Consider the following 144,179-nt stretch of genomic DNA (forward strand, 5'->3'; position numbering starts at 1 on the left):
TATTTTATTTATATTTGTATGAACTCGTGAAGACTTACTAAACGTTGGTAGCCCAGACAGTCAAATAGTGCTATATTTATAAAGTCATTCCTCCTGCCCCAGTATCTTTTTAAAGTAGTTATTGAGGCCTTACGACATAACTATAGACAAGGTAATTGTTATTTTTGTGGCTTCTTTGTGGCTTCTACACTCACTATTTTTTAGAACTATCTTATTTGAGTTCCTGCCCTATAACCAGCCATTTGCCCAGGACTTTTTAAATTGGAAAAATAATAGGGCTTTTTTCATTGATCTTAGAGTCTCTTTGCCAAATAAAGCAAGACAATATATGTTTATACTAGCCCATGTATGTGCACATATGTAAAATCATTTATGTTCAGACCATTTGTATCTAGTTTATTCTAAACACAAATTAATACTGAAGACTCTAAGTATAATTTATTATAACTTAGGTCAAAGTTACTCCCTTGCTTCCCTATCTGGAAAGTCTCCTGTGTTGAGAAACTTGGTTCTAGATTTTCCATCCACTTACTTGAAGATCTAATCTCAGCGAACATGCACAGCAATATTAGATTGTTAGCACATAGTATCACTGGGAAGCAATTTGGTCAACCCCCGCACATCTCACCTCTTTCAGTAAAGTTGTTCCCTAGGTTTCTAATACAATCACAGCTGAATTAGTTGCATTTATTTTTTTGTTAATTATTCAACCTAAATATTTTGGTTGCACATGTTACTTTCCTTTGTTCTGTAAAACTCTAGAGGATTTCTACCAATGGACAATATTGTGTATTCATCAGTATAGCATTGTGGCAAACACTGTCACCATTCTATGCTTCACCTATGCCCATGCTTTTCCCTAAACCCTTGACACCAGTGTTATTTTCACCCCATAAGTTTGCCTTTTCCAGAATGTCACATGCTTACCAAAATTCATTTAAGGTTCTCATTCTGTGGCTTCACTGTTCATTTTGCTGTATTATGGGGAAGGGGAAAAAAACTGTTCACTTTAAAAACCCACTACAGCTTGTTTATCCACTCATCAACTGGAAGGTATCTTAGTTCTCACTGGTTCTGAGCTATTATAAATACAACAGCAGTAAGCATAAGATGCATGTCGGCATATGTACACACATTTAGATCAGGGAATTGTCCAGATATGATTGCTGGATCAGCTGTAAGATTATTGTTAGCTGTCTAAGAAACTTTAAGATTCTCCAGTTCTCCGTGTGTGTGTGTGTCTGTGTGTGTATGTATACATCTTCTGGTTTTTTTTACCAGTAATTAAAGGAAATTTCTCCTACTTTATATCTTCACAGGCAAATAGGATTGTTGGGATTTTTTAAAACTTCTCTCATAGATGTACTTTGTTATTTCATTGTTTTAATTTCCAATCCAATAACCCCGAGTTTTTATCATATTCTTATTTGCCATTGGTACATCTTTGGTGAGGTGTCTGTTCAGATATAAACCCTATTTTAATACTGGGTTGTTTTCTTATGAGTTCCATGTTATTTTTAGATGCTAGTCCTGTATCTGATATGTGGTTTGTAAGGATGCATCAGAGTCTGTAAATCGTCTTTCCTGTTTCTTAACACTGCCTTTTTCAGACAAAATGGTTTTTGTTTTAAAAAGTCCCATTTAACACTTTTTCTTTCATGAACCATGCTTTCTAAATTTTATCTGGTAGAACTCATACTCTACAATGAGATATAATTTCATATTCACTAGATGGCTTTAGTAAGAATATTTCTATGACAATAATATGTGAGTATTAGAATGTGGAGCCTTTAGAGTGCTCATGCATAGCTAGCAAAGAGATGCAGTGGTGCAATCACTGTGAAAACATTATTTCTTACAAGTTCAAAGGTAGAATTATACACAGTTTAACACAACTGAAAACAAATACTCAAGTAATTCTATATAAATATTCATAACAATGGTTATTAAAATGCATCAACAGAAAAATGATTAAGCAAAATATTGTATATTCATACAATGAAATATCATCAGTAATTAAAACAAATGTGGTACTAAATTATATATGCTACAATATGAATCATCCTTTAAAACAAAATGTTAGAGTTTTCCACTAGTTCAATAGTTTTGTTTTATTTTTGTTTACTAACTTTTCAACCAAAATGTATTTTTATATACTGAATATTGTATTATGTATATTTTAGGATGTATTTTTATCTGAAAATAAGTCATTAACTATAAAAATGTATACTATCAAATTTGAAAAATCCTCAAACAATTGAAATATAGTAAAATATATTTTTCACATAATAGCTATTTTTTCTTAATTTTTATTTATTTTTTTTATCGGTACCAGGGATCGAACCTCATGACTGCCTGCTTGCAAGGCAGGTGCTTATGCCGCTGAGCTAAATCCCCAGCCCCACATATTAGCTATTTTTATTGTCAGATAATATTTTTATATTAAAATGACTTCTAATAATTACTTTTTTAAAAATGATGATCGTTTTCTGGACGTGATGACATTTATCTGCAGTTCCTGTTACTGAAAAAGCTGAGGCAGGAGGAACTGAAGTTCAAGACCAGTCTATGGCCATATTACCCTGAGTGCACTCAGTCTGCTCTGCAATCCAAGATCAGTCTACAGCGATGCCTCCCTGAACGCTCTCAATTTGGTCTGAAGTTCAAGACCAGTCTGGCTACTTGGCAAATTTTACTTGTCTCATAATAAATGTAAAATGACTGGAGATACAACTCAGTGCAAAGTCCTGGATTAAATTCCCTACACTGGTTAGAGGAAACTGAGGAGAAAGACCACCTTATGGTATAATGTATGAACTAAAAATAATTTTGTTAAAATATGATGCTCATCATAAATAGAAGAAATAATTCACATGATTACTGTAACAAAAAGTGAGGTGAATTAGTATGTCTTGATTTTTAAAAACATATAATATTTGTATCTATTTGTTGACTCTATATTATAAGCACACAGTTTAAATTCTAATTAACTAAAAAATAACATTAAAAAAAGTATTTTAGGAAAGAGAGTCAAACCAACTTAAAATAAGTTCTTTTCAGCTTTGTTGTTTTAAGGTACCGTTGTCAATACCTACATTTTCTTTGCAATGGGTCCTAGGGAACACATTATTAGGATACCTAAGCATTCTGATGATGAGAGTAAGGAATGATTGTGAATTAGACTTAATAATTATTCTCTTCTTGTCTACCAGAAGGTTATTTTTCAATTTTAATCTGAATATTTGCATCAAATAAACTTTGATTTTTTTACTCTTCAGATACATAATTTTGTCAGTGTAGAAAATAAATTAATATAAATAGAAGTGACTAAAAACAGATCATGGAGACATTAGTCATACCCGCAGAGGTGCTTCATGCAGTCTGGCTTTTGAATGGGTGATGCCTCAGAAGAACATATTCCTTGCTTAATATTTTGTGCAATATTTTGAACTTGAGGATATCGGTAGATAAAATTTAATGTATGTTAAATATTCAGAGGTCCAAGAGGTTAACTTTGCTAATTAAAGTAGGTTTTAATAATAATGGAAGAAAAGATACAGTGTTCCCAAGGTTGCTTTTACATCATATATAGAGAAGAAAATATATATAGGAGACTGAAGATGATTTTACTATGAATGACTGTATTAGCTTCAACAATGGAAGTAATTGCATTCCAGATGCATCTGAAGTCCTAGAATTGAAGATCTCAGTATTCCTTAATGGTTTGTAGACTCTCCCTATAAAATTTACTGCAGAGTACTTATTCTGATTCTGACGTGTTGGATCTGACGGCAGACTCACCTAGATTTTACTCACTTTACCATTTTGTCCTTGGCAGATCATAAGTTGTAACACATGAGAAATCTCAACATTATTAGAATCCTCCTCAAGGCTCCACCTTTGTTGTTCAAATTCTATGACTACTTTCTCATTTGCACTCCTAGGTCCTTGCAAAACCAATGGACAAGCTTTCTGACAAAGTTCTAATTTATTAACATTCAGTGGGTTTAAAAGCCACCCACTCAGATTGAATGAAACAGGAGCTTTTCTGCCTATTATGCCTCAAGTAATTCCCTGTCATCATCATCAAAGTTGGAAACTCATGAAAGGGAATTAAATTTGATCAAGTTAATGTTTGAATCCTGTTTTAAGGAGCATTTGCCTTTTCTCTAATGCTTGCCTATTCTTGCTTCAGACTCTCATAAGCAAAGTTTTTGAGGTTTGAGAAAGTCAATTAATATGACTCTCGGCATTCTGATTTTACATTGATAGAAACAAAGGTAGACTTGTGTGTAAAGCTAAAATTAGTCCTTTTTTTTTTTTTTTTTTGTCTTTTTCCTTTTTATCAGTACCGGGGATCGAACTCACGACTGCCTGCTTGCAAGGCAGGTGCTTATGCTGCTGAGCTAAATCCCCAGCCCCTAAATTAGTGCATTTCTGAGCAAATAGATTTCTTTATATTGAAATTTGAAGCTAGACAGATTTACGCATCAAATTGCATATGCTTCTTGAGGAAGAACTAATTCCAACACATAGGAAGAGGCAAAGGTAGAGCAGTCTATGGACACTTTCTTATGCCAAGTTATATTTTAAAAAACTAGATTTACTTGTTAATGTGTTTTCGCCACATGACTGCAACATGCAGAGTAGGAAAGAAATTTCTACCCTTATCAGAACATTTTATAAATGGCAAAATTGGACTGACTTGTTTGGCTCCAATGTGCTGGCTTCACTTCAGGCACCCAACTTCTCTTAGGCCTAACAATATAAAAACATGGACAAATTTCTCCATGAAAGCACTGAGAAAAGTGTAAAGAATTAAAAAAAAAAAAAAAAGACTTAGAAACTTATGGAGTGATTGTTGCTTCTCCTTGGATTGATTAACCAACACAGACTTGCTCAACAAGTGGGATTGATGGGAAGGAGATTTAGCTCTGTGAATAAACGTCTGCCTGGCAAGTACAAGGTTGTCAGTTTGAGCTCTGGTACCAAATTAAGAAACAAACAAACAGGCAAGAAAATAAAGACAACCAAGTGGGATTGAGAAGAATCTATAGTTTAAATACATAGAAAAATTAATATCAAGCGGGCCACACCTGTTGTACATTAACCAAATACTAACAATATGCAGACCATATATTGTAATTTGACTCCAAATCATCCGCAATCATTCAGGCATGTCATATGACTAGAAGGAGGAGTTGGAGACTCTGCAGCTTGAGCGTCCAGCAGGTGTCCAGTGACTCCTGATTTCTACTCCTGATGCAGCTGCACAGGCCCTGGCAGGCATTTTGAACTCGTGCCCTCAACCTCAGCGATTTGATAGTGCTTGGCTCTTGATACTGGCATGTCTGCGCATAAATTGTCAGTGTTATTACAGCTATAAAAGGCCCTATTGCTCACATCAAGCTTGCAAATGCAGTGTCGGCCTAGCCAGACATACTTCCTGGGCCACCAAACCTGTACAGCTGCAGCCGGTGTGTGCCATTCACAGTGACAATCTGTAAATCTTTCTCCCTTGTAAGCAATACTGTCACAGTGGATCCAAGATAAACATTTGCTATTTCAATTAGCTCGTGTGCAGATCACCACAAATATGCTATTCTCCGAGACTCACAGATTTAAAGTCAAAGTATTATTCATCTTAAAAATCATTAGTTTGTAACTAATTAAACAATATGAGAACTGCCCTCATACACCGTGTTCTTTGCTTACACACTTTTATTTGTACAGTTAAAAATTTTTTTTTAGGTCAGAAGTCCTGTTACCTTTGTTTCTAGTACACATAGATATTTTTGACTCATTATCCCTGGTGGCAAAACTTGTGAGTCTTTTAATGTTTTTGATCCCTAAAATTGATTCGTGTTTGTTCAGATCATTCTTTGAATAGCATCACAAAGAAGAGAAGTAGCCAAAGTATGTCCATGAATATAAATTAGTAACTTATTTGATGATGAACGTAAATGACATGCTACATGACAGTAAAAGATTTTGATAAATAGAGAAGCAATAAGCCAAACACCGTGTTCTTACTACTTTATTTCAACCATTTATTAAAGTAAACTAGCATTAAGGTGACTGAAAAAAAGAATAACTGATTTTAAGATGATTGATAAAGAGTATTACTCATTTGAAGAAGTCTTTACAAATTTAAAATTATCAACACAGACATATTTTATGTATTCATTTAATAGTGTGGAGATCTGTTTCAGCACATATTTCTCAAAAACATTTCATTTAAGGCCCATATGCATTTATACTCTTCTCTCTCCAGGGACCATTAAAGGAAAACAAAACACAGAGTAGCAGTCTTAGTTGCAGGATTTGTTTTCACACTTCTTGTAACCCGTAATGTTCATGAAATTACCTCTGAAATTCAGAGAATGTCATTTCTCTGAATATGACCACATTTTAGTTACAACTCTCTAAATCAGTGGGACTTTCTCTCTTTATTAATTTTCTATGATTTGGGGGTAAGATAGCTCAGAACACTGCCAATTAGATGTCACCGGAAGTTCCATCCCTCTAAGGTGTAACTCAGACCAGGGCTTCTGATTCTATGCTCCCTCACATTACATTTGGCTGGAAATTTTCAAGATCTGCATCATGGGTCATGATAATAGGCTTTGTCCAGCTTATCAGATTCTAGGCATACACTATAGCTATTGCCTTTATTTATTCATTTAAAGTAAGTCACTAAGCATAGCCTACCCTTAAAGAGAGAGAACTATTTAAGCGTATGTATACATGAAGACAACAATCACTGGGTCCACCTAGGAAGCTTACTACCACATGAACTGAGAAAAGTTAAAGGTATTTGTGAAAGTATTTCATTATTTTGTTTACAGTGGTAATAAGCAAAGGTGGAAAATAATATTGTAGAACTTAAATCTGTCTCTGTATATAACTGCATTATTAAGGGCTTTAAATGAAGAAACTAATTCCTTTGTGAAAGAGTTAAAAAAAAGAAGACAATGTTTGACCACAACTACATGTGGTGGCAAAGACCAAAAGAATTATTGTCTTGTCCTTAACAGAGAAAGTTTGCTTATCCTAAGGATCAGGACCAGTATCCCGGCAAAGGTGAGATCATCACAATTATCCAAAACACTCAATCAAATAAATTTTTCAATTATTTCACCCTAGATCTACATTTTTGTTTTCATTTATACAACTTAACAATGAACTTTGGTTAATACTGTTGTGTGGTTTTTGCTATAATTTTTAATTCTGTCACATGGACTCACTTTTGTCCAATAATAAATGAAACTATCTTTTACAAGAAGCATTTGGCACTGAATTCACATAACATCTCCTGTCTTCAGGCAAGTTACTTCAATTGTAGAAGAATCACAAATGAACATAACTGACACTGATCTCAGGGTTTCAGAATTCCTTATACAGGGCCTAGTGTCTCTCTGCCCTATCCTAACACCTGTTGCTCACATTTGGGCTCTATTATGTTCCAAATCTTACATTGTTCTCTTCTCAGAATAACTGTTAATGCTCTGGATCAGTGTTGCAGAGAACAACTCCTAATTCCAACAATGTCTACTCCTTCTTGTCCCTCCCTCCCCACACTATTTAACATATTTCTCCATTGTACACAGCTATCAGGTTAAGCAGCAGCAAATACTTAAAGCACAGTGTTATATGCTATATGTTATATGATGAGTGGATTAAAAAGAAACAAAAGCCCATCGCAGTGAAAATTATAGGCAGATTGGAAAGCAAACTGCTGCAAAAGTAGGTCAGCTAACAACCTGGTCAATGTGTTAAGGACTACAGAAATGCAAGGAACAGGAAATTCATCCAGCCATGTCTCTTACATTTCAAAAGTAGGTCACTGCATGATATTTGACCTTTTGATCATGTTAGAGCTTCCTTGTTAATATCCATGAAACCTGGGTTTATATTTTTGACAGAAGTAGGGGAATGGAAACTCAATATTATATTCTATCTTTTCATCCTTAATATTTTCTTCAGTACAAGGACCAGAGTTACTAAGAATTTAACCAACCCTAACCTGTTTTTAGTAAATAACCTGCAAGTACACTGGTCAAAAGAATTAAATACATAGGGCACTGCTTTGATGTCATGAATATTTACAAATTTTCATTGTCATTAAGTAGCCATCTTCTTTAGCAATGTAAATGAATTGGTAAGAAAGTAAACATCATTGTTGCAGATACTATGCATAAAACAGTGAAAGAATGTCAGACATAATGAAGAAAGTGATTGCTTAAAAATAGCTTAATGTATCCACATTTAATTCCACCAAAAAATGTATGCACACTTCAGGAAAATAGAAGTACGATATTTTTTCAACAGATGGTATTATCTTTCTGTGGGGAACCATAGAGAATGTTGTAGTTCACAGAAAACTCACCACACTGACAACCCTTAGAGAAGAAATTGAAGATGCATGGATCAAAACTCAATGACCAAGTTTGCACAAATAGCAGTTTATCATGATAATAAATATCTGGAAGCTAATGGCCACCAATTTGAACACCTCTTCTAATTGCAGAAACCAAAAGTAATCTGTGTTTATCTCATGATGTCTACATAAATTTAGTATTAAAATGTTTCAATAGGTTTTTCTCTTCCTGAAGTGGATACATATATATTTTTGGCAAGATGTATATATGTATATACACATATACACATATGTGAATTGGCATAAATATACAAATTTTGGTCAAAATATATAATGAATATGATAAAATGAATATAATGTGTCACCATGCTTCTGGTTCTTGCCCAAAGCCAAGACGACCATGAAGGGTAAAGATTTTAAATTGACTCAAGGCACTGAGATAGCCATTACAGCACAACTAAAGACACTTGCAAGAGAGGACTTCAACAGTTCATCCAGAAAGTAGCAAGAAAGATGAGATAAGTGTGTTCAAAGTGAGGGAGAGGGTTTTGAGAGCAATTAAGAAGAATGTCTCTTTTATTGTTATACATTTTTAAAATTTAGACATTCACAGAACTTTTTACACATCTCATATATGTATGCTTGTAGCTTGCCTGAGTTTTATGTGTATAAATATTGGAAATTCTTGTCAAAAAAGGTACACTTGCTTGTGTTCTTGTTGGATGAAAATCTAATATCTTATTTCAGTCAGGGAGACTTTTCCAAAAAGAATGCTGAAGAATTAAAAGCATGATTAAGTATTCAGTTCTAAAAGATCCTAGACAATTTGAAAATGTCAGGACATGCATTATTCTGTTTATATTAAACAGCCTGTCAACTCAGTGCATTTGTGAAAAATAACAATGGGTACTTGTGTGGTATTTACTGTGCCTTTGCATTTAACTCCAATGTACCCCCTCACCTGATATCCTTGTTAAAGTTTAAGTTAACATTGAGTTAGAGTTATCACTCAATAACAAAACAAATATTCAAAAATGTAACATATGAGAGATTAATATTTAAAAAATAAAATAAAGCTTATATCAAGAAAATAATCTTCCTATGAATGCTATGCCTAGCTATTGAGAGTGTAAAAATACACACTAGTTGGCTAAAAAACACCTAATCAGATTTACCTTATGATCATATGTAATTTGTTACCTTGATTCAACTGGACCCTTGGGTTGTATATTAGTAAATCAATCAATTGCAGTATCTTGAGAGTTTTATTCTAATCAAGGCATTGCACTAGGCAGATACTATGGAAAGAAAGAAAAACGAGTCTTGAAGTAGTGGTTCTGTCATTCATCCTACTGTGATCATTGGACAACAGACTGGAAAGAAACTAAATGTAAGCCAAGACTGCTAGACAACATATAGACATGGAAAGCATTAGATCTAAAGTGCTCCCAAGGAGTAAAGCTAAAATGTCTGAGTATATTTAATCAACAACTGGATTTTCAGGACTATTTGTCAATCATAAGACAGACAGGGTCATCTACTGACTTTATGAATGAATAGTGGCTATTCTAAGCCAATATTCATGTAATAATAATCCCCAGGGAAATTGCAAAATACAACTGATAAACTTTGAAGGATACAGCTGTATTTACAAGAAAGTGCTCTAAAGGACATAACTAAAAGTGTGTTTAGGTGGGTAAGATAGACGACTATATTACTAAGTTTTTGTTGGATCATTGAACACAACTGTTTGCAGTGTCACTGTTTGAACATCCATTTTGTATGCTTAATTTTGTAAACTATTTCTAAGATGACAATATGTAATCTACTAACTAGTGATTTCTTACGTTTATTTTTTTTAATTCTCTATTACTTGTACCCTTTTTCTGTTTTTTTTTTTCTTTAAATAAAAAAAAAAGAAAGTAAGGGGAACACATAGAGACTAAAGCAAAACTAGGGAAAGGAAATAAAAATCAGAATGACCTCCAATTCTAAAATTATTACTATTACCAAATCTAGCAATCAAAGATCAGAGAGCCCTTGATTTATCATCCGCTTTAAATCAAGACTCAAATTGTAGCCTGAGTTAAGAAGAATTAAACTGCAAGTCCTTTGCAAAGAAAACTGTATTAGTCACTTTTCAATAGCTGTAATAAAATGTCCAACACTCACAATTTGAAGGAGGAGAGATTTATTTTTGACTCAAGGATTTAGAGGGGTTAGTCCACAGTTAAAACCATAATTCCAAGACAGAAATGGCATGATAGAAAGCCAACATAGAGGAAAGCTCCTTATATAATGGAGGTCAGCAAACAAAAGACAGGAGTAGGGAACAATACCATGTCACACTCACAACAACCCATCTCCAACTAGTCTCCACACCCAACAGCATACTCTCATAGAAACTTACCAGTGGGGTAAGCCACTGATAAGTACTGCACCCCCATGATCAAATCACATTGTAAAAGCCCCACCTACAGACAGATGAGAAACATTGCTAAATCTAAACCATATCAAACCATATCTAATCATGTCAAAAACTAAGACCACAAAAGGTGGTACAAAGGGAGAATGGGGAGCATGTTTAAAAACAAAGATTTTTGGATATTTTTTGGGGGGGGCACTGGGTATATATATATATATATATAGAGAGAGAGAGAGAGAGAGAGAGGAAAATCATTCTGCTCTAATGATTATATCCATAGAACAGCCCTCAGAAGTCTTGAGAATACAGTTATGCTATATAATATTTCAAGTTAAAATAGAAAAGTAGTTACAAGTTGTTAGTAGTCTGGGAACTTTGAGAGAAGTAAAACAATAACTTTCCAGAAAAGTGAACCCTTAAACAAGACTGGAAACTTTGCTGAGTGAAGAAAATGGGCCTCTGGAATTAGCAATGCTAGAGTTATAAAGTGAGAAACAGAATTTGTGGTGTGACTCAGTGGTGGAGCACTTGCCAAGCATACGCAAAACCCTGGGTTTTATCCCCACTATTACAAAAATATATGAAATAATTACACTTTTTAAATAACTTTTCACTTAAAAAACCAAGTTATGTTTGAAAAATCTAAGAAAAGCTTCACATACATCTTAGATAAAATTTAAAATTATTTTTGAAATAAAATAGTGGGCTGGATACGTAGCTCATTGCCAAGAGTACTTACCTAGCACGCTCCAAGCCAAAAATTAAAAGCAGAGATAAGTAAAACACTAATAACTACACAAGATGAATATGTTATCTAACAAAGTAAGATGAAGCTTATATCATACTTAATGATAAATTTGTAATCAACTATTTCTATTAGAAAAAGGCTAAAAATTAAATAGACAATAGCTACAACAAAGTAAACTTATAAAACTAAATCCAACAAGAAGGAAAAACAGTAAAGAGAAAAGCCTAAATAAAAGAACAGTAAAGTTAACAATAATATAAATACTGATAACATTTATGAAGACCTTGCCATCTGCCAGGTGCTACATTTACCCTAATTACATAGATCAAAAGTGGTAAAATATAATTATTAATCTGGTATTAATGTAAGAAAACAAAAATAGAAGAAAACGTGCTATTGTTTGCTGTTTAAAAATTTACTAAACTACATAAAAGAATATTGATATTAACTAAGAAAATGAAAGATATGTATATATAATATTAAAGTAAGAATGGAAAATGTAGCTAAATGTTACAGACATGAAACATACAGACATGAAAATAACTATACAAAAATGTGCAGACATAAAAATTACTACCCGTATGCTAAGAATGATGTTATACCAATAAACTGGAAAACTAAAATAAAATAAGTTAAAACTAAGCAGGGTGTGATGAAGCATGCCTACAAATTCCTGCACTGTGACAGCATGAGTCAGAGTTGGAAGCTCAAGCGCAGCTTATGTGTCTTAGTGAGAACCTATCTCAAAATAAATAACTTGTGCCTGACCCTGAGTCGCAGTCCATTCACTGTGAAACGTATGCATTATTATTGAATTAATGCTCAAGAAACTAACTCAAAGAATAGACAAAAATCTAAGTAAATTAGCAAACTATCAAAAACACATTTTTGTTCTTAAAAATACAACCACAAATCATTAATTCAAGTCTGAATACATTTACAATTATGTGCCAAACTTTGATAGAAAATACGACTGCAAACTTATTTAAGTCTTTTTAGAGAATAGCAAAAGAGAACACATGTCTCGGTTCATTTTATAAAACTCCTATAACCATGGCATTGAAACCAAATTAGAGTACAACAAAACTAATACCACTGACATTAACATTCAGAGACAGAGATGTGATCATTCAAAATAGTATACAGTATTTATAACAAAATATTCCTGCAAATTTAGAGTCAAAATGATGGTATGTTATAAAGCAGCAATATAATTCACTAGCAATTAATTTTGCAAACTATATTAAGGAGCCAACATATTAGTACATTAAAGACAATAAATCATCTTATCATCTTAACAGAAATAGTAACAACTCAACAAACTTTCAAATTATATATGTTTAGCAAATTGATAAGAGAAAGGCAGATGTTTAACATGGATTTCCTATCAAATCTAGCAGCAAACTTCAAAATAGATGGTAAAATACTTGAAGCATTTTGTATTAATCAGCGAATACTAAAAAATATGTTTTATCTATTTGTCAAATTAAAAGATTAAGAAATGCATATTACAAATGTTTGAAAACATATGTTTTGTGGCTGAGGATTTAGCTCAGTGGCTTATGTGTCTGCCTGGCAAGCATGAGGTCATGAGTTCAATCTCCAATACCAGAGAGAAAGAAAGAAAGAAAGAAAGAAAGAAAGAAAGAAAGAAAGAAAGAAAGAAAGAAAGAAAGAGAAAATATATGTGTTTAGTGTCTATGGCACAATTATTTTAGGGCTCATTATTTTATATGTTATAAGAGTCACACTATACTATAATTGTGTCCTCAAAATATATTTTTCTTGATGATATATTTGGCGCATGCATTAAAATTCATAAATTGTATTCTCTCAGAGTACATTTTTGTTTTATACCATATGTAGTATTACTCTATTGCATCTACACAAGAAAAATAGTAGATTCTCTAGATGGATGGTTAGAATTAACAAGAAAGCTTAGATGGTTAATAACTGCCAGGCCCAATAAAAAATAGAATACATGCATTTAAATTGCAACAAAAATCGTAAAATACTATAATGTGACTTATGCAACAATAAAACACCGTAAAAATAATCAGTGTAATCAAACGTGAATGTTTGTGTAAAAATTAGTCATTAATATAGTTCTAGGTAATCTGCAATTTATGTTTCAAAATGTAAATAGTACACTTTATATTTCTGCAACAAGGCTGCACAGACAACCTGCACAGAGTGACAATATTAAGGTAATGAGGATATAAATTTTTTCTTCACTAAGATATGCTAAAAATATGAAAAATAAAAGTTGTGACTCTAGGTAAAATTCTTGTGACAGATACAATTGACTCTAAATACAGGAATGTATAAACTGATCATGTAAATAAAATAACCTTATCAAAATTAAAAAATATATGAATAGCATATAACAGGACAGGAAACTGAATAACAACTAAGAGACTGTGAAACTCTTTAGTAATCTTGGCAAAGAGATTAAAAACAATGCATTGAAAGAAAACAGTCAGCAAAACAAGTTAGAATAAATTTTAAAGCAGAAAGATGACTAAGACGATGGTATAAGTATGTCATAAACACCTTGAAGGGCAGTATGTGGTAACATTGAAGATAACACAATCTCTTGTGCATGAACATAATTGGCTGATTTCATTTTAGTTTCAGAAACTTGGAAACAATATAATGTTCAGTAAAAAAAGTAAACAGAAATATAGATATTTCTATTTTGCATTAGAATAGTGTATGTTTCATATTGTAATATATAGGTGTACAGTATGTGTACGTACATAGACATATTTCTCATTGTTACATATGAATATATTCGTTTCAATCTGGATAGGTTGATAAACAATTCACTGACCAAAAATGATAAATTTTAAAATTTTATATATATATATATATATATATATATATATATATATATGTATGTGTGTGTGTGTGTGTGTGTGTGTGTGTGTGTGTGTATTCTGTGTTGAACATTTTCTGTGTGCTGCTTGAAAGACTGGTATACATTTCTACTGAATATATTTACATTGAAAAGGAAATGTCTACATACAGGATTGGTATTTGCTTATTCACAAAAGAATTTGACAGTTTTCCAAAGTGACTGTACTTGTATATATTCTCAGTATCAATACATGACAATTTCCATTGCTCTTGATTCTCGCTAACATTTCACATCTTTGAAAAATAGCTAAATTGGCTGGGGATTTAGTTCAGCGGCATAAGCACCTGCCTTGCAAGCACACAGTCGTAAGTTTTATTAGCCAGTGCCGATAAAAAATAATAATAAAAAAGTTTTAAAAAATAGCTAAACTTCCCATCTATAATGTGGTGATAGTCTATATTTTTTGTTAGATACAATATTGCTGTGGTCATTGAAAGACCTACAAACTCACCAACTTCCATCCCTCTTTTTTAGACCTTTAGATGTAGAAAATGGACATATCTGAATGGACATTCTGATCTTCCATTATTTTTTCAGTAGTTTATTTCCTCGCTACAAAGAGAAATGCACATAGAGCCTCAGCATAATCTTGATATCTAAATAATTTTCCATAAAAGTTTCTTAATTCAACACAGCTTTTTAGCTTTCTGTTATTGCTCACTACCACAACCAATTATGCTCTTTTTTCCTCAGTGAAATTTCTCGCTGTAAGCTCTCAACAAAAGCTCTCAACAAAAGAAAAAAATCTATCTAATATATCTTGTCTTGTATTTCAGTCTTCACAATGCTTTATATGTATTGCAGGACCTGGTTCTGCATCCTTGGGACTAATTTAATCAATCAATTTATAAGCCTTATTAACTGTGTCCAAGCTTTTGCAAATGAGTCAGTATTTAATGAGCAGATTCAGATTCTGCTGCGCTGGAACATCTGGAAACTGCTCTCTGAGGCTCTCCTACATTGTTGGAATTTAAAACATTGGCTTTAGGATTTATCCATATTTAAAGATATATTTAACAAAAATAAATTGATATTATTTCTCAAACTTTCCTTAATGGTTTGAAAAATGTGAGAGTGAGGGTTGAGGAGATAGTTCAATGGCAGTTTTTGACTAGCATACATGAAGTTTTCCTGAGTGGGGATAATCCCCCACACCAAACAAAAATTTTTAAAACAAAATTATGCAGTCTTAGAAAAAGACCCTTCCTCTTTAAAAATTTTTAATTTAAAGGTGATTAAAAGTCTATGTCTTTAAAAGGGACTCATTTTTTAAATGATTAAGCAAAAATGCATAAGACAAAAAAATATTTTTACTTGTACAGAGAGTTCTGTAAAAATTTTTGTGTCAAATTTATTAAGAAAAAAATGACCATTTTAGATAAAATTATAACAGAATTGTAGTCACATGCATTTAGACAGTCCTACATCCTGTGAGTTCCACAGCCATGGATTCAATCAACTATGGTTCTCAAATATCTGAAAATAGATGTATTTATACTAGCATTTATAGCCTTTTATTATTTCATAAATAATACATTTTAACAATGAAACATATAATTTCTACATTATATGTGCTATTAGATATAATCTGCAAATGATTTCAGATGTAGCAGAGATTATAGAGGTTACATGCAAATACCATGTTCTTTTATATCAGGAACTTGAATATCCACAGATTTTGGTAAACTTCTTGAGGGAGGGAGATTACATAATTTTCTACAGATAAAGTGAAGTGACTGTATTTACACTGCAAATATCTCATGTATTTTGGAAGCTTTTGCCCCCCTCTCCCATGTATTGAAGTTCTTACAGGATTAGTCAGGATTAATGAGGTCATAAAAATATTCGACCCAGCTATTCCACTTCTAGGCATATTCCCAGAAGAACTAAAAGCATCATACCACAGTGACATATGTGCACCCATGTTTATAGCAGCACAATTTGTAGTAGCCAGATCTTGGAAACAACCTAAGTGTCCATCAGCTGAGGAATGGATAAAAATGTTGTGCTATTTTTATACAATGGAGTACTACTAGCTGTAAAGATGATCACATTGAGATATTTTTAAATAAATGGGCACAACTTGAGACCATACTCATAAGTGAAATAAATCACACTCAATGTATAAATACAGAATAGTCTCCTTAGTGTAAGAAATGGTAAGAGTACATAAGAGTTTATGGTAATCACGATCCCCCATTACATAGCTTTGAAGCCTTATAATGATTGTATTCATTAGTTAGAATGGGTTTATTCTGGTTTGTTTGACGTTATTATCTGTGATGGTATGAACAGCTATTCTGAAGAAAACAAGACATTATAATAGCCAATGCTGATTTAATATCATCTTACTTTGAAGTTCTACCATGCTTTTTTCCTTCTATTTCCATTGGTTCTATCATGTTGTATCTTTATTGGATTGTATTATGTGTGATAGTAAAAACAAATTTTCTGTGGAAAATGAGATAATAGAATAGCCATTGTTCATTTTCTGTTATTTGGTTCTGAATGCCCTGTAATACTTTCATTCTCTTGAATGGTTTTATACTCTTTTGTTATGTTTGATACTGTTGTATATGAAGTTTTGCTCAACTATTTCAAAGAAAGAGACATTAAGGTAGTTACTGTTAATTACGGGTAGTCTCCTGGTGAAATACTGTATTGTTTACATTGTTCTGCTTTGTTATGCCCTTTTTTGTCTTAATCTTTTTTAAAATAAAAAAATTAAAAGAAAGGACTATGCCCTGATAAGATTAAGTTCCTTATAGAAAAAGAAAGGCTCTTCAGAGATCGTCTCCAGGTACCCTCGACAGGCACTTCCCTGAAGGAACACCAGCAAAACTATTTCCTTTCTCCTACTGTGGCATCCTGTGTGCCCTCCTGGGAAGTTTTCAAAAAGTATCTGCAGTTAAATAGATAAATAATGTAATATGGTTTAAATTTTAGTTGTAGCACAGAAGACAGATGGCAAAAGATTAATTAGATTTCTATGCTAATGGTCTGAGTATAAAAGTATTAAGAAATGTAACTAGGCACACTTCAGAGAGACGATAAGGAAAGGAACTAAGTAGATTTTATAAACATATAGGCTCTCTGCATGGTTTATACATCATGGAACAAATTAGCAAAATAAGACTACTGTTTTAGATATACTGATCACACTAAATTTTTTCCTTATTCTTTATTTTACACTGGCTTTTAGGGACTGGGGATTTAACTCAGTGACACAAGTGCCTTCCTGGCAAGTGTGAGGTTGTAATTTTAATCCCGGGTACAACAAAAACAATATACACTAGCTTTCTTCTACAAACCCTTTGTTATGTTATCACAATGTAGGCTGAATTTCCTTCTATGTAGGAATATCTTTAGCTTGCAGGCCTGGAGTGTGGAATTCCTTTTGTTGGTAGTTTGTGTAAATTTTTTTTTAAAGAATTTACTTTGGCTACAAAATCCTTTGCAGAAAGTTGAGATACAGCTCTAGGTTAAGTCCTGCGAGAACTTCCCTGCCTAACAAAGCCCAGAAATATGAGGTATATATTTATTTTGCTTTATTTATAATGCCCAGATATATTATATTGTTTGCAAAATAATTACAGTTATGTAACTAGAGTAATCATTTTGGCTCTTAAGAAGCATTTTTTAAAGACCAGTGGCTAGTGTGAAATCTGAATATCTAATATGACTTAAAGGAGACTATTTTCATAATATCTGAGATAGTCTCTGTGGGCATTTATCATTATCATTGTCATTAGGCCGTATAGTGAACATCAGAAAAGTGAGATATTATTAACTTTGTATATCGCTTTTCTTTCTTTTTAATAAAGTTTAATATAGGAATCAGGATTGTCATGTACAACTGCAATGAGTTCCCACATAATCAGATTTCTAGCTTGAGGACCTTTTATAAAATACAGTGCTTTCTAATATTATAAAATAAATATGAATAGATTCATTTGTACAATACTGTTTAGTGTGTTGCCAAGTATATTAAAATTTATTCTGTCAAAGTTTACATTATCTCTTCTGTTTGGTTGCAGAGACGAAGTTAAAATGCAAATATCGTAGTTCCTGCTCCCATGTCCAGTATGACAGGAAACCTGTTCTTCCAATTTCCCAATTTGAGAAACATGGAAAATTACAAATATATTTGGAAGATAAGTTATTTTGAAAAATAAATAGGGAATAAAAAATGGTTTCTGAACAATTTGTCATCCCTTTGATTATGACAGTTGCCAAGCTATGTGTTAGAAAATAGCTCAGGAAATATAGCATGCAAATTACAGCTCATTATTGATTTGAGGATCATTATGTTTTATAATTTATTTTCTCATCCTATGTCTGGTGTTGCATATGAAGCTTTTTAGTACTCTATTGACTTTACTCTTTCTTTTTCTTTAGGCTAGTGGTTCTCAAAATTTCCCATATTTAAGAATCACCCAAGGAACTTAAAAGAGTCTCACTTTACAGGCCATAGTTCATGCGAATTAAATCAGAATCTACTGGGACAGAGCATGAAGCTTTAGGTTGTAAAGTGTCCTAGATGATTCCACTGTGCAGACAAGACCAATAACATTTTAAGAACTGATTCGCTCCAAATCATTTGATAAAATGATTAGGTTAGCAACCTAAAAATCTGATTTGACAAGTATTTAACATAAAACATATAACAACTGAAATAAAGGGTCAATATTCACATTAGTGAAGCTATCTATATGTCAAATAGCAGATTAATGAGAACTCATTTTTTTTCTGTGAATATTAACTTCTGTGCAAAGCACAGAGAAAAAAATCGAACATACCATACTCTGTTTTAAAACCTCTAGTTGTCTAGCATTATGTATTGTAGTGAATTCCTCAGCAGAAATAACAATGTGTGCCTGGGATCATGCATTTGCTAAGTGCCTACAGTGTGCTCAGGGATTTCATTTTTATTAATACTCTTATTTTCACAACAGCAAGTGAGGGAACCAGCAACGAGAGACTTTAACTTTCAGCCTGGTAGGTCTAAATCATAAATACAGTTGCAGTTCTCAAGGGCTTGCTTGTGACTAGAATGGTATGGAAACAATAAAGGTTGTAACTTTCTAAAAAAATAAAGAAAAGAAAAAGGAAAACATTGAGACTAATGCAAAAGAAGGCAAACTGTGAATCTCTAACATTATATTCTCACAGTTTTGTCTTTTTGAGTTATTTATTAAAGATCATAAGAACTGAGTCTCAGGCATGATATTAGATTAGAAGAGAGCAGAGTTACAGGATCCTCTTCCCTTGCAACAATTGGTAGCTGCAATTATGAAGCAAGTGAAAGCCTGAGATGAGCAATTTATCAAATACAGATTTTTGTGTATGTAAGATGAGGATTAAATTTATCTAGAAGGTGTGGTTGAACTTAGGGCAAGAAAACAGCCATCAAACCACTGGGGTAGAGTTCAGGATTAAAGGATCACATAGCTACAGATTAGGACTCTATAAAATTATCCATACATTGTCAAATTATTTGAAAGGTAGTTGTTATTCTCAAACTTGACAATAAACCTACATTTACAACACATAAGTGCCACACAAGTGTACACACGTGATGAAACATTTAGAACATGAAATTGAGGATTTCACTAAATACATAATAAATAACTTGTATATATTTACTTTTTGTTTAGCTTAAAATTTATGCATAATTACTTATAAAAATTTTCTTGTTTTAGTGTATAATTCTTTGACAAATTCACTGAGCACACCATACTTGAATGTTTTTATTTTAATAGCAAGGAATGTTTTCTTATTTATAAATGTTAAAATATTTTGAAAAAGTTCTAGGAGCTGAGAATAGAATGCTTGCTTAATGGGCAGAAGTCCTGGATTCCATACCTAGTATTACAACACACACATTCTCTCTCTCTCTCTCTCTCTCTCTCTCTCTCTCTCTCTCTCTCTCTCTCTTTCTCTCTCTCTCTCTCTCTCTCTCTCATTTTTAATTCAATGAAGTTGCAGTAAACAATAAAGTAGAACTCATGTGAGTTTAATTAAATATAAATATCAAGGATTAAGAAAATTATTCTTCTGATGGAAACTGATCACAGAGAATGGTGTAAGGAACTTATTATGAATGTATTAATTCTTTCCACACAGTTTCTGTGAGACAAGCATCGTTAGTGAATAAAGGTTCCTTCAAATAACAAATCTCCAATAAAGACTCATAATATGACCAAAAATATGGAGTATGTCCCACCTAAGTTGAAAACACATGCTCAATATTAGTAGCTACACAAGCATGGTTTTAAGAAACTTAAAACATTTCTTTTTTTTTATTGAAAGAATCCATGAGTCTACATTTCAACACAAAACTTTAGATAAATAATAAATTCTATTCCCTGAGGGATATATGTAACTTATAGCATGAGATATTATTGGTCATTGCAATACGGTGACAAGTATCCATTCTAGTCTACCAAAACATCCCTAATCCTTTATTGAGCTATTGGGACATTATTTTGTTTTTTGGAAAATAATCAAATTGCTAGTCACTTGAAAGCTTTTTTTCTGTTATGCTTCGTCTTTAAGTTAAACATTTTTGCCCCAATATATACGAATATGCTAATGCCATGATAACGCAGCCAATGTTACATGCAAGCTCTTTGAAATTGTACTACTAATGTAATACATAGCTATAAGTCACGCAATTTCTGGCATGGACTTTATGGACCAAGTATAAAACTGCATCCAGGAGGAAAATAAGATCTTTGGACATAAAACCCACATTAAAATACACTAAACTGACTGTTTCTTACTATTATATACTCTCCTAGGAGCAGAGCATTCACAGAGCTGTCACTTTGATATGTCACCACTGCTAAGTTTACCACATGGAATTGGAGATCATATTCTGATAAAGGTGTTGTGTTTTCTGGCAAATTATGTAATTTGCCTTCTCAACTTCATTACTATTACTTTTAATTTACTATTCAGGTGGCTTTCTTTAAGTACCTTCTTCCTGGGATTCTGCATCTGCTGCTCTTTCTTGTAATAGTCTAAAATGGTTTTATTCTTTACTGTTTTGTTCAATTTTATTATAACTGATGATATAGGCAATTCTTTTTAAGATAGCAAGAGGCAGTATGATAACCATTGTTGATCACCTAGTATTTTGTTTTTACATTATCTATTATGTTCATCCTTCTGATTTGACTAACTCTGTTCTGTTATGTCATATTTGGTTTTACTCTCTTCAAAAAAAAGTCATAAGAACTTAAAAAAACAACCCAATGTGTAATTGTCATTGTACAAAAGAAAGGAAAAGAAACTGCTCTAAAAATATAGCCGCATATATATTTAAGTGTATAAGATAGATAACCATATTACTGAGTTTTGTTGGATCATTGAACAAAACTGTTTCCAGTCTCACTGTTTGAAAGTCCACTTTATATGCTTTAATTTTTATTTCTAAGATAACAATATTTAATCTTTTAACCAGTGATTTTCTATTGTTTATCTTTTCTGAAATTCTTTATAACTTGTACCCTTTTTCTGTTTTTTTTTCTTTTTCTTCATAATAAAAAAAAACACGATGTGGTCTTAGTCAGCTGCTTTTGACAGAATAAACATGGCATGAGTGTGCTAAGTAATCACTCCTGGGTCATTTATTCATCCTTGGTGAATGAACCCAGGGAAAAGAAATTATGTTGCACACTATAACTTTCAAAGGCAAGAATATCTTCTTAGAAGACTGTGGTGATCTATGATAGGTATGTTTGCTCAGATCTATTATCAAGAAACAGAGGCTAAGAAGAGCCAGGGCATAGGGTAGGATAGAGAGCAGACTTTGTACCATTGTGTGATGACTACAAACTCTAAGAAATCTAGCATCAGTGAACTTCAAAACAAACAAACAAAACTATTTCTTACTTAGAGTTCTTGCTGAGAGAAACACACATTTATATTTTCTTATTTGTATTCTATTTTTAGCCATGGTTGCATCATGCATGTGTGTCTGCATGTGTGTGCATGTATATAACTAAGCCAAAATATTGTGAACCAATTTTCAAGTCCCACTTTTCCCTTTCCAATGAATGAGTGATTTCCAGAGCTTTTCTGGTATAATTAAGAAAATTTATCACTGTCTCTTTTTTTCTTCCTTTCAACTTATTTTCTTTAATCTTTATTAGTCATGCACAAAATAACTTTAATTTAAATCTAATCATGTTTATCACTTCCTTACTAATTTTATGCATGATGTCTTGATTCTTTTAGAATAAATACTAAAAGCCTTAAGATTTACACAGGAACATGCATTTTTTTCATTCTGTAATTTAGCAGTATAGACATATTTATTTGTATTTGCAGGTCTATAGTCTGAAGAGTACAATTATTTATTTAGAACTTAATCTGTAAACTCAGTGCTTTTATCATATTTCTTTCCTTTATATGTCTCTTATAGTTAGCTTTTCTGTTCCATACTTTCTACAGTGACATAGAAATATATAACTTGGATGTAGCTTATTTTGTGTTGTGTATGTATGAAATAATATAAAAACATGTTATTGCATAGTATCTTAAATCATTTAGAACATAAATGGATTATAAGCAGGTAATTAATTCTAATTAATCTTGTTTGTTCAACATGCAGCATTTTTTCCAGTGGACCTGTATGCATGTATGTGCAGTTTGAGCCCAAAAGTTAATAGAGATCAAGCTAAGAACCCTCATTTCTCCTTCCAATCTTCTGTCACACTAAGGAGCCATTTAACACACTGGAGCAATAGCTAGCTAAATAGAGTAAAGCAAGCCCCTAGAGGATTTCCACCCCACAAGGAAGCTCAGAGACTGGTAGAGCCCTGCCCAGAATCCCCCATCACCAGAGGACCCACAAGAAGGTCCCTTCAGGCCTATTTGGGCTTGGCCAAGCAAACTTGATTACCTGGGAACCACCTGGTAAGCCCTGTCTAACGACATCCACTCAACTAGGGAAACTCCTTGCAGTAGGGATAGATCTCTCAACACAAGAAACAACAGAACTTGCCTTCAGTTTTCCTAAGAGAATATAGGAAAATGGCAAAACAAAAGAGCAAAATGCAGTGCAGCCCAAGCAAGCCTAGGATACATGGACATAGAAGAAAATGTAAGCCATACAAGTGAAACCTCTAAAATGGTAGCAACTGAAGTTAAGAAACAACTCTGGGAAGCTATAAAGGAACTCAGACAAGAAATAATCTCCCAGGGAAAAAAATAAATGATAAATGTAATGAAAGAAATGCTGAACACATCTAAAGAAGACATAGTTAAACAAAATTCGAGGAACAATGCAAAAAATGGAAAACTAGAATGAATAATATAAGAAACAAGCAGAATGCATGAAACAGATTCAGAGAGACATACAGGAAATCAAAGATTCCATCAAGAGTTGGCAAAACCTCCTCAGTAAAAGTGAAGATAGACTTTTATACCTCAAAGACAAGATTGCAGGTAGTGAACAGGAAAGGAAACATCTTTTAATAATACTCACAAGATATGAGGAAATAACAATTTAATAGGTAAAAGATGATGCAAAGAAAACAACAAAAGATAGATAGGCATAAATGAAAAAGATGACAACACAAATGATATCAACAGATTATTTACAGAAGTAATAGCTGAAAATTTCACAAAAACAAGAATGAAAACTGACATACAGATTAATGAAGCATATAGAATTCCAAATAGCTATAACCAAAATAAAACTACACCCAGACATATAATAATCACAATCCCTGAAATACAACATAAGAATAGAATATTAAAACCTGTTAGAGAGGAGACAGATCACCTATAAAGAAAAGCCTATCGGAATCACAGCAGACTTCTCCACACAAACAATGAACTCAGAAAGAGCATGGAGTAAAGTATTTCAGATCCTAAGGGAAAATGACTTTAAATCTAAACTGATGTGACCTGAAAAACTGACCTTCAAAATGGATGGAAAAATAAGATATTTCCACAACAAAGAACAGCTGAAGAACTTCAGGATCACCAAACCAACCCTGAAAATAATACTGAAAGACATGTTAGACAGACATAGGAAAAAACCACTAAGCAAGGCAAACAATTAAACAGTGTGGACAGGTAAAAAATCAAGAGCAGAAAGATAACATGTCAAAAATAAACATATATATATATATATATATATATATATATATATGTTTACTATATATATATATATCACTTATATATATATATATATCAGTTATAAACATTAATATAAAAGGCCTCAATTCACTAATTAAGAGAAACAGACTGTCAGAATGGATTAAAAAACAGCATCCAACCATCCAACTATATGCTGCATAAAAGAAACCCATCTAACCCCCCAAAAAAAACTCATAGACTGAAATTCAAAGGAAAAACAATACTTCATGCAACAGCCACCCCCAGAAAACAAGAGTAGCTATTCTGTTTGCAGACAATGTGAACTTCAAACCAAGAATGGTCCAAAGAGATAAAGAAGATCACTCATACTAGTTATGGGAAAACTTCAAGAAAAAGAGATAACAATTTTAAACATATATGCACCAAATTTGGGAGAACTCAGCTATAAAAACAAATATTAACATAAAAGAAAAATCAAATAAGCAATAACACAATTATAACAGGAGACCTTAACAGCCCATTGACACAAAGAGACTGAACAACTAGACAGAAAATCAGCAAAGTAATAACAGAACCGAATCACATGTGTGAACGAATGGACTGCTGAACTCTATAAAAAATTCAAGGAAGACTTAATATCAACACTCCTCAAACTCTTCAATGAAATTGAAGGGGAAGCAAGTCTCCCTAACTCATTCCTGAAAGCAAGTATTACTCTAATACCAAAACCAGAGAAAGACCAAACCAAGCATAGAACTAGAGGCCAATCTCCCTAATGAACATAGATGCAAAAATTCTCAATAAAATACTGGCAAACAGAATGCAGCAAATCATCAAGAAGATTGTACACCACGACCAACTGGGGTACATCCAAGGAATGCAGGGTGGTCAACATACACAAATCAATAAAAATAATCCACCATGTCCATAGAACCAACAATAAGAATCACATGATCATTTCTATAGATGAGGAAAAAACTTTTTGATAAAAAGTCCAACATCATTCATGATAAAACCTCAAAAAAAATGGGAATAGATAGGTTTTACCTCAATATGATAAAAGCCTTCTATGACAAACCAACAGCCAGCATCATATTAAATGGCTGAAAACTGAAATCCTTTACTCTAAAGACAGGAACAAGACAAAGATGTTCATTATCACCATTCCTATTCAATATAGTGCTGGAAATACTAGCCAAACAATGAAACAAGATAGAGAAATAAAAGGAGCAATGATAGGAAAAGAAAAAGTTAAATTATCATTATTTGCAGATGATGTGATAATCTACCTAGAAGACCTCAAAAACTCCATTGAAAGACTCCTAAATATAATAAACTAAGCAATGTACCTAGATACAAAGTCAATACTCAAAAATCAATAGCATTACTATACACAAACAGCAAACTCATGGCGAGAGAAAGAAGCACACCCTTCACAAGAGCATCAAAAAAAAATAAAAGAGAGAGAGAGAGAAACACTTAGGAATCAGTCTAACAGAAGAAGTAAATGATCTATTCAAGGAAAATTATAATAACCTGAAAAAAGAAATTGAAGAAGATCTCAGAAAATGTAAAGACATGCCTTGTTCATGGACATGAAGTACAAATATTGTGAAAAGGGCCATTCTCCCAAAATTGTTACACAGATTTAATGCTTTTCCAATCAAAACAACTAGCATACCTCACAGATATAGAGAACACTCCTAAATTTCATCTGAACCAGAAGAGACCTAGAATAGCAAAGGCAATTCTGAGCAAAAAAGGCAAGGCAAGAGGCATCATAATTTCTGACTTGAAATTATGCTACAAAGCTACTGTAATAAAATCAGCATTGTACTAGAATAAAAACAGACCTGGAGATCAATGTAATAAATTATAAGATACAACCACAACTACCAACCCACTCAGCCAACGTATCTTTGATAATGGGGCCAAAAACTTTCACTGGAAGAACAACAGTCTCTTTAATAAATGGCACTGGAAAAACTGGCTTTCAATATGCAGAAAACTAAAACAAGGCCCAAACCTATCACCATGTACTAAACTAAAGTCAAAATGGATCAAAGATCTAAATATTAAAACAGAAACACTACATGTGTCGGAAGACAAAGTAGGTAAAAATCTTGAAGACATAGGGGTAATCAAAGAATTCATGAACCAAAATCAAACTGCATGGGAAATACTTCCCAGAATCAACAACTTGAATCTTGTCTTATTAAAAAGGTTTTGCATGTCAAAAGAAATCTCCAACAGAGTAAAAAGGAAACCTATGAATTTCCAAAAAATTTTAGTCTACTGTTCCTCAGACAAATGACTTCTTTTGAGAACATACAAAGAATTTAAAAAATCAGACCCCCAAAATTCAAAGACCCAATCCAAAACTGGGCATCTGAGATGAATATATAGTTCTCAGATAAAGAAATATAAATGGAAAATAAAGAAATGAAAAAAAATGTTCAGCATCATTGGTCATTAGAGAAATGCAAATTAAAACCACACTGAGATCCATCTCACTCCAGAAAAAATAGGATGAAGAAAACTACCAACAACAAATACTGGAGAGGCTTCAGGGAAAAAGGACTCTTCTGACTGTTGGTGGAAGTGCACCCTGTTGCAACCACTGTGGAGGTCATTGGAGATACCTCAAAAATCCTAGGATGAAAGTCTGATTTGACTCAGCTATTCCACTTTTAGGCATATTCCCAGAAGAATTGAAAGCATCATACCACAGTGATATATGTGCACCCATATTTATAGCAGCACAATTTGTAATAGCCAGAACTTGGAAATAACCTAAATATCCATCACCTGAGGAATGGATAAAAAAGTTGTGGTATTTTTATACAATGGAGTACTACTCAGCTTTTCAGAATGATCACATTGAGATATTTATAAGTAAATGGATGCAACTTGAGACCATAGTCATAAGCAAAATAAATAAAACTCACATGTGTAAATACTGTATTGTCTCCCTGTTGTAAGAAATGGTAAGGACACATAAGATACAAAACCCTCAATACAGTGAGAGGGTAAGAATCTTCTCAAAAGGAAAAAAAAATCTCAGGGAAACGGAGGGAAGAAAAAAGGAAAGGAAAGAAAAATATCTAAAAGTGTATAATCACACTTAGGATAGCTAAGATGACTGTGCTACAAATCCTATAAGTTAATTCAACAAAACAGGTAACATTAATAAGATTGAAAAAATTCTGCATGTTTGTGTCTGGTGATCTGAGGTACTCTTTTAAAGATCACTTTGTAAAACAACAACCTTAGTTACAGTCCTACCCCCTTGTTTTGAGGGCCTGTATCGTCGTTCTTTTGAGTTTTTTGCTATTGTTTTTTGTCTTTTTTGTTTCTTATTTTTCTAATAATTTGTTTTGCTTTGTTTTTCCCTCTAATGCAGAGAGGATAGTTGTACATGTAGAGGATTATACATGTGTAAGAACTTCTCCAAAACAGTTGATGGGAATCGATTGCATTATGCCTGATGAAATGAACAGCTACTTTGAAGAAAAAGAGATATTATGGTACCCAGTGCTAATTCCTTATCATCATGCAGTGAAATCCAATAATGTTTTTATTCTTTGTTCAGAGTGGGTTTAGTCTGTTTTGTGTTGTTTAACGTCAACATACATTAAGGCATAGGCAGCTATTTTGAAGAGAACAAGAGACACTATGTTAGCCACCATTGGTTTTCCTGTTGTCTGGTTGTGAAGACCTCTCACGCCTTCATTACTCTGTTCTGGTCAGCTTTATACTATTTTTTGATATGAATTCATTGTGTGTGAAGATATGGATAACTTCAGAAGAACACAAAAGACATTATGGTAGCCACTGTAGATCTCCTGTTGTCTTGCTTTGAAATGTGTCATTTACATTGTTCTATTCAGATCTGTTTTATTCTGTTTTGTTTTACCCTCTTTAAAATGAAATTTAAAAAAAAAAGAAAGTGCCTGGAGGAAGATTTTAGCTCAATATACATTTCTAGAAGTTTTATTCTCTTGAGAGACACTTAAGACAATACTTTAGGCAAATGAAGTTAAATTGCATTAGGTAAGAGTTTGATTATTGTTGTTAACATCACTGATCATGATTTTCATAAATTGAGTGGTTGTCTGTGAACATAAACCATAACATATGAAATGATTTAAATTCCAATGGAAAGCCAAGGCTCTCCATAGAATGGAAAAGAGAGACGTAGAGAAACAAGCACAGTTAAAGACAGAAAATCAGAGATAGAGATATATCCAGATAGGCAGAGAAAAAGGAATTAAATGTCATATATCTGTTCTTTTACATTTCTAAGGGTTCTGGAAATATTTCTTGCAGAAAAGGAAGTTCCTCACCTTTTTTTGAAGAAGTTTCTAATTTCTTTTGAGAGATCTCTCCAGTCCGGGGAAAGAAAACTTTTCTTAGGAAAAGCACATTTCCAAATATACATGTCTCAATACTAAATTCCATTAAAATGTCTACTTACTGCAAATTCATGAAAAAATTATGTTCTGAGGAAAGGAAAATATTTCTTTAAATTTTGAGACAAATATACTATGTAGATACTTGCAATACAATAGAAGAAGAACCATAACCTCAGAATTTTATCTGTTGTTTTTCTGAAACATGAGGTGAAGAGAAGTATTTTAACTTTATATTCTTTTCACCCTCAAGGTGAACACACATTTATCTGGAAATATTGAGTGTGTATTTCTACAAAGTTCAAAACTCATAAACTTCTCTAGGTGTGAACCAAATATAAAAAAATAAAAGTAAAATACTGGAAGAAACACATCTCCATAACTCAATGCCATTTTTTTTTCTTTAAACTGAGCTGTTTTTGAAAAGTAGTCTTTCTATTTAAGGAACATTTTATTGCTACAGATGACTATGTACTTCCATTAAGGGGGCACATTTTTGGTAGAATTATGGGGTTACTTTTTGTTGTTTGAACTTCTTTTCATCCTTTGGTGAGGATATATTGCTTCTGCATGGTTTTATCATTACCCTTTAAAAATAGAGGAATATTTACATATCAAAAAGGACATTTTCATTTCATTCTTTCTCTAATCACAAACTGTTACCTCAGATTCCACCATAAAGTATCAATTTTTTAATAAAATCTTATACACAAACTCATGCACCTGCCATATATACGTGATATTAAATTTTATCTGTTGTTTCAACAGCATCTCAACTAGCAACACACTTATGTTTGTGTGGGTATATTTTTTGTTTGTTTTATTTGTTCGTTATTTTGAGGCAACGTCTCAACACGTAGTACAGGCTGGGCTTGAACTCCCTTGTGTAGTTCAATCTGGCCTTGAACTTGCAGCAATTCTTCTGCCTCAGCCTTCTGAGTGATAGAATTATGCCTGCCACCAGTCCTGGACCTGTTTGGGTATTTTTTGACCACTGGCTTTGAAGCATGACCAGCTGATTCTGAGACAATAAAACAAGTTGAAACTACTAAAAAATAATTTGAATTTTTTTTATCCAGCCCTCAAAAAATTGTATATCTGAATTTGTTAGCATTTTTATTCTCCTCTGTAATGTTTTACCAATATATATTCTCATTTAACTCATTGGATGTAAGAAACAAAAATGAATGAGGTCATGCATTCGTGGAACAAAAACATAAAGTTGGAAAGAATTCATCCTATCTTCTTGTATAGCTAATTTCTAGATAGGTTTAATTTGCATTATGTTTTTTGTTTTTAGGGTGATCATTTTCTTGAACACATTAGATAGTAGATCAATTCCTAGAATTCCAAAAAAGTTATTTTAGCAATCTGTATATATTAATTTCTCCATGATTCTTGGAACTTCCTAGTCTGCCAACATTTTGATATCCAAGTATTTCCATTTTAAAACTATTTTTTGTACTGCTTTTTTCAAGAATGCAACACCTGGACTGTTTCTGGATCTCATGATTTTTTTTGCTTCAGTTTTGTTGTAATATAATCATTTGCATTAAAAAAAAAAAAAAAGAAAAGAAATACTGACCAGGCATGGTGGTGCACATTTGTATAATCTCAGCACTCAGGGGCTGAGGAAGGAGCACTGCTACAAGTTTGAGTATAGCCTCGGCAACAAAGTGAGTTGAAGACCAGCCAGAAGTGCATAGTGAAACCCTGTTTCAAAAAAATTTTAAAAATTAAAAAGCCTAATTTAAAAAAAAATCTTAATGTTATAAATGTCTCACTTCAATAAAACAATTGTTTCATGCATTAAAACCATAATCTTGTTCTAAGTTCTATTGCAAAGGTAATAATCACTTCATGAGATAAGAAATGCACACATAAGAAATGATAAACATTTTCATTGTATCCACTGATGTGCATTAAATTTTATGACTTTCACACTAATTATTTGTTGCCTCAGATCAACGGCTTAGTATAACTAGTATTTACTTAACGACTAACCTGCACATTTACAAATTAGGCTACGATAATTAGTTAGTTTTTCTGTGGTATCCATAATGCTCAGTCACATTTGTGTTGCCAGCTCTCACTCAGTAGCAAGACGTTGACTGATTTAGGATCATCTTGGCATGGACCACTGTGGTGACTTGGCTGGGCTGCACATTTCTTTTATTGTTCAGCAGATTGGTCAGGGCAGGTTTCCATGGTGATGGCAGAGATTCAAGAGAGCAAAACCAAGGACACAAGATAACATACCATTGGAGAATGCAAATCACGCATTTTCTCCAGTGGTAAGTGATATGGCAAGTCACTTAATCTCACCATTGGAACCATGACCGTAGAAGCTGGGAAAAGGGAGAATGAAAATTACTGTGACAGCCGATAAGAGGCTGAGAACAAAAACTTTTCTGTAATCTAAATTTCCTCGAAAAATAAATTAATAGACTTTTTAGCAATTGAAGTTTTCTGGTAAATCTCTCCATTTGTTGTAGTAACCTAATTTGTTTTCATAATTTTTATAGTCCTGGAAATTGGACAAATAACTGTCATGCTAGGTTACATTTGCAGCTTTTCTTTATTTTTTATTTTTAAGATAGAATCTCACTAAGTTGCCGAGGGTGAACTTGAATTTGCTAGCCTCCTGTGTCAGCTTTCCAGAATTCTGGGACTAGAAATGTATGCTACCATACTAGGCAAAAGCTTTAATGTTCATCCTTAGAACTAACATGATTTCATTTCTCATACGCTGGCTGAAACTTTACCATCTAAAATCAATAATTAGTTCTCACTACAAATAACATAGAAATAATCAAGAGAGAAAGAAGTTGCATTTTTTCCTACATATAACTCTCAGCTCAATTTGAAATACAGTAGTTTATAAATTGACTTATTTTATTTACTTCTTAATGACTTACATAGTCTCCTCCATCTCTTTTTCTCATTGACTAACCCCACCCCGTCAACAACTGTAATCTGTGCACTGAGCACCATGAAAGGAAAATGTGGTTCTGAACCTTGACCTTGGCTTTGGGACAATTGACCATGAAAGAATACCCAGTGACATCATGATAATGTCACATAATGAAGAAGTCACTCTAGAGTGACAGATTTTAGGCCACGAAACAGGAAAGCATGGAAGTGTAAAAGAAATTTATGATGGATGACAAATCCACTGAAAATAGCAACTATTTATTCCATATCTTTTCTCTGCTGACAGTATATCATGAATTACAAGAAAAGGAACTTATATATAGCATAATGAAATTATAAAGCCAGACTGAGCCTTACATTTCATATTTTTTTACCAGACCTTATTTTGTCCTTCAAATAAAATAAAGAGCAGATTGAAACCCCAGAACAGATAAAAGTGGAAATTCTTATCACATTCCTGCTCAATCAGTTTCCTTTTATCCACTTCACTCTGCCCTAACACTCAGAGCAATTCAGAAGAATACTTACGTATGAGTGGAATGCAATTTTTAAAAATTGAATCTGTTGTGTTGCAGATAAGAAATGGGAGAGTAGGGCAAAAGATTAAGTGACTTAAATGATCAGAGCTGTTTACTAATAGAGCTGGAAATCAAAAGTAAGTCATCTAACTCCTGTATGCTGCTTATAAAGGAATGTTAACAAATGCTGCCTTCATGTATTTTTATTTGCTTTTTGTTTTGGGGCATAACTATCATGAATTTAAAATCTTTTATTCAGAATCATAATGACTATAATGTTGCTGGTAACCAAACTCGTTGGGAATTGAAGTTGCTGAGGTTTCAGTTGTTGACAACTGATGTGATTTATATTTAAAATATAAATATTTTGTGTGTCAGAATTTTTCATTGCTTTATTCTCATGCAAGCTCTTGCCATACAAGCTCTCTCTCAACTGTAAGATCATCAGTTGGTTTACAAAATTCTGGCTCACGTATATCTCAGTCTAAAATGGTCAACATAAACCTGAATCCTGAAGCAGGAAAATGAATTTAGTAAGAAAAACCTTGTTATCTTTGCAACTGTCACTTCTAATTTTAATGTAAATAAGTTTTAAACTCTGTTTACTAGAATTTTCTTTAATTCTGATATTGCTATAGACTAATAATATTGGATTCAAACAATATTTTAGAGCCAAAAAATTACCCAAAATTGTTTTGAGTGAATACATTATCTTTTTAAGAATAACCATTTATCAAAGAATTTCTCCTTAAAAGGACAAAATATGACCAGTTTTATATTAAACACAAAAACTTTGAGACCTAGATGAAAATATTGCTATCAAAATTGTGGGAAAATAAATTATGATCCAAGGTTAGACTTACAAGTTGTGAATGAAGGGAATAAGAAGTCCTCATATAGGTTTGTGTTTATTAAGTGAGCCTTACATTGACTGAACTTAAACTTCATACTTGCCAGGCAGACAAGTAAAAAAAATTAGCGAATAAATCAATGATAAATCTATCCAATCAAGATATAAAACAATAAAGAATAAAGATACGTGGTAACCATTATAAATGCATTATTTTGAGAGGCTGAACCACTTAGAATTGGATTTGAGGTAAACAATTTGGGGAACTGTGATTACATAGCACAATACACATAGGTTTCCTAAAAGTATAAAAAATATCATATTGATATAGGAGAGATAGAGCTTCCAAATGCTGGATGTCAGATGTGTTGAGTTCGTGTCCTTTAAAATCAAAGAAGGAATTCCAAAGGACAAGTGTGTTTAAGAATAGTAAAGATTTATTGGAGACTAGAAAAGGGGAGTAGGAGTAGCTCGTTGGAGATAGGAGAGGTTCCAAGTAGGATGCTGCTAAGGTCATCTCTTTGTAATTTTTTATTGGAAAAAATCATGAGGTAGGAACAATGTGGGTCAAAGTATAATTAACCAGTCAGATTACTAGTATAGCTGCCTAGGCAATGTTGATTCAGTATGGAAGCAGGACATGTTGAAAGGGTATACATAATATCATTAACCTTGAGCGATATTCTAGAGTCCATCTTGGTTTTAGTCAATTTTGGCAGATTTGTTCATGTGTGTGTGTTTGTGTGGGTGTATCTGTGTGTGTGTGGTGTGTGTGTGTGTGTGTGTGTGTGTGTGTGTAATGAGGATTGAATTTACAACTTCATACTTTCCAGGCAAGCAAAATCCCTGACCCCGTTAGTTTTAATCTTAGCCTTTTAGTTTTAATGGGTGAGAGAGGATGATCCATCCCCAGTGAGGAAATTATTTTCATATGAAGGAAATACTACTTGTGTATACAGAAGGTCAAATTGGAGGCATCTGTAGGAAAATGGACACATCTGGCATATATGCTAAGTGAAATAAATCAGACACATGCTTAAATAGCATATGATATCTGTCACTTGAGTAAGGCAAAGTACAAATAAAGAGCAAAGAGACTTGATAGAAACAAACAACATTATGCAAAGAGGAAAGGATTCAGAAGAAAGCGAACTAGGGAAAGAGAAGGAGGACGGGAAAATAGAAAGATATAAAATGTGTTAGTTACACATACCAAGTTCACATAATTAATGTAAATATTATATACCAAAATTATGAACTAAAAATATAAACAATGATAATGAAAATGAAAAAGGGGGATTTAGTGAAAGAAGGAAGGAAGAGAACAGGAAAGGGAAGGGAAGGGGAGGCCCAAAAGTAGTAAAGTATGTTCGCATGTGTGTGAGATGCCCATGAGGAAGGTAATCATTATGTACTACAAAGATGAACCAGTAAAATGTGGGGAGGACCACCTGGATGACTCTCCTTGAATGAAGAAAAATATCTCCATTTAACCTAAGCCTGACTCTTATCTCCAGTACGAATATGTACAGAGCTGGTGTGGACACTTCTTTATCCCTTTAATTGGTTTCAAGCAATGGTGGGGATGACTGTGGTGTTGATGCATAATTATTGAAGTTAGGCAACAGTCATTGTTTCCCACCCCATGACTCCCAAACAGAACTGAGCTGGGTGGGATAAAGGGCCACCACTCCATGCTCTCAAGTAAGAGCAAGCCTGGAAATAAGAGGCTACGACTTCCTAGGGCAGAAAAACGTATACGTCAGAATTGAAGCACAGACCCTAAAACACTAGATATCCCAGTTGTGTTGAGTAGATTAATGTTTCTGCATATCCTTCTCTCTTCATATTGCAGAGGTGACGTCAAGCATCCTATCTAGCCCAGCTCACAGTGCTGACACATTTCCTGCCATTCTTACAGTCACCCATCCTTAAATCTCTCCCTTCTCAATGAATTAAAAATCCAGACTGGGTCCCGGGTTGAAGTCTTTGTTTCTATGAACCACCATTTGGCTGGACTTAGAACTGTGAAGAGCTTAGTATAAAAGTTAAAATACAGATTGCTGCTAATGGAGTTTCAACTTACCTGGGCGAAGGTGTGTGTATGCATGAGTCAGCATGTGTAGGTACACGTATCCCAAGGACGCAACCTGGAACTGGGAAATGACCAAAGGATGGATTTGGGGATCTGCTGGATGTGCTGAGCACAAAGAACTAAGGACCAAGGAAGCAAGCGAAGCATCTCCCAATAACACCAGAGCTTTACGAAATACCAACAAGTCGAAGGTAGCTCAGTAAGCAAATGAGAACACTTACATGCCCACTCATGCACACGCACACCTTCGCCCAGGTAGGTTGAAACTCCGTTAGCGGCAATGGCTGCGGTGGAGACACTGCTGCGCAGGCGCACTGCGCAGCTCAGCCCTTGGACTGCCTGGCAGGGATTGGGCAGCTGCTCCAGGGCGCCAGCGCGTAGGAGGTGGAGCTAGCTGGGGAGCCCCACCCCCCAACCGACCTGCTGAGCGGTGGGTGCTGAAGCATTAGCGCAATCTTCACAAAGAAATATTGCTAAAAATCGCATGGCGGTAAAACCGTGATTTTGCAAGTGCAGCCTCATGAGCGCCGCATGCAGCAGACCATCAGCGAGCTGGACGCCCTGATTTATAAAGAAAAGGGGTCTTGAAAGATACGAGTATTTATGAATCTCAGCTTGGGGAGATGAGCCTGGTTTACCCAAATGAATCCTAAATCCAACAAGTTTGCTTGCCGAAGAGAGGCCAAGGGTTGTTTGATAGATGCTGAGGAGGAAGGAGAACGCTGTGAACACACTGTGGTAGACACCAGAGTGAAGGGGCTACAGCGAGCAGATGGCACCCCCAGAAAGCCGCAAGGAGCACCTCCTGGCGCATCCGGGGTGCCCAGCCCTTCAGACATCTTGATGCCCAGGGAGCTCATCTCAGCCTCCTGACCTGCGGCACTGTGCGAGGGTATAAATAGGAAAACATTCAACCTTGGAGGTCTTTTGAGAGATAGAAATTAAAACAACTCTGAGTTGTTTCTCTGGAAACAACTATCATCAAGAAATCAACCAATAACAAATGCTGGAGGGGCTCTGACGAAAAAAGAACCCTTCTCCACTCTTGGTGGGAATGCAGCCTGGTGTGACTACTCTGGAAATCAGTGTGGAAATTCCTCCAAAAACTAGGATTAGAGGTTCCATTTGACCCAGCTATTCCCTTTCTGGATATCTTTCCAGAGGGCTTAAAAGCATCATACCCCATATGTGTTCCCAAGTCTATAACAGCACAATTTGTAATAACTAAATCTTGGAACAAACCAAATGCCCATCAACTGAGGAATGCATTAAAAGATGTGGTATTTTTACATACTGGAGTACTACTACACCATAAAGAATCATAAACTTCAAACTTTTATAGGTAAATGGATACAACTTGAGACCATACCCATAAGTGAAACAAATCAGACTCATGTGTGAACATTCTATTGTCTTCCTTGTATGAGTAATTGAAAGAGTACGGTGTAAAATAGACAACAGATACTGTGAAATGGGAAGAAAATGTTCGAAAGAAAAACGAAGTAGGATGGGTGAAAGGGGCCAGGACTGTAGTGGAAAGGAGAAAAATTGCAAGTCATTTGTACAATTAGTGTCTCTTAGATCATTCAAAAGGAAGGTTTATGCTAATACCGATTGGAGAAGTTTTTATGCCCATATTTTGTATGTTAAGCAACTACTTGCAAGATAACGACGTCTCGTGTATTAACTATTGTTATTGTATTTTTTGTTATGAAATTTTGTTTTACTTTTACCATAAAAACAAAAAACAATTGCCCCAGTTCTGAGAACACCAAGAGTTAATACTGTCCGTGTTCCGCTTAAAGATGAAACTATCTTTTTTTTTACTTCACAGTAAATTCTACTTACTTCTTAAAAAAAAAAAAAGTTAAAATATAAAAAGATAGGAAAGTTGGGTCAGACCTTTAGAGAAATAAAACAGTCAAAATGCCAAAGCATTTTACTAGAGAAGCTATACATATCTATACAGGAAAGCAGATGAAGGGATACATACACATTCCTAAGTGTGTTCTATGGATGGTCATAAATGTTTGAAAATGAAGATGGCGGATGGATGCTTATTAGTAGAAAATTTAGTATTTATAATGAGCAAAATTCTTTTCAGTCTCCTGAATGAATGGGGCAGAAGGATTTGGTGACCTTGGCTGGATCCTGGTAAGTTTCTCTAGCGTCTCAGGTAAAACGATAAAAAATAACAGGAAGGCATATAACAGTCTGGTAAGAGGCCAGTGTTTTTTTCTTCCTGTAATTACAGAAATTTGCTTCTACAAAGACCAACGTAATGACATAGACCAAGAAGCTCCCATAAGCTGCGCTAAGCTGTCTTTCAATTGTATAGTTCACATGATAAATGTAAAATAAAATGATTATTCACATTGCATATACTGTTACTTATATTAACTTTACTTTAGAGTCAAAATCAAATTTATAACCTAAATCTGTCTATTTTATTCTAAAATAAAATATTCATAGCTTAAATATTAACTTTAACTTTATAGGTAAATTGAATTTACATAATTTTGTGGTAATGATGGTTATTAAATAGAACAGAATTATTCTCATTAGAGTACAAACAAGCTTGCTGATCACTATGGCATTTCTAAACCTCCTTAACTTAGTAAATTCTAAAGTATTAAAATCTCACCCAGTTTACAATACAACCATAATTTTTAAGAATAAATTCATAATAATCATTTGGACTTCATAGATAATTTATGAGCAATATTCTCAGAGAGGATGATGATAATTCACTCTCAGTAACTCAGCTTGATTTAAACCATTGATTGTCTCATGTTCAATAATCATTTACTAATTATGAAATTAGTACTTCTTGGATAAAAAAATTAAAGTATGTGTGATAAATTTTTAATTTAAATTTGAGTTATAAGTATCTTCTGTTAACATTTCCACTTGAGATTGGTCTCTCCTTCCAAGTATTGTGAACTTTATAGAAAAATTTGAAAATGTTGAGATTTCTCTTCATTAAACTTATGTCCTTCTTGTCTAGCCAGATATCTCTCACGGTGCCAAATCAGATCTAGAGTTGTTTAGTTCTTCAGTAATTATAATCACATCATTCACTGTCGGAGATTTTATTAATACATGAGTAGAGGTAGTTACTTCTTGTGATTTGCTACTTCAAAAAAAAAAAAAAAACGAAAAGAAAAAAGAAATAGTTCACAAATATCTTTTAAGTCACAGAATCTATGTCCTAAAAGTATCGCAGTTATTATTAACTAAGCAGATCTTATCCTGATTCTGCTAAAAATGGGGTTTACGGAATAATTTATATATTCAAAAATTTTAGTAAATGAGAAAAATTTGTCAACAGTGGTAGCATCTAATGAGACTGGATTCATTCCAGTTACACCACAGATTTTAATGTGATTTTTTTTATGTGTTGAATACCTATTTAGAAGACATAGATACAACATACACCAGCTGCAACAATCACATTACCTTACTTCCCTATCCATTTTTATCTAAGTTGAAATGGGAGGAAGTGCTAGCATAACTTCATATTTCACTGGAAAATGCTTGTTCCCTTAGGTTTAATCAGATTATCATCTCCAGAATCATTTTTCGCCACAGTTATTTGTCTGGTGATTTCAGCAGTCTCAGAACTTCAGTGTACCTTCGGTGTATCCAGGTTTTTGTTTTGTTTTTTCCCACTTGAGACAGTCTCGCTATTTGGGGTCAGCCTTGAGCTCACTTTGTAGCCATGATCCTTCTGCCTCTGGGTTGCAGTTTTTGAAACATGGCATTACCTTTAGAAAAATACAGAGGTGGTAGCCAAATAAGAAAAATATACAACATAAATGTTGCTATTTTTCTTTACTTGTGAGCCAGTATGTGAAGGAATAAAAGATGCTTCAAGAAATGCATGTTTTATTCCTGTAGTCCAATTTTTTCCATGGAAAAATTCACCTATGTAGGTGACTATACAGATGACGGTCAAAAAGATCACAATGCTCATCAAGAACTGTGTGCCAGCCTCACCTTTGGGAGCTACACAGAATGTAGATGTTGTCATTTTACCAATAACTTACTAAATTAGAATCTCTATGACTGGGGCCTTATATGAACACATTTCAGTTCTACAGCTGTGCTCTTGGAATTTATGATTCTTTATCTCTTTTATAGTTTTTTTTTTCATTTTTTCTAAGGTTTTAGAATTCTATGAATTTTACTAATGTAACAATCTAAAAAGACTAACTGAAAGATAAAAATTAAACTGAATACCTATGTTACATTCGTGTGTATGTGTGTGTACTGAGATAGAGTGATAGAGACAGAGACAGAGAGTTCAATTTCAATTCTGTTCTATACTGGGCACTGTGCTACGAGCTACAAGGAGTACAGAAATAAATCTTATCTCATATAGTGTAGTCTATTTGGGATGACAAATATAATGTGTAATCATAAAGAAAATAGTTAAAATTACAAATGGGACAGTCATTTAGATGTTGATCTATCCCATAGTTATGACGTTAAGGAATGCTGTTACAAAAATTAGGCTTTTCTTTTCATATAAAAAGAGAAATTTTACTTTCATGTGTAAGAAAAACCTGACATAAACAAATATAATATGTTGATTATGAATTTAGAAAACATATTGCTGTTCATATTGTGAAGGACTTTGAATATCTTTCAGCTTTTGATTTGATGGGCACTGGAAGGTGATTGAATATTTATTATAAAGCTTGGAATCAGCATTTAAAACTGTTAAAGAGTGTTAGCTGGAAATGAAAACATATATTTGAGAGCTTACTGTATGCAAAGGTTTATAAGTAGTACTGTTTTTCATGTAATACAATAGCTTCTTGGGAAAAGTGTCGTTTTTCCAGCATGCCCCCACTCAGGTTCAGAAAAATAACAGCTCATCAGAGTAGGTCTAGCTTTACATGTTATTTTCTGCTCATTTAGAGACAGGCTAACAAGTGTTTCTCTTTAGGGGACATTTCATATTAAAAGTTCTCATAAAAATCATTCTAAAATAATTTTAAAATTACAACTAATTTTAAACATATTTGTCTGTTGTCTTAGCTCAACTGCTATTTTATGCTAAGTATGTGTGCATGTAATCTTGAAATATAGCAGAACTGAAGAAAAAAGGGGAGATGATGTGCTCTTTCATATGCAAAAGGGGGCTCTCTGTCCACGAGTAAGGCTCTCTTTATACTCATCTGTCAGTGAGTATCTGGGTTGTTTCCAAATATTGGCTTGTATGAACACAGCTCTAATGGACATGTGTGCAATTATATGTTTTCAAGTTATAGCTTTTATTTTTCTGTGACTACACACCAAATTAGGAATAGCTGGATTCATGAGATTTATATTTTTAATTTTAAATGCAGCTTCTGTTTTCAATAATACTTTTACTAATTTATTCCCAGGATCTTTACACAAAAGTTAGGCATAATAAAAAATCATTGTTTATTATATTGCATTGCATACTGAAAATTTTCTGATGCTTTCCCCATCAAAAAGAAAAAGACTAACTACAAGTATAAGGAATTGTAAATACATTAATTTGATTGATTCTAGGTAATTGTTTCACTAATTATATGTGTGTGTGTGTGTGTGTGTGTGTGTGTGTGTGTGTGTGTGTCTGTGTGAAAATATGCTGTTCCCTCACTCAGAAGGTTGAGGATAGTAATTCACAAATTCAACACCAGCCTGGGATACATCAAGAGACCTTGTACTGAAAAACTGAAACAGTTCTCATGATGAATATAATCATTATGTACTAATAAAAGTAAAAACTCAAACAAAAAAACTACATTGGGTTACATACCTCAAATACATACAATAAAGAGCAAAATCGAGACAAAGGGCAAAAATTGAGGTAATCTCAAATTCCAACAGCAAATGAATAGACTATAAAATTTTAATGCCTTAAAAAGTTATTATGACATATTTTTGTACTGCTAGGGAATCAATAGAAAATTGCATATTAGGCAAACTGCTTAGCCCTAAACTTTTAATGTAGTTTTTAAATCAATTAAAAGAGAATATTTGAAATGTTTTCTTTAAAAATGCAGAAAACTTTATTGGTTATGCAAAAAGTAATTTACAGGGCTAGACAAGGTGTGATCACATACTGGTGAATTTGTAAGTGTGATATTTATTAAATAAAAGATATATTTCCATTAATCTCCTTCAAAATTGTTCCTGTAGTTTGCACACACTTGTTGCTTTACTGTCAGACCTTCTGAAGTAGTTGTGGTTGTTTTGTGAGGGTGACTTCAGTCGCACTGCTGTGGCTGACATAATGTCCTCAATCCACTCAACACATTTCCCTTTGCTTGTCATTTTCACTTTAGGGAAGAACTGGAAGTCACATGGTAAATACCATAGATAGGACATAATACAGTGATTTCATTTTACAGAGCCTGACATAGAAAATAAACTGCAAATTGCTTCTGAAAACTACAATGGTCAATAAGAGCATTCAAAGTGAAGGACAGTACACTGAGGAGAATTAGTGGCAATGTGGATTTTGCTAGAAGATAAATTTTAAATTTTTAATCATTTACCATGTATTCTGATCAGACCTTATACATAATATGCCATAAGCTGAATTACTCAAATGTCTCTATAGAGAGAGGATGGAGAAAGCATGGAAAGAAATACCACAAAGTGTTAATGTTGGAAAATAGTAATATGCATATATATATATATATGTATATTTACTGATACCAAAAATAATTTATTTTCTACAAAGAAAAAGAAATGAATATACATTCTTGAGTCACACATTAATCAAATGTTAGTTCCAAGTGGAATATAGATCAAAAAGCAATAAAGAACCTTAAGATATATAAAAGAATATAGACAAATATCTGTAAAACTATGTATCTTTTATTCTTAGAAGAAAACAAAAACTACAAACTCTGAAGTAGGATGCCTAAAAATTTGACAAGGTTTATTTATACATTTTTTATTAAATGTGCAAGAAAAAAGAATAAATAAAAGTCAAAACCTGGTCAATGATGTTTGAGATTATAAAATGCCAGATTAATAGCATAATACAAGTTGAGATTATACAAATAAAAAAAAACTCAACCAAACATAGAATATGTAAAAATTAATTCAGGGATGATGCATCCATATATGCATTAAACACAGATCATTGGATCAACTTTATTAGTTTGAGGAAATGGAGAATAAAAACCAAATAAATGAAGTACAATTTTGTGGAAACTGAGTAAAATTTAATTGACAAATTAAAATAGCTCTTGACTGAGATACAAAGAAGTGGAAACTATCCTATGCTGCTTGTGAAAGTGACTGAAACAATCACTTTGGAAAACAACTTGTTATATAAATAAAAACTCCTTAAACCCTAAAAATGTTTTTTAATGCTCTAAGAAATGTATAAAATAGTTTTCATAGGAGCAGTATCTGTAACAATAAAAAGTATTTTCAAAACTACATTGTTTGCACTGGAAAAACTAAAGAGTTTTCTTAACAATCCTAATAAAACTGCAGGTATGGCAGGAGAAATGGGGACACATTAGTCAAAGAACACAAAGTTTCAGTTATGCAAGATGAGTGAATCCTAGAGATTTGCAAACAGCCAAGTACCTGCAGTTAATAATGTATTAACCACAAATCTTTGCAAAGAGGATGGATCTTATGTTGTGTTTTTATCATTGTAAAAACAAATAAAAAATAATGACAACAAATATCTTTTGGAGGAGTTACATATGTGTGTTATACAGGTTATGATGATGTTTGTTGGGGATTTGGTCTCCAAACTCGTCAAGTTGTGCATATTGAGTATACAGTTTCAAAATATAAATAATATGTCAATGATGTGATACTAAATACCTACAGCTCAAAACTATTTTATTTAGCATAAAGAAAAATTTCAATTACTGCTCTATTTGATTTATAATTTTCTAAGAATAATCATACATTCATCCTCAAGGGTTTGGTAAATGTTCCTATTCATTTTAAAGCCAGCATTGCTATAAACACCAAATTTCTCTCAATGAATATGCTTAGCAAAAACCTATACCTCTATGATCTCATAACAGCAGTTATATATATTTTAGCATAACTGTCACAGTCATATTGCTGGTGTAATAAATACTTTATCATTCTTTCTGTCTATCATAATGAGGAATTTCAATACTAACAATAAATATGAATGGTTTAGTATTCTATTCAAATTTCAGTAGTTGTAGGATTCATTTTTTAAAATGACGCAGTTGCATGTTGTGTAAAGAGATAGCAAGATATATTTCATATCAACCACATATTTTGAAACTGAAAATGTTAAAAATGATATGCCAGTTATAAAGTAACAGAAACAGAATTTAAGTGAATATATACTGTCAGACAAAATAGCTATTAAGAGAAAAAATATTACAATAACTAATGATATTTCCTAATTTAAATGGTTATTATAAACTTAGATAACTTTTATAAACATACATGAACAGTCATACAATATAGAAGCAAATTAAGCAACTTTATTATTAAATTATCATTAAACAGTGAAAAATATAACACATCATTTTATTATATGTTATACCTCAATGCAATTGTCATAAAATAAGACAAAACACACATTTCCCACACTGAATTATTCCTTAATTTTGCAGGAAGTTGTTTCATTTTCTCCTGTTATTTAAATATTTTGATTTATTATAATGACAAAACCAAACACTTGTCATTTGGGGAAACTTGGGTGCCTTCATAAATAGATTGAAAATATTTAAAAGTAACGATCATGATATTAATTTTACTTTAAAATTTTGAATTGAATATTTCCCCAAAATTTACTAGAAATGCATTGCATATAACTTTGAAAGTTATTTAAATAATTACATTCTTATCAAAAAATTAAATTTGATAAAATGAAGGAAAAGTATATAAATCATACATATTATATACATATAGCTGTTCAATTAATATATATAAAGCCTTTCAACTAATATATATATAAAGCTTTTCAACTAATATATATATATATATGTATTTTTTTATATCTTTTCAACCAATTAGTACAAAGCTGACTAAATGCAGAAACCCAGAAAGACTGTTCTGTATTTTAAAATAACAGTGGAAAAGAGTCAGATCATGAAAAGGTCCAAATTATATGGCTAAATTTAAAGTTGCCATATATATATATATATATATATATATATATATATATATATAATAAATATTAACTAATATATATATATATATATTTAACTTTATTTCATTGATATTTGAAGCTGATTATGCTTTCAAAAAAGCCCTATACTTGAAGCACCAAATCAAATAAGGTTAATAAATGAATTCCAAAAAATATGCAAGTGTGTAATAAAAATCACTAAACTAACCATAATTTAATAAGGGACCATTTGCTCTCAAACATGTTTTCTATGTGAAAAAGGAATATAAGTTATTTTCTCCAGCGTATCTATTAAGCAGTCAAAACTGTACTTAGAATAAATGTCTAATATCCAACTATGCAACCAAGAAGAATCAACATATAGTGTTTCGTGCCAAATTAAGGGAATCTAGCAACAGTAATTTATAAGGTAGCCCAGTCTCAAATTGAATCGGCGAATAATCCCCAAATTGAACCTTCACTCTGTCCTTATGCTAAAGATTAACTCAAAGATCTTACAGTTTTTCTGTTTAAATTCTAAAGAGTTTAAAAAGAGAATTGGGGCACAGCGACTCATGTGTGAAAATCTTCTGGGACGGATTCCAAGAAGTTTGAGCAGAAAGCCAGACAAGTGGATGTCTGAGCCCTTGAGTTGTAGGACGGAAAATCTGGCAGGCATTTGTTGATGGCAATTAAGCTTTTGAAGTTTTCACAATCAAAATTATTCTTGTTACACATACAGACACTGACACACACACACACACTCACATACATACACCTAAGAATTTAAGGTACTTGATATTAAGATAACTTGAGTAATTTAAATTGTTCCTACTTCAGAAGAGTAAAATTTTAGAAGGTGCACTGATGCTTATTGTATATCTCTATAGTTTGAGTTCATTACATCAAATTTATATTTATTCTATAAAAAATAAAAATTAAAACTTTTTATAACAGATTGTATTTTTCTTTTTTAAATTTCATTTTAAAGAAAAAAAAATAATAATGAAACAAAATTTCAAAACAAGAAAATCGGAGAGCAACAATGGTTAATACATTGCATATTTTTACCTTCAAAGTAATTACTCAGAGTACAAAGTATAGGCATGAGAAATTGACCAAACAATATTGGTGCAAACATTTCCTTTTAGTGAACTAAGAGAATTTACTAGAGGGGAAGGAGAAAAAAAAGGAAGGGAAAGGAAAAAATATATATTTTGTATATAATTCTCCTTTTTTGTTTTCTGTATGTACACAAATTTTAAACTCTAAAAACTACCAAAAGAGTGTACAATGTATTATTCTTGTTTTTGTTTTTATCATTTGAGGGTGACTTGTTAACATGAGACTCCACTAGCCCAGACCATTTTAGTTTGTAATTACTAGTAGTAAAGGCATTTGCCTTCCTGTTCAGAGTACAGTTGTCAAAATCAGAAAGTCGACACAGGTAGAATAGTTTCACCAAACCGACAGAACTTAATCACGCTTTGCTGGTAGTCCCAGTTATGCTGCTTTTAGAAAAATAGTTTAATCCATGTTGCTATTGTACCTTTAGTTATTGTGTCCTTTTGGCATGTTTCAAGCTGTAGTAGTTCCTTAATGCTTCCTTTACTTTTATGATCTTGGCAGTCAAACATATCTTATCCCTCCCTACAGAAGTCAACTTTTTAGTTTTTGTATTGAGATAAGGTCTCACTGAGTTGCCCAGGAGAGATTCAAATTTAAATAAAACTTTTAACAGTCACTATTCAAAATGAAAGGATCTAGTAAAAATATTAAGATATCAATGCAAAATGAACTTGTGCATATTATGGTCTAATAATCAGTTTAGAAATGTGGTAGTTAATATTTTTCCTCTTACTTCTAGATAATTCACTCATATCTCTTTGGCATTATCCAGTTTATTGTGCATATTCTTTAGAAAGATGTCACTGTAAGTTAATATTCTTCATCTATTCTCCTCTGTACCTATCTCTTTGAATTACTTTGTGATCTAATTCAAACTCCAGCTTTCAGAAGAATATATTTCACAGTATATATGAATTTATTTTACTAATCTAATAAATATTAATCCATATTAAACTTACAATTTTTAGAAATTGTTATCCCAAAGATATAAATCAAATACATGAGCACAATATTACATATAAAGAAAAAAATTAATTGTTTTATTTTTATTAAGGTAAAAACCTTACCTTAATGAAATGATGAAGATATACAACATAGTGAAAAATGCTAAAGCAAATAAATGAGTCAATTTACCAAATATTTTACTAAGGTCACATCACGGTTCATATTCATCAACAACATTCAGTAAGTTTAAGATGAACTATAACTCCAAGCAATATTTTCTATATGATTTTGAAAGCTAAACAAAAAAAGATGGTTGTTTTTTTTTCATTCAGAAATTGAATCCAATGTAAAATGAAATTTCCTGTCATTATTGATGTTTGAAATGATAATTCCTAATCCAATATACATTCCTTTAGTTTCTTTTTACATTTTATATTGAGTGATCCATGTCTGCTAAATTCAGAAATCCACAGAATGAAAGGTAGTGTATTTTTTTTTAATTTTAAAGGGAGTAAAACGGAGCAGTAAAATAAAACAAAGCAGTGAAAGGACAGTAGGAAACTCACAGTTGTTACTATATTACTGTTACCCTGTAAATAGTTGCTAAAACTGCTGGCCTCAGCCTTGCAAAGTCAATCAGATAACACAAATGTCAAGTTGCCTCCCTGCTTCGGGATTATCCCCTCAGCCTGTGCCACACCTGGCTGCTTAGGGTGTGTGTGGGGAGGGCGGATGAAGACGTCTTCCTTGCTGGTGCTCCCAGACTGGCAGGATTGCTGAGGTCACATGGGGGCTGTGTGGCTTCTTGCTTGTTTTTCCTATCCGGCAGGCTGTTGCTGGTGTACTGGGGTCCCCTGGCTTTCCTGATGGTTCTCCCATCTAGCAAGGCCTTCGCAGGCACACCAGTCGCTGCGTTATTATTATTATTATTATTTTTTTTTTTTTTTACTTCTCTCTGGCTCGCAGGGCTCCTGCCAGCATAAAAGGCACTTTTTATTTTAACTACATGGTTTTGATTTTAACATAAATCTGTCAGAATGTCTAGTATAGGACATTTTGCAAACAAATGTAAGGCCTGAGTTTCCCATCAGTCATGCATTCCCTACTTATATTTTCCCTAGTTATTATTACCCATGAATAGATAGCAAGTGATTATAGTTTGTAATCCCACACAGTAACTAGGGAAGATTTCCAAAGTACATACGTGGCCCTAAAATGGTAACTGTTGTATGAATGTCTTTAAGAATAAAAAAGAGCACTTGCAATCAAGATTTGAACATCATTTTTCAACTTAATTTCTAACAGCTTTTCACACTCATGAGACAATGAGATGTTTACACGTGTGCATCTGCTTTATTTCACTTATGAGTATAGTCTCAAGTTGCATCTATTTATCCAGTTTATCTTTCTTTATGACTTAGTAGTACTCCACTATGTAAAAAGACTACATCTTTTTTATCCATTCCTCGTTAATGGACATTTCGGTTGTTTTCAAGATTTAACTATTACAAATTGTGCTGCTGTAAACATGGTGAGAAGTTTCAAAGGAAAGTGAAAATTAGACGGGGGAATAGAGAAAATAAAGAAGGGAAAAGCAAAATATATGTATGAAAGATAATTAAGATAGTCATACTACTAATTTCTCTTAGTTCACTGATAAGAAAGTTTCTGTGCTAATGTTTGGACAATTAAATGCCAATATCTTGTACTGTGAGTAACTAATTTGAAGGTAACAATGCAGAATGTATTCACCATTGTTACTGTCTTATTATCTTGTTTTGAAATTATTTTATTGTTTTTCTGAACAAAAATTCAATTTCTATGACATTGAACTATTTATAAAAATGCAAAGCATTTCATTATTGCTTATTGCAGTCTCTCAGTTCCGAAAGTACTTACTGAAGTCATTGACAGTGCATTTCAGCAAACTTACTCTGTCATGCATTCATCAGTTACTTATCCACTATGTGCCATGTGTTATCCTGAGAATTAAGTATGCAATGGAGGTAGCTCCCAACCTTTGTACTGAAGTGCTAGTTTTAAAAAGCCAATTTAAATTCAGTGGGTTAATTGCATCAATAATGGAAAGTAGAAGGGCCCATGAACTTAGATGATCAGTAGGAGACATGTGCAGAAGGACATCAGGTGAAGAGTGAGACCTTCGGAAAGGATAGTAGTTAACTGGGGTGACACTCCACAAAGGAAGACGCCACATACAACGTCTTTAGAACAGTAAATATATATATATATATATGTATTAATTTTATGTAAAGAGAAAAAAAGGGAGGAAATAATACAGAATTTCAAAAAAACACACTAAGAAATCAGTCGCTAATAAATTACATATTGTCATCTTAGCAATAGTTCAAGTTACAAAATTAAAATATGGAAAGTAGACATTCAGTGAGAGTGCAAACAGTTCTGTTCAACGACCTAACAAAACTTAGTAATATGGTTATCTGTCTTACACACTTCGATATACATGCAGTTATGTCCTTTAGAGCACTTCCTCTTCTTCTCTTTTATACAATAGCAATTACATATTCTGAGTTTTATTAATTCTACAGTTCTTATTACTTTTTACACTAGAGACACAATGTGATATTTGTAAGTATGATTCTTATTTATTTCACTTATGAAGATAGTCTTTATCACATCTTTTTCATCCACTCTGCGGTTGATGGGCATTTTGGTTGTTTCCAAGATGTAGCTATCCCAAATTGTGCAGATTTGAACATTTGATACTTATTTTATTTCATTAAACATCTTTTATCTTTTACTTAGTTACACTTTGTACACATACAAAAATTTGTGTAAAGTGTAATTTTCAACTCCAAAACCTATTTAATCCTGTAATGTGATGGTTAGTGGGTAAAAATTTCAATAATTCATGTGGGTAATTAAGGTTCTTCTCATTATTGGATTAGTAAAACAAGAGATTTTGTAAATTTCAGTTAGAATTTATGGATACATATCATATCCTATGTATCAATTAGTTTCCCAGGCTTGCCCCAAATCCCATTTTGGCCGTGATACTTTGAAGACACCTCTACCCAGAAATCACATTTTTTTCTCATTGTATTCATATCACAGCCACTGCCTTTCTTAACATACTTCACTTGAAACTATTATTTTTTTATTAGTAATAGATATTTGGCATTGTGCAACATTCACATTCAAATTTCTCACAGTGTGTAGTATAATCTCATATTTGTTTTGAAAAAAAAACCTAAATGATGGATAATTGTAAATATGTTCATTTTAAATAAGTCACCCTTTAATCTAGATATTGGAAAATCATTCCAGAGTGCTGTTTAAGTCCCAGTTAGTTATTAAACTCTTTCAAAGAATAAATACTCTTGATTAGAAGTATAATTTGGGCAGCAGAATGAATATAGCACTTGACCTATGGTTTGTATTTTGCTTGAAATCCTTTAAGAAAGCTTTTAAAGACATCAACAACTGACAGTTTTTATACAATGAGATTACAGTATACCAGATTTGCAAATACCTTATATTGTTAACACAGACTGCCAGAGCTCAGCAAGAGATGAAATGAAAGTGTTTATAAATGTAATTATCAGTAAGCGTTGGAGTGTGTCTGATCTGAAAATTCAGTTTAAAATGTTAAGAGGTAAAAGTTTTAAGAAAAATCATGCTTCTATGGTTTCAAAGAGCAGAGGAAAAACACCACTTCTGAACACAATCGACTTCATCATTTTAATGCTTACGGAATGACTCATTAGTGAAGGATGTGAATGTCATGGTGTCATAAGGGTGTGGTTCTTGGTTCCTGGCTAATAGATTTTAAAGTGAAATATGGACTTGCAGCTTTTCCCTGGTATTTTTAGCAGGCACTGTATAAAAGCTGTAATCTGAGACTTTGTTTTCTAGACCCATTTTCATTTCTTTTTTTTTTATTTAAAGAGAAAACAAAACAAAACAGTAAAAGAGTACAAGTAATACAGAATTTCAAGAAAAAATATACAGTAAGAAATCACTAGTTAATAGATTACATATTGTCATCTTAGAAATAGTTGTTCAAATTACAAAATTAAAGCATACAAAGTGGACATTCAAACAGTGAGATTGCAAACAGTTCTGTTCAATGATCCAACAAAGACTTTGTAATATGGTTTTCTATCTTACATACTTAAATATACATGCAGTTATATCCTTTAGATCACTTTCTTTTTCTCTCTTTTTTACAATAACAATTACACATTTTGGGTTTTATTACTCCCATAGTTCTTGTAACTTTTTTTTTTGAAGAGAAAAAAACCACAAATGTGACAAAGCAAAACAGAGTCAGAACAGAAGGATGGACATAGTACATGATGTAAAAACAGAATACCAGGTAATCAACAATGGTTACCATTATGCCTCTTGCTATCTTAAAAAGAGTTGTCTATATCATCAGGTATAATAGAATTGAGCAAAACAGTACAGAACTAAACCAACAAAACCTAAACATTGGAGAACTTAGAGGAATTCAAAAAAGATAATAGTCAAACCTTAATGGGCATCATAGTAAATCTTATTGAGTTCAAAGTGGTTGCCTATACCCTCAAACTTGATACTATCAAAGAAAACAGTATATAGTAAAATCAGTCAGACAAGATGGGGAGAGCAATACAGGGGTTCAAATCAGGTTAATAGGAAAACAAAAAAGTTACTATAATATATCCTGCTATTTTTAATTTATTTTTCCCTTAATTAAAAAGATAACAAGAAAAAATAAAATAATTTTCTTTAAAAAAGAAAAAAAATGGAAGATTGAGATAAAAGAGGCCATAACAACAGAACAACACAGGTCAGAACCGAACAATTTAAGCTTCATTGTGTTTCAGCCCCAGATAACCTGACATAATAGTAGTTCCCATAGTGTTTCTTTCCTTGAAATATTTAAGTATAAATTCATATTCTGCAATATCAAACATATCAAGACAATGTAAAACAATTCAAGAGAATGAAAGTATTACAGGGTATTTAGAACCAGCTAACAGAAAACGAACAACAGTTTCTATATTATCTCTTTTCCTATAAAAAATTTAGTTTATGCTATCACATATATTAAAATATAATAAGATACAACATGTTAAAACCAATGGAAACAGAAGAACAACAGCTTGATGGGACTTCAAAACAAGATGATATTAAATCAGCACTAGCTATTATGATGTCTTGTTTTCTTCAAGATAGTTATTCATACTATCACAGACAATAAAATTGAACAACCCAGAAAAAATTCAATCTGATTAATGAGTGAAAACATTATATGGCTTCAAACCAATATGATTGGGAATCATGATTACCACATACTTTAATGTATTCTTTTCATTTCTTGCACTAGGGAAACTGTTCTGTATTTATACATGTGAGTTTGATTTATTTCAGATATGAGTATGGTCTCACCCTGTGTCCATTTATTTATAAATATCTCAATGTGATCCTTCTTTATAGCAGAGTAGTATTCTCCATTGTATAAAAATACCACAACTTATTTATCCATTCCTCAGTTGATGGACACTTAGATCTGGCTACTATAAATTGTGCTGCTATAAACATAGGTGCACACATATCACTGTGTTATGATGCTTTCAGTTCTTCTGGAATATGCCTAGAAGTGGAATAGCTGGAATAAATGAGACTTTCAATCCCAGATTTTTGAGAAATATCCAGACTGACCTCCACAAAGGTTGTAGCAGTCTATACTCCCACCAACAGTGCAGGAGAGTTCCTTTTTCCCCACAGCCTCTCCAGCATTTGTTCTTGTTGGTTTTCTTGATCCTGGCCATTCTTTCAGGAGTGAGATGAAATCGCAGTGTGGTTTTAATTTGCATTTCTCTAATGAATAATGATGATGGACATTTTTTCATGTATTTATTTGCCATTTGTATTTCTTCATCTGAGAAGTATATTCATCTCAGATGCCCATTTTTGGATTGGATCTTTGAATTTTGGGCATCTTTTTTTAATTATTTATATGTTTTAGACAAAAGTCCCTTGTCTGAGGGGGAGTTCACTAAGATCTTTTCTCAGTTTGTGGGTTTTCTTTTCACTATGCTGGAGATTTTTATTTGACATGCAGAAACATTTTAATAAGAGGTGGTCCCAGTTATTTATTCTGGGAAGGATTTCCCATGAGATTTGAGTCCTGTTCATGAATTCTCTAGCTACCCCTATGTCTTCACGGTTTCTACCCAATTTGTCTTCCAATAGATTTAATGTTTCTGTTTTAGAATTCAGATCTTTGCTCCATTTAGATTTTAATTTGGTGCATGCTGATAGGCATGGGTCTAGTTTTACTTTTTGGCAAATGGAGAGCCAGTTTTTCCAACACCATTGATTAAAGAGACTGTTGTTCTTCCAGTGAACCTGCTTGGCTCCTTTATCAAAGATAAAGTGGTTGAGTGTGTTTATAGTTGTGGTTGCATCTTCTAATCTATTGCACAGATCTTCGGCTCTGTTTTGATTCAAGTACTATGTTGATTTTACTACAGTTGCTTTATAGTATAACTTCAAGTCAGGGATTATGATGTCTCTTGCCTTGCCTTTGTTGCTTAGAACTGTATTTGCTATTCTAGGTCTCTTCTGGTTCCAGATGAATTTTAGGAGTGATTACTCTACATCTATGATGTATGTTGATGGTATTTTTATAGGGATTGCATTGAATCTGTATAAGAGTTTTGGAAGAATGGCCATTTTCTCAATGTTTATTCTTCCTACCATAAGTAAAGGATGCCTTTCCATTTTCTGAGATCATCTTCAATTTCTTTTTTCAGTGTATTTTAATTTTCCCTGTATAGGTCTTTCACTTCTTTCATAAGAATAATTCCTAAATAATTCTTTTTTTTTTTTTTTTGGTTGCTAGTGTGAAGTGTGGCTTCTCTTATTTCTCTCTCTGTAATTTTGTTGTTAGTGTAGAGGAATGATATTGATTTCTGAGTATTGACTTTGTATCCAGCTACATTAATGAATTTATTTATTATATCTAAGAGTCTTTCAATGGAGTTTAGGGGGTCTTCTAGGTAGAGTATCACGTCATCTGCAAAAAAAGATAGTTTAACTTCTTTTCCTATCTTTACCCCTTTTATTTCTCTCTCTTGTCTAATTGCTCTGGCTAGTATTTCCAGTACTATATTATATAGGAGTGGTGATAAAGGACATCCTTGTCTTGTGCCTGATTTTAAAGCAAAGGCTTTCAATTTATGGCCATTTGGTATGATACTGACTGTTGGTTTGTCATAAATGGCCTTTATTATATTGAGGCAAAGACCTTCTATTCCAATTTTCTGTAAAGTTCTTATCACGAATGAATGTCGGACCTTATCGAAAACTTTTTCTGCATCTATAGAAATGATCATGTGATTCTTACTTTTGGTTTTATTGATATGGTGAATTACATTTATTGATTTATGTATATTGAACCATCCTCCATACCTGGGATTAGTCCCACTTGGTCGTGCTGTATAACCTTCTTAATGATTTGCTGCATCCTATTTGCCAATATTTTATTGAGGATTTTTACATCTGTGTTCATGAGGGAGATTTGGCCTGTAGTTCTCTTTTGTAGTTGGTTTTTTTTCTCAGGCTTTACTACTAGAGTAATATTTGCTTCCAGGAATGACTTGGGAAGGATTGCTTCACTTTAAATTTTACTGAAGATTTTGTGGAGTGTCGTCATTAAGTCTTCTTTGTATTTCTTGTAGAATTTCACAGTAAATCAGGCTGGTCCTGGGCTCTTTTTTGTAGGTAAGGACTTAATTACATTTTCAATTTCATTAATAGAAATTGGGTTATTCAGCAGGTTCACATCTTCTTGACCTAGCTTTGGTGCTTCATATGTGTCTAGGAACCTGCCTATTTCTTCTGTGTTATCACACCTATGAGAGCAGAGATTTTCGAAATACCTGTTGATCTTCTATATTTCTACAAGTCTGTAATGATTTCATCTTTTTTATTCGTTATTGCATGAATTTGAGATTTTTCTTCCCTTTTTAAAATAAGGTTGGCTAGGGGCTTATCAATGTTATTTATTCTTTCAAAGAACCAACTCTTTGATTCATTGATTTTTTGGATTGTTTTCTTAGTCTCTATTGCATTGATTTCTGTTCTGATTTTTAAAATTTCCTCTCTTCTTTTGGCTTGGGCTTGCCTTGCTCTTTTTTTTCTAGATGTTTGAGTTGAAACATCAGGTTATTTATTCTGTTTTCCTGATGTGGGAACTCAGTGCAATAAATTTTCCTCTGAGGACAGCTTTCATTGAATCTCACAGATTCTAGTAAGTTGTATTTGTGTTTTCATTTCTTTGTAGGTATTGTTTAATTTCTTCTTTAATTTCCTCTGTGGCCCACTGATTACACAAGAGTGTGTTATTCAATTTCCATGTTTTGGTGGAATTTTTGCAGAATCTTTTATAATTAATTTCTTATTTCATAGCGCTATGATCTGATATCATGCAAGGGATAATTTCAACTTTTTGCATTTATTTAAATATGTTCTGTGAGGTAATATATATTGTCTATTTTGGAGAATGATCCATGTACTGCTGAGAAGAATGTGTATTCTGTTGCTGTTGGGTGTAATACTCTGTATATGTCTTTCAAATCCATTTGTTCACAGGTATGATGCAGTTCTTTTATTTCTTTGCTGATTTTCTGTCTTATTGATCTGTCCATTCGTGTCAATGGTGTGTTATGATCTCCTATGATAATTGTATTACTGCTTATTTGATTTTTCATTTCTGTTGTTTTATATAACTGGGTGCTCTGGAATTTGTTACATACATATTTAAGATAGTTATCACTTCCTCTTAAAGATTTCCCTAATCAGTATATAGCGACCTTCTTTATCTCTTGTGATCATTATTGGTTTGAAGTTCACATTGTCTGCCAACAAAACAGCTAGCCTCACTTTTTTGGGGGGGTTCCTGTTGCATGAAATATTATTTTCCATCTTTTGAGTTTCAGTCTGGGAGTATGCTTTTGGGTTAGATGGGTTTCTTGTAGACAGCATATGGTTGGATTTTGTTTCTTGATATATTCTGCCAATCTGTTTCTTTTAATTGGTGTATTGAGACCATTTGCATTAATGGTTATAACTATTATATGTTGGTTTATTATTGACATGCTATCTTTCTGCTGTTGCACCTTTATCTTTCTGTTCTGTTTAATTGTCTGCTTTGTTTAGTGGTTTTTTCCTAAGTGTATCTAAATTGTCTTTCAGTATTCATTGCAGGGTCAACTTGGTGGTAATGAAGCTCTTTAGCTGTTCTTTGTCATGGAAGTACCTTATTTCTCCATCCTTTTGAAGGACAGTTCTGAAGGGTATATCAGTCTAGGTTGGAAATCATTTTCCTTTAGGATTTAAAATACTTCACTCCATGCTCTTCTTGACTTTATTTTTTGTGCTGAGAAGTCTGCTGTGATTCTGATAGGTTTTCCTTTATAGGTGATCTGTCTTTTCTCTTTGACAGCTTTTAATATTCTCTTGCTTTGTTCAATTTCTGGGATGGTGATTATTATATGTCTGGGTTTTTTTTGCTTTGGTTATGGCTATTTGGAGGTCTATATGCTTCACTGATCATGATATCAGCTTCCAATCTAATGTTTGGGAAATTTTCAGCTATTACTTCTCTAAATATCCTCTTGACATCCTTTATGTTGTCCCCTCCTTTTTCATTTATACTTGTCAACGTTACGTTATTTTTCTTTGTGGCATCTTGCAGGTGTTGAATTGTTTTTTCCTGATTTCTTGTTATTTTAAAAAGATCTTTCCTTTCCTGTTCACTGGCTGCAATCTCGTCTTTGAGGTCTGAAATTCTGTCTTCACATTCATTGAGATGTTTTTTACAACTTTCAATGGAATTTTTGATTTCCTGTATATCTCTTTGCTTCTCCTTTATATATTCTGTTTCTTATATTGTTCATCCAGAGATTCTATCTTTTTGTTTCGTTCCTCCAATTTTTTAACTGTGTCTTCTTTAGATATATTCAGCATCTCCTTCATTTTTTTATCATTTCTTCTTTTACCTGAGAGATTATTTTTAGTTTGAATTCCTTTAAGGCTTCCTGGAGTTGCTTCTTTATTTTGGTTACTGTTATTTCAGGCATGTGGCATGTATTTTCTTCTGTTTACATGACTCCTAGGCTTTCTTGGGATGGGTTGGATGTTTGAGATTGCATTTTGGTCTTTCATTTTCTCATTTTCTTATATTTCCGTGTTTGTTGTTCCAAAGCTTCCCCAGGGCATTTTGGAAATTGTCTCATATCCTGGGCTCCTGGGAGTCCTCTGGTAGTGTAGCTCCCTCCTTGGGCAATGAGGCCCCTGGATCAAAAGAAGGTTGCCAGGCTCCTCTCAGGCAGACCTAAAGCCTCCTCAAGCTACACAGCTCCCCTCTGTGGCAGCAAAATTCTCCTGAGGGAAAGAAGTCCACGTTGTGTAGTCCAGGCAATCCCAAATCCTGCTAAGCCCAATCTAGTGCAGCTGCAAGCCCAGCAGGCCTCTAACACCCTAGAGCAAGGATCTCATACTCTCCTGGGGATTGGATGTTGTGTAACCATAAAGCTCCTTTGATGGCAAAGCTCCCCAGGCTGATAAAAGTTCCCACTATGGCCTAGGTAGGCCTCAAACCTCCTCAACAGGGCTGTTCCCTCCTCCAGGTGGTGGCAGTAGTGCTGGTGCTCTCCAGTTCAAAAGAAGGTCACAGGCAAGGCTGGAGCAGGATCTCGCAGCTTGGCCCAGCTCCTACTTCAGATGGGGCAGCTGTTATGTGCCCTCCAGGTGAGAGAGGGTGGTCAGTAATGCTGAGTGGGGTCCTGCGGCTTGTTCCAACTCACTCTTCCAGGTGGGCAGCTGCGGGGTCTTCATTTCATTTTAACAATACATTTGAATGGGAATATCTGGGCACGGGTATGTTCCTTGGCCTTTTCCCTCTTTATTTTTAAATTGTCATTAGTGCATGTTTGTCAAAAATAATGATTATTTTCATTATTGGGGAAGGTATCCATATGTAATACAGCTCTATTGTTTTCTCATTTCCTTCCTCTTCCCTCCTTTTCTCCCCTCCATTTCTTGCTTCCCTTCCTTGTTTCCCTCCATTCTTCTTTTTTAAAGAGAATACAAAAATGATACAGAATTTCAATATAAGACAATAGAAAATTAACAATAGTTATTATATTGTATATTGTTGACTTCAAAACATTTGCTCATATTTTCAGATGTAGGTATCCCAAATTGATCAAACATATATGCATTAACTGTTCCTTTCAATGAATAGAATGAGCAGTACAATTATGTTTGCTATCTTGTGCATATATGTTTAAAATGTGCATATATGATTATAAATTGTTGAAAGCAGAATGTGAAAAGAAAAGATGTGCTTTATTCCAATGTGTGTTTTTAAAATGAATGTCAAGTTTCAGACTCAAACAACCCCCTTTTCCTTTTTTCTTGTGACTACAGATGAGTTGGAGCAGTTATTTGGCCATAAATATGAAAATAAAATGAATTAAGGTAATATTTCTGTACCAGTTTGAATAATTTGTCTCTTTATTTATAAACTAGAATACAATAGGGAACTAATATTTGTTTCATATTTAACATGTTAGACAAATGATGAAAAAATTGATAACATATAAGAGTGAAAAACATATGTAAAGATGAAAAAAGCAAAAATACTACAAAAGACAAATTTAATGTTAAATATAAATTTGACAGTTTTAATCAGTGAGAAACAGAAGATATTGTGTGATATTTGATTCTATCAGGTAAAGTTTTTAGTATTAATGTATTTCAAGTAATATCAAGGTCATAAATACAGTAAAAACTACTTATTTATCTGAAACCAAAGGGAGCTAGCTATCTTGCATTTTACCCTTCTGCACATAATTGAAACAAAAGTGGTGTCCTGCATTTTACACAGCCAGGCTACATATTTAGAAAAATATGAAACAAAAATATGTGATTACTTTTGCAGTTAGAAGAGTGTCTTAGTTACTTTTTACTCATCACTGGGACAAAAATACCTGAAGCCCAAAGTTGGGAAAAGAAATCTTTATTTCTTAGAGTTTTTTGGAGGTTTCAGTCCATACTCAGTTGGCTCCAAGGCAGAGTGGTATGGCAGGGCTGCAGTTCATGGAGGCTGCAAACAGCAAGGAGGAAACTGCCAAGAGAGATAGACACAGCTTCTTCCTGCCATTACCTTGTATGCTAGCTCCAGGCCTAGGTGGGCCTAGCACTGACACCATCAATCCAAGCATTACACAACCAATCACAAATGCACAATGCAAATGAATGAGACTTTGGGGCTACTGATGTAAACCATGACAAAGAGGAAAATTCTCTTAGCAATGCATAAAAGGCATTATCTGTAAGGCCAGGGATTTACCTCAATGGCTCAAGTGCTTGTGTGGTAAGCTCAAGGTTGAGAGTTTGGTTCCTGGTACCAAAATAAACAAATAAAAGGAACACTAACTGTAAAAGATTGATGAATACAAATAGATCATGATAAGATTATATCCAAATATGAGGAGTGTAAAACAAAAGAGGCCTTTATTCTGAGAACATGGAGAGACAAAACCAAAACACCCCCTGACCAATGGAGTCCGGCTTTCTCTCTGGTGGACACGTGGCATGGGGGGGTATATAAGTAGCCTCAGTTTGAGGTGGAACCTAAGGCTGCATTAGGGGTGCATGGGTAGCCCATTGTTCTTCCTTTGGTGCCATAGGTAAATTCCTAGAGGTGGGGAAGATGGAGTCACAGGTAAATTCCTAGGGGTGGGGGAGAAAGGAGCTCCTTGGTTCTGCCTCTAAGGCTTCACCAGCTACAGTGTCCTGTCTTGGCCAAAACTCTTTCATATCCCATCTTATGATTATTATTATGAAAAGGGATGAAGATTTCTCTCTTTAACTACTTCCGGCTGGCAGGAGGCGAAGTACTGGAGTCTAGAGGAGTCGACAGGATGACGTTGATGCCAGGTGTTTTAGGCAGGACAACTTCACTGGTGAATGCACATATGTTAGACTAGAAAAAAAAAGAGACAAGATGTTATGAGGAGACATGACACTATCGTATTTAAAGACCCGGGTGAGATAAAGGGAAAGTTGCCTTTGATTTAGACATGTCATTATATCAGGACGATGTTGAGGTTGGATCATTGTCACTGTGAGGTAGAATTCTGAAAAATAAATGTGGGGTTAGGAGGAGTTAAGTTATGAGAGGTGATTATTCCCCCATCTGAAAGCATAAAAGTTAAGAGGGTAGGTGTATAAAACTTGTCTCCGGGCCAGGAGTTAAAGTGGAAAAAATAGGGGGAGCAGGGAAGGCAGTGGCTGTACCATTATAAGGAAGGTGAGGGCTTAGGCTTTCAGGGATGTCACGTTTAACCAGACAGCTGAGGGTAGAAAGAACTTCGACAGTCATCACAAGAACATGATGTGGGAGTCTTTAGGAAAGACTGTCAAGACTGTAAAAATGATCATTAATAGAATGTAAGAAATTAGGAACCAAAGTGGACAACAAAATATGATTTAGCCTGTTAACTATGGCTGCAAGGCCTTTGTGAAACAGAGATGGGTGGGTGACAAAAGATGAGATGTCCACTCAGAATAATCAGATTTAGGGCTGGGAGGGCACCTCTTAGCCTGAGTGATATGAAATCAGTGGTCAGCAACTTTGACCACTGTAGGGGTAGCCAAGTAGACCAGATAAGGGCCACTCCACCTTGGTTGTAGTCCTGTGGATTTAGAACATCTGAGATAAATTAGATCTCCTGGGGATATGGGAGAATCTGGTTTGGCCTCTCCAGAGTGTTGTGGAAGGCAGAGATCAGCATGTTATCGCAACAAATGTCAGAGGAAGGGGAGGAACGGACATAGTCAGCAAGGGGAGGGAGATTTTGGGGAGTAGGAAGATTGTGGAGTAAGAATGGCCTGCTGTACATAAGTTCAAAAGGACTTAAGAAAGTAGGAGCCCAGGGAAGTGCCCTGAGCTTGGCTAAGGCTAAGGGCAAAATTTGAGGCCAAGGTTGGTGTGGTTCTAAAGTGAGTTTTGTAAGGTGTGTCTTTGTGAGGCCATTTGCCTTTTCTACTTTCCCTGAGGATTGTGGATGGTATGGGATGTGTAGGTGCCAGGTGATGTGTAAGCTTGAGGATATCTGTTGAGTGATCTGAGAAATAAAGGCGGCACCATTATCTGACTGAATACTCTGAGGTAGACCAAACCTTGGAATGATTTCTTGTATTATGACTTTGGTCATCAGCAGTTTCCCTGTTTGTGGGAAACACTTCTATCCATCCTGAAAAGGTACAAACAAAGGTGAGAAGATATTTGAGAGTTTTGTGGTGCAGCATGTGTGTAAAATCTATCTGCCAGTCCTGACCACAGGTGTGTCCTCGAAACTGATGGGTAGGAAAGGAAGGGGGTGCCATACTTCCCTGAGGAGAGGTCCTAGCAGAGAGATAACAGGTGTGAGTAATCTTAAAAATGATAGCTTTTAGAAAAGGGTGTGTGACTATTGGGGCTAACAGTTTGTATAGGGCCTGTGATCCTATATGAAAACAGTTGTGTAAGTCAGTGATGATGTCTAAGGCCTGTTGATGTGGGAGAACAAGTTTAGATCCCTGAAAAATCCATCCCCGAGTGTTTTGTGTGTAACCTGATTTATGAAGTAGCTGTAACTGCTCTGGTGAATAATTAAGCTGAGGTAGACTGTTTGGGACTAACCAGAGAAGATGAGAAGGGCAGGGCCCTTGTGCAGCTAACTTGGCTTGTGAATCTGCAAAGGCATTGCCTTGAGCAATAGGATGTGTAGAGTTTTGGTGTCCTCTACAATGAATAACTGCTGCCTGCTTTGGAAGTTGGGCTGCCTCTAGAAGTTTAAGGATAAGGGGAGCATTAATGATGGGGCTTCCTTGAGTGGTAATAAAACCCTGTTCTTGCCAGATAGAGGCATGAGAGTATAAAATGCTAAATGTATACTTTGAGTCAGTGTATATATTTATAATCTTGTCCTTTGCTAATGTAAGAGCCCTTGTAAGGGCAATAAGTTCTGTCCTCTGTGATGAGGTGCCAAGTGGCAGTAGATTTGCCTCTATAACTTTTGACTGGTTAACTATTACATATCCTGCCTTCTTTTGGTTGTCTGTGTTTGTTGAGCTGCCTTCTATGAACCATGTGTTAAAGGCTAAAGAGAGAGGTGTGCTACTAATGTGAGGGAAAGGGGTGGGAGTCATCTGTAAAAACTCAATATAGTCATGGTGAGGATGGCCCTCTGAGGTGGGAAGTAAGGTTGCCACATTAAGAGGACCACTAGTTGCAATAGAGATGCAAGATTCTTGAGAGAGAGCTAAGTGTACCTGTTGAAGGGGAGAAGGGTCATTAGGGCAGGGAGTACCTTATGTCAGATAAGCTCACGTAGGTGATGAGGTGAGTGTACTGTAATAGATTGCCCTAATGTAAACTTCTCAGCTTCCTGTGTCAGGAGGGCTGCAGCTGCAAGAGCTTGGAGACAAGGAGCCCACTCTTTTACTGTGTGATCTAACTGTTTTGACAAGTAAGCTACTGCTTGAAAAGAAGGTCCCTTTTTGTGTCCTAGTACACCTATAGCATTGTGAGCCTGAGAAGTATTGTATAGGGTGAAAGGTTGGGTGGGATCAGGAAGGGTAAGAGCTGGAGCTTTTAGGAGAGCCTCTATTAATTTCTGAAAGGAGGCATGTATGGGCCTAGTAGGGTCCGGGGGTTCTGAAAAGGGACACTTAGTAGCCTCATAGAGGGGTTGAGCTAGGGCTGCAAAGTTAGGAATCCAGAGACGAAATAAATGAGCTAAACCTAGAAAAGATGTAACCTGTTGCTTAGTTGTGGGCTCCTGGAGATCACAAAGAATTGCCTTACTATCTGAGGTGATGGAATGAGTGGTGGGGGTGAGAGCAAGACCTAAGTATTTGACTTTTGGGGAGGCTATCTGGGCTTTAGCAGGAGAGACCCTGTATCCACGACTAGCAAGGAAATTAAGAAAACTGGCTGAATGGTGTATGGCTAACGTAGGGGATTGAGAACATAATAGAAGGTCATCTGTGTATTGAAGAACAGTAGGTTTGAGATCAAGTTCTGTGAGGTCAGTAGCAAGAGCTTGAGTAAAGAAGTGGGGACTATCTCTGAACCCTTGGGGGAACACTGTCCAAGTAAGTTGTTGAGACCTGAGAGTGTCTGGGTCAGTCCATGTAAACACAAAGAGGTTCTGGCAATCACGGTATAGGGGATAGTGAAGAAGGCATCTTTAAGATCTGTAACTGTAAAGTGAGTGGTGGAGGAAGGGATATGAGAGAACATGGTATAGGGATTTGGCACGACTGGGTGAGTTGGGGTAACAGTACGCTGATTACCCTAAGTTCCTGTACCAGTGATAGGATCCATCAGGCTTGAATACCAGGAGAATGGGAGTATTGTGGGGTGCATGGGTAAGTTTAAGAAAACTGTTGTCCAAAAGGTGCTTAATTATGGGTTTAAGTCCCCTTAAATATTGGGGAACTATGGGATATTGAGGAATGAACGGAAAAATTGAGAGATCCCTGAGATGGATTAAAACAGGTGTGGCATGTGTAGCAAGAGTGGTATTGGATGTGTCCCGAACTATGGGGTTGACCAGAGAAGGAGGAAGGGGAGGATATGGCTTTGCAATGCGTTGTGAGGCTCTTTGGAGGATTAGGGTTGCGGGAAGAGAGAAAGTAAAGGAGAAGTTAAGCTTTTGAAGAAGGTCTCTACCTAAAAGGGCTGTGGGACATGTTGGGATTACTAGGAAGCTATGGGTAAAGAAAAGAGTCTGGAATCGACATGGGACAGGCCCAGTTTGCAGAGGCTGGTTAGGCTGGCCATCAATGCCCACAACAGAAATCAACGACTTACTGCAAGGTCCTGAAAATTCAGGAAGTACACTATAAATTGCCCCCATATCTACAAGCAAAGATATTATCTTACCTGAGATCTCCAGTGAGACTTGGGGCTCTGACAAGGTTACCGGAGTGGGGGCTGTGAACTCCAAGCCCTGTCAATCTTCTGCAGCAAATCCAAGCAGATCAGTCAGCAACAAATCTTGCATTGATGGAGTCTCCTGTGAGGGCAAGGAGTTAGAGGATGGCTTACCTGCTCGCTGGTGGCTAGGGCAGTTGCTCTTCCAATGGCCCTTAAGGTTGCAGTAGGGACATGGCCCTAGAGGAATGCCAGGGTTGGGGCAATCTTTTGCCCAGTGTCCTTGTTTGCTGCATTTGAAGCAGGGTCCAGGCAGGACTTGGCCAGTCACACCTTGTTTCAGATTTCTTGTCCTGGGAGCCCCAAGTGCCACTGCTAAGAGATCAGACTGATATTTAGCAAACTTTATTTTTTAAACTTGTTTTTCCTTCTTTCAAATTTTATCTCTGTTGTTGAAGACATGGAAAGCTAATTTAAGAAGATCCCGTTGCAGAGTTTGAGGGCCATGTTCTAACTTTTGTAATTTTGCATGAATATCAGGAGCAGACTGGGAAATAAAATAAGAGTTAATAACAATTATCCCTTCATGAGAGTCTGGGTTTACATTAGTAAACTTAATTAAGGTTTCCCAAAGCCGATTTAGGAACACAGCTGGATTTTCATTAGCCTCCTGGACCTGTTCTAAAAGTTTGTTATAGTTAGTATGATTGTGAGCAATCTTATTAAGGCCCACAATTAGACACTCAATCATTTTATGTAATTTTGTTGAACCTTCTCCATTTTGATAGTTCCAGTTAGGATTTTGTTCTGGCACAGCTGTAGGCCCAGGGTCATTATCAGCAGTGTTCACCTTATGTCTGCAGTCAGCTGCTTCTCGAGCTGCCTGCCACAGCTTAGTTAGCTCTTGTGAGCTGAGAGTGGTATTTAGAATCACACAAACATCCTTAAAATGTAAATCATAACAATTAGTTATAAATTCAAATTGCCTGATATAATTCTGTGGGTAAACAGAGAAGCTACCTAATTTATAGGTAATCTGAGATAAGTCAGAAAGGGAGAAAGGCACATGGATATTAACAAGTCCCTTGGGGCCAGCTTGCTCCTGAAGTGGTAGCAGAGATTGAGCAATTATCTGTAGATTGGCTATAAAGTGGCTGCTGGTTAACATGGGATGAGGAAACACAAGGCAGTTGGCACCTCACTGTGTACCTTGCAGCAATGAAATTGCTGTCTGAAGCACAGTGAACTGTCATGTGGTCCCCAACAGGGTGGCTGTTGCTGATCCCACGAGGAGCCACAAGGGGCCGGCCATTGACCATGAGATCTGTACCAAGACAGCACTGCCCTTTCACATGGTGAAGGGCTGTAACATGGTGACAGTCCCCGGCACAAGCTGCAACAGTCATGTGGCCTGCCAGAAGGACATAGCGACCGAGACCTAGTATGGTGGGTGGGGGGTGAGAATGCTGTAGGAGACAGAGAATTTTCAGGAGAGTAAGAGGTCAGAGGTGGGAGTCTGCGAAGAAGCACTAACAGAGGGATTAGAGCCGCTGGGAGAGTTATGGGCCCCGGGAGATGGAGGGGAAGGTGATCGCAGAGTGGGAGATAATGGTGAGAAATAATTTTTGGGGTAGGTAGGCAACGGCTGAAAAAAATCAGGGGTACTTTGTCTAGTGGATCATGAGGGGAGGAGGGGAGAGTTTGTGGTGCAGCAGAGTTAGCTAAAAGTACCTGGGTGGGGGTACAAGATTCAATGAGAGACGGGCATGTTCTCAGAGCAAGGAAAACCTGTACATAAGGGATCTCTGTTAACTTGTCACCAGTTTGACAGAAATCATACAGAATTTTGAGAATACAGGAGTCAAACATCCCCCCTTTGGGCCATGGGCTGCCAGTAAGTGGGTAGGTCAGCCAAACCTCCTGGCAGTAAAAAATTGTTTAGTTTTTATGGTGTGTTTAATTTTAAGAGTATGTAAATTGGAAAGTAAGCATTGGAAAGTAACATTGGAAAGTAAATTGGAAAGAGGCATCTTTTGGGAATTAGAAAAAGCATTTCCCATGACTAATTCAGGCAAGAAATGAGTCATGGTCTTGAGGTTGAGCCGTCACTTGTCCCGTGGCACCAAATGGTGATTAGGGCTCCAAAAACTCGATTTTCCCAGGTGTCACCGAGATATTTATGAGTGTTTCCATGTGGGTTTAGTGACAGTTCTGCCTATGAGAGCATGAAGCTCTGAGGGACCTGAGAGCATTCCAGTGTGAGTTGGCCCAGGAAAACTCTGCCTTCGGCTATCTGAACCCAAAGGATGTGAGAGTTTTTGAGTGTGGACACAGGTGGCCCAGAAAGACCCTGCCCTGGGCTATCTTAAGGATGTGAGAGTGTCACGAACCCACAGAAAGAGGGGAGAAAACCCACCTGGGGCCGAGCCCAGTGCCAAAGAATTCTCTGGAGTTTGCTCACCTGAGATAAATCAGGCCGATGTTGTGTGCGAGTGGTTGGTGACAAATTAAGCAGGTCCTAGGAAATGAAAAGTGGAGAGTTAATCCAGGATGTAATCTGGTTCATCAATCAGCTGGGGACTCAAACTGGGTGTGTCCCAGGAGTCAATCGCCTGCCAATTGAGTCACGGCACCAAATGATAAGATTATATCCAAAAGATGAAAAGTATAAAACAAAAGAGGCCTGAGAACATGGAGAGAGAAAACCAGAACACCACCTGACCACTGAAATCTGGCTTTCTCTATGGTGGACACATGGCATTGGGGGTATAGAAGTAGCCTTGGTTTGGGGTAGAACCTAAGGGGGCATTAGGGATGCATGGGTAGCCCATTGGTCCTCGTTTGGTGCCATAGGTAAATTCCTACGGGTGGGGAAGAAAGGAGCTCCTTAGTTCCACCTCTAAGGCTTCACTAGCTATCGTGTCCTATCTGGGCCAAAACTCTTTTAGATTAAAATTAAGAACTATGTTAGGGAAGAAACATTTGGCTAGAAAATGGAACCAGTACAACCTACAAGGGTTAGTGTCATAACAAATCATATATGCATGCACATCATAACAGAAAACAATAAAGGTAGCCAAGCTATAAAAACTATTTCTCTAAAGCATAAACACACACGGCTAATAAAAAATTTTCAGTGAGTTCAATGTTAAAAACAATCAGGGATAATCTAAAAAACAACAAAATATGACAATACATATCAGTAGACAAAAGAGGCACTATAAAAACATTAATTTATGGAGAAATTGGAACTCATTAGATTTGTCAGGTGACTGATAAATATTATTTCTCAAGGTTGTTCTTCCAAGTTTATTCTGTACTAAGGATTGATACTGAGACCTTTACTCTGAGTTACATTCCCAGCCCTTTTTATTATTATTTATTTTTTTATTTTAAAAAGACCAAAACAGAATAAAGCCAATCAAAACACAGCAATTAAAGTGTACAAAGCTTCAAAATAGCACAACAGGAAATCAACAATGGCAATCATAATATATCTTGCTATCTTCACAGTAGGAGTCCATACCATCAAACATACCAAAATCAAACAAAAAAAAATAAAACCAATCAAAATATAGCATTCAATAGAATAAAACAATAAATCACAACAAAACAAAACTGAGAACAATACTGCACATTGTTACCTTCAAAATAGTTGCTCAGTTACTAGAAGCAGGAATGGAACAAACCAGTAAAATGGAGTGAAACACTAGATTTTAAAAACCAGATAGGAGAATAGTTCCAAGTTGACACAATGCACACTGCCACTCTCCAGACAGAAGTGCTGACCACAAGCCCCAGGCCTGTAGAATTAACCAAACAATACAAGCATGGAGCTGTTCCTTACCCGCAGGGGCCATCATCTCACTAGAGTGCTTGAATCAGCAGAAGGGGGCCGGGAGGTGGCAGAAGAGTACTCTAAGAGATTTTCAGACTGCGCATGGGCTGACTCAGGAAGGCATAGTTTCACTTCTGCCTGGGGCTCTTTCCCATCAGCACTGTGGCGATTACTTTACAGGAAGACATAATTTCTTTTCTTTATTTTTATTTTTAAATTTTGAGAAGGTCTTCCTAAGTGACTGAGGTTGTGTTTGAGCTTCCAATTCTCCTGTCCCATTCTCGCAGTCTGCTGGGATTGTAGATATGTACCACCATGGGTGACTTGTACTTTAATTTATCAAAATAATTATCTAATTTTGATTGAATTTGAGTATTTCTGTATATGTTGAATGAATAATAATATAATATATAATATACATAATACTAACTATGTCTGTGCCTTTCATTATCCTGTTTTCCGAGTGGTTTTTTGCCCTTCATGTTGCAATATTTGTTTTAATTAAATCATGATGTAGTTATTGTATTTTAGTGTGATACTGATACTTAAAAGGAGTTTATACAGATCATTCTTTATATTTTTTCCTCCATGGTACCAATAAAGTGGTTCTCAAATTAATCAGAATCTATGTGTAATCAACTATCACAACACAATAGTTTAAAGAACAAACAAAACTCGAATTGGCGTATCTTCTTTTGGAAAGCAGTATTTCTTGCATTACTGTTAAAGATTTATTGTCTCTCCAAATAGTTTTTATGTTTCTAAGATAGCACTAATAGCCTTTAGGTATCTGTGTGTGTAATAGAATTCGGTGTGTCAAACTGGCATGTTAAAAGATGTTGTGAAGATTTCTATACGTATTGGGTTGTTTACTTGGTCATCATCCAGTGTTTGCCTTTTAGAAAAACATGATTTAATTGCATTGCATTTCCCCAAGATTCCTGGATGATCTTCCTGGCCACAAGTCATTACCATGGTATTCCTATGCTTCTAGTTTTAACAAAACTTTACAGTGCTTTGTAAATTTCACATTATGCTTATGAATCCTTCAAAACTTGATAATAAACTCTATACTGGGGGTGAGATTAAGAAAACCATAAATTAACGTCCTATAATGTCTATTTTAATTTCTACTGTTCCTAACTACAGAGTCTTGATCAAGATTTTGTTGGAAAAATTACATGTCAATATTAATAACATAAACTCATATGACACACTTGTTAGTTATCTTTCTTTCACTGTGAAAAAATACTTCAGACAAGCAATTCAAAGAGAAAATGGGCTTGTGTTGTCTCACAGTTTACAGTTATCAATCCATGGTCACTTGCCCCACTGCTTTTGGACTTGTTTTGAAACACATAACATGATGTTGAAATGAGTAATGGATGAAACATATACATTTCATGATGTCTTAAAAGAATAGACACCCAGGAAGAAAAAAATCTACACATGAATATCCACTTCAGAACATGCCCCCAGTGACTCAATTTTACTAGTCCATACCTTGAATACTTTGGAGATTTCAGCATTCCATGGAAAGCAACAAATAACTATAATCAGGGTCCCCAACTTCTGGGTCATGAGCCAATACAAATCTTTGATCTGCTAAGAACCAGTCAGACCTAAGGAGATGAATAGTGGGTGAGCAAATGTCATTTAAACTGTATTTACAGTTGCTTCCCATTGCTTGCATTACTGTCTGAGCTCTGACTCCTATCTGATCAGTAGAGCATTAAACTATCAAGGAAGCAGTTACCCCCCTGTGAAATGTATATATAAAAGATCTAGCTTGTTCACTTATTATGAAAATGTAATATCTGATAGTCTAATATGGAGCTGAGGCTGTGATGCTAGTATCAGGAAGTGGTGGCAGACACAGATGGACAGTAGCAGAGGGGTTTGACTGCATGGAAATAATAAATCCATTACTTGAAAACATATATTAAAACTCTTATCAGTGAGAAGCAAGGGAAAATTGGCTGCATCTGGTGGCAAGTGAATTGATGACCTTCAGTTATACAGATTTAGTTCAGAATTCCTTCTAACGTTAATTCATATGTGACCTGCCCAATATTTTATTTACCACTCCTGTGCACACATTTTTTCTGCACTGTGCACCTCTCTCCATCACAGTTTGTGTAAGCCCACAACCTACCCTTCCCAGAATGTTTGAAAAACAAACATCACTGAAGAGCTCCTTTCAGAAGAAAGGCAGACTAAGGCTCTAAAACGAGCAACAAAAAGAAAGTTTTATTTGGAAGAAAGTACCAAGTAGCCTTACTTAAACCATGTGTTTATTGTAACAGGTGATTCACACTCTCCAAACCTGCTTTCTATAAAGTGTAGTAATCTGATGCCCTTGGAACCTTCAAAACTGCAAGCATCTGGCATTAAAAGACTAGTCTTTGTAGTTTTTTAAATGAATAAGGAACATTAAGAACAGTAGCAATTAAAAGCCACCACTTCATCAAATTTGTCTGCACCAATAGCATCACTCTGACTGCTTAACCAAATCGCAGAAGCTAACAAGTTCTTTACTATACCTGAAAAGTAGTTTCTGCTTGCTGCTCTGGACATTTGTTGTTAACTTTTAGGAGACGCTCCAGTTCAAAAGGTGGCATATGTTCTTCTCTTGGCTAGCACCACAACTAGATGAATTGATGAACTGGCAGAGGTTGTTGAGCCACAAAAGTTAGAGAGGATTAATGTGACCCAGGTTGACCACACTCATATTGACAAGGAAATAATGTATTTATACATGACACATTTTCAAGAGAATGGGACTTCTGTTGGCAACCAACAACACAGTTGTGCAATGATTCAAGTCTTTGAAAGATTACATATCAGGAAAACGGAATTGGTCATTTTGTGTTGGTCCATGCACGGATATAGCAGCTGCAGCAGCTGACATGATGGACAACTTTCTGGTTATATTATTTGGGTCAAAGAGATTACTTCTGAATGTAAGTCTACCCACTAAACCACTCAAGGAGAACTGTTAATTTATCTGGCTTATTCACAAATGGCTCACAGATCCATTTTAGCCTGAATTTAATATCACTTGCAACATATCAGAAAACTACAAACCACCTTAAGGTACGTGGCTTTGACTCATGTCTCTTTGCATAGATCTTTAAAGAGAGAGATTCATAGCAGACATATCTTTCATACAGAGAAGTGAGATGTCTCCTTAAAGTTAGAACACTCATTTTGAGTTCAAAGAGTTTCTGGAGAGATTTCTTTTAAAGAATTACAACTGACAGCACATCTCAGTGAAACAGAGTGGATCACAAACTTTGCTAAGTTGTGTCACACACTCAGCTTGCTCAGCGATCTTCGTTTCTCACTTCAAGGGAAAATGAACACTGTGATCAAGTTGGCCAATTAAGGGGATATATTCAAAGCCAAGCTGAAATTTTGGAGGTGAGCAATTAATGCTAGAATATTTTATGTGTTTCAGTCATTACAAATAATTTTGAAACAAACTGACTGAGCCAGGGACTTCTTATTCCTAGTCATGCCTGATCACCTATCACAGTTATCACAGTTTGTGAATCAGGCAGGTCAGTTGCCTTTTCTATGCTAGGAGAGAATGAAGTACTTGAAATTACAAAGAAAGGTGACCACAACAGAGTGCTTGAGAGAACTTAAAACTCCATATGTTCTGGATTAAGTCAAGATAGAATATCCCAATTTAACACTGAAGCACTTAAACTCCTACATCCATTTCCAACATCTGGTCTTTGATATTTTCTGCATGGAGCAACAACCAAATTGAGATTATAGATATGTCATAAGGAACATCTCAGGATGTGTTTCCTGTTACCTTAGATGGGATCATGCATATAGTTTCTGTGTTATAGTAAGCTATAGAATTATTTCATTATATGTTACACTTAATAGCAATAGAAACAATGTGCCTAACAAATGTAATGCATTTTAATTGTTTTTGAAACCACTCCCTCATCCAATCCATAAAAAAAATTGCTTTCCACAAAATGGATTTGTGGAAGGTGATACCTTCCAAAAGTTTTGTGATACCAAAAACATTTGGAGACTTCTGATATATATAATAATTAATTTCAATCAGTTTCACTGGTATCTTAAACTTATGCTTACATTTAACTAAATTTTTATAAAGTATTTTGGAAAAGTAAATATTTTGAGTTATTTTACTTTGAGACACATATCCAGGTTTGTAAGATACCTTATTTTTTGCTGCTAATTATTGCTACTAGCTGTTCATATCCAAGAGATGCTAAATCAGCTTATCTGTAGATAGACAGAATCAACCTAAATCCTGGAAAATTATTAAGTAATGTTAAAGCAGTTTGACTTTATCATAATTTTTCCCAGATGTCTTGATTAATAAAGATTCTGTGCCTGTCACAATTAATCATCTATTTGATGGCATTAAGAGTTTCTTGGAGAGGTAAGTGGCTCATGGAAGCACTGTATTCCTCAGTGGATTAACCTGCTGATATCCATAGCTGACTATAGTATTAAAGGAAGGACACAGATGGAGTGAAGAAATGGAAAGAAATGGAAGAAATGGAAAAGGACACACCTTGGAGGTATCTCTGTTGTTGGAACTCTTACCCTGTGAGCTGCTACAATGCTTCCATAAAGTGAACATTTTCACTACAATGTCTTTGCCTTGAAACAAGATTTTAATGTGCTTAATTCCTGTAGCAGAGGCTAATTAAACCTCTCTGTCTTTAATTCACAGACATTGAAATATTTTGTGCCAGACTCTAACACAGATTCAGAGGTTCTGATAAAGAAGTAACATTAAAAGGTCCCTAAAAAGAATGTGTTTGGCCCCCTTGACATCACTGTGAGTGAGTAACGTTTTTACCATTCCACATCCAAGGAATTTCCTACACAGAACAAGAAACTATGGAATGTACCAATAAATTTCTCCTTCTTTTGTGTGGCAATCAGCCATGAATTAATGCTCCCTCTTAATGCTGGACAAATTGTTAGCTAACAGATAAAACTGAAAAATTTATCATAGGTATAATATTTTCCTTATTACTAATATATAAGCAGCACAAATTTTTCAGAATATAGTTTTATATGATCAAATGCTTTGGAATGTTTTATAAAATGCACAGAGAGGAAATTAGAATAGAAGTAATTATTTTAGAATGGTAATATTACTTCCTGAAATAATATCTTCTAATTAGTAGGCTACAGGTGAATATTTAGCACATTTGAAAGCAAGCTGACAATGTTTGCAAACACTGAATTCTTTGTATAATTTAGTTGAGCAAATTGAGACTACAAATTATAACAAATTGTGCAGAATTTTAATGTTAGTGAAAATGTTTATAAACATTACGTTAAAAAGAAATTTATAAGCTACCAACCACTCAAAATTTTACTATTGAATAGAACATAAAAGATGAGTTGATTAAAAAACAAGCATTTGAAGAATTAGAGTGAAATCACTCCATTCTATAAGTAAAGACAATGTTTACATGATTTCCTAATAAAACAGAAAAACAAGCTTCTATTTCACATTCACTTTTAAGCATATAAATTTGGGAAAACACTCAGTGGTCTCATTTATCCTAATATTGAAATAAATATAATGTTATACATCAATTATGCTCATGTCAAAATCTTGTCAATAAAATATAAACATAGTTATATAAAAATATAACTCTAACGCATGACCTTATTTAAATATATCAAAATATAGCATATATTTGCCCATTGAAATTTTGCATTTTTTTTTACTAAGACCTACTAACTTTACCCATAACTTCCTTTGGTAATCAGATACCTGATGTATGTCCTGAAATAAAACCCGAGTTTCTCATCACCTAATTGTTATCAGTTGAATTGTGCCTTTCTTACCGGTGTTGGCTCCCTTTAAAAATAAGGAATGTGTCAAACTAAGTTTTCAAGACCATATTATTTTTGATGAATATGTCCTGCACCCTTGGTGACAGAAAAGGAGTAAAAAAAAAACTTAGAAGAGTTGAATAGAAAGGGAAGAAATGGAAAAGGACAAAATAAAAACTATTAATTTAATCAATCCTGGGAACTGAGTGGCCATATGTGAGTGTCCATGCACCATCTTGAGCCCTGGGAGTTTGGTATCACCACTCCCACAAGCCAAGGAACTTACCAACTTCCTGCCACACTTGAACAGCTCCGCAGGTCTTGGGCCTGCCTGCACCCTCAATTTTAGAAACTGGGTGGCCAGAGGTGAGTGTCCCTGCACCATCCAGAGCCCCAGGAATTTAAGATCATCACTCCCACCAGTCAAGGAACTTCCAAGCTTCCTGCCACACTTGACTAGCTCTGCAGGTCTTGGGCCTGGCTGCGCCATCTGCAGTGACTCTACCTCAATCCAGGGAACAGGGTGGTTGGACACCAAGGAGCTAAGGGCAGAGAAGACAATACCCAAAAGATCAAGAAGAAGACTTAGAACAACACTTGAAACAGGGAAATATAGGAAAATGACAAAACGAAAGACAAAACCACAAACTCAAATTTCTAGACAATCCTAAGAAACCTTAGGAGCTATGTACATAGAAGAAAATATATGCCATACACCTGAAATACCTGAAATAATAGCAACTGAAATAAAGAAGCAACCCTGGGAAGCTTTAAAGGAATTCAAATTAGAAATAATCACTCAGGTAAAAGAAGAAATGATAAAAATAATGAAAGAGATGCTGGAGACATCTAAAGAAGGCACAGTTAAAATTAGAGGAACAAAATAAAATGATAGAGTCTCTGAATGAGCAATATAAGCAACAAACAAAATACATAAAGCAAATGCAAAGAGATATAAAGGAAATCAAAAATTTCATTAAAAGTTGTAAAAACTGCCTCAATGAAAGCGAAGATAGAATTTCAGATCTCAAAGACAGGATTGCAACTAGTGATTAGGAAAAGAAAGATCTTTTAAAAATAGCAAAGACTCAGGAAATAACAATTCCACAGCTGCAAGATGATGTAAAGAAAAACAATGTAAGACTGATAGGGATAAATGAAAAAGAAGAGGGGAACATAAATGAAGTCAAGAGGATATTTAGAGAAGTAATAGCTGAAAATTTCCCAAACATGAGAATGGAAACTGACATCAGGATCACTGAAGCATATATAATTCCAAATAGCCATAACCAAAATAAACCTACACCAGACATATAATAATCACCATCCCAGAAACCAGCATAAGAATAGAATGTTAAAAAATGTCAGAGAGAAAAGACAGATCACCCACAAAGGAAAACCTATTAGAATCACAGCAGACTTCTCAGCACTAACAATAAAGTCAAGAAGAGCATGGAGTGAAGTATTTCAGATCCTAAAGGAAAATGATTTCAAACCTAGACTGATATACCCTTCAGAACTGTCCTTCAAAAAGGATGGAGAAATAAGGTACTTCCACGACAAAGAACAGCTGAAGAGCTTCATTACCACCCAGTCGACCCTGCAAAGAATACTGAAAGATAGTTTAGGTACACTTAGGAAAAAACCACTAAAAAAAGCAGACAATTAAACAGAACAGAAAGATAAAGATGCAACAGTAGAAAGATAACATGTCAACAATAATCCAATATATAACTGCTATAACTATTAATTTAAATGGTCTCAATGCATCAACTAAAAGAAACAGACTGGCAGAATGGATCAAGAAACAACATCCAACCACACGCCATCTACAAGAAAGCCATTTAATGCAAAAGGATACTCACAGACTGAAAGTCAAACAATGGAAAACAATACTTCATGCAACAGGAACACCCCCCAAAAGCAGCAGTAGCTATTCTGTTTGCAGACAATGTGAGCTTCAAACCTAAAATGATCAGAAGAGAAAAAGAAGGTCATTATACACTAGTGAGGGGAAAGCTTCATGAGCAAGAGATAACAATCTTAAATATATTTTCACCAAATTCCAGAGCACCCAGTTATATAAAGTAAGTATTAATAGAAATCAAAAACCAAATTAAAAATTAACAAAACTACAATTAAAATGGGAGACCTTAACAGACCAAGGGACAGATCAACCAAACAGAAAATCAGCAAAGAAATAACAGAACTGAAGCTCACCTGTGAACAAATGGACTTGATAGACATATACAGAGTGTTCCATCCAACATCAGAATACACATTCTTTTCAGCAGTACATGGGACATTCTCTAAAATACACCATGTACTAGTCTACAGAACATATTTAAATAAATGCAAAAAACTTGACATTATCCCTTGCACGTTATTGGATGATAGGATCATGAAATTAGAAAATAATGATAAAAGATACTGCAAAAATCCCACAAACACATGGAAACTGAATAACACACTCATGAGTAATCGGTGGATCACAGGGAAAACTGAGGAAAATTAAACAATGCCTACAAGCAAACAAAAATACTGCCTCATTTCTGTTGAGCTCTTACTCTGTCAGTAGCTGTCAGTTTGTCTTCTTCACTTTGTTCTCTGCTCCATTAGTTGTGGCCTCCACTATTTCTGGATTCTTTGTATTTTTCTTTTTTTAGAATATCTTGCAATACTCTCTGTAGAGTTGAATTGGTGGTTGCAAATTCCCCCAGTTCCTCTTTATCCTGGAAGCACCTTGTTTTTCCATCAATTTCCAGGGACAGTTGTGCAGGATATCTCAATCTTGGCTGGAGATTATTATCTTTCAAAGCTTGAATTATTTCCCCCCACGCTCTTCGTGATTTGATGGTTTGTGCCGAGAAATCTGCTGTAATTCTGATGGGTGTTCCCTTGTAAGTGGTCTGTTTCTTGTCTCTTACAGCTTTTAATATTCTGTTCTTGTATTGAATTTCTGGAATTTTGATTATTATATGCCTGGGTGTTGCTCTGTTTGGGTTGTAGGTAGCTTGGGTCCTGTATGCCTCATACATCTGAGTATCTTTACCTTTTGCTAAATTAGGAAAATTCTCCTGGATTATTTCTGTGAGTAGCTTTTGTAGTTCACTTGTTTGTGTCCCTACTTCTTCTTTTATGTTCTTAATCCTTAAGTTATGGATCCTCTTATCATCTTCTTGTCTTCGTATTATTGCTGTTTGTTTCTTTGTTATTTTTAAGAAGTTTTTCATTTCATTCTCCCATATTACAAGTCTGCCCTCCAGTTCAGATAGTCTGTCCTTAGTTTCTTTCAAGGTGTTATGCCAGTCTTCTATAGACTTCTTAGTATCTTGGTAGTCCCTTTGAACCTGCTTCACGTATTCTATGCTTTCTCTGTTTTTCCATCAAACAATTCTCCCCTTTTTTTCTGTTCTTCCATTCCACCGCCTGTTTTTTCTTGGGTGGTACTTAGCATTTCTCTAACTATTCTGCATACTTCTAGCTTCAGGTCGTTGATAACTTCATTCCTGAATTTTGGGTGTCTTCCGTGAAGAGTATCATGTCTTCCACAAATAATAATAATTTAACTTATTCTTTTCCTGTCTTTACCACTTTTATTTCTCTCTCTTATCTATTTGCTCTGGCTAGTATTTCCAGTACTATATGAAATATGAGCAATCATAAGGGAAATCCTTGTCTTGTTCCTGATTTTAAGGTAAAGGCCTTCAGTTTGTGGCCATTTAGTATGATAATGGCTGTGGGTATGTCATAGATGGCTTTTATCATATTGAGGCAAAGACCATCTATTCCAATTTTCTGTGAAGTTCTTATCATAAGTGAATGTTGAACCTTATCAAAAGTTTTTCTGCATTTATAGAAACGATTATGTGATTCTTACTTTTGGTTTTATTGATATGGTGCATTACACTTTTTGATTTATGTATGCTGAACCATCTTTGCATGCCTGGGATGAATCCCCCTTTGTCATGCTGTATAATCTTCTCAATGATTTCCTGCATCCTATTTGCCAGTATTTTATTGAGGATATTTGCATCTGTGTTCATTTTGGAGATTGGCCTGTAGTTCTCTTTTGCAATTGGTTCTTTCTCAGGCATTGGTACTAGACTAATATTTGCTTCCAGGAATGACTTAGGAAGAAGGATTTCTTAGCTTTCAGTTTTACTGAAGATTTTGAGGAGTGTTGACATTAAGTCTTCTTTGTATTTCTTGTAGAATTCAACAGTGAATCGGTCTGGGCCTGGGCTCTTCTTTGTAGGTAAGGACTTAATTTTATTTTTAATTTAATTAATATAATTTGGGTTATTCAGCAGTTTTACATCCTCTTGACCTAGATTTGGTACTTCATATGTTTCTAGGAATCTGTCTGTTTCTTCTGTGTTATCAAACCTTTGAGAGTAGAGGTTTTCAAAATAGGTGTTGATGATCTTCTGTATTTCTACAAGTCTGTAGTGATTTTGGCTTTTTCATTCCTTATTGCATGAATTTGAGATTTTTCTTCCATTTTTTATTAAGGTTGGCTAGAAGCTTATCAATTTTATATATACTTTCAAACAACCAACTCTTTGATTCATTGATTCTCTGGATTGTTTTCTTAGTCTCTATTGCATTAATTTCTGCTCTGATTTTTATAATTTTCCTCCTTTCTTTTGGCTTAAGGGTTTGACATGCTGTTCTTTTTCTAGATGTTTGAGGAGTAGCATGAGGTTGTTTGTATTCATTCTGTTTTCCTGATGTGGGAACTCAGTGCAATAAATTTCCTCTGTGGACAACTTTCATTGCACCCCACAGATTCTGGTAAGTTCTATTTGTATTTTCATTTGCTTGTAGGTATTGTTTAATTTCTTCTTCAATATTCCCTGTGACCCACTGATTACTCAAGAGTATGTTATTTAGTTTTCATGTGTTTGTGGGAATTTTGCAGCATCTTTATTATTAGTTTCTAATTTCATGATGCTATGATCTGATAACATGCAAGGGATAATATCAAGTTTCTTGCATTTGTTTAAATATGTTTTGTAGGCTAGTATATGATGTATTTTAGAAAATGTCTCATGTACTGCTGAGAAGAATGTGTATTCTGATGTTGTTGGATGGAACACTCTGTATATGTCTATCAAGTTCATTTGTTCACAGGTGAGATTTGGTTCTGTTATTTCTTTGCTGATTTTCTGTCTTTGTTTATCTGTCCCTTGGTGTCAATGGTGTGTTAAGGTCTCCTGTTATAATTGTGTTTTTGTTAATTTGGTTTTTCATCTCTATTAATACTTCCTCTATGTAACTTGTTGCTCTAGCATTTGGTGCATATATATTTAAGCTTGTTATATCTTCCTCTTGAAGTTTTCCCCTGATTAGTATGTAATGACCTTCTTTATCTCTCCTGATCATTATCGGTTTGAGGTTTACATTGTCTGCAAACAGAATACCTACTGCCGCTTTTTGGGGTGTTCTTGTTGCATGAGGTATTGTTTTTCATCGTTTGACTTTCAGTCTGTGAATATCATTTTTCACTAGATTGATTTCTTGTAGACAGCATATGGTTGGATGTTGTTTCTTGATCCATTCTGCCACTCTGTTTCTTTTAATTGGTGCATTGAGACTATTTAAATTAATGGCTATAACTGTTTTATATTGGTTTATTGTTGACATATTATCTTTCTACTGTTGCATCTTTATCTTTCCATTCTGTTTAATTGTCTGCTTTCTTAGTGGTTTTTTCCTAAGTGTATCTAAACTATCTTTCAATATTCTTTGCAGGGTTGACTTGGTGATAATGAAATTCTTCAGCTGTACTTTGTCGTAGAAGTACCTTATTTCTCCAACCTGTTTGAAGGACAGTTTTTCAGGATACATCAGTCTAGGTTGGAAATCATTTTCCTTTAGAATCTGGAACACTTCACTCCATGCTCTTCTTGACTTTATTGTTTGTGCTGAGAAGTCTGCTGTGATTCTGATAGGTTTTCCTTTATGGGTGATCTGTCATTTATCTCTAACACCTTTTAACATTCTATTCTTATGTTGGGTTTCTGGGATGATGATTACTATATGTCTGGTGTGGTTTTATTTTGGTTACGGCTAGTTGGAATTCTATACGCTTCACTGATCCTGATTTCAGTTTCCATCCTCCTGTTTTGGAAATTTTCAACTATTTCTTCTCTAAATATCTTTTTGACCTCCTTTATGTTGTCCTCTTCTTTTTCCTCTTCTTTTATCCCTGTCAATCTTATGTTGGTTTTCTTTGCATCATCTTGCACCTTTTGAATTTTTATTTCCTGAATCCTTGTTGTTTTTAAAAGATCTTTCCTTTCCTGATCACCAGCTGCAGTCTGGTCTTTGAGGTCTGAAATTCTATCTTCACTTTCTTGAGGCAGTTTTTACAACTTTCAATTGAATTTTTGTTTTCCTCTGTATCTCTTTGCATCTGCTTTATGTATTCTGTTTGTTCCTTATATTGTTTATCCAGGGGTTCTTCCTTTTCCTTTGGTTCCTCCATATTTTTAACTGTGTCTTCTTTAGATATATTCAAATTCTCTTTCATTTCTTTTATCATTTCTTCTTTTACCTGGGAGATTATTTTGAGTTTGAAATCCTTTAAAGCTTCTCACTGTTGCTTCTTTATTTCAGTTGCTATTATTTCAGGTATTTAAGGTATATGGCATACATTTTCTTCTATGTACATAACTCCTAAGGTTTCTTTGGATGGGCTGGAGGTTTGAGTTTTTATTTTGGTCTTTCATTATGTCATTTTCCTATATTTCTGTGTTTCAGTGTTATTCCAAGGCTTCCCCTTACGTGTCTGTTGGAAACCTCTTCTATGCCCTCATCTCCTGGGTCTCTTTAAATCCAGTTCCCAGGCTTTAGAGAGGTTTCCTGGGGGTGCAGCAGGCAGGCCCAAGCCCTGTGCAGCCAGTGGAGTAGGGCAGGAAGCTGTGAAGTTCCTGGCTTGTGGGAGCAGTGATCCCAAACTCCCAGGCTCTGGTTGGTGCATGGACACTCACTCAGGCCACCCAGTTTCCAGAATTGAGGTTACAGGGAGGCACAAATCCCTGGAGCCAGCTGAGCAAGGCAGGAAGCCAGAAAGTTGGTGCAGGTAGGCCCAAGAACTGTTAAGCTGGTGTATTGCAGCAGGAAGCCATCAAGTTCCTGGTTGGCAGGAGCAAGTATGTTAAACTCCAGGGGCTTGGGGGATTGTGTGGGGACACTCTTCATTGGTTTACTTCTGAAATCATAGCCACATTAGCCTGTTGTCATTTAAGAAATGTATCGATTGTTTCCTAGAATTACTTGTGCAAGACTCAAAGATGATTTTGAGAGGCTAGAAATCTTGAAAAATTGGACAAGTATTCTGGTGCACTAAAAAATATCTGGCAACCTCTCACCCTGCCTGTGCAGCTATGTAACAGTGTGACACCTATAAAGACCACACACTCACATAGAGCAGATAAACTTACTCAGGCCTGCTCTTTAACCAACTAAAAACATCATGCAATTAAAGCATTTTTACAATATGCTTGAAACAATTCTTATTCATCAGGGAGCAGAACCAAAGAAAATGCCATCAATAATGTTACCAGAAGGATGACCAAATATTCCCACCAAGAAAAAGCCAGAGACTTAGCTCAGTCTGGACATGTCTTCATTCCTCCAACAAAAGAACTGAAAATCAAGCATACCCTGGGATAAATTACCAGGGGAAATTGAGTAGAATAATACAGTGATATACAAGCAATGAGGGAAAACAAAAGCACACTCTCAGGACAGGCAAAATAGGCAAGTTGAAAGGACTGCACCAAACTTTATTTAGGTGTCTTTATGTATTGTTGTAAGGTCTGAAACAAGGTTTAATCAATTCATTCTCAGGAGAAAGAGAAAGAAAGGGGGTTTGTAAGCATTAGCATTAACAAAGAGTGCTACTGTCAATGTTGTTTTAAAAACAGCTGGTCAATTGTACTCATAATGTTTTATTTTGTTTTTCTTTGGGGCATTCTATTTGCAACCTTGGCGAGCACTCTTCAGGCATTTCCTTTCATAAGGACTTCAAGCCTCTAACATCAACGCCTCACTGTTAAATCTGACATACAGGTTGCAGACTTCGACTGGACCATTACCCTGTATGTAGATCGCTGCTCCCTAACTTGATGTCCTGTATAGTATCAGCAACAATAATGGTAGTGGAACATTGCACTGAATGCTTTCCTACTACCTTTTACAGTCAGGTGTAACAAAATTCTCTTTCACCTGATAATTCTATGACCTTGCAAATTGATTTCGTCAAAACTGCTATCGTTTTCCTCACAAAGTATTAGTTCACTGAACTAATGCAAAATATGTAACAAGAAAAATCAACAAGCAAACCAAGTGAAAACAAAAACAAAAACCTGGAGCTGTCATACATTAAATCTCACCAGATTCAAGAAGGCTTTTTCCTTTGTCTGACAATTCCACGAATCACATTTGATCACAGCTCTTCCTCATCTCCTCAGGAAATTTCTGTGTCTCTTCATGCTTAACTCCAAGGTGTCTCCATTTGCTGTAAGTAAATGCATTGCTCAGAGCTGGATGGTCTTGTATAGGAAGGTCTTATATAGGAGACTGGATCCCAACCACAACTGAATATGTAAAAACATACTTGAAGGACAACTTTAAAGAACATCAGGAAAAACGTTCCCTTCTTAGAAGAAGGATGAAACATATACACAAAATACGCACCTCTGATACTCTAGCTCCATAGCATCCTGCACAGTCCCTCTCATTTCTCTTTGATCTTGCATTCATCCATATGGGCATCGTGGGAACAGTGGTCCTTGTTCCTGGTCAACTGTCACCAGTGCACTCAGCATTTCCTGCACCCACTTGAGAGCTTTCTATCTGCACAGCCCCAGATGCCTATAGAGTAAAAAAGACAATCCTCTAATTCTATGAAAATGCTAGATTCTCAACCCATTTTCAGAAACTGACTTAAATGGAAGTGGACATTGTGATAGATCACCTGCTTCCTGAGCCCAACAAAGCAAGACAGTGTTGCCAGAAATTCTCATCTACTTTTTCATTACAGTGGCCAGCATTTAGCAGACCCCCGTCCAGAAAGGATTTGGAGGTCACTCACATGGTGAGCCCCATTCTGTTTCTTGTGCAAATGACATGATCGCAGGTACCTTGTTGTTATTCTGCTCTTTATTTTGATTCACTGATACAACCAATTATTTTGCACAAAACGCGGAAAAATCAGTTTTTTTCAAACATTTCATTCCAATTATTTCTGAAAAAAGCATCCATTCTCAGTGTTCTATGATATTTGTTTTTGCCTACTTATAAATATGTGATTTGAATAAAACTTGTATTTTCCCTATATACTCAGCATAAAAGTAGCTTACATGGGCTTGCCCGCACCTTTAGGTGAGTGCACTCGCCGTGCCCTCTCAGTGCAGTTTGGCCAGTCCCCACCTGAGGGGGAGGGTGTGGGCCATGGGCAGGGAAGGGGACTGGACCATTAAAGAGAAGCCCCCATGGAGCCGGGTGCCTCTGTCTTCTTCGCTGTGTTTATTCGGTGGGTCTATCGCGGAGGACGCGGGGCGAATTTGGTGCGGTGAGTTGATGTTGAAAAGTTTTCACGTGGTTCCATGTAGCTGTTGAGAGTGCAGCTGGGATCTGAATAGAGATCAGATGTGTCTGACTTCCGGAACACACCTGCTGATTCTCTAAGAAGCCAAACTGGCTGTCTCCAGAAATGTCTTCAGAACGTCAAGAACAGCATGACCTTTCATCAAGGGACTCAGCTGAAGGTAATGACAGCCTTCCATCTGGTGCCTCTCTGAGCCACAAAAGGAATCAAGTACTGACTTTAAGCAAGTGGAACCCAGTGATCAATGCAGATCTTATTCTAGGATCTATTTGGAGCCCCCAAGACAAACCAGATACTTAACATTAAGCAGTTTGTCATCAAAAAGCTACAGAAGATGTGCCAGTGTAATTCCACCAAAGCCAAAAAATGTGAATTTTTTTTTTTTTCCTGTTTGTCAATGGGTCCCAAAATATGATCTAAAGAAAAACATTTTAGGAGCAGTGATGTCTGGTTTGACTGTGGGTATCTTATTGGTTCCACAGTTCATTGCTTATTCCCTCTTTGCTGGCCAAAATCCTATCTATGGTTGGTGCACATCTTTTTTTGCTAGCATCATTTATTTTCGATTTGTACTTCTCTTCACATCTCTGTGGGCTTTTGGGACACTGTGCCTTATGATCAGTGAGATAGTTGACTGAGAACTACACAAAGCTGACTATGACATTGCCCATTCCTCTTTCTTTAGGAATGGTTTCTAATGGGAGCTCATTAGTAAACTACACATCATAAGGAAAATGTGACGAAAATGGGTACACAGTTAAAATTGGACCCACTGTAACCTTCATGGCTGGAGTTTATCAGGCAGTGATGGACTTCTTTCAGCTAGGCTTTGTTTCTGCCTACCTCTCAGATGCCTTGCTGAGTGGTGCTAAACTTTTCTCGTATCTTAAGCTAAGTATCTTCTTGGACTCAGCCTTCCATGGAGTCATGGTGTGGGCTCACTCATCACTACCTGGATACATATCTTCCAAAACATCCATGGACCAATTATCTGTGATCTCATCACCAGCTTTTTGTGCCTTTTGGTCCTTTTGCCAGCCAAAGAACTCAATGAGCATTTCAAATCCAAACTCAAGGCACAAATTCATATAGAATTTCTTGTGGCAGCCACATTGGCCTCTTATTTTGGAAAACTAGAGCAGAATTACAAGTCCAGTGTTGCTGGACATATTTCCACTGGATTTTTGCTGCAAAAAGCACCACACTGGAACTTAGTGCCTAGTGTGGCTGTGGATGCAGTAGCTATTTCTGTCATTGGCTTTGATAGCACTATATCACTTTCTGAGATGTTTGCCAAGAAACAAGGCTACACATACAAAGCAAACCAGGAGATGTATGCCATTGGCTTTTGCAATATCATCCCGTCCATTAGTACCAGTGCAGCTCTTGCAAAGACACTGGTTAAAGAATCAACAGTCTGTCTAACTCAGGTTTCTGCTGTGATTACAGCCCTGGTTCTTTTGTTGATTCTCCTAGTAATAGCTCCTTTATCCTTTTCCCTACAGAAATGTGTCCTTGGTATGATTACTACTGTAAACTTCAGGGAGCTCCTTGCAAATTTAGATATCTGCCTAATATATGGAGGGCTACCAGAATGGATACACTTAACTGATTTGTTACCATGTTGTCCTCTGCTCTGATAAGCACTGAAATAGGCCTACTTGTTCAGGTTTGTTTTTCTATGTTTTGTGTTATTCTCCAAACTCAGAAGCCAATGGTTTCATTGCTTGATTTGTTGGAAGAGTCTGAAATCTTTGAATCCCTATCTGCTTACAAGAACTTTCAGACCAAGCCAGGCATCAAGATTGTCTGGTTTGTAGCCCCTCTCTACTACATAAACAAAGAATGCTTTAAATCTGCTTTATATAAAAGTACTCTAAACCCAGTTTTGGTAAAGGCTGCTCAGAAGAAGTTAGCCAAGAGAAAGCTCGAAGAGCAAAGAGTGACTTTCAGTGGAGTCCAGGATGATATTTCACTACAACTTTCCCATGATTCTTTGGAACTGTAGTGATTGGCTGTAGTGCAGTGCAATTTTTAGATACAGCAAGGATTGATACACTGAAAGAAGTTTGCAGTTATTATGAAGCCATTGATATTCAGGTTCTACTGGCTCAGTGCAATCCATCTGTGAGGGATTCGCTGATCAGAGGACAGAATTGCAGAGAGGAAGAACAAAACCCTCTCTTCTATAGTGTGTATGGATCGGTGGGTTTTGCAGTAGAATCTCAGAACCAGAAAGGAACATGTGTTCTCAATGGTCTGAGTCTTTCCAGTGATTGAGAAAGCAGAGAAAAAGAGGAGTATCTCATCAGTAGATTAAAATTTCACATGTGCAGTATTTTTTTTCCCTTGGAAGTTTATTGCCTTTTCATATTCGTAAATGCAGCAAAGCTTATAATAGGGCAGAATTTTTTTTAAAATGTGGTTTCAAGCTTTGATGTATCTGTGAAGTACTCTTGGAATGTTATAAGTAAGGAATCATAAAGTAGTCCCCAAACTTAATTACCACCTTGTATTAAGGCCTACATTTGGACTATTCTGCTTCCAGGATGTAAAGGAGTGAAGTTGGGATTTGCCTTAGAATCAGTGGAGCTTTGCCTGACTGAAAGGGAGGGAAATTAGGCGGGGAATAGATTGCACTTGCGCCTCTTGTATCAGCAGCTTTCTTTTGAAACATGAAGTTCTACCTCTGCAGGTTAGTTGTATGCTTCTCTATCCCCATTCCTTTCTCCCCAGATAGCAGTAGGGCTCTTGTCTTTTGAGTAGGAAATCACTCCATTCTTCCTCTCCTTGAGATGGAGAACCATGGACACAGTCTGATGGCTGACAGGTTGGTGACATCGGTATCACAGCTAGCCTGACGTTAAAAGCACCATTTATGATAAAGTGGATGTTTCAGTTATAATTATTTTAAGGCAAGTTGGTAAGCAAAGAGTTCTTCAAAATCAGAAAACACATGGCAGTCCTCTCTTTTTTTGAGATCTCTGTTTGTTCTTGTTTCTGAGATAAGTACCATCACCACTGTAACCTGTTTTAGCTATCAGTTATCCTACTGCATTTTCCCATGGAATCTGCCCTAAGCTGGCATGTCTGCTATCAGTGACAGTTACCAATGCAGAATGCTGACTCAGTAATTTTGAACAGCCCTTTAAATAGGCTTGAGACAAATTATCAAGAACACTCTATAAGGAAGAAATAGTTTGTATTTCCTGTAAGAATTAGTTTACTAGGCAGTAAATTGTACGCACTCCAACGTCTGCCACTTTCCATGGTATTTTAATAAGGGTCTTTGACAACTGACAGGCTTTCTCATACAGAAGCTGCTCTTCGTGGGAAAACAATGCACAAAAGTCATAAAGTACTTCCAAATGGACATTAATAATTTTAAATATCTTAGTGAAAACAATGCTGATGCATAAAGCTGTGCACCCTGTTGGTGTACAGTAAATGATGATAAGGACAGCTTCGAACTCTTCATCTTGCCTAAAGCTGTTATTAAAAGACTTAAAAACATCACATTCCTAAAATTCAAATTTTATGGGTATATTTATGGTAGTTGGCAACTGTTTATTTGGGAAAACAAGAGTATTGGACCTTGAAAGCTTATATTTCTGTATTTGGACTTTGACAGGCCAAAAACAAAAACAAAAAGCAAAATATTTTCCAAAGAATAATGGACTCATTTATTCAAGAGTGAAACGTGGGGGCTGGGGATTTCGCTCAGCGGCATAAGTGCCTGCCTTGCAAGCAGGCAGTTGTGAGTTCGATCCCTGGTACCGATAAAAATGAAAAAAAATGACAAAAAAAAAAGAGTGAAACACCTAGCCAGGTCTTTTAAAACAAACAAAATAATGGTTGCCAATGTACAAACTCATTTTTAAAGCTTGTTCTTGTATTCTAAGCAATTTTAAATATAATACCCCTAAATAATAACTACACAAGTACATATTGAATATATACATAGATATGCTTTTCGTTAGCTCTGTAAACTGCCAGTGCTGCTTTTCTGTTGGTAGGTTTCTCCCAAATGCTTTCATGGGCAATACCTATCTATTACTACAGCAAAACTTTCTGGATTTTTATCTTCTAGATAAATCATATTATGATTCTATGCAGTACTATCCTGAATTCTACATCCTTTTACTCTTTAGGTCGAGAATTTTAGAATCTCAAAATTATCAATGCTGCTTATATTTGTGCTTTTTTACTTTGTTTCTGATGTTTGCCATTTTTGTTGAGTCTTAAAATTATTAGTCATAAAACCACAATGTCTTGATTTTCATTCCTTTCTTTTTCCCCAAGCCAGGCTTGAGTTAAGACTACTTTTGATATCTAATAACTGACTGTGTAATAAGTACACATTTAAGACAACTCTGCAGCTTATCCAGCATCACCACAGCAAAAGAATTTCAGGTCAGTCAGTATTTGGAAAATTTCTGGGATGGATAACGAGATTTGCCTTTTACCTGACATTTCCATTGTAGCTATCCTACTCAAATTAGATCTGCTTTTAGCAGCCATTTGTTAAAAACTTTAGTTTTGTTTTTTGAGGCAAGGTCTCTCTGTGTAGTTCAGGCTGGCTTTGAACTTGCAGCAGTCCTCATACTTAAGCCTCCCAAGTGCTGGGATTATAGGCACGTACCACCACACCCAGCTTGTAAAAACATTTTAAAGTTTCATTAGAATTTACATTTTATCCTCTCTATTTGAATTGCCTCCTGCCTCTATTTGCACTTTACTTTTGAGGTATGTATGTGTATGTGGGTACTGAGCATTGAACCCAGTACTTAAGTACTTGGTCAGGTTGTGACAAAAGTCAGAATTGCCCTGCTTTAGACTAAGGGATCTGCCCTAAATTTCAGTTAATCTTTTGTAAGGAAAACAAGGGATGATTTAGACAGTCTGACTTAGCTTTTAAATAGCAACCACTGATAACAAAATTGGTTATTAAATTTACAGAGTGATAAGTGATGAATTTTAAAAATGTATAGGGGTGTTAGGTGTGTTCATTAGCATATTCTAATGCTAATGACAACACTTTAACAAGACCAGTAAAGCTTCAGGTTGTTCTCTTAGTGATTTGTCATTTATGAACACATTGTCAAAGTCAGACCCTACCTTAATATAAAGGTAAGGAAAGGGATGCAATGCATTTCTTGAGAACTTAAATTGAGTCTCTGAGTTGCAATAATAAACTCAAGGTCTGTGACCCTTGTTGTTACCCTGTTTCTTTGCATAAACATAGACGTTACCTCAGCTAGTTCTGAGGTACCAAATGTATAGTATGCTGGAGTCAGGTACCAAATGTATAGTATGCTGTAACATTGAAGGAGGTACTTTGTAGAGAGTATTAACTGATGGTTGAGCAAGAGGCAGAGCTGCCCTGGGTCCAAGAAAAGTTCCACTGTATGATAGGACTTAGATTTTGTGTAACTTTTCTGTTGTTAGTGTTTTCCTCTACTTAAATTTTGACTTATTCTAGTGATGCCCTATTTAAAACAGCTTAATAACTGTAAACAGTATGAAATGAGATCCAGAAAGCTGACTCTGAACTAATTTGCTCCCCCACCCCATGTATAATGTTTTTAGATAATCATGAATCAAATTTAGGTTCTCATTATAAAATTTATAATGGAACAGCACACATAATATACAGTACAATCTGCTTTGTTTTTATAGCCTATGTGTTAAAGTATAATACTGTTGAAATACTATAGTTTTTTAAGGTTTAAAAAGTTAGTAACTTAGGAATGTAGGAGCAAGGAAGATTTATTTTTGTAAGATAATTTTTATCCTGATAAAGACGTTTTTAAAAGAATTTCCTCAACAGCTGAAATTTTAAGCATACTAAATACATTAGAAAAAAGACATTATACTGTTTGTAGGTTCTTGTTATATATTTTATTTTTTAACAGTATAGAATAGGAAGAATAATATTGAATTCCAAAGACTGTATAACAAAAGGTCAACAAATATCTTTATTAAAGATGCTATATATATCATGTCTGCAGATGGGCTACCAAGTTTCTGTCTGAAGCTTTAATAAACTTACTTTGGGAAAGTTCTCTTCCCTACTGTATGAGGTACCCCTAAAATAAGATACTTGCCATCAAATAGCTCTTGCTTTACGGGAAGTGCCTTGGAGTTAATCATAAAACATTGCTTGACTACCGTATGGGACAAGGGTAAGTTGTTGAAGCATTACAGTCTGTTGAAGGAAAGTTGTTTAACAATTTTTTTGAGGGTTTGGAAAAGTATGTTTGTTTTGCTATTTACTTAAGAGCCAATATATGTGTTGAGATATTATTATCTGTTAATAAATTGTTACTCTAATTTTTAAAATGGCTTATGTGGATCAATCTTACTAATTTAAGGAAACATTAAAAAATTAGTAGATTAATAAGCCTGAAAAATATAAAGCAGTGATCTTATTGGTCAGAAACTTTCTTCTTAAATAAATTCTAGACTTTCTAACTTTCACAAGAAATTCTATCAAATCTTCAAGTAAGGTGCTAATTCCTTTAATATTGAAATTCCTGTATGATAAATAGAGTAGACTGGAAATATTTTTAGCAGACCTCACGGTATTTAGAAACTAAAAGTAAAGTTCAAACAAAATCTACACAAGTAATGGCATGTATATCCTAGTTAAAATAACAGTAGAATGTATTTTTAAAATTATAACACCATGTACCATGTTTAAATTAGAGTAATTCTTGATGTGTCAAACTTAAGAAATATTTTTATAGAATTTATCACATTAAGTGTAAAAGAAAAAGTCTACCTCAATAGCTAGTATATTATGTAACTATACTCACTATTCTTTCCTCACTAGGATATGAGATAGATAAAATTTCAATGTGGCACAAATACTAAGTCTCTGAGTTTAAAGCAGTATAACTCAGAATTCCATTGGGAGTTTATTGAAACCATAAATCAGGGTGTTGTGACAATTCTCAGTTTATGTGTAGTAGGACATGACTGAGATGGACAAAAGGAATATCTTATTATTTCTCCAGCATTGTGTGCTACAATACAATAAAATCATGTGTTTCCCATAAAGCATCCTTGGGGACAAAGTTGAATATGAATCTAATACAGATATCACTCCCAAAGTAACTCGATAAATTGCACACTATTTTATATTGTTTGTCTTATCTATAAGAATACAAAGTTTACAGAGAAGAAAACAAAGCTCCATTTTTTCAGAACAGATTCTAAAAAGATGTTTGTGGCACTGCTTTGGTCACTGCTTCCTCTGCCTTTTCTTCTGAAAACTGGCTTGGTGTAATGAGCCTTGTCTGTAAACACTCATGTCAGAACTTTATATGGCACATGGTACATAGAGGGATTTTTTTAAGTATCTTATAAACAAAATTAATACAATTATACTGGAAACTTTCTTAACATCTCTAAACCTAACTTTGTCATCTAGTAAAATGGTATTATTAATAACTTCCACAGATAATCTTTTATATTCTCTTCTTTGTTGTGATTTCAGCACTTCTCTATTAAGTTATGAGACATATGCAGGATGGATGGATTCCCCTTGCTGTCATTTGGTGACAGCTCTTGGGCACTCTACATCAAAGTGGCAATGCCCTGGGACATCAATCTCTCACAGCTCAAACAGTGCAAATGTACCATTTGATTCCCTAGATCTATGGATTAGGGACATCTTTCTCCACCATGGATTTATAAATTTCTGAATTACAGAATCTGTGAACCCAATGAGTATAAGTAATATAGTATTTTAGAATAATTATCCAGCCACAGAAACTCAAATAGTTCCAGTAGTACCTAAAATATCATATCCTATGTGAGCAAAGAATAGAATCAGTCTCATGTATAAAATTTACAAACTCCATGACTATGGTCTTCAAATACTGTAATTATGGTTGACCTCATTATCAAAAAGTCAAAACATCTGAACAACAAGGCAAGGGAGAATTTCCTCAGATTGTTTTCTCTGTTCATATCAATGTTAGTCTAATAAGATGAAAACATAATTTCCAACTGAAGTTTTACGGAACCTCATTGGAAAATACAACTCTGAAATTCAAGACAAGTAATTTAGCTTCAAGCTTAGACTTGATGATTTCATGATTACAGCAGAATCAAGTCACAGTAGTATAACAATAAAGAGAAATAGCATGGCCACGAAGTTCAGTTAAATGTGGAAAATGTGGCAGTATGCATGAAATTTCCTTTACAGAGTGATTTAAGAAGTCAAATGTAATGAAAGGGAAAAAATGAAACTGTTGACTGCTTTGGAGAAAAGTGACAATATGCTAATTATCCTTTACAATAAATGTTTTTCAACTTGCCTGCATGGGTGGATACACACAGGTAAAGGATTCTGTCACTAAAGTTAAAATAAATCATTGGGTTTTCAGTGTTGTACTATCAAGAATAACAAACAGAAAAATGTTCTACATTCTTTTGTCCTTAGTCTTTTCATTTTGGCTTAGTATTGATTGAGATTCTTTGGAATTTTTTGTCTTGACATTTAATTGAGAGAGCCTTTCTCTCATTTCAGCTGAAAGCTGAACTTTGGAAATAATAGCAGAAAATTTAATTATTTTTGTATTAATTCTATTGGTATAGTTCAGATATATTTGATGATCACATTCATTAGAGAAAATGTGTACATTTTGTGCATGATGCTTCTTGATATTCCTTTTTTCTCAACTCCCTTTCCTTCCTTCAAACTCTTCTTCCTCTCTTTGTTTACAAAAATATTGTTTCAATTTTCTTTCTTCCATTCTCTTTTTTCCCTTCCTTCCTCTCCCATTTCCTGTTCCCTTCCCATTAGAATGTTTTTTTTACTATTTCCAATAACGTGCTGTATGTTGTACACTGTTAACTAAAATAAATCAATGTACATGATTAAATATCACATTCTTTCTATGGTAGGAGAAACTGAAAGGGTAAATAAGGACCAAAATATATAACAAATATTGGGAGATAGGAGGAAAATTAATTCCTTAGTTTTGTGAAAATAAATTTATCTCAAAACCCCAGATGACATTCTGAATCAATTTGTATTTTCATTTTACTCACCTTTCATGAGCAGTTAGATTATTGCAGACATCCTATGTACCAGAAATGTTAGGATCCCATAAATCTTGCATTTTGGTTGGAGAAAATTAGCACATACTTAGCCAATTAGGAGCAATGTGAAAGGTGTTATAAAGAATTATATTTGATCGCCAAGTATAAAATCAACAACATGCCCCTGGGGCATTTGAAATTTACTATAAAAGACCTTTTAATTCATTCACTTCAGGGCGCTTATATAAAGTTAATTTTGGATATATGAGAGTGTACATTTGAGTGGAAAAATATACATAATCTGCTAATTAGTTTCATTTAGCTATTTTTCTAGTTTTAAAATTTTTTACTGAAGCACATAACATAAAATGTTTACGTATTTATTAACATGAATTATTTGAAATACACATATAAAATGTAATATAGAGATAGATAATATTTTATGTGTGTGTGTGAGAGAGACAGAGAGACAGAGAGAGAATAATGTTTATCAGGTTAAACATGTATGTCTCCTAAAATATCACTTTTTGGTGGCACAGATCCATCACTGCTAATCATAAGAAAACAAAATTATGTCTGACTATGACCACCTGCAGAATAAGGATTGCAAGAATTCAAAGGAGCTCTCTGAAGACCTGAAGACCAGTCAGAATTTGAAGTCCTGAAAATTGCTGTCTGTGTCTGGAAATCAGCGGGTCTGCGGTGAGAGGCCAGAGAATCTGTGCTACAAGGGTCAAAGAGTTCGTCCTGGAGGCCTGGAGACAGGGGTTCAAAGGCCAAGGCCAAGGCTGGAGCTGCTCTGACCACACCGAGGTGAAGCTTCCTCCTTCTTACCCATTTTTTCCATCTAGGCCACATGTGTATTGGTGCCACCTACACCTACGCCGAGGGGACCTTGCCTCCTCAGTGATAGCTTAGACACACCCAGAACTACACTAGGCCAAAGCGCCGGGGTGGTTCCTACTCAGACTGACACCACAGTTGACTATCATATGGTACAACATTTGAAACTCTTTCTTCAGGACAAAACGCACCTGGATTTCATGCTGCTACTACGACTTAGTACCCGCTTATTAACCCTTTTTCACTGAACTTTTCAGTAACTTCATTTTACCCTCAACTTTTGGGAGATCAAGTTTTTCCGAGTTCTGAAATCATGCAGTACTTTTCAAAGTGCTTAATTCCTCTCACTTAACATTGCAAATTTCCTCAATTTGGTGGTAAATGACAGAATTTCATTCCCTTGTAGCTGAATATCATTCCATTTTTATGTTCACCATATTTTCCTTATCCATTCATCGGTTGATAGAAAATTTGCTTGAATTTCTTGGATCTTGTGAATAATTCTGCAATAAAAATCAGTGTGCAGATTTGTCTTCAACCTACGATTTCCGTTCCTTTGAATACAAACCCAGTAGTGGGACCACCTATCCTATGGCATTCTAATTTTAATAGTTTGGGAACCTCTTTTTTGCTTTCCACAATAGTTATACTTACATTCCTGCCAATAGTATGCAAGTTGACTTTTTTCTGATGTATTCCACAGAAGTTGTTATTTATAGTCATTTTTATATTTGCCATTTTTCCTGAGGTAATGATAGTTTTTACTTCATTTCCATTTCTCTAAAGATTAGTGATACTATTTTTCATGTAACTATTAGTCCTTTGTATATTATTTTCCTGTAAATTGTGTATTTAGATCTAATACTCATTTTTAAATCCTGTTGTTTTCTTTTACTGTTTTATAAGTTTCTTACATATTTTGATTTCCAACCATTTCAGTGCACACATGGGAAATATTGTCTCAAATTCTCTATGTTGTCTATGCACTCTATTTAATGGGTTGTGTGTGTGTTTGTTTGTGTGTGTTTGTGCGAGCGTGCGTGCATAGAGCTTTTAGTTTAATGTGAGTCCCTATGTTTATTTCTGCAACTGATGATAGATAGTACTGTAGCCTTACTCTCTTGATGTGGATATGCAGTTTTCTCAAGTCTTTTATTAAAATGGTTGTCCTTTAATAATTTTGGATGAGTATTTAGCTCAGTGACATAAGCACTTGCCTGGCAAGTGCAAGGTCATCAATTTGATTCCCAATTCAAAAAAAAAATTATAGATGTATACATTTCTGTCTAGGTTCTCTAATCTGTTCCTTTAGTTGATTTGTTTTATGTAGATACCAGGCAGTTTTGAAGATTACAGCTTTGAAGCATGTGTTTGAAGCCAGGTAGCATAATCCCTTGTGCTTTATTATTTTTGCTTCAAATATTTCACTCATTTTGGTTTTGTTGTGATTTAATATAAATCACAACAAGTTTTTTCTATTTGTATAAGAAATTCATTGATAGTTTAGTAGGGATCACACAAAATCTATAAATCACTTTGGTTTGTATGGACAATTTAACAGTACTGATCTTTCAATTCAAAAGCACTGATTATCTTTCCACTTTTTGTGTACTGTTCAACATCTTTCTCAGTGCTTTATAGTTATCATTGCAGAGATTTTTCATCTTGGTTAAGTTTATTCCTAGATTTTTAATTTTATTAGTTATTAGAAATTATATTGCTCATTTGATTTTTTTTTTTCAGAAAATGCTGGCATATGGCAATACAACTGACATCTGTTGGTAGGTTGCGTATTACAGTTTGCCCAGCGGAAGAGTTCTGCCTTAATATTTTGTACTAGTGACAGGTGGTTACAGACTTGAGCTTTTGAAGAATTCCTGTAACCAGGGTCATCAATATTCAGTCATTCATTTCTCCTCCTTCAGCCATGTACCAGCAGCAGCCAGGCAAGGTCCCTTCTGGAGATGTCCAAGACACATGTTACCAAAAAAATAGATTTCTTCTATTAAATCTCTTCTACAAAATATTTAATGTGTGTTTTTTTTGTTTCCTTTACTGACTCTTGGTTGGAATGTGCCGTAAATATATAGCACCAAACGTATTATCACAAGAAATTGACATCTTTGAATGTTGTTAAGAATTCATTTCATCATTCTTTTCTTACTTTTTTTATATATTCTTACAGAAATTCAGCTTTTTATCAAGTTTTTTATTTCATTCACATGTGAAAACAATGATAAATTACAGTATGTGAAATTGGAAAGTAGTTATATCAAATATGGTTTTACACATCATTTCACAATTTGAAGTTTTGAGTTTTTTCCTTCCGTGTTTAATTTTAATGGGAAGATAGAACAAATGGCATTATATAGCAATTAATAAGTAATAGTTACCTCATTGCTTTTTAAATTATTTTCAGTAATATTATAGAAATAACTTATTTAAATGTTAAATAATTATTTTCTTAAATTATTTCTTATTCTTTTCTTAAAAATGAATTTCTACAAAGAAAGGTGGGTAGAAAGTTTAGATCTATGCTCAAGAAACAATAATACAAGTACAAGGTCATAAGTTCGAATCCCCAGCACCCAAAAATAAAAATAAGAAATAACAATAATATATAAGACATCAAGGTCTGCAAAGGAGGAGCTGGGCAGATCTGGGGTGCCCTCACTGGCCTCTCTGTGTGTCTGGAGGACTCTGGATATCTGCGCCCAGACTGCTGGAGTTCCCTCAGGCTTCCAGGTGCAGTGAAGGAGAGAGGTGGGTTTGAGGCTTACACATCAGCCTCCCCATTCCCGGCTTCATTTGGAGACCTGCTGAGCTCCCGATAGGTGGGCTGGCCCACTTAACCAGCCTAGCCCAGCCTGTTTAGCTGCCGCGCCTGGCCATAGGTCTGCAGAGGAGGAGCTGGGCAGATCTGGGGTGCCCTCACCGGCCTCTCTGCGTGTCTGGAGGACTCTGGATATCTGCGCCCAGACTGCTGGAGTTCCCTCAGGCTTCCAGGTGCAGTGAAGGAGAGAGGTGGGTTTGAGGCTTCCACATCAGCCTCCCCATTCCCGGCTTCACTTGGAGACCTGCTGAGCTCCCGATAGGTGGGCTGGCCCACACTACCAGCCTAGCCCAGCCTGTTTAGCTGCCGCGCCTGGCCATAGGTCTGCAGAGGAGGAGCTGGGCAGATCTGGGGTGCCCTCACCGGCCTCTCTGCGTGTCTGGAGGACTCTGGATATCTGCACCCAGACTGCTGGAGTTCCCTCAGGCTTCCAGGTGCAGTGAAGGGGAGAGGTGGGTTTGAGGCTTACACATCAGCCTCCCCATTCCGGCTTCATTTGGAGACCTGCTGAGCTCCCGATAGGTGGGCTGGCCCACACTACCAGCCTAGCCCAGCCTGTTTAGCTGCCGCGCCTGGCCATTGGTCTGCAGAGGAGGAGCTGGGCAGATTTGGGGTGCCTGCATCGGCCTCTCCATGTGTCTGGAGGACTGTGGATATCTCTGCAACCAGGGAGGGTCCACAGGTTCCTGAAGCACTGCGGCCTGTGGTGAGTACCCTAACCCGGCTGCGATTGAAGAACTGTGGAGCTTCCAAGGGGCAGGTGGGTGCACAGTGTCCCTGAGGCCCAGCTTGTCTGGAACTGCGGAGTTCTGAGCAGGCAGAGGAGGGCCACTGGTTCTGTAGGCCTAATGGCTTGGGGTAGCGCGGCGCCAGAGTCTCAGTAGCTCCAAACATAGAAGGGGATTTTCAACAGATCCTGAGGAAGCTTTCAAATAACACTTGAAACACAGAAATATAGGAAAATGACAAAATGAAAGACCAAATTACAACCTCAAACCTCCAGCCCATCTCAAGAAACCCTAGGAGTGATGTATATAGAAGAAAATATATCCCATCCACCTCATATATCGGACACAATAGCCACTGAAATTGACAAGCAACTCCAGGAAGCTTTAAAGAAATTCAAACTCGAAATACTCTCCCAGATAAAAGAAGAAATGATAAAAGAAATGAAAGAGATTCTAAATATATCTAAAGAAAACACAGATAAAAAATTGGAGGAACTAAACAAAAAGATAGAATCCCTAGACGAGCAATATAAGAAACAAACAGAATACATAATGCAGATGCACAGAGATATACAGGAAATAAAAAACTCCACTGAAAGTTGTAAAAACCACCTTAATGAAAGTGAAGATAGAATTTCAGACCTTGAAGACAGGATTGCAGCTAGTGAACAGGAAAGGAAAGATCTTTTGAAAATAACTAGGAACCAGGAAACAACAATTCAACAACTGCAAGACGATGCAAAGAAGAATAACATAAGAATGATAGGGATTAATGAAAGAGAGGGAGACAACATGAAGGATGTCAGGAGGATATTTAGAGAAGTAATAGCTGGAAATTTCCCAAGCATGAGATCAGAAACTGACATCAGGATCAGTGAAGCATATAGAACTCCAAACAGTCATAACCAAAATAAAACTACACCCAGACATATAATAATCACCATCCCAGAAATCCAACACAAGAATATATTATTAAAAGCTGTCAGAGAGAAAAGACAAATCACTTATAAAGGAAAACCTGTCAGAATCACAGCAGACTTCTCAGCACAAACGATAAAGTCAAGAAGAACATGGAGTGAAGTATTCCAGATCCTAAAGCAAAATGATTTCCAACCAAGACTGATGTATCCTGCAAAACTATCATTCAAAATAGATGGTGCAATACGATACTTCCATGACAAAGAACAGCTGAAGAACTTCATGAACACCAAACCAACCCTGCAAAAAATATTGAAAGACAGTTTAGATACACAAAGGAAAAAAGCACTAAGCAAAGCAAATAATTAAACAGAACAGAAAGATAAAGATGCAACAGCAGAGAGATAACATTCCTACAATTAACCAGCATTTAACAGTAATAACCATTAATGTAAATGGTCTCAATGCACCAATCAAAAGAAACAGACTAGCAGAATGGATCAAGAAACAAAATCCAACCATATCCTGTTTACAGGAAACCCATCTAACCCAGAAAGATACTCACAGACTGAAAGTCAAAGGATGGAAAACAATTCTTCATGCAGCAGGAATCCAAAAAAAGGCAGGAGTAGCCATTCGGTTTGCAGACAACGTGAACTTTAAACCAACAATGACCATAAAGGACAAAGAAGGTCACTACATACTCGTAAGGGGAAAACTCCAAGAGGAAGAGATAACTATCTTAAATATATACGCACCAAACTCCAGAGCACCCAGTTATATAAAACAATTATTAACAGAAATGAAAACTCAAATTATCAGTAACACAATTGTAACAGGAGACCTTAATACACCACTGAAACCAAGGGACAGATCAACCAGACAGAAAATGAGCAAAGAAATAACAGAACTGAATCACACCTGTGAACAAATGGGTTTGATAGACATATACAGAATGTTCCACCCAACAACATCAGAATGCACATTCTTCTCAGCAGTACATGGATCATTTTCTAAAATAGACCATATATTAGCTCACAGAACATATTTAAGCAAATGCAAAAGAGTTGAAATCATCCCTTGCATATTATCGGATCATAGCGCTCTGAAATTAGAAATTAATGACAAAGGATACTGCAAAAATTCCGCAAACACATGGAAACTAAATAACACACTCTTGAGTAATCAGTGGGTCACAGAAGAAATTAAAGAAGAAATTAAACAATACCTAAAAGAAAATGAAAATGCAGATACAACTTACCGGAATCTGTGGGATGCAATGAAAGCCGTTCTGAGAGGAAAATTTATTGCACTGAGTTCCCACATCAGGAAAACAGAATGAATACAAATAAATAACTTGATGCTACACCTCAAACAGCTATAAAAAGAAGAGCAAGTCAAGCCCAAAGCCAAAAGAAGAGAGGAAATTATAAAAATCAGAGCAGAAATCAATGCAATAGAGACTAAGAAAACAATCCAAAGAATCAACGAATCAAAGAGTTGGTTCTTTGAAAGAATAAATAAAATCGATAAGCCCCTAGCCAACCTTATTAAAAAAAGGAAAGAAAAAGCTCAAATTCATGCAATAAGAAATGAAAAAGGAGAAATCACTACAGACCCAATAGAAATACAGAGGATCATCAACACCTATTTCGAAAACCTCTACTCTCAAAAGTTTGATAACACAGAAGAAATAGACAGATTCTTAGAAGCATATGAAGTATCAAAGCTAGATCAAGAGGATATAAAACTGTTGAATAACCCAATCTCTGCTAATGAAATTGAGAATGTAATTGGGTCCTTGCCCACCAAGAAGAGCCCAGGCCCAGATGGATTCACTGCAGAATTCTACAAGAAATATAAAGAAGACCTAATGCCGACACTCCTCAAACTATTCAATGAAATTGAAAGGGAAGCAATCCTTCCTAAGTCATTCCTGGAAGCAAATATTACTCTAGTACCAAAACCTGAGAAAGACCCAACTATAAAAGAGAACTATAGACCGATCTCCCTAATGAACACAGATGCAAAAATCCTCAATAAAATATTGGCAAATAGGATCCAGCAAATCATCAAGAAGATTATACACCATGACCAAGTGGGATTCATCCCAGGAATGCAAGGATGGTTCAACATACGCAAATCAATAAATGTAATCCACCATATCAATAAAGCCAAAAATAAGAATCACATGATCATCTCTATAGATGCAGAAAAAGCCTTCGATAAGGTCCAACACTTATTCATGATAAGAACTTTACAGAAAATTGGAATAACTGGTCTTTACCTCAATATAATAAAGGCCATTTATGACAAACCAACAGCCAGCATCATACTAAATGGCCAAAAATTGAAAGCCTTTACTTTAAAATCGGGTACAAGACAAGATGTCCTTTATCACCACTCCTATTTAATATAGTACTGGAAGTACTAGCCAGAGCAATTAGGCAAGAAAGAGAAATAAAAGGGGTAAAGATAGGAAAAGAAGAAGTTAAATTATCATTGTTTGCAGATGACATGATACTCTACATAGAAGACCCCCTAAACTCCATTGAAATACTCTTAGATACAATAAATAAATTCAGTAATGTGGCTGGATACAAAATCAATACTCAGAAATCAATAGCATTCCTATACACGAACAACAAAATTACAGAGAGGGAAATAAGAGAAACTGGACTATTCACATTAGCAAGCAAAAAAATGAAATATTTAGGAATTACTCTTACAAAAGAAGTGAAAGACTTATACAGTGAAAATTATAATACACTGAAAAAGGAAATTGAAGATGATCTCAGAAAATGGAAAGACATCCCTTGCTCATGGATAGGAAGAACAAACATTGTGAAAATGGCCATTCTCCCAAAACTGTTATACAGATTCAATGCAATCCCAATAGAAATACCATCAACATACCTTATAGATCTAGAGAAATCACTCCTAAATTTCATCTGGAACCAGAAGAGACCTAGAATCGCAAAGGCAATTCTAAGCAGCAAAGACAAAGCAGGAGGCATCACAATCCCTGACTTGAAGTTATACTACAAAGCAACAGTAGTAAAATCAACATGGTATTGGAATCAAAACAGAGCTGAAGATCAGTGGAATAGATTAGAAGATACAACCACAACTACGAACACACTCAACCACCTTATTTTTGATAAAGGAGCCAAGCAGGTTCACTGGAAGAACGACAGTCTCTTTAATAAATGGTGCTGGAAAAACTGGCTCTCCATTTGCCGAAAACTAAAGCTAGACCCATGTCTATCACCATGTACTAAATTAAAATCTAAATGGGTCAAAGATCTGAATATTAAAACAGAAACACTAAATCTATTGGAAGACAAAATAGGTAGAAACCTTGGAGACATAGGAGTAGGTAAAGAATTCACGAACAGGACTCAAACCGCATGGGAAATACTTCCCAGAATCAATAACTGGGACCACTTCTTATTAAAAAAGTTTCTGCATGTCAAAAGAAATCTCCAGCATAGTGAAAAGAAAACCCACAAACTGGGAAAAGATTTTAGTGAACTCTCTCTCAGACAAGGGCCTCTTGTCTAAAACATATAAAGAATTAAAGAAACTCAGACCTCCGAAATTCAAAGATCCAATCCAAAAATGGGCATCTGAGATGAATATGCAATTCTCAGATGAAGAAATGCAAATGGCAAATAAATACATGAAAAAATGCTCATCATCATTGGTCATTAGAGAAATGCAAATTAAAACCACACTGAGATACCATCTCACTCCTGAAAGAATGGCCAGGATCAAGAAAACCGACAACAAATGCTGGAGAGGCTGTGGGGAAAAAGGAACTCTCCTGAACTGCTGGTGGGAGTGTAGACTGGTACAGCCTTTGTGGAGATCTGTCTGGAGATTTCTCAAAAAGTTGGGACTGGAAATCCCATTTATTCCAGCTATTCCACTTCTAGGCATATTCCCAGAAGAACTGAAAGCATCATACCACAGTGATATATGTGCACCTATGTTTATAGCAGCACAATTTGTAATCACCAGATCTTGGAAACAACCCAAGTGCCCATCAACTGAGGAATGGATAAAAAAGTTGTGGTATTTCTATACAATGGAGTATTATTCAGCTATAAAGAAGGATCACATTGAGATATTCAATAAATGGGCGCAGCTTGAGACCATACTCATTAGTGAAATAAATCAATCTCGCATGTGTGAATACCGAATAGTTTACCTAATGTAAATAATGATTCAAATATATAAAAATATGTGGTAATCATGATTCCCCATTAGGTGGCCTTGAAGCCTTATAAAGTTTTCACTCATTAATTAGAAAGGCTTTATTCTGGGCTTCTTGATATGAAAATATTTGAAGCTAGAGTATATGAAGTTTTATCTAAATATTTCAAGGAAAAAGACACTATGGTAACTACTATTAAGTCAGGTTATAAGGTGGTGAAGTACTAGGTTGTTGAAACAGTCATGCTGTGACCTCTATTGTTATGTCCTGTTTTATCTCAATCTCCCCCTTATTGTTTCAAAAAAAAATTATTTAGTCATTTCTTATGTTTGTCTTAATTAAAGAAAAAATGCAAAAAAATTAGGATATATAAATAGTAACTCTTTTCGATTTCCTATTAACTTGTTTTGAAGTCCTGTAGTACTCCCACGATCTTGTTTTGACTGATTAGACTCTGTTCCATTCTATATGACAGTATCAAGTTTGAAGACATAGGCAACTACTTTGAAGACAATAAGATTCACTAAGATACCCATTCTGGTTTGACTATTGTCTTCTTTGGAAGTCCTGTAATGTTTACAATGCCTAAGTTTTATTGGTCTTGTTCTCTACTGTTTTGTCCAACTTTATAATATCTAATAAGATAGACAATTCTTATTAAGGAAACAAGGGACAACGTTGATAACCATTGTTGATAAACTTGTACTCTGTTCTACACCATGTGCTATGTCTATCCTTGGTATTGACTGACAGCTTTGTTTTGCCATATTTGACTGTATTCTTCCCCCCCCCCCCAAAGAAAGTAATAAGCACTAAGGAGTAATAAAATCCAAGATGTATAAATTTTGTTGTAAAAAAGAGAGGGAAAAAAAAAAGGAAAAGAGCTCTAACGGATATAACAGCAAGTGTGTTTGGGGGTGTTAAATAGCTGACTTTATCAATGTTTTTGGAACACTGAACACAGCTGTTTGCAGTCTCCCTGTTTGAATGTCCACCTTGTGTTCTTTGATACTGTGATTTGAGGAACTATTTTCAAGAAGATAGTGTGTAATCTACTAGCAGGTGATTTCTTACTGTTATGTTTTTTTGTTTTGTTTTGTTTTGTTTTGTTTTGTTTTGTTTTGTAGTTCTGTATTGCATGTACCCTTATGCCGCTTTGGTTTGTTTTGTGTTTTTCTCTTTTTCCTCTTAAATTAAAAAAAAAGACATCAAAACACATAAAACATTATGTAAACCATTTTTTTACTACATGTAGTTTTCATACCTCATGTGAAATGTATTGCCTTTAGATCACTGGATATAGAACAAATACTGAGGACAGACATCTTATATTTTACTATCTCCTAACTGGAACTGATTGGGAGAAATTTGAGTCTTAATAATGTTGAATAATATGTTATTTCTTTTAGATACTCAGTTCAATTAATGAATATCAAACATTTTATAAGAAGAGATTTTACCAGGCCAACTTTGTTGATTAAATGAGAGTGATTTGAAATTAAAAGAAACCTTTGTTCATTTAAATGATACATGTGATATAATTGACAGTAGAGAATTTCATAAAAATATTAAAACACTCCTTATTTACCTCTTTGTATCACTTAGGCAATTTTGTTTTTTTCATATATCCATTATTAAATGTATAAAAGTAATAACTAGCTCGAAGACATACTGGAAGAGAATCCCATTTCCAGTGCCTTAGGTTAACTGAGCATTTAAAGCATTTATATTGGTAAATCTGTTTTAAATTTTTATATTGTAGCTTGCTTCCTTTATCTTTAGTAACAATTTCCAGTAATCAATGATTGATTTTTCCATGTTAAACACTAACTCAAACATTGGAAAAGAAAGCATTATAACTTGTGCATCATAGAGGTTAAATCTGGACTCTGACTCTTTGCTACAGAAGGTTTGTGAATTCACAATAGTGATCTGGACCATTACTGAAGACAAATTCCCTTTTCTTCCAGATTATCTACAAAGTACTTCCAGTACTCTATAAAGTATACCAGTGCTGGACCAAAATCTAGAAAGTAACCTAAAATAGCCAAGAAAGTCAGTTTCTCAGAGAGTTTCTTAATGCTAAATGTTATCAAATAGTTACAATGCCTAAACAGGCACGTTAGAGGGAACATCAAGTCAAAATTTATAAATGTTTTTTGTTTGTCCAAATCATTACAAATGAAAGTTTATAAATTTAGTAGGAATTAAGGAAAACTGACGATACTGTATTAATAATATCAATTGTGCACTGGGTATTTTTTTAATGTTTACAGTAAATTTACAAACTATTAGCAAGGAAAATAAAAAATGTTTCAACGTAGCGTTAATTTTTTTTTAGCCCAGGAAATCTATGGAAATGAACAACCATTTTACAACAATTTACTCTGATCAATCTGTGCAAAGAGAACTAACATTATTTCAGATATTTTTGCAAAAATACCTCAAAAAATGTTTTCCTTTCAAAGGAAACAAAAGCCATATTGGGGAAAAGGGGATGATGAGGAACTGCTCAAGAGAAAACCTGTGTTTAATGATTCTTGGTAGATACACTGCCAATGACCTTTTAGAATAAGAGGAAATGTGATGATTACTTGCTAGTGACGATTTTGTTCTCACATTCCTCTGATCTAAAACAGTGCATTTTCACAACATATGTGATAGTTTCAGGCCTTTCCTATGAATTTTAGAGAATGATACATGCGTGAGTAACATTACCTGTCATGGATCTTTGCAGAAATAATGGCATGTGGCCAAAGCATCTCAACACTAAGGCAATATTAGCAGGTTTTGGATCTTTGCCTTTTCCTAAATTAGAGTCACTATTTTTAAAACCTGGTTTACTTTCTAATTATCTTATAGGTTTTTTTTTGCAAAAATATTGAGTAATTTACCAACTACCATCAGATTTTAATTTTAGATTTTTTAAAAAAATTCTTTTTAATTGACATATTTCATTTGTCTCCCTTTTGCCTTCTTTTCTACTTGTATCTTCTCTCTAATGTTTTTTTCTTCTCTTTCTTTTTAGTTCCTTAGTTATATTTTCTTCACTTTCATTCACAGGGAGTTTCAGAGACATTGCGTGGATATAATCTGATATAGTATGAAAGTCAGATATAGGTTCATAAAAGTTAAAATAGAAAATTTCTAAAATTTTATTCTAGAAAAATAAATTCAAGTTTCAATAGCCAATACTGCTATTGTATTTGGAAAAACTGACTCTCATAGTCCAAATGATTATGGAGAAAAACACATAAATATTAAGGAACACTTTTTTCGTAATTTAAGCAAAATTTTATGTTGAACAAGTCTTTATTGAGCACTTGGCAACTTGATATTGCAGGTTAGATGGTCACTAAACAATGGAAAACAAGATGTTTATGTGGTGCTTGTGTGCACATGCACATGTGTGCTTGTGTGTGTGTGTGTGTGTGTGTGTGAGTGTATGTGTACACGCTCTCACGCAATCCACAATAGTATGATCAGTATAAAATGCACAATTAGAGATGGGAATAAATACATAATATGAGGCCAACAAAAATGAAAGTTGGGAGATGTATTCTGAAAAGATGAAGTTAAGATTTAAACTGGAAGCTGAGGTGGAACGACCTCTGATGTATTATTTCAGACAAGGCACCATGAAGGGACACCCCGTTAATATCACCAATGTAATGTTCCTTCTATAAAATATTTCTAAATGCTTTTAAAATAAGGAACTGCAATAATACTTATATAAAATACATAGTGACATTTCTATAAAATGTAGACTATTTCCATTATCCTTAAATGTTTCCTCATGTCCTGTGGCAGTCGAGACCTTTTCTACATTCAACATCAGACCAGAAATAATGTGATTCTGTCACCGGTGTTGTCTTGAAATTCCACAAAAGTGCTATTACGGACTGTGTAATTGGTTGAGTCTGATTCATTTGACTTAGTATAATGTTTGTGAGATTTATCCATGCTGCTACATGTATTAATATTTCACTATATTTTATTGCTGGAAGCTATACTTCTGTGTATCACAAAATTGGTTTATATCTTCCTCAGATAATGAATATTGGATTGTTTCGGCTATCATAATAATGCTGCTATGAACATTCATGTACAAGTCTTTTTGCAGGCATCTATTTTCATTTCTCACAAGTAGATGAGTAAAAATGGAATTTCTGAGTAGTATAATAAGTGTTTATTAAACCTCCTGAGGTACCGCCATCCTGTTTTCCAAAGCCACTGTGTAATTTTTCATTCACTCCAGCAACATCCAGCAGTTGGGGTTGTTCCTCACCCTAACCAAAACCTGACATGGCCTAACTTTTCTGTTTTAGTTGTTTTATTAGATGTGTAGTAATCTGATTTTCAGTTTGCATTTCTCTAGTAGTTAGTAAATAATCTTTTAAGAAGCATATGATCAAAATTGTGCTTATTTAAACATTATTATTATTATTACTAATATTACTACTGAATTATTGAAAGACTCAAGGTGCTTTTGAAGAAATGGCTGTTTTCAGAACTGGGAAAGGGAAAGTGTAAGATGAGCCGGAGATAAGAAAAGAACTGCTTAAAGAAACAGAACTTAGTGGATATGTTAAAAGGGAGAAGAATTCATTTGAAAGAGCTCCCGAAGGCTAAGTGTGGAAACAAAAACTGAACAAGACAATGAACAGTACAACAATAGATCATGATGCAATGTATATAATGAGTTTATAAAAGTTCCTAATGACATAATTTAATAAATAAAAAACATAGGGAAGGGGTAGCAAAGCTCCTTTGCCTAAAAATTCTAACTAGTGTTCAGGATGCTTCCCCTCAGTAACTGAGAAGGTGCATTTCTACCTTCAGACAAGCATTCTCATTAGTTCACTAAACACGTATATACAAATAGAATTCCCATGTTACATTCTGAGAAAATAAACACAGAAGTACAGCCTCTGACTTCATTAGAGACATGTTTGCTTCCATGTATAAATTTCTATTTCATTTATGTTGTTTAACCTTTCTATGAAACATTAAGGAATTGGGGACTGAGAAAAAAGTTGTCATTTTCACAATGCATATCAATTTAGCATAAAGCCATGGATGCTTTCTCAGTATATATTTCATAATTTTTCACTTTAAAATTAAAATGGATTTAAAACAAAGCAAGATAATTTATTCTATGTTTTTTCTCTAACATGATTAAAGAAAAAAAAATATATGAAGGCTGGCTCTTGGCAAAGACCTAGCATAATCTATCTTGAATTTTTGTCCATCATTGAAAAAAAAAATTATTTCTTTTTAACCTTTTTATTAGGATTTTAGGACATAGAAATTTATTGCATAACATCATCTGATAATAGCCATACAACTGTAAATACACATTTATTTCCCTTAAAATACCTTTTACAAATGTGGGTAGGATTTGTCAAGACTTGTTTTACCACTCGATCAGAAATTATAGTATTATCCAAGATTAAGTACATAAAATTCTACTATATTTAGTTAAATGTTCTGCATTTCACTAAATTTTGAGGCTAATTTATACTATGGTTAGATTTAAGTATAATACATTTGGGAGAGTATCATACTATATGTTCAGATTTCTTCTTTCATTGTGACATTCTAGAGAATTGACTTACTAAAATAACTTTTCTTTTGACCTTAAGGTAAATAATACATAAACCATGTACTTATCTCTGAAATTTCTCTTAAAAATATGAGAGATCTGATTGTTTCTTTTGTTCAGTTTTCCACTTTAATTTACTATATTTTGCTTATTTACATAAACAACCTCATTACATTTATATTTTTACTTACCATATAATTATATGTATTTCATTCATTATAACAATATCTGATTCTTCCACTTTGATGATGGGCAAAGCAACAGATTCTATTTTAATTAAGAAACTTATGAGATGTATTTCTCTAAATATTAAAAACTTTTTTCTGATAAATACATAACAGAGCTTAGATGTACATGTGTATGTGTGTGTGTGCTCGTGTGGAGAATGTTTTATGTATATGTTATGTGAGTGGGTATGTATTTTTTACCTATTCTCCCAGCAATGTTTGGTGTATCCATTTTTAGAGTATTTTCAGCATGTACTATAGCTGCAGGCAAAAAGCAAGAATATGTTGCTTTACCCACTGTTTATCCATTTTTAAAATTAGCTCTTCCACAAAGGTTTTTAAAAACCTTTATTGTTTTCTTAAAAAATTAAATGTTGCAAATCTTTAAAATGACATTTATTCTAAAACTGAAAATACATATATTTGAATTTTAAATATATGTGTTTGATGTTGTTGCTTTCTACTAAAGAATAAGTTGGTAATAATTCTCTACTTATATTTCATCTAAAAGCTAAACTATAATATTATTTCTAACATTCATATTGTTACAGCTTTACATCAATCATACTTGGCAATATCTACTTCCTTTAGCATTTTCATCCAGTATAGCAATCATCACCTTTCATGAAAAGGCAATGAATTTCATACAGTCTGCCAATTTAGTTTTATATGACATTTTCCTTCTGAGTTTCTTATTCTAGCATTTGGAAAGTCTGACTTCACCTGTTATCTTGTTTACATTCTTTTCTAATAAGGGAAAAAGCTTTTCTGGTAAGCAGATCCACAGCAGAGCATTGCTTGTTGATTGTTAGAATAAATATAAATTATTTCTTAAATCAGTCAGGATTACAAATATAAACTTTTAATTTTTTTTGCTTGTTCTCATAAGGTCATATTTTTTATGGTCTGGTTATGAGTATATTCATGTGTTACCAGCAGATAATTCAAACCTTTTTTTTTTTTTTTCTTATCTGTCTGTTTTGAATTCTGCTTGCTACTATGAGCATTTTTAAAAGATTTGACTATAGAAACAACAGCAATTCTGGAAAAGATTTTTGTAATCTTTTATATATGTTTTATGTTAATAGATCCAGGGATGTAAATATTGGCTACTGGAAGATTTTTTTTGGTTTCAAGTAGGTTGTTCCTGATTATCTAAATTCTTTTCTTAGAGTTAAATATTGGTCTGACCACATGGCTTATTTTTAACCACTAGAAAATAAATGGAAATTGATATGCAGCATTTGTCTCACTTGTGTTTACTAAGAAGCAACACAATTTATTCATTGTTAAAAACCTCGTAATAACTCATGACTCTAAATTCTGGTCATATCTAACAAGGGAGCACATAAGCTAAAGACAATCATCTCTGTCTTTTCATTGTAGGAACCAAGGATAGAAGTGGCAGCACGGTCTGAGACATGCAATTGTCAGACGAGTGGGAGGGTAGGAGGTAAGGGATAAATGCAAGCTGTGGTTTACTTGCCAGTGACAAAAGAAAGTTCTGCGGCTAAGTCTAAGATAAAGCAGTTGGAGAGTAGCACACCTACAGTGGATACTGGCAAAGGTCAGTGGCCAGAGACCATAAACAGCCACAGGATTTGATCAAATAACAAAATTCACCCAAATGACCTAAGCAAATATTTCCCCTTACCATTCTTCCTTTTCCTTTATCACAGTTTCAATGTAAATATATTAGCACTTCAGCTTGGGTCAAGCAGATACATGATATAAGGAAGACAGACACCAAACAAGATCTAAATAACTCAATAAACTTTGGGAGAGAGGTAATCAGCAAGTTGAGATGATCAAATATTTAGATAAAAAGCAAAACAAAAAAGAAACTCTTCTGATAAATTTTTAATCAAATTAAAATTTTACATTTCAATCCAATGGCAGAGTCACACATGCTCATAAAAAATAGTCCAGAAGGATTCTATGAAGGTTCCAACCAAGATATTGATATTAATTTGTTTATTTAAAAAGCCATTTCATGGAAAGAGGTCACCGCTGCTGCTCTCTTATATTACACATTCAACGTCCTCCCAGCATGGCTTCCATTTCCAACACTCTAATTCCAGGAACTTAACTCTCAGCAATGATTGATGTCTTCTGCATTTTTATAATTTGCAGTTTCAAAATTGTTATATCAGTCCAGTAATGAGACAGTGTGCAGTCTTGTGAATTGACCTTTTAAAACTCAGTGTGGCTCTTGGGGACTCCACCTAAATTGAATCATTTGTCAATTATTTGCTTCTTTTCATTGTTGACCTATATTTCACTGTATGTATGTTGGAAAGTTACATTTTATTTGTTTTTCTGCTTGCTTTAAACTAATTACCCTTGAAGGACAGCTAAGCTGTTTCTGTGATGGAAACACTGCACATTAAACTTCTATATACATTCATCTGTAAGATTTTGTGGGATTTTCTTTGTAGTGCAATTGCTTTGTTGTATGTTAGCTTTGCATTTAGTTTAATATTTCGTTTTTTAAAATGAAACTTTTAAATGTGGCTATACCACTTTCTATTTCTACTAGTAATTTATGAGTAGTAGCGATTCTGCACATCTTTGCCAAAATGTGATGCACACATTTAAATAGTTTTATCTTTGTATTAAGTGTGTGGTAAGCTCTTTGTGGTTTTTAGAATTCTTTATTTTCCAGGTATAGATTTTTTTGCTGTATTTGGCTTATAACTTTATTGGCTTGTTTATATATTCTTAACAGGGTATTTCAGGAAACAAACATTTTAAATTATGATGATGTTTGATTTACCATTGTTACCTTGTGTGCTAAGCTTGTGGTATGAAACCTGACTTTTACTTCACCTAAATCCTGAATATTTTCTCTTAGTTTTTCAAACACTTTCATTGTTTTAATTTTGTATTGCAATTTAATTCATTTTGAGTTAACTTCTGTATAAGATGCATCACTTCATTTAAGGATTATTTTTTGCTTTTAGCTAGCTGATTACTGCAGTATCATTCTTTGAAAATATCATCCTACCTCCATTGAATTGTGTTTGTACCTTTGTCAGATATATTGAAGGGGACAGTTATTCAGATTTTTTTTTCTGGGCTATCTGTGTTCCTCCATTGGGCTATATCTCTGTCCTTTTATCATAACATGTCTTTTTTTGTTTGTTTGTTTTCTTTCTTTCTTTTCTTTCTTTTTTTGTGCCACGGATTGAACTCAAGACCTCCTGCTTTCCCGACAGGCACTTTATGCCACTGAGCTAAATCCGGCCTGCAAAACACTGTCTTGATTACTCAAAAATCTAGTAAATGTTGTCTGTGTCTTCCTGCTTCCTCCTTTATCACAAGTGTTAGAGTGAGCCTAGTTTCTTTATTCATTCATAAAAAATTGAGAATAATGTATATACAAAACTATTGATAGGAATGTGATGAGAAATATGTTAGAACTTTTTGATGCATTTGAGAAAAACTGATATTTGACTATGTTGAATATTCCAACCTAAAAACAAACTATGCCCTCCTTTTTTAAATCTGTTTTGTCTATTATTTTACACCTTGGATCATTAGGAAACGTTTATGGAATCCCTATTATATAAAAGACATGATGAACTTTTTTTCATTTGTTACCTCATATAATCCTTATAAAACACTTTAAAGATTTTATTCCTCTAATTTGCACAGACAAAGAGTAAATGATGTCAGTATAAAAGTCACATAGCAGATAAACAGCAGAATGAAAACTTCAAATGGCATTTCTTTAATTTCATGCTTTTTGTTCCATGCATCAAAGGCTCTCGTGGGTGAAACTGAAATTTCTTATACCCAATATACACCACAATTATTCTTGCTCCTTACCACTTACAGCATTTTTCCCACTGGTACAGTATCATTTTAGCTTTCCCCCCATCCCTAACCAGTCTGTAAGTCACTATGGCTCAGGAAGTTCCACCACTACCATTAGTCTTTACTGTGCTGCCATCCAATATTACCTCTAATAAGTATATGCAATTTTGAAATTACTAACCATAAAATTGCCACAGTTCTACAGTTTTTCTCCTATTAAATGATGAAAATGTTGAAATCAAAGGCAAGATCTTATTTTTTGTCTGTATTAAATCTGTACCTCCTGATCCCACAAATGTTTTAATAATTTTCTGAATTTTGCTGCTGATCTATGCTCAACTTGTGTGTGCCTGTCATGCTGGCACTATTTTCTCTCATAAGTATGTTCATGAGTTCATTTTATCATGTCTCTCTTGGGTTAAAAATATAATAAATAATTATAATAAAAGACCAAACTTTGAGAAATACCTAGATATTTTTAAATTAGATAATTAGAGCAGGATATAAAATAGGTAATGAAAGACTGAATTACTGAGACTCTTGAGAACATATGTGTCACCACGAATTTTGTCACAACATGCAGTGCAGCAGGCATGTATGAGGCCATAGTGAACACTACACATCACTGTCATATAATGATGTAGACTCGGTGCACTTTTGTATGTTAGAAGGCACAAAAGAGTTCTTCCAGTTTCTAGGAAGAATACCATGTCATACTATACATATTCGTGCTCAAAGCATTATTTACAGGTGAAAATGGTGTCATATCCAGTTTTGCATCCATACATATTTTCATTTTTACTTTATAAAAATACTATTTTTTTCCTTAAAATTGGACTTTTAGTTGCAGGAGGGAATGAAGAGCTTCTTGATCAATTTCTCAAAAATGTTTAAAGTAAATGTTTTTCAATTAATGTACTGAATATTTGAGACACTACATTTTTTTGCGACAAATGTCCATACTGCAACAGAATTACTATATAAATTTTATGCAGACTTTGTGCTATGGGAATATATCATTTAATACATATGACCTTGTTAGAGAGAACTGCAAAGAGAAGCAGGTTGTTAATTAACTGTTTTCAAATTGATGTATCACCTCCATGTGGCTTTCTAGGAAAGTCTGCAATAAAGGTGAAAGTTAATGGCAATCTGAACAGGCTTGAGTACCAACATAGACCAAAAAATGCCCCTTAACATTCACAAACCACATTGGCATCAAATATTCTTTGAGATTTGACAAAGACTTTAGGCTGGGGACCACAGAAAATCAATTTTACCAGGTGTCTTATTCCCCCCGAAGGAAGAGGGTCAGACAGAAGCAGAGATACAAAAATCATCATTTACTTTATAGGCATTACTTCCTAGACTCTGGAGGGAAGAATAAATGCTAAATGAAATCACAGGAGTTTTTAATACAGAACTGGGAGCAAAAATAGTAATTAGGAAGGATGAGCAAATGAATAAAATTAATAATACTTTATCCTAGAGTGATATTTAACTTTTTTCTCTGAGAAGTTCTTTATGGAAAAGCTTCATAGGCTCCTTGGAATTGGTGAAGAATCAAACAGAAATATAAGGATTATTTATGAGATATTTATATAATCATGCAAATTATAAAATGAAAACAAAGAAACTATGCTTGTTGGAAAATAACATGATCAATATTTTTATTATTTTTCAGAATAAAAGTTGTAGAAAAAAGATACAGAAAAAAGATGATATTTTAAAAATCACAAGAAAAATGAAAAATGAGGAATAAATTTAAAGAGAAAATTTAAGAACGAAGAGATTCCTACATGTAAAGGAAAGAATAAAACAGAAATGGAAAGGACAGTTTGAAAAGATAGGTGAAAATTTGAGTTTCATGAACTATTAGTAAATGCTTTTATTAATTCACCTCTATTTTTGCTTAACACCTCTTGTCATCACTCTTTGAAATTCTAATTCATTCATCAATTACTTTTCACAGGCCGACCTCTCTTCTTCATCTGTATACACGTTTCAATCCCTGTATTGAAAGGTAGTTATACAAACTCAACTCCACCATATAAACTGAGATTTATTGTATCTTCAGACTCCTATAATTAAGATTAAATAATGACTATCTAGAATATTTTATTCACACAAATTTTCACTTAAAAAGGCAACATAATTTTCTAAGGCAACATAATTTTCTTTTTTTTTTTTTTTTTAACTTTTTATCGGTACCAGGGATTGAACTCACGACCGCCTGCTTGCAAGGCAGGTGCTTATGCCGCTGAGCTAAATCCTCAGCCCCCAAAAAAGGCAACATAATTTTCTTTTCTTTTTTTTTTTTTAACTTTTTATCGGTACCAGGGATTGAACTCACGACCGCCTGCTTGCAAGGCAGGTGCTTATGCCGCTGAGCTAAATCCTCAGCCCCCAAAAAAGGCAACATAATTTTCTAAGGATGCGTACTTGTATTTTATTAATCAAATAAATAAAAATATATAAGTAAAGTTATATGAAAGCTTAAAAACAGCACAAGGAAAAAGAGCATTTATACATTAATAGAATAATTATAATTCCTTTAGGCTATCCAATTATGATCATAATAAAAATATCCATTATTGAGTGTTTATATGACTGACATGATTCTAAGTGTTTTCCTTCTGTATATATTATCTAATATTATACATACTTAAAATAGATCAGTATTGTCATTTTGTAAAGCAATATACTAAAACATAAGGAAGATACAATAACTTAGCCAAAGTCACATCATACAAAAGCAATAGTAATTAATTGGATTATGGCAGTCAGTTTATTTCTCATCCTTATTAATAAAAATCATTACTTAAAAATATATCATCGCAATCAAACAACAAGCATACTGTTATTTTTTCTGCTGTGTTTTGCTGATTGTTCAGTATCAAATTGTTTTCCTCTAGTCAGTGTGAACAGTTTGTGTCAGAAAAGTGTAAACATAACTTCACTAAGGATAATAAATAATAAAGTAGACATGAAACAAATAAATGTAAGCATTCTATACACTACATGATTGTAATGATATTTTTATTTTATTTAAAAGGTAATAAAACAAAGCAAATCAGAAAAGAACAATGCAAGCAACATAGATTTAAAAACAAAACAACAGCAAATCAACAATGTCTACAATAGTGTCTTTTATTTCCTTCAAAGTAGCTGCCAATACCATCACACACAATAAAACCAAACAGAACACAGCCAATCAAATCAAAGGATGAAAGCATTACATGATTTCTAAACAAGACATCAGGAAATCAACAGTGCCTACCATAATGTTTCTTGCTTTCTTTAAAATAGTTGTCCATACATTCAGACACAATAAAATCAAACAAAATAAGACAGAATGAAATCAATCAAAAGAATGAAAATATTATAAGACTTCAAAACAAGACAATAGGAGATCAACAATGGCTACCATAATGTGTCTAGTTTTCTTCAAGATAGCTGTCATACCTTCATACATAATAAAACCAAACAACACAAAACAGGCTAAAAGCAATCAAAACAAGAGAATAAAGCATTATAGGACTTCACAACAAGATAACAAAATGGCTACTGCAATGTCTCTGGGTTTTTTTCAGAATAGACATCTATACTATCACACACAATAAAATCAAATAAAGCACAACAGAATAAAAACACTCAAAACAAAAGAATAAAACATTTTATGACTTCAAAACAAGATGATAGGAAAACAACAATGGCTGCAATTATGTCTTATTTATTTCAAAACAGATGTGAATGCCATCACGAATATTAAAATTAAACAAAACAAAACAGGTAAAACCAATCTAAACAAAAGTATCATAGGATTTGAAAACAGAATAATAGGAAACCAATCATGGTTACCATAATACATCCCATTATCTTCAAAATAACTTCCCATACCATCAAACACAGTAAAATCTAAAAAAAAAAAAAAAAAAAAAAACAGAATAAAAGCGAACCTAACAAAATTATGAAATAAATACAAGAGTTCAGGACAAGACAGTAAGAAATCAACAGCAGTTACCTCCTTTCCCTCCTAGGCATGTTGTCCCCTATCACTTTCATAATACCTATTTTACATTTTGAATCCCAATAACTCCTTCAGATTTTTATGCTAGGGAGATAGAGTTCAGTGTTTATCTGCATGAGACCAAGACATTTCACCCCAGAACATGATCTTTGGTACATCCATTTACCTACAAGGGCCTTGAGATTATCCTACTTAATAGCTGGGTAGCTTTCCAATATATGCAATTACCATATCTTTCTTATCCATTCCGAAGATGATGGGCCATTCACCCTTGCTTTTTTCTGGTATCCTGACATGTGAAATAACTGTTTCTGTCCTCTGATTTTTAGTCTATGAGTTTCCTTTTGAGTTAAATGTGTTTCTTATATATACTATATTGTTGAATCTTGTTTCTCGATCTACTATACTTATGTTTCTTTTTATTGATGACCTGAGGCCATCTACGTTAATGGTTACAACCAGCATACACTGGTTCACTTCTGCCATGCTATTGCCTGTCTTGCTTGGCAGTCCTCCTCTGCTGCTGTTCCTGGAACCCTGGTCATCTTTATCTTCCTCTAGAATATCTTCAGCATGCTATGTGGTATTGGTTAGGCACTCATGAATTCCTCAGTACTCATTTTTCATGGAAATGTCTTATTTTTCCATGAAATTTGAAAGATATTTTTGCAGGACACATCAATCTGGGTTGGAAGTTGTTGTCTTTCAGGATTTGAAACACTTCACCCCAAACTCTTCTTGACTTAATGATTTACTTTGATAACTCTGCTGTGATTCTGATCATTTTCCTTTATAGATGATCTGTTTCTTTTCTCTAATAGCTATTAATATTCTGTTCTTGAGCTGAATTTCTGGAATCTTGATTATATCTGGGTGTAGATTTACTTTGGTTGTAGGTAGTTGGATTTCTGTATGCCTCACTTATATATATATATATATATATATATATATATATATATATAGGAATTTTTCTGCCATTACTTCTATAAATAGCCCCTTTATTTCATTGAGTTGACCCTTGCTTCTTCATTGATACCTAGGACTCGTTTATTATTTTTTGTTGTTGCTGTTGCATTGTCTTGCAGCCATTGAATTGTTATTTCTTGGTTTCTTTTTTTTTTTAAGAGATGCTAGCTGCAATTGCTAGCTACAATTCTGTATTCAAGGTCTGAAAGTCTATCTTCAGTCTCTCAAGTGACTTTGCCAGCTTTTGATTGACTTTTTAATTTTTTGGATAACCCTTTGAATCTGTTCCATGTATTCTAATTCCTTCCTATATTGTTCATTCAAGGTATCCATCATTTTCCTATTGTTCCTCTTTTTAAAATATGTCTTCTTTAGATATGCTCAGCGATTTTCATTATGCTTGTAATTTCTTCTTTTACTTGAAGCATTATTTCTGATCTGATTAATATTAGAGTCCCATGAAGTTGTTTATTTCAGGTGTATGACATCTTGTTTTTTTTTCCATGACTGTGTCTTCCAGACTTTCCCTTTGTGGGCTAGAGGTCTGAAATTGCCCTTGTTTTGACATTCTCTCAGGAGAACCCAGGTTCCTCCCAACAAGCAGGTTGTAGGGTCCCAGGCACTTCCCACATTGGCTGCCTCTCCATGGTATAAGGGAATGAGCCAGGCTCCTGTGTTCCTCTGACCCTTGGTTTATAGTGATCTAGCAAGGTGTGGGGACAGGCTTCTCCAGACCCATGCAGCTACAGTGGGGCTTCCCTGGTGGCCAAGTGTGCATGAGAGTGGGGCTGCTTCTTCTCTCAGCTTGCATGTCTATACCAGGACTCTCCAAATGGTGGCAGGCACACACAGGAGTGAGTTTTTCTGATTATTCCAGTGAGCACTGGCTGCTGGAAGGAAGCAAGGGTCTCCAATGGTGGCCTGCAGGTGACAGAGCTTATCTGGGTTGTCTCCCTGGCCAGCCTGGCTGCCCACAGGAAGCCAGCCTTCCAATGGTGACAGCAGTGTGCAGGGACCAAACTAGGTGCATGTCTGAAAGTGATATTTTTGTCATAATATTAAATAATAATTTCATTTCAGTGTATGCAAAATATCATTAAACTACCCATCCCACACCTTTGATGTCTAAATAAATTGCCATTTGTTCTGGAGTGGTGAATGTGCCCAGAGTTTTTGTACTGAAAGGACAAAAAGAAAATCTGGGTTTTATTCCAGGTCTGACAATATAATCTTAAGCACACCACAGAAACACTTAACTGTGTGTTTATTTCTGAGTTGTAGATATACCCAGCACTTCGGTATTTATGCTTAACTGAGCATCACAATTATGAAAATAAAAAAATTAAAACCCAAAATTGTAAAAAGTGGTTAATTGAAAAGCAGTAGTAGTTTCTTCAGTGAATTAAAAAAAAAAAAAAAGAACAGATATTAAGTAGAACTAAACCTCAAGAACACCAAAAGTAGATTTTTACAAGCAGACTAATGCATTTTTATACTATTCAAATAATAAAATCCATGGTCCGTCTGGGTTAAGACCAATCCATACAGATAACTCTGACTCCCCTGATTGTACTATTTAACAATGAACACCTTGCTAAAATGGAGATGTAATCAAGACTTCTTGGCTTCTCCCCATAAGGAGAAAGGCATGAATCCAAAAAAATGGTTCCAGTAATGTAGAGAAATGGGATAAGATGAATAAATTTGACAAAGAATGTTGCTTCTCATCGTCCCCGTGACCAAAGGCTTTCATCCATGTCTCCTCACTGCCTCAGGCACATGGGCAGGTGGAGTGCCCTGAATACCTACTCCCATTGATGTCTTGATCTTTTAGTTAGATTTGTTATACAACTTCATTTTCACAAATAACTTGCCTATGTAGTAAGTCCCCCCCCCCAATTTAATGATCTTAAAAATAGTTGTTAAACCCACTTACTTGACCTGTGGAGTTTAAACTTAAGAATTCTTCTTCATAAATTGCATTTTTGGACTTTTGTTGATGAGAGATTAGAGAAATTTTTATGCCTGGAGAGTTTCATTTTGAATACATTTAATTACAAGAAAATGACTCTTAGTTTATCCCAAGGCTAAGTATGCTTGGGAAACCAGGGAAACTGATGGAGGAGGAGGAGGTAAAATGCAAACTCTGTGACACGGCAGCACCTTGGGAAATCAAGATGAGATAAAATTAGAAACCACACACCGTCTGAACAGCACTATGAATTTGCTACCCTTGATTTGAGAGGTTGCTTCCAAACTAAATTAGTGAAAATAAAATTTCCATACAGATTTATGAAATCAAAGAGGGAGAACAGCTATCATAAACATATTTTGTCTTTCTGTCTCTATCCTATTAGATAAGCCCCTCCTTAGAAGTACTGTCAGCATTTGGCAACCTGTCAGAATATGCTGTGATACTGGTTGGAATGGAAGGGAAAGAGGCTTAAAATAATTAGAATAATGCACAAGTAAGAGATAAATTATAGATATGGAAAAAGCAACATGGATATAGGAGAAAAACATTTTAAGTCTTTTTATGCCCCCTTCTCACCCTCCTCAGCCACTTGGTCCCCTCTCCATTTGCAAAATATTTATACCATGCTTTCTTATATTAATCTTTTATTTTGCTCTTCATTTGTACTTTGGACTATTGCACTGAGAGAAAGTATAAATTTTGTGTCTGATTTATATCACTTATATTGTCAAGTAATATCCATTTTGCTACAAATGTCTAGAATTTATCCTCCTTTATACCTGAGTATTATTCTATTGTGTATGGATACAACATTTTCTTTGTTATTTTTCCTGTTGTGGACATATAGGCTTTTTCTGGGGTTAAGTGATTAAAAATAATGCTGCTATAAAATTAGTATGCATGTATTTATTCAATAATGATGTCTTTACCTCTTTTGTGAAGACACTTAGGAAGGGAATAAGTGGCTATAATGGAATTTCTATTTTAAGTTTTTTGAGAAGTATTTATACTAATTTCCATAGAAATTGAACTAGCTTGCCTTCTCTCCAACAGTGTACAAGTGTTTGTTTTCTGTCATAACTATGCCAGCATTCACTATCATTTCATACTCCTGGTCGTGTTCTGAAACTTTCCTGACAGGCTCATGGGAATAAGACACATGGAGCACAGCGGACTCAGAGAGTTATGTACACCAGCCATGACAATTTTAGATCTACCAATTACAATGTCAACCCTTGGGTTTCCAAGTAAATCCAGCCAGCATTAGTAGAGATGGGTAGGCAATTACTCCAGTCACATGATTCTAGAGGCCTGACATAGATTTTTATGTGTTTGTTTTGTATTATACCGAATAGCTAAAATCCATGCCCAGATGTTGAAACACAGAATGGAAAAATAAATTATCTTTCGTGTCCTTTAGAGGAGCTAGAAAACTTTCTCCATATTCTACTGGAATAATTTACCTCATAATTCTTGTATTATATGCCTAATTTCTAGCAAATCAATGACGAAAGGCACAAGATTACCATGGCTGGTATATTTGTTCATTTTCTACTGCTATAACAACGGAATAGCTGAGACTAGATATTTATAAAGGAAAGAGTATATTTTCGCTTACACTTCTGAAATTCCATGATCATGAAATCAGAATCTCCTGGGATTTTGTTTAGACTGATGCTGTTTATGCATTGCAGAAAAATAGAAATGAAGTCTGAACAAAGATAGAAGAAGAGAGAAGAAAGCAGAAACTACAAAATTCAGCTCATGCAAGAACTCATATATTCCTTGAGAACTAATCTATCTTCAAAAGAAAGATATTAGTCTAGTTTAAAGGTGTTACTTCCTAATGCCGTCCATTGACAATCAAGTTTCAACATCTGTTTTGGTGGGGTAAGAAAAATATTCAGAGTAAAAAGTGCTTTATGCTAATTATCTGAGAGAAAATTGATACATGAGTCAGTCATCATGGCTTAAGATTACCATAAATCTACTTTCTATCCCTATTTATTTGTATTCTAGAATTTTTCATAAATATAATTATATGGTTTTCATTCTTTCTTCCTTTTATTTGCATGTCCCCCCAAAGCTTCATGCCCTTATAGGTGGGACTTTGGGGAGTGACTAAACCATGACTGCATGGTACCAGGTTGGCCCACTGATTGCTTTAGCATAGTTCCAGATGTTTAATTATGGAAGAGGAAAGACACCCTTGCCGTGGGTGGCCCAAAATAGTAGGCTGCCATTTTGGATGGAATAAAAAGTTAAGGATAGAAGACTGGTTGTTTCCTGCCTGCCACATGATGAACTGTTTCTTTTCTGCTGAACCCCATTGCCAAGCCACCTCTCCTTAAGTCAGCTGACTATGGACTAGAACTTCTACAAACTGTACTAACAGAAACTTTTCCACCTTTAAATTGTGGGGGTCTGGGATTTTTTTCTCAGACATGAGATAGCAACTAATATACACTCCTTTGTGTTTGGATTATGTCAAGTAGCATATCTCTGTGACCTTTTTAGGATGTTGTGTATAAGAGCATTATTTCCTTTACTGTTTCCTTTAATGTTATATATTATTCCATTTTAGAAAAAAATAATGATATGCCTATCCATTCACATGTTAAATTAAGGGAATGTTGAATTTCATTTTGGTCAAAGTCCAGTTTGAACAGGGAAAATTTGATATAAAAAAGTAACTATGTAACAGAGGATTAATAGTTGGCTGGTAAGAAGTAGAGGTGCCCAATGAATGGAAGAACTACATCTATTGGAAAAAGTTGCTGCCTCATGGGACATGACAGTTTCTTGTCACTTTATAGTCACTGACACACAATACCTGACATGGCAGTTTAAAGGAGGAGAGGTTTCTAGAGATTTCAAACCATAGTCCACTTATCAGGATGGTAGGCACAGAGCATGGCAGAGGAAAGTTGCTCACACCATGGTTTCAAGGAAGCAGAGAGCATCAAGGGAAGAACCAAAAAAGGAGATAAACATTCCAGACCCTACCACCAGTGACCCACCTCTTGTGACCAGGCACTGCCTCCTAAATTGAAATCAGCACAATCTAAGCACCTTCCAGAAGCTCCGTATATGAATGTGTGAAGTCCCTGGGGGACATAGTAGCCGAAAATAAAACATTAAATGGAGAACCCAAAGCAGAAACTCCCTACTAAGGACTGAGATCCAGACTTTACCAAAGAAGAAGTTGGTGCAGTTCCCCGGATGACTGAGAAGATATTGCCGAGCCAGTGGACACTGTCAGAAATATACTGTACTTCAGAAGTGCTGTCAGCAGTCTCGTCTGGGGAGATGCTTCCACAGTCATTCACTGAAAGTCTAGTGAGGATGAAGTGCTTCAGCAGGGAGGTACTTTGCTAACACTAAATCTACCAGATCACCTAAGGAGGAACTTTGCATTACTGCTGGATGTCACACATAAAATGAAATTTTTGCAAGATAAGTTGTTGTTTCAGGGGCTGGACTCTAGCAACACTTCACTATGAGTACAGAATTGGTGAAGCTGCCAGGCACAAGGAGCCTAGTAAAAAAGAGCCAACTAGAATTGAGAAATAGTCACTTTCTTATATTTTCTTCCTGCACTCTGTTAACAAATCCACACAGTATGTTCCCATTTAAAGGAGAAATACATTGAGAACCCAGCAGTTAATGAACGACATATTTATATTTGAGAAAACATTAACAACAAAGATTGACTCCAATTTTTTGTTATTCTAAATAAAGTTACTATGAAGACGTTTGTGCAAATCTTTGTATAGACATAGGCTTTTATTTCTTAAATAAATCCCTAGAATAGTAACTGAGGAGTCACGGTAAGTATAGGAGTAACTCTATTAGAAACTGATAAAATGTTCTCTAATACATGGAGTAGTTCATTCTTTTTATTTTAGCTTTACTAATGAACTTGAAATAGCTCATGAGATGTTGCTCATTATGGTTTTCATTTGAAATTTCCTGTTATTTATCTAGCTGAGAATATTTTGGGTGTGGATTGGCCAGCATTAGAAAATAACTGTTTAAAATTTGCAGCCTTTGTTTAATCTACACATAAATCTTTAGATATATACAGTAAACTTTGTCTTGCTCTTTGCTTATATTTTCATTTAATGGTATCTTTTATGAACATGCATTTTCATTTCACTAAATTCTAATTTATCAAACTTTGATATTTTTCATCTATCTTTTACTGGATACTTTATCTAATAAATTTTTGACAAAACAAAAGGGTTTTCTATTGAATTTGGTTCTAGAAAAAATTTAATGTTATGATAAACTTTGAGTTGAACATTTCCCTAGCTCCTTTCTTTCTTTCTTTTTCCTCCCCAGCTCTTATTTTGTAAAGTCATAGGAAAGATAGCACTAGAATTAGAGAAATAAAGAAGAAGAGACTTCAAAAGGGACTGCTTGTAAATAGGGTATAATAAAGGTTTACTACATCTATTCTACTTAAAAAATATAAATATTCAAATTTAAATTATAAAAAGTACCTTATACAATGATTATACCAATGTATTTATGTTTCTTGCTAATTTTGTCAATAGACCAATGAAAATCAGATAGGAAAATAAATAACAGTCTAGAATTTTTCTTTGTTTAAACAAAGAAGGCAACTCCAGAGTTTATATAGTCCACAGTCTGTTTTATGTATTTGACCTGGGATTATCCTTAAGTTACCAAATATTTCTTATATAACATTCAGAAGTAAGCAAGGTCAATATGTTTGCCAGTTAATTACATTTTTGACTTTTTTGTGTACTGATTCTTGTAACTAACCTACTTCAACATTCAGTTGACAAAAATCATATATAAAATTGTATATTAATTAACTCATCCAAAGTATGAAAGCATCTACCTGGGCCAAGGCATTATTCTAGGTCTGCAAAATGTTAAAGAGCAAATCAAAGCCCCTATCACCTCTGATCAATTAATATTACATCATTTTTTGAAGAGAAACTTGGCTGAGCAAGTATTATCTTATTAAGAGAGAAGAAAAACATATTTGAAATAACCCAAAACTTGTAAATTAGTGTAAATGATATACATTTGCATATACATATAATCTTTTGTTGTTTGTGATCTCTTATTTTTTTCCATTTACAAACTTAATATGGAAGCAGTTTTGCTGAGACTTCAATGTGTGTACACGCAAGTAGGTTTTGAGTGAAACTCTAGGTTTTGCATTTCTTACAATGTTACAGTTTATTACCAGGCATTAGGCATGGTAATTTAATACCAAAAGTATTACCAAAATTTATTATCATTTATTATTTAAGAACAACAAAAAATATAATTGCAAAATTAACTCTACTACTAAGCTTTTGTTAGTTCATCAAACAGAATGATTTGTACTGTCATTGTTTGATTGTCCATTTTTATGCTTTGATTTTGTGACTTGAGCAATTACCTCTATGACAACAATATGTAATTTATCAACTAGTGATTTCTTATTTTTTTAATTCTGTATTATTTTACACTTTTCTTCTGTTTTGCTTTTCTCTAAATAAAAAATAAATAAATGCGTGCAACAGTATCATATTTCCCCTACTTCCCTTACACGTTGTTAGCAAACTTAAAATTTATTTTTGAGATTCTAAGACTTTAAAATCTCCTATTTTATGTAGATGATGTGTGACAATAATAATAAAAAATGAAAGTAGTACCTTCAGGTTTATCTTATAACTAAATAAGAGGAGATGTTATTAATGTTTCTTATGTCTTTTCAGTTTGTTTCTGAGGCTTAGATCTTCTCAGGAGCCTTCGTTGCTCAGCTTCTGTCCTCATTGATCTATTTTCACAGGAAGGAACTGAAAGTACCTTCGTAAAGTATGGCTTGGAGAATGCCATTCCTCAGCTCCTGCTCACCAAAGTCTTCCTGTGTCACTTGCTGTTACTCACGCAGCACTGCATCACCTTGTGCAATCTCTTTTCCTTTGTCTGCTTTTGTCACCAGTTATTTGTGTTTGGTGTAACATAAGATGAAAGAATAGGTCACATTCATCTTCTCATCCATCTTCTCCCTTCCCTACATAGCTCTCCCTTACTCCCTTTGGCTACTGAGTCTCAGGTCACCTTTTCATAGAAACCTCTCCTAACCATACTAAAGTTCAATGCTTCTTATTCCTCTTCATTCTTAATTTCTCCAAGGTAGCAAGCACTTAATAATTTAGTATATTTTGAGTTAATGTTTAATCTTTGATATTCAAATAGAAAGGTAGATCTACAGAAACCAAGACTTTAGTTCATTTTTTGTTCGCTTTCCTTCCAACTCTATGACAGTAACAGCAGCTTTAAATTTGTTCATACACATGCGTGTATATCTAGTCATCAAAATAAACTGATAAGGTCATCTGAGAGACTCTCACTTTGAGCAGAAGCCAGAAAGCTTTATTCAGTTTCGCCAGAGAATGCTGAGTCTGATTTGCCTCCTCCTTATCTTCATCAACCCCAAGCTGCTTAACCAGCCATGTCACCTCCTGCACCAGTCTGGTCTCCTGCAGCACAGCCTCCTGCTATTCCAGATTCCACAACTTCATCGTCAGCCCTGTCTCCTGTGTCACAGCCTTCTATTCCTCTGGACTCCACAGCTTCATTGACACTATCACCTGATACATTTCTTGAGCCCCAAACTGACTCTTTATCATGTGGCATCAACATTGCCAGAAACAAGTCCTGATGGCCTCATGTAGATGGGGCGTAGCCACTGTCCCATAGTCACTCCCATAGTCACTTCCTCTGCTCTGCCAACTCAGGCCAAGCCTCTGGCTCACCTCCAGCTGCCTCTTTATGTTTACTCTGGAGCTCAGAGAGGTGCATCCAAACAATAGCCCATGGTGTGTTGCCAGTCACTCAATCCTCTGACCTCTTAAATTGGAAGCATCATAACCTGTTCTATTCAGAGAAGTCCCAGGCAATGACAGACCTCCTTTCATCCATCTTCTGGGCCCACTTGCCGACATGAGATGACTGTACTTCTAATTCTGCATAATACTGAAAAATGTCACTACAATTGAGAATGGGCCAAGCTTGATTAAAATCCAAAGTTCCCACCACTGTTTGAATCCGATGCTTGAGTGAACACAGTTCTCCCCCAAACACATTCAAATGGACACCATGAGATGACAAAAGGCTGTGAAGCCTTCGGTCAGTGTTGTGCTGCTTTCCTTGCAGGCCTCAAAAAGGGAGGCAAAGGGCCAATGCTATCACAGTGCAACTAAGACTCTTGCCCCTCACTGCTTTTTCCAACCCTAAACTTGCACGTGGGAGGACATCTTACCAAACACGAGTTCCTGCATCAGCCATCCCCATACCACTTCTGGGAAGAGACTGCCTCTTCAAGTTAGAAATGATCATCTCTTTTGTATCAAGTCTGATTAACTGACAAATGGACCCCAGCCAGAAAATATTTACCCAGTACTCCTGGAAGATCAGAGTCAGACCTACCCCCATTTGTTCTGCAAGCTCAAGTCACAACTCTGTCACAGCTTCAGCATCCGTGTCATTGACCCTGACCACATACAATGTAGTGGACTTTCTCTATTTGAAGATACATGGATTACACCAAAATAAAACATAACCCTACAGAAATAGTTTTTAACTAGTTCACAAAAGTTTAGCTAAAAGATCAGCTATATCTGTAGATACTACTTAACTATCTCTGCAAATTTCAGAAATCCAGCTTTAGATCCACCATTTCCAGCATTCTGGAGAGTTTAGCTGGACCAGACATGTCACTCTGAAGAGACAATGCATTAAAGCAGTGCTCTGGTCACTCTGTACAGTTGCCAGTCCATGCATGACTGAAGCATGAGGACACCTTCACAAGACTGCCCCAGACCTATTTCTTTGAGTTTTGTGCCTTTTCAGGTGGATCACCCCAGTCTTTACTTTCTTGCTCCCCTGTTAGATGTATTTTTTTACATCACCTTTCCTTTTTCCATTTTTTTGTTTTTTTTGGCCTAAACTCTATGGATGGTTGTCCCAAGAGAATAGAACAACCACTCAAACACTTGACCAAGATTTGATGAACACCCGAGGCACACTGGACATTCTTCTACATCAAATTAAACCCCTCACCATCTTGTCAACATAATGTTACAGAACATATAGTTCTAAATTATGTCTCTTCTTAAAAGTAGATTATGAAGGCACTCTGTAATAAGAATCTTGGGGACCTTGGAGAGAGCCCATCCTGGGATCACTGACAACCCTAATGTTACTGCTTCCAGTTGGGCCTTGTCTCAAAACATCACATGTGATGTGTCCACTAAAGATTTTCTGGGGAAATGAAAAGAGGGGAAAATATATTCAAAAATACATCCCCAGCCAGTATACTTCAGTTGCCCAGGTAATAGTTCCTGCTCCAATTTGAGTGGTTTCTGTCTGTTAGAAATGATTGGACACTGTGACACATAATTGGTCCCTATGATGTATATTGTAAGAATCAATGCCCAATTTACAAGCAACTCTACCACTGTACTTCCTGCTTGATAATACAATATAAGCTCTGTACCACCAAATATCGGGGCCTGACATTTTGAGGAACAATTAATTCCTAGTCAGTGTCCATTTGAGGTTAAATAATCTGCCTCCAAGTCCTGGGTATTGTTTTGGTGTTTCTGTTTGTCATAGCAACTTAAGTTGTTCAACAATTTAAAATTATAGGCCTTTTTTTGCTTTCTCTCTCTCTCTCTCTCTCTCTCTCTCTCTCTCTCTCTCTCTCTCTCTTTCTCTTATTTTTTTAAATTTGTACCTACTATGGAGTTGGCAAATAATAATCTCAGATTTTCCAGCAGGAGGTTAACTATTTGGCTTCTTCAGAGAATGTACCTTATATTTCTCTCTTTTCTATTTCTTTAGAATTTCATTTTCCTCCTGCATGTATGTACATGTGTTTTTTAAAATAAGATGCAGAGGATAGTTTTAAGTCATAGAATAGATTCAAAGCTTCTGATGACTTCCTTTGCCTAGACAGTAGATTAGCTTATGAAAAACTTTTGTTTAGGTGAAGAAATTCTTTTTCTCTGCATCCAGCATCCGGTGTGTGTGTGTGTGTGTGTGTGTGTGTGTGTGTGTGTGTAAAGAAAAGAATTAACTAGAGAAGAATCATTTTCAGCAGGAATCTTGTTCCCAGGACAAACATTATTAAGAAAGTCTTTTGCTTAAATCAGCAATGAATTTCTAATGTAGTTTCCAAAGTGCATTGACTTGATTAGATCTGATTATTTTTTAACACGTGCCAGAATTCTAGTTCTTACCATCTGCTCAACCAATTGTAGCAAGTAAAAATATGGTTGTGAAGATGAGAACTAATGCTAATTAATTAACCTCTAGGCAAGTGCCTTGGGACCTTGGGACTCTTTTCCTATTCTTAGACTAAGCCCACAGCCCTTTTATATATTGATGCCTTAAGAGAGTTGAATTCTTTACTTTCCTGCTCTAAATAAGGCCTCTCACAGTTGTGATGGAAAGGTCAATTTAAGGTTAATATTCCATCCAATTTAATGGAGAACCCAGAATATAATTTACTTCCCCATAATTCTGTAACTGTGAGGATAAAAAATTATTTTTATCCTTCAAAGAATTGACATCTCTTTCGTTCATCATTTCTTTTTTTTCCAGGACAAAAAATAAATGTCAAAGCAGGAAAAGCTGAAGATGTTATGAAAATATGACTGTGATGAATATTAAGTGCATTTATTCATTTGTTTATTCATTTATTATTTGTGGAAAGGAAACCTAATTAACCATCACCTCTATAAGGCAGTGACTAGATCTAGGTAATTTGACAAAGTAAAGAAACATTTCATTTCCCCCTCTTTGTAAACCAGGCCAGTGTCGTTGCTTCTGTAAATTTGTCACAGCACGGGAAGGTATCTCAGCACATGTTCACTGCTTCCTACATTCAGACAATTTCTTCTTGACCTTCTGCACCAATTTCCAAGGTTACTACAACTTTTCATTCGAGTTATTTCTTCCCACAGTTGATTCTTTTCACAAGTGTTTGCACTTCTGTCTAAACTGTAGAAACCAGATGTGTACACTTCAAATTTGATTCACCCACAAGAGACCTAGTAAATATTTTTAAAGGAATTTTTTTGAGTATTTGTCATTTTTGAGTATTTGTATTTGAGTATTTGTCATTGTCATTTTCTTTCTTAGTCTTCTAGTTTTCCTAGGATCACAAATTACTGTCTTAGTTGCTTTTCCTCTCCTTGCTGAGACTAAATACCTGACATCCAAAATGAAGAAGGAAAGCCTTACTTAGCTTACAGTTTTTGGAGGTTTCTGTCCATAATGAGCTGACTCCACCATAGGATGGCATGGCTAAGGGGCAGCCACTCATGGCATCCACAAGAACAAGGGCAAAAAAGGCAAAAAAAGGTGAAGGCATGCCTCCTTCTCTCCCTTATATTGTATGTCAGCTGCTTTCCCCTGGAGGTGCAGCACTCATAACGCCAATCCCAGTGCTAGACAGTGAACCAACCTCAAATGCTAGACTCATTCCCTTCTATGACTATCTGAGGCTTTGGGGGGACATTTAAACAAAACACAACATTAACTAAAGAATAAAATGCAATGCTAAAATAATTGAGCATTTTGAAATTCAGAGCATTCAAATATTTTCTTCAAATCATGAAACTATAGTAATTTAAGAAAGTGTGAAACTAAGTTGAAAGAAAATATTACAAAAGAACTAAGTAAAAATTCGTTACCTGGTATGAGATATGGTGATACTTCATTTATACAGTAACACCTTACCAATGTTTTGAACAAAATTTTGCTTCTATTTACAGGCTCCATATTGGGTGACAAACATAACCCTGGCCATCTTCCTCACACAAACACTCACATGGTCATTTCCCCCCAAAATCATAAAATGAATTGAGTTCATGAACTGAGCTACATTTGTACTCAATTTATTCTCCAGTGATCAGTAGGTAATTGAGCTACTTCCCATAAAAACAGAATGTGAGTTGAAATAGGGTCAACTCAATTTTTCATTCTTTTTAGACTTGAAAATGCTTGAAAATAGTATTACTATACTAATAAGATATCAAAATGTATTAGAAAACTGCTACATTTCTGGCTGACAATCAGTATTCTAGTCCATCTGCATTTCTTAAAGATAAAATACTACCTGTATTAGCTTCCCAGGTCTGTCATTGGAAAGTATCAGAGATTGTGTGGTTTAAACAACAGAATACATTTTCTCACAATCCTGGGGACTAAAAGTCCAGATTGATGTGTTGTCAATATGATATATATATTTTTGTGAACCCTCTATTCTTGATTTGCAGTTGGCTGGTGCATTGCTGTGTCTTCATTGGGTAATTTCTCTGGGTGCAAGTATTCTGTTTCTGTTTATATATACAAAATTTCTCTAAGTCAGATTGAATTAGGGATCCTGAAGTTCTTCATTTTGCATTAATTATGCATACTTTAAAATACTTATCTTCAAACAAACACATTCTGGAATACCAAGATTAAGATTTCTATACACAAATTTTCAGATAATAGAATTTTAATACACTAAGGCTTCATGAGTGATTTTTTTGTGAAGTCAGAATAATTTTTTGGGAGGACGTTAAATAAGAAAATATTTCTATTAATCTCTTCCATGAAAATTAAATAGTTAAAATTTGTATGAGACTTAGAATTTGAGAGGTGGAAAATGATTCAAACATTATGCAAATTCTGGAATGTCCATGCTTTTCCATACATTAATATTTCTTTCACCACTTATTCAAAACTCATGTATGATCTGCATACTTAAGAAGATCTCTACACAACTTCTCTTAGATAAAAGCAAGAGCCTTTAAATATCTATGTTTTAATTGACTCATAGAAAGAGTAATTGTGCATACCAATATCATGATCATCTCTTTGTATTTCTACACTTGTTTTTCTGTAAGGACCTCCTCTAAATATATCTTTAACTAATAACTTTGAGAAGGATACAGAATATTTCTTGGTCTTTATTTTTTTCATTCAGTTTATAATTTATAAGGGTGATAAAAATAATATAACTGAAATTACATCTATATTTTTACAATTTATTTATTCTTCATTCAATCACTAGTACTTTATATAGACACTTTAAGTTTATTCATTGGCCTAGGTCAAAGTTCTGTTGCATCATATAAAAGACCGATGAATCTACAAGGTTAGGGAACAAACACCTGAAGCAATGAATTCTATTCTGGGATGCCCTTTCCATCTTTTCCTCTGTGTTGTCCTTCCTTAATTTCTATTTGTCCTTCAGCAACTGCTTTGTTCATTATCTCCTTGAAGAAGTGAAGGTAAAAACTATAGTAATTAATAAACTGTGCTTTGGCTAGTTTTTCAATGAAAGAAATGCATTGGGCATTTCATGAATTTCCAGACTTCCCAATTACAGGTTTTGCACTTGATAAAAACTATTTCAAGGACAGCCTTGATTTAGGCCTCAGTCAATTAAATGAAAAATAGTCTTGCCTTGAAGGGCTCTACCCAACCTGAAATTTTCATATGAATTTGTGACCAACTTAAACAGCTTCTTCATCAAGGAAATAAGGATAGGAAGAAAATAAGGATAGGAAGAAAATAAGGATAGGAAGAAGAGTAGCAGAAATAAACAGAAAATGTAGAAGCAGAGGAAATTTCAGCAGTGAAAGTAGAAATGCTACAATAAATTCAGAAACATGGAATAAATAACAGCAACATAGAAATGAAGGGCATCCACTAATTAGGGAGAAGCAATATACATTTTTATAACACAATCTGAAGAAGACTTACTGGTAACATGCTGAATGGTGTATCACACTATGATGGAATGGTGTTAAGTGCACTAGTGAAGTACAGAAAAGATAAAAAAGCACAAACACTTATGATAGATGACTGGATGAGGAAGGAAATCTTTTAGTATTATTATAGGAAGTGACTCAAACTCATCTTTGCAAATGAATTCAAGATTTCCCTTGGGCAAGAAATAGAAGAAACACATAATGGTTTAGAAAATTGTCACAAAAAGGTTTTTGTTTTTAATGAAGATTATACTTATAGCAATTGCTTTTGCCTCTTAAGTGAAGAACAACTTTTTTGTATGTGAACCGCAAATTATTACAAAGTGAAACCATTATAAATAATTACTTTGATAATAGAAGGAATCAGCAGTTCATAATTTTAGAGTCAGGTTTCTACCACATAGTTATTATTTTAATATAATCACCATACAATATTATATCAATAAATTAGAAAAGCAATTAGCTAAGCTGTTACTTTTATCCCATATGTCAGATGACTAAATGTACCATCATTATCAAGAGAAGAAAAACAATTGTAAAGTGCCCTTTTTTTCAAAAAAAATCTATCAAAAGTGGTTTCATGTGGAGAATTGGTTCATCTGGCCTTGGAGTTCATGTGACACGCTTAATTGCAAACTTGACTGATTTGGGAGTCACCTTGGGGATTAGTAAAGCACATTTTTGGACATTTCTGAATGGGTCACAGAGGTATAACCTTGGGAACTGTGTCTTGTTCCTGCCTCCTTCTTCTCTGGCATTGTTACCCTGCTCTATTTCCCAGCCACCCTGAATGAGCAGCATTTCTCTGCCAAGCTCCTGCACCGCGGTGTTCATGCTGTGCAGCCACTTACCATGTACCGAATTCTTTGAAATAATAAGCCAATTTAAACACTTCCTCCTTCCACTTGTGAGTGTCAGGATTTGATTCTAGCAAAGGGAAAGCTGAGCAATACAGTTAGGGAACTTTAAATATTATTTTAATGATATTTTATTTTATGTTAGTATTATTGCCAGGCAATCACGTATTTATTAAAAATACTTGTCATCAACAATATGCTTCACTAGACAAATCGTTTAAAATGCTGTATAGTAGGACAATGTTTTCATATCTAATGTAGACCTTTAAGTATTACAATAAAAATCTCCATGAAAAGATGTAATATTGTAGAGAGAATATGATCTCATTAATCACGTTTCCTCACTTTTATACCACCTCAGTGAAAAGGCAGAATAAACACCACTTCACAACAATGCAAAAATTTTTAAAGTAGACTGATCTCCTAGTAGAGTACAGAGGGATGATTGGAAAGTTACAGAAAATGTGACAGTAGACATTGGCTTTATAAGTCCCTATCATTTAACCTGGACATTAAATTTATGAGTTGCTGATATATTTAAGATGTTTTGATAAAGTTTCTATTTAAAAGTTTCTATTATTTTTCCCCTTGCTACTCTTCCACTGTTATTTAAGTCATCATGTTTTCCCAGGTCTACTGCTAATTTTTGCACGTGACCCTTGTGATTCTGTGCTCTGTTTTTGTTGCTATATCCTCTATAATGCTTTGTTTCTTTTGTTCCTCAGTCCTGCATTTCTTTGCCAGATTTTTCCTCAGCATAGAGCCCAGTGCCCTTGGTCTCTATTGGAGTGTCCTCATCCATTACAATGCTATTCGAATATGTTTTCCACCAGGCACCTGCCAAGCACAAAGTGAACCTCTATCCATCCTTTATTGTACTTCACACACAGCTTCACTCTGTATTCAGCTTGATCCATCCATGTCACTGAATCAGGCTCAAACATGAGTTCTGTAAGGAAAGTATTATTTATTTCTACTTAGATGTTTCTCACTTACATAATATTAATCACTAAAATATTTCCTGGAAAGACAGAAACATGGATGAATGAATTCAAGATTGATACACAGCACTAGCTTAAAAGAGGAATGTTGGAAAAGTAGGAGATCAAACTATCTCAATTCCTAACTAAATAAACCATACCATGAAAATAAGCACAAAATACAAGTGAAAAATTTATCAAGGATTAGAAGACTAATCTGATGTCACAAATGCAGGACACTGTGTCAATCTGAGAAGGTTGATCCTTCTTTCTTAGAAGACCCCTGTTACTTCGACATCATTTTTTAGAACACAAACAATGTACACTGTAACTCAAGACATAAAAGATTTTAGAATCTCAGTGTTCAAATTAGAATAAGACTACACATATTATTAAATTTCAGCATTTTATATTTTTACAAGGATTCAGTAAGTCACCTATTCCAACTGCTTCTCTCAAGGCAGAATATCATAACATAAAAGCTACACACTGATTTGATTTAATGTTTACCAATAAATATTCAAATTATATTGGGCAAATTATTTTACTCTCTTAAAATGCCTCTACCATTCTTTTAAATCTGTAATGTTGTTCAATTAACATAATCAACTTCATTGACCTATGTGATGATTATGATGGTAAGTTATAAGTACTACACACATATTTGCTTTATCAGCTTTATTATGAAGAAAATGTTTAAAAATGTTCAGTAAATTGTTCAAAAAGAATACAAGAAGTTAGTGATTTATTTAGGAAGGCAGTTGTTTCCTGTATTTTCACCAGTGATATTTTAACTTAGAGACTGACAAAATTTCCTCCTTTACATGTAACTTTAAAACTTCATTTTAAAACAATGAATTCATGAATTACTCTTAAATAGTAGTCTTTCAGATAACGTATAATTTTAGCCTCAAAATCAGATTTATTTCTAGCCATTTTTCTAATTTTCTTTTTGTTGATATAAGAAACAAATACTCTGGAGAGTCTAATAACTAACGTCAGGAGAAAGCCATTCTTGACAGTACTGTTTCAGGCAGCAGCCATTAGCAAGAGCTGGGTGTAGTGGCAGTCACTTGGAATCTCAGATACTCTAGATCCTGAAGCAGGGGGATTGTAGGTTGGAGGTCACCCTGGGAAGCTTACGAAGGCCCTGCATAAATAAAAGGAACAAATAAATAAAATACAAATGATCTTATATTAATGTAGTATTATTTTTAAAAATCCAAACCTTGAGAATATTTAATTGACAATGGTTTCTCCATTTACACCTCTAATATAACTCTGCCACAGAAACACATAAACACATACAGAAAAATTTCAGGTCTTTCAAATTACTGTATCCATAATGTGAAGGCCACTGAAAATACAGTAAAAGTCAGCTTGAAAAGTCAGCAAGTTTTAATGTGCCTAACTTGAAGTCAACAAAATTACTAATATGAGAATTTATATAAACAAATGTAAAATAAATGATATATGGAAAAAAATCAAAGACCCCAAATCATTTAGGACAAGCAGAAAATTCCCAAGCATAGAGTATTCTTATTAATGTCAGAACACACAACTCATATTTTAATTAGGAGTTTACTAATTGATTCTGAGTTTGCCTTGGCTTACTTCCTGTCAGCAGGACACTGTCTTTCATAAAGATCTATCAAGAAAATAACACTTCAGTATTGTTATTTATGGTACTGTGAATAGCCTCAATTTGAAGTATTTCCATATGAGCACAAAAGAAATACGATACATCATTCTTTTTCCTTTGAAGAGTTTAAAATCTTCCAACTATAATTGTTTAAAAACATAAAGATTTAGTTGGAATTAAAAGTTATGTGTTTCAACATATCTTGTAATAAAATAGACATGAATTTAACTATATTTCAGTCTCATTACAGTTTATAAATAGCAGGAAAGACAAGAGGAGATGTATACACAGAGGACTATTTAGAAGCATCAAGAATTAAGATCTTTAAGAAAATGGGGATAATGTTATTTTCATCTCTTTACCTAACCTGATTGGCATTACTTAGTTGTAAAATTTTTTTTTTTTTTTTTTTGGTCTTTTTTCATTTTTATCGGTACCGGGGATCGAACTGACGACCGCCTGCTTGCAAGGCAGGTGCTTATGCCGCTGAGCTAAACCCCCAGCCCCCTTAGTTGTAAAATTTTATATAAAGTTCACGCAAAATACCATGTTCCTCAGTGGATGTCAAATATATCACAGTTAAATGAGAATAAGAATTATGTTATCTCATTCCCCATAACTTCCAATTACTCCGCATGTAGTCTCACTTAGGCTCTGGTGGTGGGCTCAGGAACAAGGCTGTGTTCACGTCTCACCTTGCCTCACCACTGTCTCAACTACCAAACTTTATCTAAATGCTATTTGGCTTTCTTGCTGTAAGACCAATGGTATTTTTACTGAAATTTTCATATTTGGAGAATGAATCTTTCTAAGTCTCTTCTTATCATCTATTAACTTGTTCTCAAGTCACCACAGACTTGACTTAGAATCTTAGAGCTCTTTCATAAAGTAATTCCTTTCTCTAGACGTCAAAGTCTTTGGAGTTCTGTATCAGTAACTAACACCGGTAAACACAGTTACTGTGCCTTACTCTCTGTGACCCTATACCTTGCTTTACACATCCATGTACATCTGTCCTATAATAAAAGCATACAAAGAGATCAGAAAGCAATTGATGAGATGAAGATTAGTATAGAAAAACCTTATTAAGGAATCACTCCAAATAGAACATTTTAAAATGCAAGGGAAAGAGAAGAAAACATGGGAAAAATCCAAGCAAAGATTTGATTTTCGCCAAGTCCCAGTGTCATCCTGATTGCACAGGGGAATTCTACTGAGCTAATTATGCCCCATACTTTTCCCGTGAAGGACAAGGGAGTGGGGTGTTCATGTCTCTGCAGCATTCCTTGGCCAAGAATTGGTTCAAGAGCTGTGAACTCCTAGGAAATTCAGAATATGTGGCAGGATGGTTTCAACATTTGTAGGATAATGTTTCCCAGGTATAAGATGTTCAAACCAAAACATGTACTGACTAAAAGAGGGACACATAGGGCTCACTACACTCCATATTTTCAGTTCAAGGAAATTTACTTGAACTAAAATAATTCCTGTGTACACAACTAATTTAAATAGAAAAAATGTGCTCTTTAAAACCACTTAGGTTGTACTAAAACTACATCTTTGCCATAAGCAGACATTCTGTTAAACTAATTTAAGTCGAATTTTTTTTTTTTTTTCTTAAATCAGGACAGGGTATCACAACGTCCTTAAACTCACTGAAGTTTCCAAACTGGTCTTCATCATGCAGTGATTTTCCTGCCTCAGCATCTCAAGTGCTAGGATTATAGAAGTGTGCAGCCACACCTGGTGGGAAGCAGTGTAATTATGCTTTCATTTGTGGGACATTTCTATACCTTTTATCCTACTGGATTCTGGAATTGTTTCTGTTGATCAGTGATATTTCCCAAAAGAAACTGCAGCTCAAGATCCAGTAAACATTTGCATTTAATTTTCCTAAGGTTGTTTTTTAATATTTACTTACTATATTACATAAATCTTTCTAGCAGTATTCTAAAATATATTTCCTCTTATCACAAATTATGATTTGAGTACATTTAATGCTTCACTATTTATTTTCATTGAAAATAAATGATAATATCTCAGAACACTGCATGATAGTTTGGCATTTCCTTCAGTTTGGGGAGATTATTGACGCATTAGGAAAAAACTATTGAATAGCTAATAGGCCATGTGTTGCACTTAAATGATCAATTTTCATTCACTTAAGAATTGCTCCATATGCTAACATCAGAAAAAATAAATGTTCACAGCTGTTTCAATATGGATGTTTAATAAAATGCAATTTTTGGTATAGTACTGCCTGATTGGTTAGATTAGCTCTTTGTATTTTAAATACTAATCAATGCCTCCATTATGTGATTTAAATGATCCCTTAATCTTTAAATTATAATTTAAAAAATAAAACATGTGCATTAATTATCTATTAATTTTTACCTCCTTTTGCTGCACAATGACGTATATCAACAAGCGAGCCCTTTCTGGAGTACAAAGCTGTTCTAGGCAGTAGAGAAACAGTGAGCAAATGGTCCTTGAAGGAAAGAAGAGAGGATGTGACAGATTTTGTCAGAATGACACTTTCAGTTCATGGTGCACCCTGCCAAACAATACAACTGATCATTTTAAAGTCTTTACATTATCAAAGACAAAGAAACATTTGGGGCAAGAAAAAGAACCAGTTATCATTTAGTAGGTTTTGCTTAAAATCTCTAGACTATCCATTTGGAAATAAGCAGTTGGAAAAAAAATAGATCCTACCAATTGAAGAAAATTAGTAAGGAAATAAAGATTTAGAGTGATTTTCAAATACAGCCATAGCACCCAAAGCACAAAGGAGACAGTGGGAAAAAAGGCATAACTTTGTGCAAAAGTCTTTGGGAGACCAAATATTAATAAATAGAAAAAAGACCCCCAAAGCTAAGAGAGGAAGGGGCGGGGCAGGAGGGAAGTACAAACACCTAGAGCTAGGAAGACAAATAGATGCCAGTGAAGAAAATCATGGTACACTCAGCAGTGTATCTGGCAAAGCCTAATTTTTGTTTTTAGTGCTTGAGCGAATGCTGAATAGTATTAGATGCCAAAGATTTTATGTTTTGACCAATAGGATCAAAGGCACAGTTGATTTGTCACCCCTCAGCTAGCAGTATTTCCTCTGTTATCCTCCTGAGCCACTTCCTTTCTCAGATATAAGATGTGGGGTGTGTTGATAATGAAGAGTTATTGAAATTAAGGAAAACACAAATAATGCAAAAAGCAAGCCATGAAAATAATGAAACTTCCCATTCCAATAGGTAATATGAATTATCTAACTTGAAGCTAACTATACATCTCCAGGCTATGTGGAAAACCATACTGACACTGGAGATATAGAAATAAAACATATCTCTTAAATCTGTCTTGGATGTTTTGATGTAAAGAGAACTTTATGAGCTAGATCTCAAAGCTGAGGGAAATAGCATCATTGCTGTGTATCTATGCCTTCCTCAGGATTCCCAAAGGCCTGACCTGTAAGAGTTAGATCTTCGTACCTGGAAATAGATAAAAATTAAGAAAAAATACTTTTACTGTATCAAAAGACTTAGTGTTAAAGAGATGGTTGATAATCCGAAATGGGAAGATATAATTCCAAAGGACTGAAATGAAATAACAAGACTTCCTTGGCTATCTCCCCTCAGAGAGGCTGGACGCTGCCCAGTAAATGAGGAGTAAAGCAAGCAGGTCTGTGGAGCTCGTGCAGACACAATGATAGCCAGACCTCAGGAGCGGGAGCAGTGAGCCAGACCCTGGCATTTGCTTTGGGAGAAGTCATTTCCTTTCAAATACGTTGTGGGGATAATAGAAATAGGCTGGCAGAATCATTTTTGTGAAGTTTACCCTTTTCATTATGTATGGTTTTTAGGCTCATACATGCCTCTCTGGATTTTTAGACTTGTAATTTTTTGATGACCTTCTAAAATTAGAATGAACACAATAATTGATTCTTTCAGAAAAAAGCTAGTGTTATTTTAGGTAAAATAATTTTAGTACATACAGAAATATAGCCCTAATATAAAATTGAACAGAAATATTATAGATCTATTTTCATATAACTTCTTTCTGTGTTTTTATCAGAAGCTGACTTCATAAATTTTATAAGGGCTGACCTAGAATTTCCACATATTAGGGCCAGTGCTGTCTCTGCATTATCTGTCCTTGAGATTCTTCATCAATGTTTTATATTTCATAAGTTACACATAAGGCTAAATTCATATCACTCCCTGTGTCTTATTTAATCCTATCTGGTTAAAATATAAAATTTTTATCTCAAATTTTTTTAAATGAAAAAAATATGTAATATGTGTTGGGGAAAACATTTATGAAATAATTTTATGTCCTGCGTGTCAATTCTTAGTGATTCTTTCAGATAAAATATAGAAAATAAGACATCATTATCTTGCTAAAATATTTTAATTTAGTCTGTCTTACCAGTTAAATATCATCTAAGTATGCCACATACAGGTAAATAGTTTTATATGGGAAATCAGAGGCTATAGTTTCTTCTGATTTACTAGCCAAACCAAATTCCTATGCAAATGTATTGCTTTTCCCTAAAGGAAACATTTATTTAAATTTTAAGGTATGAAAGATACTTATGGAAGGATATTTTGCATAATCAGCTCAAATCTATAGAAACTGAAATTATTCTTTGTTACTGTGTCCTGTACGCACATCAGAAAGCAGTTTCTTGCCATTGCTGATGGAACTCTGTGATATGGTTTTAATTGTCTCCTGTATTTCATCTTTTTTCGCCCACCAAACTTAATTCTTCAATAACATTGGTTTTCTTCCTTGAATATAGCAAAGGAACACTAACCTCTCAGCCTTTGCAAATATTCTTCAATTTTCAGGAAACACTTTCCCTTTGAAAGGTGACTGGTTCACCTATTCAGTTAGTGTATTTTTGCATATACATCACTTTAATCTCTCAACATAAATATTAAAACATTTCTCAGTATGCTTTTCGGCTCATTGCTCTGATTCCAATTAGTGACATTCAACATCTGATTTTCCTGCACCAGCACTCTAGTCCACTAAAATGTAAACTCTCCAAAAGCATAAGGTTTTTTTTTTATTATTATTGATATATACCTTGCCCCAAAACATTGTTGAATCCATAGCAAGTATTCAGTAGTAAATTGGAATATGTTTATAAGATTAGTGCTTAACAATTTAAAACATTCCACGTAGATCTGAACTCTTTTCAGTCAGTGACACCTCTGTTTATGTGGGCAATTTTATTGCCTTTTGGGTGCTCATTGTTATGTATGATTGAATATTGAAATATCATTACAAGTTCTCAAGATTCTGACAGGCCATCACTATCTCTCATGCCATTAATGTCTGAGTTTTCAAAAAGTTCCTGGCCTGACAGTCTTATCTGAGAAAATGAGAGTCACCTGTCACATCCATTGCTAAATTGTTATGCAGATTTGTTAGGTATCCTGAAACTAGAATGATGGACCATGATATCTCCAAAGATTCATGGGTTAACTTCTTGATCATTGGCCAGTGGAGCTGCTGGGAAGCAGTGAAGGTTTTAGAAGAGGGATCTAATAGGAAGAAGTTAGGTCATGGGGGGCAGGTACTTGAAGGGAATATTGAGGTTCTGGCTCTCTCTCTGCTTTCTAGACTCCCCTAGGTGAGCCATGCTGTTCCTACTCACACTCCCCATCACAATGATCTGTCTAATCACAGGCCAAGGTGATAGGGCTAACTGGGGACTGAAACCTCTGAAATTATAGGCCAAGATAAATGTTTCTCCCTTATAAATTGGTTTATCTCTGCTATTTTCTCACAGATATGTAAAGCTGACTATCACATTGCATAATGGTGGAAGTGTAAACTGGAATTTAGTGCAGAGTAAGTCGGTGTTGGGGAAAGAAAGAGGCTTCTCACAGTAGATCAGCAAATATATTGGTTTGTCATGTGATAGTTCATTGTATCTCCTTACACTTACCAGTGCAGGTGAAAAATATGAATGGATCAAATGAGTGGAAAGATTGCTACTTATGAATGTGGCTAAAAGGAGAAGCCTTAGGATTGATACAGGCTGCTGTGCAGCCTGCTCTACTGTTGGGGCCTATGATCCAGCAGATCCCATATTACTTGAGGCATCACTGGCAAACAGGGATGCTGTTTGGAACCTCTGGCAGATCACCATAGGTAAATCACTGAGGGAGCTGTTAGGATTTTGGAACAACGTTTTAGCATCGTTTCAGGCAACTGTCCTTCCTTTGAAAAACAACTTCTAGTCTGCTACTGGGCCTCCAGGAAAATGAAACCTTGACCATGGAACAGCAGGTTACTTGCAACCTGAGTTGCCATTATAATCTAGGTGCCATCTGGCTTAATGAGCCATAAAGTTGCACATGCACAGCAATAGTCTATCACCAAATGGGAATATATAGATAGTCAAGTTTGAGCAGGTGTGGAATAAGAAGTTGCATAAAGCGTACCTACTCCTGTTACATTACCCTCTTTCCCTCAGCATGTACCTATAAGCTTCTGGGACAGATGGTATAATTGGCTGAAAGAGGTAGAAAACACTAGGGACTAGCTGACAAATGATTGTAAACACAGAAGAAGATATATTCCACAAATAGAAGGCGAATTTTTCTCCAGCTCATCATTGTCCAATGGGTTCATGCACAAAGCAGTCACAGTGGTAGGGATGGAGGTTATGCTTTGGCTGGCCAACATGTAATCTTACTCACAAAGGCTGATTTGGCTACAGCCACTGCTGAATATCCAATACGTCAGCAGCTTATACAGAGTCTCCATTATAGTTTATTTCTTGAGACAATCAGTCTGCAACCTGGTCAAGGTTGATTGAGGTAGATTTCTTCCATCATGGAAAATGAACTGCATCATCCTTATTGGATTATAAATTTATTCTAAGTGTGAATTTAACTTCCCTTCACTTAATACTTCTGCCAAAACTGCCGTGCATGTATTACATGGACTTACAGAATGCCATTATTCATCATCACTGTATTTCACATAGCATTGCTTCAGACATGAGACCACGTATCATGGCCAAAGAAGTGAGGCAATGAACTCAGGGCAATGGAATTCACTGATCTTACCATGTTTCTCACCATCCAGAAGCAGCTGAATTGCTACAAGATAGGATGTCCTTTCAAAGATTCAGTTTATAGCACCACATAGCAACACTTGGAGGGCTGAGACAAGCTTCTCCAAAAGGTTTCATATGCTTTGCTTTGAGTCAGCATGCACTGTATTGTATTGTGTGCTCCATAACTAAGACTCACGTGACTAGGAATCAAGGGGAGAAAGTGGGAACATTCCGCTCACCATTACCTATTGTGACTCATGAGGAAAATGTTTGCTTCCTGTACCTGGGATGATATTCTCTGCTGGCTTGGAAGTCATAGCTCCAGAGGAGGGAATGCTTTCTCAGAAAGCATAACAATGCTTCCATTTAATTGAAAGCTAAAACTTCTCCCTGATCATTTTGAGTTCCTCATGCCTATTATTAAATTGAAATGAAATTATCAGTGTTGGCAGGGGTGACTGAACCAGCTACTAAAGCAAAACTTGAGAATTGCTCCACATGGAGTAATAAAAGTATATATCTGGCATACCAGAGATCTCTTTGGGTGTCTCTTGTTATTAAAGTCAAAAGGAAACTGTAACAACCCAATTCTGGTATGATGACAAATGACACAGAACCATCAGGAACGAAGGGTAGGGGTCACCTTGCTAGAAAAAGAATTCTACAATTGGGGTAGTTGCTAAAGGCTGAAAAGAAGAATGAACAATAGACAAAGGTAGTTACAAATGCCAGTTATGACCACACAAACAGCTACAGAAACAAGGGTTGTAATTGTTGTTTTGTATTTTGCTAGTACACATGTGCATATACACACATATTAGGCAGGTATCTTTATTTTCTTCCTTTGTAACACAATTGTTGGTGGACTTAATACTGATTTCTAAGCGTTTTTGAAAATAAATTACATTTTTAAAATTATGAAATGTTAGGATAAGCATCACTGAAAGAGAAACTCATCTTCTGGGAATGAAATCAATGTGCTTATGTTTATATGCAAGAGACTTGCAACATGTTAAGCATACTTATGAACTTGGTACTGCATTTGAAGACTAATTATGTTTTAAGGAAATGTGTCTGGTTTCAGGTAAACAGGACTGATGGTTAACTGCGGTGACAACTAGAATACAACATGCTTAATGGATTCATAAAGTATAGTTCCAGGTGTGTGATGGTGACTGACTTATTGAAAAGGGAAGATGCATCCTGGATGTGGGTGGAACAAACCAATAAGCATATAACCTGGATGGACTGAAAACAGAAAGGAGGCAGTCTCTCCATTTTATTTCCTTGGAAGAGCTCAAGTCTTCACCATTAACTCTGATGTTTCTCTCCAGTTTCTACAAGCTTTCACTGAAGACTCTTGCGACGTCCAGTGCAGACCCTTTGTTTTTCCCGATATACACTTGAACTGACTCTGCAGTGAGGTCTTCAACTTTTGACTGAATTCTCTGGTTCTTTAGTAGATAGACGGCCCTTGCTTTATCTTCTCTGTAGCCAGCCACTGAAGCTTACTGTCATGGTTTATGTTGGTGGCCCCCAGGATCATGTATTTGCATTGTGCATTTATTGGTTCATTGTCTAGTGCTTGGATTGGGAGTGTGAGTGCTACACTGGTGTAGGGGTGGAGCCAGGATGTAATGTGTGTCTCACTCTTTTGAGGGTTTCTGCCTTGCTGTCTGCAGCTGCCATGAGCTATGGCCCCGCCATGCCAGCTGGCCATGCCAGCCTGCCTTGGAGCCTACTGAGTATGGACTGAAACCTCCAAAAACTGTAAGAAATAAACCTTTCCTTTCCCGATTTGGGGCTTCAGGTATTTTGTCTCAGCGATAAGTAAAAAGTAACTAAGACACCTACTTTATATGTCTTTTAATATACATACATATATGTTATATTTTGTTATTCCAACAAAACCTAGCTTACACAGGCTGTGATCAAAATTTCAAAAGACAAATGTTGACAAAATCACAGAAAATAGAGACCACATGCACACTGCTGTTAGAAAAGTAACTTAGTACAGTCATTCTCAAACTGGTATGGCGCTTCCTTGAACAAGAGTGAAATTATTACCTGATTCAACCAATAACTCCAGCACCATGTTATATTTTATACATCCAAGGAAAGAAAAATCAGTACATTGAAAAGGTATCTGTATAACCATGTTATTGTAGCACTATGAACAGTAGCCAAGATATGGAATCAACATTTGTGTTCATGAGTGGAAGGTATATATATATATATATATATATATATATATATATATTCACTTGGTTTATTTCACAACCTATACATATATGAAAAAGTCACATTGTGTTCCTACAATGCATAATCATTTGTCAATGAAAAAATTGCACATTAAAAAATGAACAGAAGATTTTAAAGCAATGCTAATGGAATTTTGCAGCTGATTGGATTTTAGTTTATAGACAAAGAGGGCAATGCTTATTCTGAGACTTTCCAGTTACTTGCAACATTTTATCTCTTGATTGATTAAATTTAAAAAAATATTGCAGTAAAAGATACTTTATCATTAGCAGTGGTCGAAACATTTCCCTTCAGTTTGCACATACTTATCTCATCATTCTTGCTACTTTCTGAAGTAGCTTTGGAACATTTCTTTCATGAGTGGCTTTAGATATGCTGTCATGGCTGTCTGAATGACCTAAACTGATTCAAAATGTTTTATGTTTATTTTGAGTTTGGGGAAGAGCCAGAAATACAAGGTGCCAGTTACAGTGAATAAGACAAG

At 34.8% G+C, this 144,179-nt stretch overlaps 1 pseudogene; it reads left to right on the forward strand.

Annotated features, from left to right (window-relative positions):
- Window positions 1-82,970: 82,970 nt before the first annotated feature.
- On the forward strand, window positions 82,971-85,145 carry LOC100732216 (sulfate transporter-like; annotated as a pseudogene).
- Window positions 85,146-144,179: the final 59,034 nt, after the last annotated feature.

The sequence above is a fragment of the Cavia porcellus genome, unplaced genomic scaffold (genome assembly GCF_034190915.1).
Source record: "Cavia porcellus strain 051 isolate PalLab524CR breed Dunkin Hartley unplaced genomic scaffold, mCavPor4.1 scaffold_1, whole genome shotgun sequence".
In the NCBI taxonomy this organism is placed as follows: Eukaryota; Metazoa; Chordata; class Mammalia; order Rodentia; family Caviidae; genus Cavia; species Cavia porcellus.